The 144,179-nt window shown below is 39.7% G+C and overlaps 1 protein-coding gene across 1 annotated transcript; it reads left to right on the top strand.

The window, feature by feature from the left end:
- The first annotated feature begins 65,539 nt into the window (after positions 1–65,539).
- TMC1 (transmembrane channel like 1) lies at positions 65,540–136,502 on the top strand. Its single transcript, XM_031054363.1, has 20 exons — positions 65,540–65,579; positions 73,662–73,727; positions 73,858–74,221; positions 77,568–77,708; positions 88,660–88,750; positions 90,001–90,082; positions 99,609–99,715; positions 100,586–100,684; positions 104,321–104,463; positions 107,036–107,180; positions 109,031–109,225; positions 119,114–119,293; positions 119,525–119,677; positions 125,245–125,373; positions 128,411–128,478; positions 132,361–132,600; positions 133,800–133,925; positions 135,207–135,285; positions 135,382–135,511; positions 136,234–136,502. Exons 1-20 carry the CDS (start codon positions 65,540–65,542, stop codon positions 136,500–136,502), a joined length of 2,847 nt encoding a protein of 948 aa, XP_030910223.1.
- The last annotated feature ends 7,677 nt before the right edge of the window (positions 136,503–144,179 follow it).

Genomic DNA, 144,179 nt, shown 5'->3' with positions numbered 1-144,179 from the left:
CAGTGATATTAACAGATGCATCAAAGGATGCTTCTGATGTTTGGTTGTCTTACCAATCCCAAAACCCACGTAATAATGATCAGGAAACCAGCTCTGAGAAACATCATCACAGTGCGTGGTGGCAGGCTCAAGCTTAGTGGGCATCCCTGTGGAAGGAAATGTTGACCTGGGTGGTATGAGGTTCTTCTGCCTTTCCGCATCACATGAGGCTCAGGCTTTTATACTAACAAAAATGCACACTCATTCTGATTCAGGGGGCAGCCTATGTCAGGAGAAGCGGCCAGCAATATCTAGAAAGGTCTTCAAGGGTCGAGACTTTTCTGGGGAGTTCTAAAGCCAAACTTTCTGGGGAGCAACCAAAGCAAACAAATAGTATGTTTTCACCATGGGTCATTAGCTGTTGCCCCTGACACACTGCATCAGCTACTGGCTTAGTTTCTCTAATTGCTGCATTATTTTAAAATCAAAATTGATATGTAGAATATAATCCATAGTTTGACAACCTGTACTTTTGACTGGCAAACTGTATCAGACCATAAGGACTACAGATTTCTGCATAAAACTGTTTTCTGCAAGGAAAAAGCCCGGGTTTTTTTTGCATTCAAAGTACTGCAGTTAAGTTAGAATCATAGAATAAGGTTTGTAATGCAATATAAAGAAAATCATAGAATCATAGAATAGTTAGGGTTGGAAAGGACCTTAAGATCATCTAGTTACAACACCCCTGCCATGGACAGGGACACCTCACACTAAACCATATTACCCAAGGCTTCATCCAACCTGGTCTTGAACACTGCCAGGGATGGAGCATTCACAACCTCCGTGGGCAACCCATTCCAGTACCTCACCACCCTAACAGTAAAGAATTTCTTCCTTATATCCAATGTAAACCTCTGCTGTTTAAGTTTTAACCCATTACCCCTTGTCCTATCACTTTAATTCCTAATGAATAGTCCCTCAGCAGCATCCCTGTAGGTCCCCTTCAGATACTGGAAGGCTGCTATGAGGTCTCCATGCAGCCTTCTCTTCTCCAGGCTGAACAGCTCCAACTTTCTCAGCCTGTCTTCATATGGGAGGTGCTCCAATCCCCTAATTATCCTCATGGCCCTCTTCTGGACCTGTTCTAACAGTTCCATGTCCTTTTATGTTGAGGACACCAGAACTGCACACAATACTCCAAGTGAGGTCTCACGAGAGCAGAGTAGAGGAGCAGGATCACCTCCTTCGACCTGCTGGTCACGCTTCTTTTGAGGCAGCCCAGAAAACACACACTGAAGCTAGCTCATGTTCATTTTCTCATTGACTAACACCCCCAAGTCCTTCTCCACAGGAATACCATGAATTTCCTTTTTGCCCAACCTGTAGCTGTGCCTGGGATTGCTCCGACCCAGGTGTAGGACCTTAGATCATCTAAATCAGTGCTCTTCAAAGTGGCATGTGTAAGATGATCCACTGGGGAAGAAATATTCAGTAACGAATGTAATGCATAAGTATTCTGTTTGTCTGTGCTCAGAAGTGTTTTAGTAGTAGGGGGGCATAATCAAAAAGTTTGGAGACCAGAGTTCTGAATGTCGGTCAACCGCATCCACCAAACCTGGTTGCTGTAAGAAAAATATGTCACAGCATCCACAGAAATAACACTGTGTTGTATTCCAAGAAGCACCTTAGATCTCATATATATTAGTTATGTTTGAAAAAATATGTTAATTCTATCATACAGTAATTACTAAAGCTTTTTAACAGTAACTCAAATATATTGCAAACATTGATCATGTTGTATTAAGCATTGATTGTTCAGGTTTAAGCACGTCAAATTAGAGGCTTTTTTCTACCTCCTGATTCTTCTTCTGGAATCTTGGGTTTCCACTGAAGGTGGATGAGAGGTGTCCTGGATTCAGCTGTAACAGTTATTTTTCTCCTTCGTAGTAGGTAACACAATGCTGTGTTTTGGCTTTAGTCTGAGAACAATGCTAATAACACATGGAAGTTTTAGTTGTTGCTAAGTAGCGTTTACCCAGGTCAAGGACTTTTCACTCTCTCATGCTCTGCCACTGATGAGGCGAACAAGAACCCAGGAGGAAGCAGGAGGCACTGAAAGAGGAGTATACAGTATGAGTTGGGGATATGCTGTTTGTATCTCAGTCTGTCTAAAATCTGTTGTATAGGTTAAATTTTGCCTTTATGAACATACTTATGTTTTACATGTGTAAAGTATACAATTTGTACAATGTAGTATGAATAAAGGTAGATGAGCATTTTCATTAAAAATAGTATTTTCCAAATTATTCATCAGAAGCTATTGCCTGACAAAAAATAAGGTTCACATAATTATTATTATGTAATCAGCATAATCAGCCATGTGTCCTGAAATGGATATGTGTATTGTTCATTTACTGAAATCTTTGTTGGTGGTAAATGAGTTTTGTAGCATTTTTGATAATGGATATAAACAATAAATTTTAAGTCTTGTAAACAATTTTTTTTCATGATCTGTGAATTTTTTTCTACTGTGTAATGCCCTTGAGGTCTCTCTTTAGTTTTCCCTAGTTGCTTTGCATTTTGCATCATGTTCTTTCACATTCTGTGTTTCAGTCTTGGGTGCCTATACCTTAATACAGTTCATTTATCTGATATCAATCTACACTGATCCTTTTTGATCAATACTGGAACATATCTGGTGTGAAGGATAATTTGTTCAGGGCATAACAGTTACTCAGATTTCTATGTGACAAAAAGATGATGGTAATGATGGAAGGACTTTATTTGGAGCAGGTCACCTTTCTGTCTTTTCAGAGTGGGATTCTTTTGAGCTAATTTGGATATGTAGTTTATAATTTGCTTACCAAAGAGGTGTAAATATTTGGCAGGACACCCCTGGGTAGTGGTCTGTGAATGTTGTCATTCAGTTTGAGGAAGGAAAAAAAAGCAAAACCTGCAAACAACACTACTTTTAACTCTCTCCTCACAGGACTTTTCAGGACAATATTAGTTTTGCTTTCCCCGATGATGGGAAGAGCTCAGGCATAATTCATCAATTTGCTCAGAAAATATCTTCTAATCTCCATTCGCTATACCCCAACACCCTCATATGCTATTCTGTGGGAACCCCATGAGTACCATAGTATTGAGTCAAAACCAGCCTATAGCAGATTTCCTCAGAGAATGAAAATTGTGAATGTGAATTGGTGGAACCATGAAAGAAATTTACCCTTTTAATCTGCTTAGATCCTTCACACAAAAGAGCCCTAGGAATTCTAATGCCTTGGAGCTAAGACTGGATCAATGAAATAGAAAGAAAAATGCTTTGCATCTGCTGCAGTATGGAGACTCATGCAATACTAGCAAAGTTGTGATGAGCAGTTTTCCAGCATGTCGTGTGTATAGAAGCCAAATTTGTTTTATGGCTAATATGGAGCATTTAGAAGGCATAGTTGAAACTTGCATATCAGGATAAAAATGTTCCCCACTAACTGGAATGAGTTCTGCTAACTTCAGAAGACTATAGAATTATATGAAGCATTACTCAGTTACTGGTCTTTGGAAATTTTCTTCCTTCTTAAGTTTTCGACAGTGCTTAACTGAGGGATAGTGTTTATGCTGCCTTTGCACTGAGAGTGAAAGATAATCTTTTGTGGGATAAGATATTGATAGGCCCCAATTCTAAGAGTTACTTATATTCTCTTATTTTATAGCATTACTTACATTGTGTATTTTGTGTTATTTATAGTTTTATTTGGATCTTAGAGCTAGATATGGGTACATAACATTCCATGTAATTCATAGACCAAAGAAAATAATAATTGTTGTAAAAACTATTAAATACAATTTGACTTCACAGGAAAATAAATAGTTTAAAACTAATATTTGTGTGTTTTGAAATAAGGGCAATAAACATGAAAAATGTTCAGACACTTTAGATAGACATGGATTTACTTACAATACATCTTTTAAGAGTAGTAACAGGGTGGGGGCTGATACACCCTTTTTCCTGTTTCTCTGTTCTCTTACACTGAGGGGACACTACTTCAGTATTTGGAACTTAAAAGGAGTTTTAGCTTTGGTTCAGTTCTCAAGAGTCTGAAAATGATGTCCACAAATCTATACATGATTGCAAAACTGAGTGAAAAATGATCAGTACATGGGTAATTTCTCTGCAAATATAGATTTTTTTACTGGAGCAATAAAGACCAACTGAAATTTTGGTCTATTGTGTAAAGCATATCACCTTCAGAAAGCGCTGGTATAAAAGTTGCTAGGTGAAACTGAAAACACCTCTCTGAAATAAAATAATAACACTGTTCTGAGATCCTGCTCATTATTCTGAATTTATAAAATGTTCTGAGGCATGTGAAAGATGCAGTTACAGTACTTCGATATGCTGTGGTGTATGCATGTATATGAACATGGCACGGTAGCACCTTCTGCAGTTCTAAGGTGACTTAAATAGGCAGTTCTCTGTAACCACACAGTTACTTTTTAGTAGAGTTTCATTAGCTGGTAACACCAGATTTATAGGCAACGCTAGATTTGCAAGCACTGAGAAAACGAAAATGTCTCTATTGTATCCCTGATATTTATGCAGTCACACAGAGATTTTCTTCAAAGAAGCTAGCAGTCTGGTGCATACCCAGACTGAGATAGCCTTTAAAGATGATTTGGCAAAGTTCCTGTAATCCAAAACTTGAACATGAGCCTAATATGACCTTCAGGGCATCCAATGTATGACATCTAGAGATCCATCTAGCCAAAATTCCTAAAGCTTTTGACAATCTTAAGTGACTTTTAAGAGGTATATAGCAACTCAAGAAAGTCAAGATGTGGTTTAGTCTAATATCTGCAGCCTGGTTTCATGTAGTGGCCAGTTTGGGCTTCTGCAAATGAATTGTTTGTGTGCCAGTTGCTCCGGGTTCAGCAGTAGCAGTAATTTTTTCTCATTCTTAGTAGCTGGCGCAGTGCTGTGGTTTTCACTCTCAGCCTGAGAACAGCGCTGATAACACCAATGTTTTTTGTTGTTGCTCAGTAATGTTTACTCTGACCAAGGACTTTGTGAGTCTCATGCTCTGCCAGGGAGGAGGGGAAGCTGGAAGGAAGCAGAGACAAGACACCTGACCCGAAATAGCCAAAGAGGTATTCCATACCACAGCACATCATGCCCAATACATAAACTGAGGGCAGTTACCCGGAAAGGTTAGGTCACTGCTCGGGTTGGGCTGGGTATCGGTTGGCGGGTGGTGAGCAGTTGTATTCTCTTCCCTTGTTATTTTCCTTATTGTTATTATTATTGGTGGTAGCAGTAGTGATTTGTGTTATACCTTAGTTACTGGACTGTTCTTATCTCAACCTGTGTGAGTTACATTCTTCCGATTCTCTTTCCCATCCCTTCAGGAGTGGGGGGGGAGGAAAAGGAGAGGAGTGAGCAAGCGGCTTAAACCATGACACCAGTCCATTGTTCTTACTGTGGAGCCACAGAAGATGTTTACTTTAGTTGTGAATTTAGAAACATTCATGAAGATATTTCACCCACAAACCATTGTTTCAGACTCCTTTTGCAAGTGTGTGTCTGTTTTGGCAGGTCTTTACACTTTATGTAACTTAGTCTACTTAAAAAGCCTTGTAAGTGTAAACAAATGCAGATAATTTTCATTAAGATGTCAGTTTGTCATTCATGTTTCATTTCCAGGAGTAACATTCTTGGAAAAAAAGCATGCAACCACTGCTGAAAATACAGTTTGAAACATAATGAGTATACAAAGTTATAAAATCTGAGAAAGCATTTTCTTCATTGCACTCCAAAGGCACCACAAGCATAGAGGAAACTTAATGTTTCTACCTCTTCATTTCTCAGTGCTAGGAGGCTTCTTTGTCTGTGTGTGTTCCTGACCCATTCCATGTATCTGATGGCATCAGTTTCTAACTTCTCTTCCCTTTGGTAGAATTACTTGAAATAAAATAATAAAGAAAAATTGTTTATAAAGATAGGTGTTTACCTGGACTTGAATATAAGACAATGATGATACAGAAGGGAATGCAGATGTCAGCAAGAGAGTACTGTCTACCCAGGTTCACTTTCCAGACTGTCTTGCCATTTTTGGTAAGGCTGCATGCTCCCTTGCAATTTCATCTGAAATAATAATAATAAATAATAAATAATAATAATAATTATACCCAGTGTTCACAACATTGGTCTATAATATGGATACATAGAATGCATAGCCATTTTCCTGTTGATCATCTCATTGCACTTACTACTTCTTTTAGTAAACCCCAGCTGCTGGGGAGAAGATGCATTTCTCTCCTGGGCTGGAGAGGGCCTCCTGTACTAGGACAAAGTGGGACACTTCTAGAAAGCAGGTCAATGCCTAAATACGGATTTGTGTACCTAACTTTAGTCAAACATGTTGACCTAAGAGTCTGGGACAAAGACAGATGTGACAGACAGCAGGAGAAGCCAAGAACCAGGAACCTTGGTGCCCTGCCATTTGTTTAATCTCTATGAGACTGTTTGAGTACTTACTCCTCCTTTATCAAGATTAGCCCAGACCACCCATGCTAGTTCACACAAACTGAGTTAAATCTGTTTCTAAACATTATACAATCTGGAGAAGCAAATTTACAGGTATGAATTAGTTTATTCACAGCATTGGATCACTGTTGTAATTGTGTGGATTGGCAGAGACTGGACAGTTTAGTTACTCTGCCACTGAATAAATTTGATTGCTTGATAATCTGGATTTTGAAAACTGTAGAGGCTGGGAGAATCTCCTTCGAAAGCTGGAATTCAATCTCTAAGTAATGAGGTAGATTTCCAGGCCCATCCTGAGCAATGCCGCTGATACCTCCCCAGGCACTTTGTGTGTATTTACCATGGCCCATCAGTTGTCTTGCATACTCTGTCATCATTGGCCTGAAAATGCCAATTGACTTTTTCTAAAATAAGTATTTAAACAATTAATTAAAACAAGCAAACAAACAAACAAACAAAAAAAAAACCAAACCAAAACAAAAAAAAAAAAACACAACCAAACTATGCCATGAACATTTTTCTGTATGGGAAAATATATAATCTACCAGAACTTCAAAGAATTACTTCTTTGGATTATAATTGTCTTTTCTTCCTTCTTTTTGCAGTATATCTAAGTATCCTATTTATCTTTTCATCCTGTTAAGTTTTCAGTACCTGAGCTAATTTACTTTGTGTGCTTTTGAATTGTTAGCATTGTTCCTCCTGTTAGGCTTCCACTTTTGAGAACCTTCATATTATCCCCTGTTTTTAGCGGGACATTTTATTTTTGTAGGTCTCACACACAGTTTGTCAGATTTCACAAAAAATTTGTCAGATTGCACTGAACTCTTGGGGCTTTGGATTCATAGTCCTGTGGAAATTTAGATTCTTGAGTTCTGTGTGTACAAGGTCACAAGTAATGGCATTTCCAGAACATTCACAGTGCTTTTTCACAAGATCTTCTCTCTACCATCAGTTCTCATCAGAAAGAAGATGTGTAAGGTACTTTTGTACACACTGGAGAAAACCTTCTTTTCAGTGTGTTCCAACTAGGCACACATAAGAAAAAACTAGTTTTTCCTGGGAAGAGATCTTGTGGTCAGGTACCTTTCTCAAGTGGTGATTGAATGTCATAATTTTAGCCTTGTCTCTTCCTTTATCTCCTACTAGACATTTGTTGAAGGAGATGGGTTATCCTACTGACACTTCCACTTCACTTGATTCATCACTTCAACATTTGAAAAACACAGTAGAGCATAATTACACTCAAGAGTGTAATTTAATATTAAAAATATTTCTTTCCTTTACTTTGCTACAAAGGAACCAGCTTTCGCAAGACAGAGGCAATATACCCCTGAACACTGTTTTGAAGAAAATTATTACTGCAGCTCATAAAATATGAAACAAAGATGAATCCAGTGTGTGGAAGAACTCCATGAAGTCTGATGTCACTAGCGAAAAAAACCTTACATCTAAAGTATAGCTAATAATTTAAAATTGTATTTGTGCCCTCTTTCCTTTTTCAAACTCATAGCTTTCTACTTGGGAATTTTTTCCTCCAGTCCACAGAAAGTGATATAAACAGCTGGTGGATGTTTAAGTAGACAGCCTGTTGATAAGCCCTCCAAGTACAACTGCTAATGTTGAGATTATTTTTCAGATGCCTTTTAGCCAAATTGAGGATTAGATAGCTGCGGAGCAGGGTTATGCTGCAGGATTGTGCTGAAGGTATCTTGGTGATGTTATCTCGACTCTGTGCTACAGACTTCTGGTGCCAGCACTTTTTTAATGACAAAACTGTTTTCATCCGTGCGGCTTTTTTGATTTGTAAGAGGAGTTGGGAAGAGGTTTTAATATACTAGTACCACTGATACATTGCTGGAACAGGAATGATCTGTCAGTATAATATAGCAGACTTTGTTCAGAGGGAAACTTTTTCTGGCAAGGAACAGATGTCTTCATTGTAATATGTTCGCAGCCTTGACATTAACACTAGCATCTTGTAGTTTGATTGCCTTTGCCATCTTCTTCCCATATCCTTTGAAGATTAAGAAACCATTTGAGGTAAAAATTGCTTTCCTAATGTCAGTGGAAAAGCATAATATTTGATAAAAAAGACAGTTAAGATTGGAAGTGCTGCCATGCAGGATGGAGTCACCAGGGAGAAGGGAGATTGGATGGGGAACCTGGGCACCCCAGTGGGGTGTGTACATGCAGTATGATGTATACAGGCAGACTGGGAGTCCGCCAGCTAACGGGTCCTATCTGCTACTTTCTTTTCCTCCCCACGTACAAACTGGGGTGATAGTGAGATCCAGTTTGGGGGGCCCACTTCACTTGAGGCAAAAAGTGCATAACACAGTTAGCTGACCTGCAGACTCATCAGTATTAGAGACATAATGAGGAAGGTGGAATTGAAGCCAGGTATTGATAGAGCCTGGGGGGAAGGAAGGTGAGGGGGGCTTAGGAAATTGGCCGAGGCATTCAAAGAACCAAAAGAAACACAAATGTGATTGTCATTAGTCTCAAAATGATGATGCCAAAGTAGTTAAAATTATGTAACTGCGATTAAGAAATAATTATAAAAGACAAGTGCCAAAGGAGGAGTATAATTAGGGCTGGTGTATTATCACATATGTAACTTGTGTTCTTTTGTAATTGATGGTGAAACTCTCACTGACTGTAGTGGAGCAAAACATAAACAGTACTCAGTATTGCATGCTTGCAATTAGGACAACAGAAGAGAGACAGAGATATTAATGCAGCATCTGCTGAACCTAACCAGAACCCTGTGGAAATACCTGTGGGCAGAAGATACCAAATACCAGTTGTTCTCTTTCGGGGAGGCTGATATTATGGCTAACAGATAATGAAGATAAGTACTTCTTCTAAAGGAAGGTACCAAAGATGCAAAGAAGTCAAAACATATAAAATTATGGTAACAGTCTCAGGGCATCAGGGCATCCAAACCATGAAGATATTATAATCTTTGTTCCTGTGTGCTATACCCTGGGAAAAACTATACTATTTTTTTTTTTTTTTATTAAAGGAAACTGTGTTTAGCTTCTACATTTGAGGCTGTCTATCCCAGAACATTTTGAAGATTTGCACTCAATCAAAGTGCAGCAAACATGAAGGTCATTACTGGTAAGATTATAAAAGAATGTAAAGTAATGAAATATATTAATGAAAACATAAAATGTATAGAAATCCTACCTACAGATTTTCTTAGGGTAGCTTGTATTTTCAGTCTCTCAGAGCAATTCTCATGGGAAACAATGCTGACGTGAACTTTTTTGGTCATAATATCCCACCTTCTTCAAAAAGACACTTTAGTGTTTTAATGGCTGGGTATTGGGCATCAATCACTTCCTTTTGCACAGCAAAATTAACCCAAGTGCTCTGTGGAATTATGTTGGTTTCTTGTACTACAAATTCAGTTTCTGGGACTCTGAGAAAAGGCAGGAGAGGGCAGCCAGACCTTTCTTTGGGTGCAGGTAAGCACTGCTGCCAGCCAGGGCACAAACAGGGGATTGCCCATGACTGATGAGCTGTGAGTGAATAGGTTCAGGGCAGCCTTTGGTGATTGGTTGCTGGAGATCTGATTTATACTGCTGGCAAGATGGTATTATGGACCAGCAGAGAAGGTCCTGCCTTAGCAGCTCTTCCTCTGTGATTGCTCAATAACATGATGGGAAAATCCTCATGGTGTTTGCTTATCCATTGCCTAACCAGCTTAGCTGCCTTTATTTCAGTTTAGTCTCTAACAGTCTCTCAAAGGTGCTAACCTGTATTGACTGAGCTACGCTGAGTGGAAAATAAATCCTTTCTTGGTTTTCTAGCCTGGGCTTAGACTTGATGATTCTAGTACATGGGAAATGTACTAGATGGGGTAAGAAGGGAAAGGTTTCAAACACGCTACCAGTGATATTTCTGTGGACATGCTGAGAATGGCCCAAGTGACTCAGGGCCTCTCTATTTGGCGGTGTATTAGAAACTTCTAATTGATGCTGTATATGGAGATCTTCTAAGATGTGTCTCCAATAAACACCTACTGAAAGTAGTTTCATGGAAAGGCAGTGGCAAGATAGAGCATGGTTTTGTCATCTGCTTTCTTGTGTTGGCTGTGGCCTGCCAGTATTCCTGCTCCACTTGCATTTGGTGGCCAGAGCATTACTTCTTCATCTACTTCTCTTTTCATCTTCGTAAAGCGATGCTATCCTCCCTACTAGAGGGTCACGATGAATCTGTGTCCTCTCTTGTGATACAGAAATCACAACAGCCCTGCCATTTAACCTGCACATTCAATGCATTTGCATTCATTCATACTAGTATGAAGACAGCCCTGCAGACATTAGCAGAAATACTGAAAAGTTAAAATCCAGCCACACCAAATGAAAATGTCATAGCTTAAGACTTAGAATCTGAACTTGGCACATACACTGCTTAGTTGATTTATTTTATCTCTCTTTACAAAGAGAAAGCCTGTGTGATTGAAGCCCACCATCATTTTTAATTTTTATTCTGATGGCCTTTGTGCCACTATCAAATAGCCAGGAATTAGTGAGCACTTCTGGCCTGCCCCCTGGCTGAGCAGATGAATGTGAGCGTGCTGAGTCCCTTTCCAACTTGCAGCTGTTTTGTAGCAGGGCTGGTATGTGCTCTAGGAACAAAAGCAGACAAAGGATTGACTTGTCTGTACGCTGCTGCCTTTTCTCGTGTCCAGATTTGGGCAGGAGGGTGTTGGAAGGCTTTTCACAGTTCTGGCTCCCGTTTCCCCTTTGTGTGATGACTCTGCTCATTTCAGCTGTAAAATTAGTCATGCTTGTATGTGCTTGTGCCAAGCTAGCGGGTTCTTGTCTTCTGGGAGGTTACAGCCATGAACCATGGCTTTTGTTAGAGAAAATCAATGCTCTGTTGGCAGGTTACAGGATTGAAACTGCAGAGAAGAGGTACACAGAGGACAGTGGTCTGTGTTTGTTTTCCTTTGGGTGGCATTTTACTATTGCCAGTGCCTGGACATTCTGCTTTCTCCTAATCAAAATCTCAAATGAATTCTCACAGTGTAGGCAGTGGGGTTTGTATGGCATGTTTCTTGATTTCTCCTCCCTTTTACCTGCAGTTGTATTTTGGAGAGTAGATACATGTCCTGATTACTTTCACATCTGAAATGTCTTTTGGGAAGGTTTGTCATGCTCCCTTCTTTTCCTGCTTTTATCATTGGATATCATGCTTCATGCCCATGCTACTGTATTATACCTAAACATTACTTCTTTTAATTGTGTGTGTCCTGGGTTCAGCAGTAGCAGTCATTTTTTCTCCTTCTTGGTAGCTGGTGCAGTGCTGTGTTTTGACTTTTGGGCTGGGAACAGTGCTGATAGCACCTGTGTTTGTAGTTACTGCTCAAATGTTTACTCTGGCCAAGGACTTTCTGAGCCTCATGCTCTGCCAGGGAGGAGGGGAGGCCGGGAGGAAGGAGAGATGGGACACCTGACCCAGGCTAGCCAATGAGGTATTCCATACCACAGAATGTCATGCCCAGGATGTAACCAAGAGTTTGCTGAAAGGGCGAGGGCTCTGGGGGGTTGGAGAAGGTATCGGTCGGTGCTCAGTGGGGCAGGGTGGGGTGAGTTATGGGTCGGTGGCTGGTAAGGTGTTGTATTCTCTTCACTTGTTATTTTCTTTATTATTATTATTGGTAGTAGCAGCAGTGGTTTGTATTATACCTTAGTTATTAAACTGTTCTTATCTCAACCCATGGGAGCTACATTCTTTGGATTCTCTTCCCCAACTCTCCGGGAGTTGGGGGAACAAGGGGGAGAGTGAGTGAACGAGCTCTGTGGTTGGGTTTAAAACATGACAGTATGGTATAAAAGTGCATCTTTCTTTGCCTTCGTATGGTCAGAATAGTGTTAAATTACATTACACTAAGAGGGTATGAAGTGTGTAGGTGGAGCACAGGGGAAGCCAACCTATTGGAAGGTAGTACAAGGATAACAAAAGGGTTGTGTGGGGCCCTGGTCACACCCTGTCAATTCAGGGAATTATGTTTCAGCTCACAGGGGCTGGTGGCAGAAATAATTCTGTGGACCATCTTAATATCACAAAGCAAATAAAATGGCTGTGGTTGGAGGGGACCTCATTTGGTCCAGCTGCCCGTCCCAGAGAAGGCTGTCCATAAGTGTGTCTGGGCTGCTTTTTACTGTCTCCAATGCTGGAGACTCTGCAAACTCTCTTGGGCATCCTGCTTTAATGCTCAGCCACAGTGAAAGTAGTAGAGCCTGGCTCCATCTTCTTTACCCCTTCCCTTCAGATATTTATATACACCACTAAATTTCTCCCCTGAGCCTTCTCTAGGGTCAGTATTCCCAATTCTCACCAGCACTTCCTTATATGGGAGGTTCTCCATCCCCTTAATTAACTTTGTGTCCATTTGCTGAACTCTCCAGTACATCCCTATCTCTCTTGTACTGAAGAGCCCAGAGCAGGACACAGTGCTCCAAATGCAGCCTTGGCAGTGCTGAGCAGAGGGGAAGATCCCCCCTCTCTTGACCTGCTGGCAATGCTTTGTGTAATGCAGCCCAGGATACTGTTCACCTTCTCTGCAGCAAGCACACATTGCTGGCTCATGTTCAACTTGGTGTCTGCTAGGATCCCCAGGTCCTTTTTTGCCAAGCTGCTTTCCAGCTGTGTGACCTCAGCATGTATTGATGCATGGGATTGTTCCTTCCCTGGTGCAGGATTCTGTACTTTCTAAACTTCATGAGGTTCCTGTCAGCACATTTGTCCAGCCTGCATAGATGCATACATGAAAAATACTAATTCTCATTTCCTTAGATGCAGATAGCAAATGTTCGCTTTATTCTCATACTTAGAGGAAGCTATTGAACTAATGAAAGAGAACTGACATGCATTTATCCAACTGAAAAATAGAAAGAAAAATATAAACAGTAACATAAAACACACCAGAATATCTGCTGCTCACTTGGGAGTAGGAGCACAGTTGCCTCAAAGCTATTAAAATCTGAGTAATACAGAACATATACCGAAGTGCATACAGTTCATCAGAATACACCTATTTGTTTTTTAGATAACAAGCCCAACAGAGGAATCTGTGGCTTCACAAACTGATTTGTGATATTTACTAATGCATGAAGTGAACAAGTTTTCTGCTGCAGAAAGCCTCATTCAGAACCATATTATGACACCAAGACAGAGCTCTACTCTCCTCATTGGCAAGCCTCACAGGGGAGTTTCTTGAACATTTTGCAGTTACTACGCAAAACTCTCATAACACTGGTGTCAGCTCTCCTACAGTATTTTTTTTTTAATTTAGAGTTACAGAGTGAATATACCAAGATAAAGGGAGTAGGAGTACATGACATGGTTTGTTCTGCTGCTATCCACTAAAACACAGTTCAGGGGTTCATAACCTTTGAGACAAAATACAATGATCATTGGAGATTAGTTTACAAGTAAAGCTAGATTTCACTTCTGAAACAGTGATTTTCAAGTACAAACAAACAAAAAAATAATCAGTGGCTTGGCAAATTTGCCACATGTCTGTGCATGGTACCAGACTCCCCAGCTAATGTTTGTATTTCCAGGAAGGTACAAAGAAAGATCAATAGTGTAAAGCAGTAGCAAGGACATTCTCTGTATTGTAATTTGTGAGGCTATAAGTGAAGCAGCAACCGAAGAGCGTTGTTACACAATGACTCGTCATAGAAATGGAATTTGGATGTTATTTCAGTTTATAGGTAATTTTTGCTAACAAACATTACATACCACCGTGCACTTTTCTTGAAAGACAGCAAATGTTAGCTACCATCAAAGCAAGTTCTTATCTGCTTTTTGGAGGGTTATGACTATGTTTTGATGCTCTCTGATAATAAACAGTGTGTTCAATAACAACTTACTCCCAAGTTGTACTTCTGAATTGGTGCTGAGCTTCTCACTTTCTAGAAACCACAGTATTATTGAAATATGCATTTAACATGTCCCCAGAGGTTCAAAGGATAAAAATAAACCAGCTGCAAAGGTTTATATTCATATTGGATTGATATGCAGCCTATTTGCAGATAGTCTCTGTGTCTGTCTACATGTCTGTAATTACTGTGAGTCGCTGTATATCTGATATGCAATGCAAATTACTAGGCCAGATTAAGTTTTGGGCTGTCTAACCTTGCATATTTTAATGTGTTTGTTTTCACCTACATCTCTAGTGATGACTGTTTTGGGGGGTTTTTTTGCTTTGTTTTGTTTTTTGTTTTTTTTTTTTTTTAATTTGTGATTTTCAGTATATGCTTCTGCTTGTATTACTGAAATTAAAAACTTTGGTGAAGCCTTACAGCATATTCTAACTTTGGGGATCATGACATCATTAATCCACACATTGATGGATGTCTGATACGAGGTGAACTCTTGCTGGCTGGGGGAATGGGCAGAAGCTTTATGTTACTGTTTACCACCCACCGAAGAATCTCACCATCTGCTAGTAACAATATTGAGTTTTCTGAAACTTACCTGTGCACCATCTTCATCATTTTTTTTTTGGCTCAGGAGCTCCAGTGTTTCACTGAAGATTTTGTTTTCATCTGCTTTTTCAAAGGTTGCATGGATACTCCCTCATTCTCATGTGTTTTCAGTTCCCAGTGACCCTGACATGAATGTTTTCTAACTGGGAAACTTGGATTTGAGGTTATATTTTAAAGCAAAGTAGAAAAGTCTCGCAGTTAGGTTTTGAAATTTTGCTATCATTAAACCAACACAGAATTCAGTATTCTGGTTCCTAGAACTTTTGAGGAAATTAGAGAAGCTTGTGGTTTGATCTGACTGTTGAAAGTCTGCTTTTCTGTTTTATTTTAAGATACTTTATACTGTAAGTAGTCAAGCTCATGAGATTAAAAGGTTATCCTGAAAAAGTCACACTATGTGTCTGAAATCACCCAGCTGTTACAACAAGCCTTTCCAAAGCAGTGACAAATGACAAACACTGTAACAACACTCAGGCATGCTGACCTTGTCATCTTTGGTCTTGCACTTGTTTTAGAAGCTTCCAAAGTATTTCAGGATGACCTGTTTTTTTTTTAAGATCCGTTATTGGTGGCGATGTCCAGTTTGTGAGTCTTAATGACATCAGCCGGTTCTCTCTTTTCACTGAGTATCTTAGTGGGAAATAATATGCCTTTTTGTGTTAGTAGTATCTCTTCATGTTGAAGTTTCACCTACAACCAAGCTAGCAGATCCCACAGATGTAAACAAGGATTGTTAAGATAACTTCCTGAATTTGGGAGTAGTAGGAGCCAAACAGCTGGAGGTGTGTCTGTGAATCTGTGTTAGATACATGTCACAGAGAATCACTCATCTTTAGTTCAGTAGACTCCTTTTGCTGAACTCCTGAGCCTGATGCATACTCATGTCTACAGAAAGGACAGAAGGTGCTGGTACATTTGTGAGGAGCATTACTGGCTTCATTCATCAGCTCAGCAGAATTTAACTAAATTAGGTAAAAGCTTACAGGAGAAGTTCTGGTATTGGAAATGCTGTGGTTCCCAAGCATCAACAACCAGACTAGGTTTGCAGTGTAAGAACTGGGAGTTAAGACCAATGTTTTCTAGGAAGAAGGTTTTGTGGTTATTTTATGAATTCAAAAGCAAGTGCTAACCAGTGCCCCTTTTCATGATCACTGTAACTGTGGCATTTTGAAGTCCATACAGCCACAACCAAAGCTGACAGAAACCTCTAGTATTTAAAATTCAGGGTTGCTGAGGCAGTCTCATTTCAGGCCCTTTAAGGTTATGCATTATGCTACCAGCTTTAATTATGTTGTTGCATACTTTTTTTTCCACTCAGATTTTTTCTTACCATTATTCTAATGTTTATGAACCTTTCAATGTTTGAATTTGCATTGCTAACTTTTCTCTCACATCAGACTTTTCTTAGGGTGTGGAGTTAGCTGGAAATGTACGGATTTCCTGGGATTTTTAAAAAGGAAGTCACCCTTTAAGCTGAAGAAGTCACCTTCTTGAGCCCTCCTGACCACCTTTCATATGGATCCTTACCAGAGATAAGGAATCCTGCTGCTTTTCTCATATATTTGAACTAAAGGAATTACTAGCAGTGATAGAAACCCAAGAGGCTTAAATTTCCTAAAATGCTAAACAGCAAAGCCAGAGATGTGTAAGGCAGCCTCACCTACCAGCCTGTCTTCATGGATGACATAAAACACTCTCCTTTTTTCTTTCTTTTTCCAGTCTGGGAGGCTGAATATAAATGTGAAGATGCTCCAAGAAGAATCAAAGTCCCAGGCCCATAACACTGGAATAGTTTCAGTTCTTTCTGCCAGCAGATGCAGCCTTTGTTCTCATGGCAGCTATTCATCTACTTTTCAGTTGGACGGGAACTACATTCAGTCTTTCCCCAATTCCCTTGCAGTGCTCCCTGATGGATACTGTCTTGAGCCTTCTCTATGAGGAGCTAAGCACTCACACTTTTCAGGAGCTGCTGAACTCCTCTAAGGACCCAGACCATGTAGTAAATGCCAAGATATTCTTCTAATAAAAGAATATGTTGGAGAAGGAAGTAAATTAATATTTAAGCAAAGCTCTTGCAACAGCCTAGACACTGTTCTTAACGGGCATCAGGCATTTGAAAAGACACTGAGGAACAATAAGAACATACTTTTTAAATAAAAAACTTATGGAAAAAGATTGTTGGGGTTGAGAGGATGGAATACAGATTTCAGCTCTACCAGTTGTAATTAAAATCGTAAGCTTCTGTTAGGATCCTGTTAAAAAGAAATCCAAGAATCCTTATGGATATCATTATTAGACGAATTGATGCATCACTGAAAGGGAGAAGAAAGTTCCAGTGCCATAGGTTGTTCCATGTGGGCAAACTCCTTTACTCACCACGAGCTCCACTGATTTTACTAGTGATTAGGTTAATGTTTTGAAGGGAGGTAACTGGCAGCTTTGTGGAGCCTTAGTGCTTGGCTTGGTCCCTGCTTTATAGTTTTACCAATACAGACTTATGTTGGTCGGGGATGTTTTATGATGATGGTGACAGCACTAGAGTGGGTCTGGCAAACCAAGCAGATAGGCTGTGCTGTATCTCTAATTGGTGCCTGCTCTGTGCTGCTGTAGCACATGGGATTGATGCATGACTTCATATGCTGTGCAACAGGACTTGCATGTGCACAGAGGTGAGGAGTGCTGGCTTCACTCCCCAGACCTGCACTCCAGCAGGGCAGGGTCCTGCACCTGCATCAGGCCCTCCATAGTCCCAGCCGGGGGTGTACGCACCCATCCCACTGCAACAACTTGGAGCATGTAGACCTCATAGTGTGCAAGGAGACATGGTGTCAATGTGCAGCTGCCTGCAGAGATCCTCCAGCACTTACAAGCAGTTGCCTGCTTATAATTGATAAGGGTCATTCCAGCTCTTTGAATGTTGAAACTATATAGGTAAGAGATGTGCTATGAAAAGGGTGTCTTTGACCGTTGTAACTTTAATAATCTCTTCTTTATCCCTCTCTTTTTCTGAAAGTGGGTAGCCAACCGTTGTCTCAGGAAAAGAGAGAAACCAAGAGCAAAAGATGTCCAGTGAAAGGGGTTTTATTTTCTTCTCTTTCTTGCCATGAAAGAGTTCATTGTTCCACCTTCACAGTTTATTGCTGGCTGTGGAGAAAGGAACAAATTACTGAGTGCAGGCAGAGAAGAATGGTATTGAGCTAGGATGAACAGGGGTTTTCATCATGACAAGAACTGGCCAGATAAGAAATTAGTTGATTTCATGTCAAATGGCTGGTGTTATATTTTAATATTTCAGTAGTGACAGTGCTACCTCTGATGCCTTTTGGAACTGTTTGTACTTTCATTTAATCTGGAATTAGAGCTTTCAAACAGAATCAGTAAGCCCCTAGGGGGAACAGTTACTTGTCAGCTGTGATTACATTTAATTAGTGCAAATGGGAAATTTGCCATTTTCCCTCTTAATCACAGTTCACTGAGCTCTGCTGAGTCTTTTTGGGGGTCTGTATTGCCTTTTGATTCTCTGGGTGCTGAGTTACAGTAAACTACCATATTCGTAAGGTTTCATAGCAATTACTGTCTACACAGAAAAATATATCAGACAAGGTAGAAAATTCTCCCTTCTGCAGTACATAGAGAATGAATTTATTTTCCTTTTTCTATGTACAAAAATAGCAGTGAAGAAATGTGGCTGAACAAATTAAGGTGAATTGGTATTGTTTCTTCTAGTAATTTTGACAGCACTTTCTAGATGGGAGTTTTTACCAGTAGAGCTGTATTGATGTAATTATAGTGCTATAGTTATGCTGGAATAAATTCCTGTCTGAGCAGTCTTAGTCAGGAAGGAGAGTGTTCATGTAAGGATTTGTAGTGATATAGCTCTACTGAGGTAATAATACCAGCATTGTTTGACCTACAGATTTCTCCATGTAGATGAATACTTAGCAAAAATGCGTAGCTTGGAGGCTTGCACCCGGTATACAACAAAACTTGGAGTTATCTGCAGTGGGGTGCTGGAGATTGGCTCAACTACACACCCTTTTGTTCCACATATCTGTCAGTTCCTCTTCTGAGCATTAACCATTAAAGCTTTTCATCATCATCTGGAAAGGTTTTTTGTGAGTGAAACAATACAGATGTTTTATGATGTTATCCAATACACTGTATTTTTTCTTCACAATATATGGCATTCACTGAGCAAAACCAACTTGAGAGACATCTGTAGCTAATTTTACTCTGGATGAATGGAACTTTCAGGGTTTTCTTTAGGCCAGGGACATTAACAATGACATGGGCAATGTGTATTTGATGCATATTGGTTAAAAATCTGTAGGCGGTGCTGCTGTAGGCTGGATAGTTGCTATGACAGTATGTGTAAATAGTGTGATTTATGTGCAATATCATGATTAATTTAAAGTATGTTTGTAGGTCTACGTTTACATTTGACCTACTTTTCTACTTCAAAAAAAACTTTGTAATATAATTTGGTCTTCATTAACTCTTGATAAATACTTTCAATCGATTTCAGTGTTGCATAAGAAGGTTCTAGCAGCATGGACAGCACAGGAAAGAAAGATTATTTTTTTTGGGTCAATATTGATTGTACATAGGGACTTCTGTGCATGTTGAATTTACACAGTAGTAACTCAAGCTGCATTGATTTCAAAAAAATCTGCATATGGGCAGTATATTCCCCTAGTTTAACATAAGTGCCAGTTGCTATACTGGTGTTTTTTTTGTGTTTGGCTTTGCTGTCATAAAATCTGAATGATGAGCAGCAGAAAATTTACATTCAAAGTGTTTCAAAGGTTTCCTGGAACACTGCTGCTAAACACTGCACAACATCTGCAATCTGATGTTTGGTAGCCTACATTAGCATGACAGAATGAAGGAGAGAGGTTTGGGTTTGGAAGGCTTAGATACAGAGGAAAGTCAAAAAGGCAGCAGGATAAAAAGGCAAAAACAAAGAATTGCTATAATTAGGGAACTGGAAAGGCATCGCAGAAGCACATCTTATTGGATAAATGAACTAACGAAGCATGTTTTCTTGTTTGTCTTTAGTGTCTGACTGCCTTTACATTGACCTGAAATCCCACCAGAAGCAAACTCTGAAAACCCTGTGCGTGAGGAGCAGCTGCTCATAAGAATATGTGCCTCAGAAACTCCAATAATAGCTGGGAAAAAGAAGAGGCATTGTCAAGTAAAGCAACAGGTTTTTTTCATCTGTATTAATAATATATTACATGTGATAGCTTTAGGCAGCTGATACTGCTTGAGAGCATACAAGCTCAGTGGTAAGTGTATCAGATGTCCCGCTTAGATGCAGAGGCTACAAAGCATACAGTCTGGGTGTAAGGGGTGCCATTCTCAGCTGTGGACACTACACAGGAGGCAGTGTAATGGAGGTTATGTTTACTCTGCAGAACAAGTGTCCTCTGGGGTCTGTCTCTTAGGTCCTGATCCTGTGATCACCTCACTCAGTAGAGCTCTTGCATAGTGTGATTTCATTCTGGCCTCTGTGCTTGGGTTTCCCTTGTATGGAAAGCAGGATACAGGGGATGCTGTGGACTGTATTGCATCCTGATACAGCATTGCTGTGTGGCTGCATGTTTACCCAGGCTCCTGCAAAGGATCCAGGCCCCTAGAATCTCGTAATGGCACACACTAGCCCTGCTCCACACTGCCACATCTAGGCCTGGCTGATAGATTATAGACAAAGAGTATGAAGCAGTGAAGAAATAGCCAGTTGCTAAATATGAATTAGGTTTGCATTTGCGTTTGCTGTAATTAGACATATTTATCTTGTACATTGACATTGTTCCACTTAATAAACCTCCCTTTCTCTCACAAAAAGTGAGATAGCAGAGGCAATGAGAGCAGAGAAAACCAAAGTGAATCAGTGTTGTGAATCAGTGAACCAAAGTGAAGCTGTGAGGTGTACTGCTTCAAATGAAATATCAGATCAGATACACTTTTCATAGGCCTGGATGCTTCATAGACCCGGCAAGCTTAGGGGCTGGCAAGATATTTCCTGCTGCTCTGCAAAGGATCAGTCCAAAAGCTGGTGCTGCTGGTCAGGGAATTGGGTGAACATTTCCATTTGAACAGGCATGAATGACTTTGCTTCCTGCAAGGAATGTACCTTGAAGTGTCATAACCCTTCAGCTAGTGATTCCTACTGTAGTGAAAACAGTGGCCCATGGAAGTTGCTTTGATTCGTCTGGAAGCGAAGCTGATACTTCATGAATCTCTTCAGCTGCTGGGGTTCTCCAGGGGGATCCAGGAGGCAATGAGGAACCTCGAATCCAAAGATTAAAGTTTCCAGACGGAGACATCTCTGATCCTACAGTTCAAGCCCTCATTGTTTGCATAGCAGGTAAGCAGTTGCAGTTTACTAATGACAGAGATATTGTTTGTTCAGGTATGGTTTGATTTTCTCTTTTTGCCTATTAAACAAAATGCTCCTGGCCAGAGGGAGCTCTTTTTCCATTCTCTTAGGAAAATACCATTTTACAAAACACTGGAGGAGGTATTCCACAGAGACAACCATCATTTCTTTGTGCCAATAGGACAAAGTCCTTAAATAGATCATGTAGATCAATAGAGTAAAGGTTTTATCTTCTTATCAGTAAGTGGCTCTCATACTGCTGTACCCTCAGTACGGCACACTGCGGGTGCAGCAAAAGCCTGGGCCCAGGAAACCATGGGCCTTGGCTAGTGGTGTCACACCACGTGGGCTAGGACAAATGACCCAGTATGTTAGTCAAAAAGCCTCCTTGCCAAATAAATGTGTGAGCATCTACGTGAGACATCCCTGATACCGTATCCCTAGCAATTTTCCCATAGGCGGTGTGGCATCTCCTAGTTCACTCAGATTGCCTGGAAAATCAGTGTCTTTTCCTCTCTGCAATGTGTCCTATACAGCTCCAGAAAATATTGCAGCCAACACATCAGAACTGGGTTCTGAGGTTGATATTGCACACCAGGATCATTGTTATAAAAAGCATGCTCTGCAGTTACCTTGCAGCTGCTTTGGTGACTGCTAGACAGTTCCTGGTGTAAGCACATCTTCATCAGCTGTGCTATCTGGAAGAAAGCAGGAAGACTCAAGACAGGAAAACACACAGTAATGTCTGTACATCCAAACAGGTAGTAACAATCGAGGACTGCTCAGGGCAATACAGTGGCAATATCTGTACTTCAGGGGGTGTACCCACCTTCTTCACAACAGCTCTGCTTCTTGGGCTTTCAGCACTGTATTGGTTAGCACCTGCAGGCCACAGCAGAGCATCACCAACTTCAAGATGCCCTAGGTGCTTGCAGGAGGTCACCTGTGTGTATGTTACTTATGTGAAGTGCACAGATGTCTATCATCTGCAACCACAAGCTACTTTTTTTGCCTTAACTATTCCTGTTTTTTGCTTCTAGAATAACAGCATGCTAAATGAAGCTATTCTGTGGTGTTCTCACTGAAGCAGCTATGCAGGCTCCTTGACTTTCCTTAGCTTCATGCTTATTCTCTTTCCTAGGCAGCTGCAGATGAGACAGAGGAACCCATGATCATGGCCACTAAAGTTACTGTCACAGCTGTTGACTAGCACAGTACTTGGCTTGAGGCCAAGTGATCAGTGATCACGTGTCACATCAAATCAGTGTCATGTCAAATGTACACGTGCCATGTGTGTAGTGTGTCTGCCTGACTATCAGACTGAAGTGTGAGTCACCTTTATAATGGCTGTGGCTGTTCACTGACCGGCTGTTGTGAAGAGTCCAATGATGAGATAGTAGAACTTCCCAGGATTTTTCTTGTGTGATCATGAGGTGGGGTACTGCAGTTTATAGTTGCTTCATGGCTGACATCCAGTTGCTAGAAAAATGCTGCCTTGAATGGAGATCAGCACTGTTATAAGCAAGGGAAGCCATCAGAGGAAATCTTTATTTTGTGAAAGCATTAACTCGCTGTAAAATGAAAGCTGTTGGGTTGCTGCCTTTCTGTGCCTGCTCAGATGGTATGCTTAAAATGAAGTACATCACCTTGATGTAACCTGAAGAAAGAAGACAAGCTCTAAATCTTTTATCTGTATTGGGTTGGCTTGGGTCAATGTCACTGAAATAAATGGACTTGCACAAGTGAGCTGTATTTATTCATTCCAACTGCCCTAGACTGCTTTTTAGAGAGGTGTTGACTTGTTTGATGTGATCCCAAACCTAGATGCTGGCCACGACACTAGAATTTAGCTTCTTTTCAGCAAACAATATTCAACAATCCAGGAGTACTCCTACCTTTTTGTACCAAGGCCCCAGCTTTAAGCTGGTGATGAAGTCTAACAACAGTACTCTTGTTACCACAATATCTGGAAAAAAAACCCCTGAACCTAAAATTAGCTACCAATCCCAGATGAGTTATGCTAAATGGAGTTTTGCTGTCTTCCATTTTCTGTTCCAAGTTATGGCCTATCTACGGAATGGTAAGATTTGTATATTGCCATAAAATGCCTTAGACCAGAATTATGACTGGGTCAGAGAATAGAGGCTGAGCTGGGTCTGGCACCATCGCAGCGCTCAAGAGATGCTGCTGGGTGAGGAGACTTCAAATCCCTTAACACTAATTCAGAAAGCCTGCCAGCAGTTGGCTGGAAAGTGCAGGCCATTTATCTCACTCCTTCAATATTGCTACACAAATGCCACAAGTCTTTTTCCTTAGCAGCTCTGTGAGAAAAATGATGACTTGAGTGCAGGAAAATAAAACCAGGCTGCCACTCTGAGCACTGGTAGAGCCAATGCTGATATAAGAGTAAGAACTGGGAGCAAACTCCTATCTTCTGTTCACAATTTTCTTGTCTTCATTTCAGTGTCCAGCTTTCTTTGTAATGAAAACCAAAATTTAATAGAGAAGCTACATTTGCTGAGTTTGACTGTTGTGAGATAGAATTACTTTTTATAACTCAGCTGTTGCTTACTTATTTGCTATACATTATGTAAGGCCACAGTTTCAGTACTCTCCCAAACTGCATGAAAGAAGACATGTGTGTGCATGTGTGTGTTCAAGCTGTCTTTTCTCTGTGTGTGGTAAGCGCATACCACGAACATTGTCATCATTACCAAAATGCAAATGAATAAAAATAACACAATATGGAATAATCTATTTTACATGTGCATAGGGTGTGCATGCAGGTTGTATTGGTGCAGCTTAGCAGCCCAAGCTTTAAAGCCTTGTTCTACAATGTCTTTACACAAAGCTTTCTGTAAGCTGTGTTGTATGCTGATGTCTTATTATTTAATTTTGCAAAACATAAAGACACTGTGAATCTTCCCCATGTGTCTGTGTGGATGAAAGAGAGCATGTATAACAATTAGAATCTTGCAATCATGACTGGCTACGTTGGAGGAGGGAGAGAAATATAGTGATTAGAAACTTGCAGCATCTGGTTAGTATTCAACATTAGCGCTAATTCAAAAAATACTTGATCATTTATTTAAATCTGAACACATTTTCAAAGTTCAGGGCCCTTTAATGTCCTTTCTTGAACTGACAACATGAGGAATCAAAACTCTGGGCAAGTTTCCTTTAAGGCTACTGGGGCCTCCTTCTGTTCTCTCAGAACTGTGTGATTTGCTCTGATGTTTTAAAGAATAATATCGTAAGTATAAACAATTAAAGGTGGAGCCTAACCTACCACATCAGCACTGCTTGAGTCTCTACTGAAGCTGAACTCTTCTTATGACTGACATTGAAGTTCTTCTGTGAACCCTAGGAGTTGTCACAGTCCCTTGGGAAATTGTTATTAAAACCTAGGAGTTGCTTAATACTTGTAACTACAATAAGTCTCCATGGAATTATAAAATTACAGGGAGTTTTTTGCACAAATGTCTTTTAAATGACAGCAGAACATCCCTCTTTCCTCCATTCAGAATTGATTAGAAAATTCCATCCCACACTTTTCCCTGCTTTTAAACTGGAACACAATGTGTTGTTCCCTCTCAAAATTTATTTTAAGGAGTTATGTGTAACAGGTTTATGCATATAATGAATTGGAAAATATTTATACTTTTGTACATTGTTGTACTTTGGTATACAGGAAATTAACAAAATGGGAATGTTTTTAACATATCTGGACTTGCAAAACAAACATAAAATGTACAAGGTAAATTTCTGAGAAGCTTTCTGTTAGAAAATGCACAGTAGAAGTGTGTAAATATAAAAATTCTGGAGAAATTAGGCCTGTTCTGCTGCTAGATCTGCTCCCAAAAAAGTAAACAGGAAAATATTTGAACCATATGAAGATTTCCCAATCAATATTTAGGCTGCAAATCTACAGTGTTTAATAAATAACTTTTCATTTCACGTGTTAAGTATATGTACAGCATGCCTTACAATATATATGTAATGCAACATAGTGGTTGAAAAAAATGACATTAATAAAGGATAATTTTAAGATGTTCTGACTTTTCCAACACTTCCCTTTTCTCCCCAGGTCCTGAAATTTCCTCATGGAAGAAACTTGAAATTTTGGGTTGCTGGCTTTACAGAGGGATAACAAGTGAAAATCTTTCATAAAACTTAATTCCTGGCATGGCTTAGTACTAGTGATGACTGCAGTATTGACAGAGCTTTGATGGTCATATTAGATTGGATATATCACTTCAAAGTGGAAGAAACTGATTTGAGACAGCCACTATCTAGAAAATATGTTTTAGGGAACAAGCTAGCACAAGACCAGATGAACTAAAATGGTTTTCCTATCTTGTACTTTTCTGATTCTGTAAGCCTGTTTTGTGTTCTGTTAACCCATTAAAATAAGCTTTGCATGCTCACCATTGATTTCCAGCCTTGCAGTTAACAAAACGAGGTGTATTATTAATGCTCAAGCTGCTGCCTGACAGTAGTGGGTGTGCTGTGATCTGACACTGTCAGAACATTCTAAATCACCATTCTGAGCCTTTCTCCAAGGTCACCAAGTAATTTAGGAGATAATTAGCAGAGTAGTAAGATTTTCTCACCTTCTGGTATGCCAGCTAGGGCAACATTTTCCATAATCAAAGAGGATGGATGCAGCTGAAGATTTCTCTTAAATGCTGAAGCACCTGTGAATGATAACCCACACAGATACTAATTGCTATGGCATTGCCACCTTTGTAGTATTAGGAAAGGAGCTGCAGGTGGGAAGGTAGTGAATACAAGTATGCTCTCTAGACTCTGGTCTTTTAAACTGGGCTGCTGGCATACTTGAGCACCTAGCATGTTCTGAAGTGGGATATTTATTACGGAAACTGCAACCTCAGTCTGAAGGATAGAAGATACATTGTATAGAAAGGCTGCTTCAGGAAAGATACATTATATAGGAAGGCTGCTTCTAACTGGCACATACAATTACATATGAATAAGCACAGCATTGTAAGAATGCAGAAGAATTGCCCAGTTAGAGATGTCTTTCAGTTTCCATCACAGGAAGATCTAAACAGCAAGAGGAAACTTCATATTTTGATTTGCAGTATTTTCTTTGTAGACTCTAGTTTTGTAAACAGACTGTGTGAGATGTAGAAACGTACTGGAAAGCCTGTTCATCAGTAAATGTTCAGTCAAGCCTCTACTAGCTGGAGTCTCTTGCTGTACCTTTCTGTAATTCTGCTTTTTTTTAATAGCTGCTTACCATCCACACCAGCAGCAATGCTGTTCTTTGTAGAGCTGCTTTGAAAATTTGAGAATTTAGCTTGAGAAAGCTAAAAACTGTCACTGCTGTGAATCTGTTCTTTTGATGTGGCATCTGACAGGGGTGAAGTGGCAGAAGTGGAAACAAGAGGAAAGAAGCTTCAACATCTAGAGAAGTTGCCAAGGGCATGCAAGGGAGGTAATGCCATGAAATCAGGCAGAAGCTACATGTTAAGTTTTCTAATTTGGGATCCATTAGGCTTGTGCATTGCCAAAGAACTGATGGATGCAACTTTTATATATATATATATATATATATATATTCCTAAAACTGAAAGCAGTGCTGAATATTTGTCAGGGAATAAGACGGGCCTGGCAGTAGAAGGATAGAGAAGCTAATCTTTTCTATCCTTAATTCTCACAATGTGTATTCCACCAGCTAGCACATAGTAAAGGAGAGGAAGCTCAATGCCAGGCAGTATTACGGATGGAATTGTTTTCAGCAGTTAGTTTGTGTCTGCCAAGAACCACTTGCACGAAGTCCGTAACCCTTCAAACATGAAGACAGTTTGGCGTGCAGGACCTCACTGATACTAATGAACAAAACAATCCACCTTTTCAAGAACTTGACGTTCTCCTTGCTGAAGGGCATTATTCTACTTTGTAAGCAAAGCTGTTGTACCAGCCCTGTAGTGTTGGCTCCTTGCACTCAAAAATCACAGGACCTCTAAGCAGTTGCACAACTGTAACATACTTTGGCTTCTTTAATAGTCATCCCAGCTTTAAATGTTTATTGTTCACAGTATTACTGCTTTTTTTGCTCCTTCGGGAATAATAAAGGGTAAAATCTTAGAAATAGCAAAGATCCCCATAATGAATGCATACACTGGGAACTAAATTCTGTTGTATGTATGACATGATTCTGGGTGTACGATTCACATATCTGCATACACAAAAATTATACTTAGAGGCCAAAGGCCCCCCCAGTCTACTAGTGTAAACTTTTACGTTATTTGAAATGCAGAATAAGAGTTGTAGTTTTGTATATGGGCTGCTGGCAGCCAGTTCAGTCCTTGTAGTTTAACCTGTACTGATGGCAAGGAACAGCATTATTCTGGAACACCAAAGCCTTGTGGCACTGTGAGTCTGACCATAGCTCCTTGACAACCTGTTAGAAAGACCTTAGGGTCAGCTGGGGATGCGGTCCCTATGTGATAGGGACTGTGCAATATGACTTGGGTCATGTCTACCTGGGTGGCTAAATTCTGAGCCCAGTATCAATAGCTTGCTTCTCAGTCTATTAGCATGAGATGCTAGCCACAGAGGTAGTGTCACACCTTTTGAGACGAAAACATGAATAGACAAAAGTGCATTATAATAATTTGTTGTGTCCTGTGTGATGCCTCTCAGTCATACCCAGAAATTCTGGCCTGTTAATATGCAGGATATGTTCATGTTTGAGCAGTGTTTACTTTCTTGGCAGGTCCAAGGTTCCTCTATTGCAAAATAATCTTGTAATGACAGGGTATTTAAATGGATTAATGCAGCCAAAGAAGTAAGCAAAGCCATGTCTGTCACTAAGGTGGATGTGAATCCTGTTCTACTCTTCCATCAAGCTGCCACCTTTTCAAGTTTTGAAATAAATTTGTTTACTGACTCTTCTGTAAGCCCCAGTGTCCATGGATTATTTCTTCTGTTTGTCTTGGAAGCAGATAACGTGTGCCAAAATTTTCCAATTTCCTATGTATACTGCTTCCAGAGTGAACTGGTATGGATGTTAGGGGTACCTTCCAGTCATTTAAAGTTATAATCTTGTCATTAAATTCATCTGGAGGAAGGCAATAATAGGAAATAATCACATGGGGAAACTTTATGCACAGGGGACAAAACATCTCGTTAAATTACTAGCTAAGATCTGTGCTAACGTTACTTCCTTTTTGGCAGGGAAGTGGATTTTTTCATCCCTTTCTATCCTGTGGAAGGCTGTCCTTCTGCATGTTGCAATGCTGAATTATACTTATCCATAAGCAGAGTGGAAGGCTAAATCTTTAAACCTCACTCTCCTTGTGGAGCATAGAAGGCACATTGAGGCTGATTATTCACTAATAATTTATTTCTCCCTCAATAACTATTTTTAGCACAAGTTCTGCAAATGCTCAAGAATATAGATCAACCTAGAAAATAAGTTGTCCTATTGAAGCTGGTGGGATAACTTGCATGGATAAAGTAGTCTCATGATACTGTCTACAGACACTTCTCTGTGGTATTGGTTTTGCAGATGTGCAGTTTTAAGGCCTGCTCTGAAGTGGTTCTGGTCAGGAGGAAGTAAAAGCCAGTTTGATCCTGATAGAACTACAGCTGTATCCCTTCAAGATTTGAAAATAGGACAGAGGTTTGCTGGATATTTTTTTTTTAACTTACTTTTTTTCCTGACCTTTACTGGTCCCTCACACAACAGGGTGTGGGAAAGGAAAACATCAAGTCAACAACCATGTTTTGAAGCATTTTGCCTAAATTGAAAAGGGTTATAAAATATTTAAGAAAACTTCACTCAGCTCTTTAAACATGGAGCACTTCTTTTGGAATACATCCACAACAAAAGCTCTTAGGTTCTTGGAGTCATTTTCAAGTGTAAGTGGTCCTTAAGTTCTTAAATATTTTGGAAGACTGTTCAAATCCAAAGCTTTTATATTGAAAGTAAAAGCAAGGTTGTGCCCCTTTAAATCAACCTTACAAACCATCAGCAGAGCTCACTGCTTGGTGGAAACTGTTTCCCATCTTCAGCTAGACTAGCAGTTTTTCTATTTAAATAGAAGTAGTATAAGGGATGATCTAGACTGTAGGCTGGCCATGTGAGCAGGTGGTCCCAGGGCTAGGGACCTAAAGGCACTGGATAGCTGTTTCCTGGGATGCTGCTCTGGAGTCAGGGCACTTCAACTTCTTGCTGTGGCTTGCCTCACCCAAGTGCAAGGCATCAGCAGGAGGAAGGAAAATGCTTTTCCTGAAGCCTATTCTGGTGACTCTGAAGGCTTTGAAACTCTCTGTGGAAGAAGTGGAAGCCCTGGGAGTGGTGTCTTTGGCTGAGCCCTCAGACTCTTGGTTTGCGGGTAAAACTTGAGGCTCTCAAAACTTTTAGACTGTTAATTCACCCACGGCTACCAGTGTTTTTAAAAATACAGCTGTTTTTCACTCCTATAAAGCTGCCAGGAAGAAGACAGGCAGGAGCCTGTAGCACCCAGGGCTGTGAGGATCCTTAGGATTGTGGCCCCCTTGGGCAGAATCCCTCTCAACAAAATGTTCCAGATGTTTTGAAACTGTTACAGAAATGTGGCCATTTTCCCTGCTACAGGAAATACAAAAACATCCTACTAAGCTGCTGCTGTGGTTACTCACACTTGGTGGAAGTTGGATGGAATGCATCTTTGAAAGTTTAAGTGTAGTGGGCTTTATGCAGTCATAGCTCCTGTCTGATAGTGGTGCTAGGCAAGGAGTTAGGTCTGGCCCATCGGCAGGACTGGGGGGAACATGGTGGTGCTGCATGTGGGGCATAGGTTTAGCTTAGGAACTGCAGAAGAAGATGAACAGCTCCACAGAGAGAAAGGGTGAGTGCAGCCACAGATATCATTTGACCTTTGTGGAAAAGTACAAATGGAAGAGCTATTGTGGGCTCAGAGAGATCTCAAGGCCATTTATTCTGAGAGTTTTGCACAGAAAGTGGTGGGGAAGAGCTCAGGACCACTGCAATGTAATTATGGGCTAATACTAGCTATTAATTGTGAGCATGTTTTTCCAGCTCATGCCCTGGTCTCTTAAGATGATGAAGCTACTGTAACATGAGGGAACGGAAGATGATTAAAAACCGGAATTCGTTTACTGAGCTGTAACGTTTGAATCACCAGTGCCCTCTATGACAGTATTCTCTACTTAACTGACTAAATTGGTGCATATGCTTAACAACAAGTACTTTCAGACTGTCTGCAAGCAGAGGTGAGTAATTGATATTCCAGATATGACACATTCATAATACTATGTAAGAATAATATCTCTATCCAACGCGTGCACACACACACTATGTCATGTCAACCTAGTTAATAATTTGTCAAAACTTGTTTATGCCTTTTCATGTTCTTTCTGGAGCAGTCCATTGAATTAGACTGCATTATAGACATTGACCTGTTATTTCTCTAATACTCATATCGGCCCTTGAAATAACAATAACAAAGTTCCAGTCTTCTGATGAATGTTAATTTGCAATTGATATTGTTGAAGAACCATTTAACTGACCAAAACAGCTACATTGTTTTCAACACATAGTTGACTCTATTGCTTTGGCTGTACTGAAAGTCCTGCGAGTTGCTATTTAGATATACTCAAATGTGGTTTCATGGCAAAATAGTGGGTCAAACATAATAATGTAATCTTGTAATTTCTTCTAAAAAAATCAAGTGTTAATATTTTTATTTGGAGAAAATGACACTTTCATTTAATTTGTTTACTTAACCTGTGAGGTTTTCAGCAGGAAATTTGGGCCAGTTGTAAAAATCACGGAATTATTATTTTTCTCCTTCCCTTCCAGTAAGGAATGGGCATCAAAGACCATTTATTTCCTTCCAGTGATATACATAACCATGAAAAAACAGGAAAGAAGGCACCAGTGTAGTGATGGGAGTGTTTGTGTGAAAAGGTTGTTTTGCATTGACCTTGCTGTGCGCTGAACACTCTCACTTCAGCTGGCAATTAGGTACATCCTTCATCCTCTTCTTATTAAAATTTGGGTCATGATTTTGTCTGTATGAATAAACATTTCCACTCTAACAGTGAAGCAGTAATGTCTTGAGATGTACTGGTCTCAGGAACAAGAGATCTATCTCAGGTAACTGCAACCAAATTAATTCAGCTTTTAACTTGAGTTAGCTTCTGAGTTCAGCCGTGAAGTGGGCCAGACATCAGCTGACTGATTTTAGATGAGATATGCAGCAGCAGGAGCAGACCACAAGGTGGGCTTAGAGCATTACAGGAGTTTTAAGTGATTTGACAAGTTCATTATAGCTCACCTTTAACACTGGGATGTGAGAGGTTTATTAATACTGTGAAATAGTGTTCAGTTTGGGCCCACCTCTACCGTGTGGGCCACCTCCTTAATTTTCATAATGAAGACATTAAAAGAGAGATAATATCTGCAGAGGAATGAATCTCATTGACAAGATGTTTGACTGGCAAAAACCTTCTAAAAATAATTAGATCCTACTGTTTTAGAAACTGTTTAAAACATCAATCCTTACATTTATGCAGGACACTTTCACTGGGCACAGTACTAATTTTTCCACAGTTTTCGCCAAAATACCCATTTCTAGCAAGAAAGATATCAGTGACAAGGTGAAAGAGTGATATGGGCAGAGAAAGAAAACAAAGGAGGGAGGGGGAGGTGCTCAGAGACATAAGCACCCTTCCAATTCCCCTTGTTACTTTCCCCTTCAGTATCTGTGAATTTGCAGAAAATAAGTAAATAAGGAATCCCAAACCAGCCTGTCCCACCTTCCTTTCCTTGTCTTACTTCTGGGCTGTACGCAATTTCTGGTTCATAAATATGCACAATGCTGTTCTCCAGGACATTCCCATTTGCCACCTGTTTGTTTCCCAGGGTCTAAGGGGAAGGTCTCTGCTTGGCCTCCCTATGCCTGCCCCAGTTGGAAAGGTGATGTTGTTGGAAAGGAGCATGTTGTTGTTTTGTGGCGGTAACCAGGGAGTAACCTTCATTACTTGCATCTACCTCCGGCTCCTAAACATTTGACCAGTAGAAACTTGTTCAGGGTTCACAGGGTTTAAATAAACAAGTTTCAGCTCATGCACTAAACATTAGTCAGCTATCTTGAGGGAAGTTATTAGTTCTGTCTACCTCTTGGCCTCTCTAGCCTTCTGCTCCCTTTTCCCCAGTCTTGATTGATATCCAAGGTATGACTAATGCATTTTGATAAAATGTGTCTGGCTTCACACCTCAGTTCTTTTACTTTGATGATTTGTTTCATCATACTTCTGTTTACTAGTTTTTCAGGCAACAAGAGTTGTTTGCTTCCTGGGGGCAATGCAGGAGTAACAATGGCTTTTCTTAATTAAGTTCCAGCTACTACTTGATGGGAAAGATGAGAGATTTATTATTGTTAATGTAATCCTTCTCAGACATAAGATACTTTGGTGATTGCTATCAAGATAAGAACTCAGCTACATAAACAGTGAATAAGATTAAAGAATGGTGGTACTAAGGTTTAAAAGGAAAGACCATGCCTTCTGCCAATGAATGTAAATCAGTCACTAGAAGAGTCACAGACACTTTCTGTTGTTTCATTTAGACTTGTCCAGACCAGCATTTATCAAGAGATCTACCACTGTTACAACTTCATTACAGTGAGACTCAGGCCTTATAGTGCAGGAGAAATTATGTCATTTATTCAGGCCTAGACCTGGTTTAAATACCTGTCGTGATTTAAATCCAACCACAGAGCTCGTTCACTCACTCCCCCCCTTGCTCCCCCAACTCCCGGAGAGTTGGGTAGGAGAATCCAAAGAATATCACTCCCACGGGTTGTGATAAGAACAGTTTAATAACTAAGGCATAACACAAATCACTACTGCTACTACCAATAATAATAGTAACGATAAAGTGAAGGGAATACAACACCTCAACACCTGCCGACCGATAACTCACCCCACCCTGCCCGACCGAGCACTGACCGATACCTCCTCTAACCCCCCAGAGCCCTCCCCCTTCGTGGTAACTCTCAGTTACATCCTGGGCATGACGTGATGTGGTATGGAATACCTCTTTGACTAGCCTGGGTCAGGTGTCCTGTCTCTGCTTCTTCCCAGCCTCCCCTCCTCCCTGGCAGAGCATGAGACTCAGAAAGTCTTTGGACAAACCAAACATTTGAGCAGTAACTCAAAACATACTTGCTATCAGCACCGTTCCCAGCCCAAAAGTCAAAACACAGCACTGCACCAGCTACAAGAAGGAGAAAAAAAATGACTGCTACTGCTGAACCCAAGACAACACCATTGAAATCTGTCTGGTAAGATGGGCAGCAGGCAGTGCAGGAAAGCTACACAGAACTGGCACAGGAAGAGAAGCTGTAAGCACTGGAAAATGTTCAGCTGTGTGTCTCCTATTTGGTTCCAACATAAAGGAGTGGTTAGGATCTGGCAGAGTTAGTAGCTGGTAGGAAGCATCTGGGGAAGTGCAAAGGAGTCTCTGATCTACCTCTAATCCTCGGAGAGATCCTATGGATATGCTGTGGGGTGATGGGTATAATTACTGGTATGATCTAAGCTGACATTCAGAATCAGAGTTTGGAAAGGTCACTGGGACACTTCACATTCTTATTCCTCTAAACTTTTGTACTTGGCTGAAGGGAGATTATTTTCTCCATAAGGCATGTGCATGAATATCTATATTCTTTCTGTGCTTTGTTACCCCAAAAGACATTGAGACTTTTCTGAGTTGTTCACAGAGACACAATCATTAACATGATTTAACAGAGGTTGGCAATGTCTTGATTAAGATATTGTGCTGACAAGATGAAGAAACTAAAAACCTGTGGAAAAACTGATTTCAACCCAAATGGGTAATGTTGGAAGCCATTCTATCCAACTGAAAAAGCAGGTGGGCATAGTCTAATAACAGGACTTTTTTTTCTTGCTTCTCTTTAATCTCACAGTACAGAGAGAGATGCAATACTCCAGGGAGGATCTGATGAACATGTGAGAGAGGGCAGCTGTGTCTGGAACCTAAGCTGGGAGGAAAAGGTGCCATTTCCTGCAGGAGAAGATGGAGTAAGACTCTCACAGCCTCGTGCATGCAGGCTAATGATGACAGCATGGGTTGTTACCTAGGAATCATAGAATCATAGAATAGTTAGGATTGGAAAGGAACTCAAGACCATCTAGTTCCAACCTGCCTGCCATAGCCAGGGACAGCACACACTAAACCATGTCACCCAAGGCTATGTCCAACCTGGCCTTGAACACTGTCAGGGATGGAGCATTCACAATCTCCCTGGGCAACCCATTCCTGTGCCTCAACACCCTTACTGTAAATAACTTCTTCCTTATATCAAATCTAAAGTTCCTCTGTTTAAGTTTTAACCCATTACCCCTTGTCCTGTCACTACAGTCCCTAATGAATAGTCCCTCACCAGCAACCTTATAGGCCCCGTCAGATACTGGAAGGCTACTATGAGGTCTCCATGCAGCCTTCTCCAGGCTGAACAGCCCCAACTTTCTCAGCCTGTCTTCATATGGGAGGTGCTCCAGTCCCCTGATCATCCTCGTGGCCCTCCTCTGGACTTGTTCCAACAGCTCCATGTCCTTTTTATGTTGAGGGCACCAGAACTGCACACAATACTCCAAGTGAGGTCTTGCAAGAGCAGAGTAGAGGGGCAGGATCACCTCCTTCGACCTGCTGGTCACTCTCCTTTTGATGAAGATCCAAATACTTTGCTGGATTTTCAGATTCACAAATTGATTTTGTGCAAGAGGTGCTCTTGCACAGTTTTCTAGGTTCTAACCTGTTTTAAAAACTACAGTAATCCATGTAATTATCAAAAATCCCAGTTTTGCTCCTGATGTACAAAAAGGTCAGAAAAGAATTGCATCAAGTATGTTTACCATTCTACTTTGTTTATTGCAGATACTGTTATATCAGTTACCATTCCCAGATATGACCAGGTAAAATCCATCTGATTTTTACAATGCAATTGACAAGCCCTTATCAGCTAAACTTTCAGTTGTGGCTTCACACACATCATAGAGTTGATAAAGCAGAGAACAAGCAAGTGAAGCTTCAGCTACTTTCTCAAAAAAAAACGGATTGAAAGTTGAACAGTGTTCACAAAAAAGAAACGATAGTGAAGTCTTTGCCACATGTAACCTGGTTTGTCCCTCAGATAATGATAGCACTGTTACGTCACTGAAAAAAATAAAGAATTAACTAAATACTTTGCTTGATATTAATTAAGTGACCTTTTATATGTGAAAGCCAACCCCAGATGTTTTCAAGCCTGTCTACTTAACAGCAAAAGAAGTACATAATCTGCGTGTAATATGCTAAAGTCAAGCTATTACATGCTGCTGCTGAAGGCCTGTCTGGTACTCAAATAGAGAACAAATTGTTCAGGAAGCTTTTGCCTTTTCTATTTCCAAGCAACATTTATTTATTATTTTTTTAAAGAACAAAAGAACCCCAAAACCTTAATCAGTCACAGTGATATTTTAGGCTTGTGGCAAGGGTAAGATGTCACTGCACTGGATTCAATGTGCTAATCAGTTAGTGTCTGTATTCTTATCCAGCACATTCTTCCTCCAGTTAGCACATATTTACACACGGAAGGATGACATGTTCTTCCTGCAAATAGTTCCCAAATCCCATCAAATATGAATATGGACAAGTTACAGTCACCTGTGAGTAACCTTTTATTGAACTCCTGAGCGAATCTTCAGCCATATGTGTCTGAGGAGTGAGTGAAATCTTTGTTCTACAGTTGACTAGCATGGATGAAGGAGTATTTCTGAGATAAAATGTTTTGTGCAGCAGAAGGGGAAATAAGAGCTATCGTAGTTGTAATCTCTTTGTACAGGAGAGAAGATTGAGAACTGGGGCAAAAGCAAATTGGAAAGGGAAGAGTAGGTGAGGGCTGCAGGTACTTGAACATCACACAGAGAAGGTGGAAAGTTTCAAACAAATGTAATGCCAAGATAAAAGGCCAGGGAAACAATTTTGTAGTCATGAATGACGACCTAGACATAGGAGAGTCTTTATTATTCAGATGTGACGAGAATAAATTCAACAGTATAGTAGTCTGACTTCCTCCTGTAGCTTGAGACAATAGCTCAAGATGTAGAAAAGGGAGTCTGAGTAGGACTAACAGCCATGGTGGATCAGCAGAGAGATGAAAATCGTAACAGCTAGTGAGAGGCACTGACTGAAAAAGGAAACTGGAAACCCTTTGCTGCCTCCCTGAGAGAGGGAAAAGGAGGAGGACTTACTGAAGAATCATTACAATGACTTAATTGAATCTTTCCATGGTGGACCTAATTCCACTTATTTCAAAAGTACTGCAGGAAGGGATGCCTGGGTTAACAGATTGCATCTATGACTGCCTTGTGTTTTTTTTTCTGGTTGTTTTTTTTTTCCCCTTTTTTTTGTCATAGATTCTGCTAAAATATTAAGATATTCTTACAAATATCTGCTGAATTTAATGGTTCTTTGAAACAATGATGAAGTTGTTAGGGGAAGATGAGAGAGAATGAGGGGAGTAAAAAAATTAAGCGTAGTTCGAATTGAACTCTAGTAAGAATCTCACACTTACGTGAAGATATTTAGTATAGGTTTTGTGCATCCATTGTGTCACTAAGGTGTATATTCTAATGGTCAACTCTGTTGCTTCTGAACAAGAAATGATCACCAAATCAGCCATTTATTGACTGTGGTTAGTAGGATACACATATTTTGAGCTGTGTAAAGAGCAGCAGTGCATGACAATTGCTAATTAGAGAATAAATGAGTTTAGACTGCAGTCTCCTCAAGGCAGAGATTTTGTGGCTTATGCTGTGATTGCCTAAAAAAGGCTTTGTAGAGTAGCACGTTTATCTGTGGTGCTACTGAGATACTTAAAAATAATCATCTCTTTGTAGCTTAGTGAATCTTTTTTTTTTTTTTTTTCATCAGAGACTGGATATTAAAGGACAGAGGTACCTTATAAATATACTCTACTCTGGGGAGGACTTTTTCTTCTCTGTAGTGAATTCAGTTTCCAGGATTCACAACCTTGAAGACTCTATGTCCCACAGATTAGTGGATAATGAAAAATAATAACTGGGAAACTTACCTTCTTGTATTTTTACAGTGTTGTATTTTATGGTAGTACTCTGACCAGCTTTGACTCGACAGTGAGTGACTCTCTGGAGGTGCCTGCTGTGTAATGTCCCTTTGATTTCAAGATGCTTGTTCAAGGACTTGGATAATCTATAATGATCTGAAAGAAATAGCCTTATATTATCAGAGAGGATCTTTTTTTTTGTCAGTGCTTTCTCTTGACATTTGTGGTAGGTAGAGTACTTTGACTGTGATCTAGTGGGGTGATGGTCATTTAAGTGAGGACTGACTACTTTTGAATGTTTCTCTGCTAGATGAAGAGCTTATTGTTACCAGCTTTTTGCTACCATCTGCCAGGCAAAGGTTACCATCCAAAGGCCTGTTCCAGTGGAAGGGATCTAGTGAACTGTGAGTTATACACATCAGGAAAAGTCAGATAGGTCAACTAAAACCACCTGGCAGGATAAATCCAGCTGTTAAATGGACAAATACTCCTGGATTCCCTTTTGCAGCATTGGTTATGGTTGGCAGAGGATGGTAACAACCAGTCATCAACCAGAACACCCATTTGCCAGTTAAGCATTTGTCTAACTCCCATAATATTTAGTTTATTTGATTTTTTTCTTTCCCTGAGGGAGGAGAGGTGCCCTGCTTGACCTCGTGCTCACCAACAGGGAAGGACTCATTGGAAATGTGATGCTCCAGGGAAGTCTTGGATGCAGTGATCACGAGATGGTCGAATTCAAGGTCCTCAAGACAGTGAGAAGAGCGTGCAGTAAGCTCACTGCCCTGGACTTCAAGAGAGCAGACTTTGGCCACTTCAGGAACCTGCTTAGCAAGGTTCCATGGGATATAGCCCTAGAGGGTAAGGGGGCCCAAGACTCTTGGTTAATATTCAAGGATCACCTGCTACAAGCTCAGCAGTGTTGCATCCCAACTAGAAGAAAGTGCATCAGGAGGGACACGAGACCTCCTTGGATAGATAAGGAGCTGCTGAGAAAAATTCACAGGAAAAAAGAGGCTTATAAAAGGTGGAGCAAAGGACAGGTGGCCTGGGATGAGTTCAGGGATGTTGTCCGTGTAGTCAGGGACGAAGTTAGGAAAGCTAAGGCCCAATTGGAGCTAAACTTGGTGAGGGATGTTAAAGATAACAGGAAGGGATTTTATAGGTATGTAGCAGCTAAAAGCAGACTAAGGACAACGTAGACCCCCTCCGGAAGCTTTTGGGAGAACTGGCTACACAGGACTTGGAGAAGGCTGAGGTTCTGAATGGCTTCTTTGCCTCAGTCTTCACTGGCAAAGGCTCAGACCGCAGCACCCAAGTCTTAGTGGGCGGATGCAGGGACTGTGAAAACTTAGGGCCCACTGTAGGAGAGGATCTGGTTTGAGACCATCTTAAGAACCTGAATGTACACAAATCCATGGGACCTGATGAAATCCATCTGCGGGTCCTGAAGGAGCTGGCGAATGAAGTTGCAAAGCCACTGGCCATCATATTTGAAAAATCATGGCAGACAGGTGAAGTTCCTGACGACTGGAAAAAGGGAAATATAACCCCCATTTTCAAGAAGGTGAAAATGGATGACCCGGGGAATTACAGACCAGTCAGTCTCACTTCTGTGCCTGGTGAAATCTGGGAGCAGATTCTCCTGGAAGGCATGCTAGGGCACATGAAAACAACGGGATGCTTGGTGACAGCCAGCATGGCTTCACTAAGGGGGAATCCTGCCTGACCAATTTGGTGGCCTTCTCTGACGGGGCTACAAAAGTGATGGACGGTGTGGAGCAGTTGATGTCATCTATCTGGACTTGTGCAAAGCATTCGACACTGTCCCACATGACATCCTTGTCTCTAAATTGGAGTGTCATCAATTTGATAGGTGGACCACTCGATGGATAAAGAACTGGCTGAATAGTCACACTCAAAGAATTGTGGTCAACGGTTCAATGTTCAGCTGGAGATCAATAACGAGTGGTGTCCCTCAGGGATCGGTGTTGGGACCAGTCTTGTTTAATATCTTCGTCGCTGACATGGACAGTGTGATTGAGTGTGCCCTCAGCAAGTTTGCCAATGACACCAAGCTGTGTGGTTCTGTTGATACGCTAGAGGGAAGGAATACCATTCAGCAGGACCTTGACACACTTGTGAGGTGGGCTGATGCCAACCTCATGAATTTTAACCATGACAAGTGCAAGGTCCTACACCTGGGTGGGAGCAATCCTAGGCACAGCTACAGGTTGGGCAAAAAGGAAATTCATGGTAGTCCTGTGGAGAAGGACTTGGGGGTGTTAGTCAATGAGAAAATGAACATGAGCCAGCAGTGTGCACTCACAGCACAGAAAGCCAAACTGGGGTTTCTGGGCTGCATCAAAAGGAGCGTGACCAACAGGTCGAAGGAGGTGATCCTGCCCCTCCACTCTGCTCTCGTGAGACCTCACTTGGAGTACTGTGTGCAGTTCTGGTGTCCTCAACGTAAAAAGGACATGGAACCTTTGGAACAAGTCCCGAGGAGGGCCACGAGGATGATCAGGGGACTGGAGCACCTCCCATATGAAGACAGGCTGAGAAAGTTGGGGCTGTTCAGCCTGGAGAAGAGAAGGCTGCATGGAGACCTCATAGCAGCCTTCCAGTATCTGAAGGGGGCCTACAGGGATGCTGGTGAGGGACTATTCATTAGGGACTGTAGTGATAGGACAAGGAGTAATGGGTTAAAATTTAAACAGGGAGTTTTAGATTTGATATAAGGAAGAAATTCTTTACTGTTATGGTGGTGAGGCACTGGAATGGGTTGCCCTGGGAGGTTGTGAATGCTCCATCCCTGGTGGTGTTCAAGGCCAGGTTGGATGAAGCCTTGGGTGACATGGTTTAGTGTGAGGTGTCCCTGCCCATGGCAGGGGGGTTGGAACTGGGTGATCTTCAGGTCCTTTCCAACCCTAACTATTCTATGATTCTATGATTCTATAATCTGTGGGTCATCAATGCCAAACAAGTGACTTCTGTATGAAGCAGCCCCATATAATTTTTTTCTCTAGTCTTCAAGATAGGTCATTCATATTTAATTGCATTTGCCGTGTTTAGCCAAGCTGAGAATGAGCCATGAGACAAAATGCTCAAGTAGCTCATAATGGATTTTGTTTCTTGCACAATGCTTGCATAAACTAGGTCCAGGCTAATAATATGTGCTTTTGAAATCTTAGAATAATGATTGAATGAGTTATGTAAGAGCTGAAGCCTACATGAAGCCAATCTTATTTTTATCAAGCAGCCATTTACCAAAAGATAATCACACTCAAGGCTGGGTTTGCAGAGAGTCTGGGCAGAGCAGTGAATAGCCGAAGCAGTAGGTTCAGAATTCACCCAAACCAACAATTCTGAGTTTGACCTTAGGACCTTTTCTCTTACCACTGCTCTTTTTTGTCATTGTTAATAAAACAGATGCATTTCCCAATAGTTGTGGTAAGTAGGCTATCACCAGAAGGATCTGGTATTGAAAGTATGAGTAAAGACAAGGAAGATAAAGATGATTCATCTTGAACAGGCAAAGAATGTGGCTGGTGAATGTTATCAAAGTACTTCCACTATACAGCATATTGCCCTGGGCAAAGCATGGTCTTTTGTTAACAATATTAGCCTGTTTCATTCTGCGTAAGTCCATTTTTTTTTCTTTGCTGCACACTTCTCTGATGACTTTGAAATATTTCTTAAAACATTGGGGGAAAAAAGTCACATAATCACAAGTGTTGCTATCCAGCACTCCTCAAAGACGTTACTTCATGGAGGAGAAAGAAGGGATAGTCATTACAACTCTCTTTGTTTCTTGGTAACCTTCTTCAGAAGTTTTTGTCTCAGAAGTCAGTTGCCATAATGGAGGTTTCTTCTTTAAAAAGCTTCTTTATTTGATGGTATCTTGGGAAAAAATAGGTAAAAGGCACAAGGACATTCTTAACTGCTGTAGATGACTCCACTGTATGCCAGACAAACCAGCTTATGGACATTGTTACATTTTGTGGGTTATCAGTTGTAAGAAGAGTCTGTTTTGTCTCCAATATGACAGTAAGTTTAGTTTCTGAACAGCAGATACACAATAATTGAGGTCAAACCCTCAACTTGTAGTCACAGTTTATGTGTCTTTTTTCCTCCTCATTATGCTACCCTCTGCTTTATTGCTTTCCAACTGTGATCTTCACCTTTTTTCTTTAACAGTTCTCTTTCCTGCAGAGTAAATAAATAGCAGATCATCTAAAAAATGTTTTCCCTCCCTGTCCTATATGTAATATTTAGAAGAAGTTTAAATACCTTAATAACTTTACACTTTTTTTTCATATTAAAAGCAGTTTAGGTTTTCTGAGAGTCATATCCTTAAGATCCTTGAGGATATTCAGTTTTGCCACTTTGGAAAAGATGTAGACATTTTCAGAAGATATGCAGAATAATTTTCAGGTTTGATGGTTGAAACTGATTATAAGTGCAGTTGTTTCGTGATATGTAATCATATTACATTTCAAGTTTTTTACTGATACTTTATATCACATGTTACCCCAAGCAAACAATGAAAAAGAAAATAATGTAGTTGTCGTCGTTTAAACCCAGCCACACAGCTTGTTCACTCACTCCCCTCTTTCTCCCCTAACTCCCGGAGAGCTGGGGAAGAGAATCCAAAGAATGTCTCTCCCACGGGTTGAGATAAGAACAGTTTAATAACTAAGGTATAACACAAATCACTACTGCTACTACCAATAATAATAGTAACGATAAAGGAAATAACAAGTGAAGAGGATACGACACCTCGCCACTTGCTGACCGATAACTCACTCTACCCTGCCAGACCGAGCACCGACCGATACCTCTTCCAACCCCCAGAGCTCCAGCCCTTCTGGGTAACTCCCGGTCACATCCTGGGTATGACATGCTATGGTATGGAACACCTCTTTGGCTAATTTGGGTCAGGTGGCCTGTCTCAGCTTCCTCCCGGCCTCCCCTCCTCCCTGGCAGAGCATGAGACTCAGAAAGTCTTTGGACAAACCAAACATTTGAGCAGTAACTGAAAACATTGCTGTTATCAGTGCTGTTCCCAGGCCGAAAGTCAAAACACAGCACTGCACCAGCTACCAAGAAGGAGAAAAAATGACTGCTACTGCTGAACCCAGAACAGTAGTTCTTTAGCCAGTTGATCTTGACTACATTTATATAGCAAAAATTTTTCATAAATTGTCCTTGGAAATTAAAGAAAAAATATCATCTAATAGAAGGTAATATTCATAAATAATTCAAACTGTGACTTAATGAGCATTTCTTGTAGCAATTATGCTCTTGTTAAAGGCTCTGTCCCTTGCATTTATTCTTATCCTGGTGTACTTGTATAACTTATACTCTGCCCTTCATTGTCACTAGTGAAATGAGTATCTGACCCAAACTTGCCTTTATGAATGTGTTTAGTTCGATATATTTACAATGCACTCTCAATTGTAAAGATGCAGACTGTTTGCAAGGCCATACAGTGGACTGAATACCAGAGTTCATCAGGGATGAAAACTTGAGGAAAGACAGAAAAAAATATTTCACAGGCAAATGAACTCCATGAGCTGTAATTGCAGAACAGCTAAAGCAAGGATGCTTCAAAATAAATCATTTTTTGTTTTAAGGTCTTTCATCAGGTTAATTTCCCTGTAGCTTAAATTTGTCTGGATACTTTAGTTAGGGGATGTGAGTTGCCAAACCATTTCATGTCATTGGTGGGATAATATTTGCATCCCTGGTGGACTGTAGCAAGAGTATCCAATGGGTAGCAGATGCTGCCTGAAGGTTCAACATACTTCTGTTGAAATAGTAATTGGCAATGTTTTGGTATACATGGTCATGCAATTACTTTGCTGGCTTTTTGCGTGTCTGCCCGGTGAAGGCAGTAGAACTCACACACTTCACAAGATTTCATCAGACCATTCTGGTGTGAGCAGGAGCGAATGAGACCTTCTCCATGTTCCAGTGTGTCCCATTGCCTCCATGCTTTGGAAGGCAGCTGTCCTTCACAGGGTCTTGAATACTTCCATCTCCCTGAGAATAAGGCAGAGAGAATGCAGAGTCCTACCTCCACAAGAATCCCGTAGACACTTTCTCCTCTTTCAGGTTTCCTTGTGATTTGTATCTTCCTGAAGCTGATATAGACCAATAAAAATGCTGTTACTCCTTGATGCCACAAGCATAGGTAAATAGGGTGCCAGCCCAGTATGACAGAAACAAAGGATTTTATACTAATACATGGCAATTATTGTAATTATATATATCAATATACTAATTTTGTGAATGTGTTTTTGATCCTTGGATGGAAAAGAAATATGGATAAAATGTAGCCATGTTCAACCTATTAGTGAAGACCATTGATGCCAGATAAACCTTAACATTCCATAATGTGTTTGCATAATTTGCTTTTCCCTTTTCCAAGGATAAATAAAGCCTAAAAAAGTTGCACCCACTGTAATATATGCTCAGCAAGCTACAAAATAGGACCTGTTCTGACAGAAGTCCTGTAGCACATTCACTTTATCTCGACCACTGCCATTTCAGTCTGCCTTGTAACATAGTAAAAGAATGATTAAGACAGTTGAGTAGTTCTGTCTGTCTCTGACTTTTTTCCGCATTTCATGACTTAATGCCTCATTCTAATATAAATCTGAAGTAAGTCTGAAACCCTGCCAAGAATTCTTTTTATCCATGATTAATAAACCTATTTTGTCAGGCATATAAAGTCATGTAGCACTGTATTTAGTTTGGATTTATTCAGATTTGATTGTGATATCATTGCACATCACAGACACAGTGTAGCACTCCTTGAGAATTTTTTTTGCTCATTTTACTGCATGCTGAGTGAGACATATAAATCTTTTCTCTGTTTTCAACAACAGAGATTGCTAAGTGATTCCAACCATTATAACCAGAAATCATTCTGAGGTCCAGAGAAAGTTCTGAGAGGGCCTACCAAGAGAAGTCACCACAAACTACCATCTAAGAGTCATACCCCATTATCAGATGGTGAAGCCTCCAAACACAAAAGTAACTAAGGATTTGCTGAGTAAGATCTCCTAGATCCAAATGAAAAGCGTCTTGCTCTGCTTTGTGTCTCCCTGTTCTCTACCCACCATGACAACATGGCTTTGGATATCTGTTAGAATATCTGCAGCTGTTCAGCACTGGTTTTGAAGAATTAATGGAGTTCTTTATCTCATTAATTTTCATACTGACTACTGTACAGACGTTACAGGGAGGAGGATGCGTGCTTGAGGTGCTGAAGCAGTTTGTAGTTCCGCTTTGGCTTTAATTGGCATTAACAGGGTCCAGAAGATTGTGTTCCTGCAAGTGGACAGCAATATCTCCTTTCTGAGCAAGCACTTAAGTGAATGGTGCCTGTTTCTTCCCTCAGGTTCAAAATCAAGAATATGGAGTTTCTGTTAGCTGAAATGGAGTCACATGGTACATAACTACAACAGTATGCAAAATTAGCCAAGACATATTTCAGCCTGGATTGCAAAGGCTTTGTTCTGTCCCTGACTTAACTACTCTACATTTTGGTCAGGATCCATGAACTGTGGAAACTGCCCATACTAAGATCTCCAAAGTGATGGTCACGAGTGGGAAAGGAGGGGAGGGAACCGTGAATGGTTCTGGGGAGAGGATTTTGGTTTTTTGTTTGAAAGGTTTTGTTTGTTTTTTGGTAGCTGATATCCAGTCAATATTTGATATTCAGAAGTTGCAACTTTATCTTAGAATAGTTCACTTGCTCCTGTGGTTTTCTTTCTATGATCTGTTAAGACAGTATTCAGCAAATATTTCTACCTCAGTTTAATTTTACTTCACCTCTCATCAGACGTGTCTGTTTGATGAAAAGAAAGCCAACCAGAAATGTGAAGTCTGGTGTTTCCAAACATAAAACTGAGCGAACCTTTTGTAAGATTAAAGTTTGTAAGCATCCAGCAGTACATGGGGTACAAGTAGTCTGAATCACAGTCTGTCTCCTCCTTCTGTGTGAACTGTGAGCAGATTCTTAGCCTCACAACCATGCAGCAACTCTAAAGCCTGGGGAGTAGTTGAAAACTAGTGCAGAGACTGAGCTGATCTTGTTCTTTAAACAAAAAGTATTATTTCTGTAAGTCCACACTACTCAGCTGCTCTCAGCTGTGGTGGCACCAGTGCTCCCCTGGGATGTCCTGTGCTTGGGATCCCTGCAGTCCCTGGTCTGCTGCCACCATCCCCAGCTCTGCTGCAGAGCAGACCCACACCAGACCTGGTCACCTCAGACTTGGGATGAATACTTTCCTCAGAAGGCTGATGTGGGTGGGTGAAAGGAAAACAGAACCCGAACTCTCTTTACACATGGAAGATGTTTATTAATTTGAAGCTGCTGAGTAGTATAGCTTGATAATTTCTGTATTTCCTTGCTTTAGTCTAAAGGGAAGGAGGAGGACAGAGTGAGGTGAAAGTCTTAATATCCTTTCTTCCAGGCTCAGGAATGCTGGTCACTGTTCTCACTGTCAGCTGTTTCCACACAGCCGATGAGGGACAACTGGAAACTGTGCAAAGGACAAGGTGGACTCAATGCTACATCTGCATGTCTGCGCATGAGCACCGCATGCCATTGTGCTTTGCTTTTCAATTTATATCATATCCTGTCACAACAATACCTCAGAAATATGGTAAAAGTCTCAGCTTCCACCCCCCTTTATACCTTTAGTGTGTATCTAGGGTGTAGGTGAGGATTTTGGATAATGTAACAGCACAGTGTGAAACCCAAGCACTTTGTCTTCTGCCCAAGAATTAAGCGCTTTACCTCAGTGAAAGCAGAAAGTATTGTAAGAATGCTGTGAGAAGGCTTGCTTCAGGCAGAATTGCAACTGAACTTTTCTGTGCCCTAACGTTGGGTACATTACAAACTACTATCCCTCCTCTGATTTAGAAGAGGGGGTGTCTAAATCAGACAGCTGAAGATCTACTCAAGAAAACCAGAAGCATGTGACCTCTTCAGGCTTTTAAAAAATCTTGCATTAAATGACATCAGGCCTTAAAATCAAAATTGCTAGTCTGAAAAGGTCACATCAAAGAGGATATAGGAACCAAATGATGCATCTGGTGACCACAGATATATTAACCATGTTCATCACGAATACTTAAAAAAGAGGGAACTGAAAGCGAGCTTTTCTCAGTGTAGACTCTAAGTATTTGACATCTAGAGCTAGTGCCTGAGCCCTGGTTTTTTGTGGCGTCCTGTCCTGGCTTAGTGGAATGAGTGTCATAAAATTATATGCACAACATCTTCAGCTCTTTGCAAAAAAAATCAGCTCTTGATGTAGTTTTGCTGAATTCAGGTGGACTTGGTTTTCAGCTCATCTAAATGACCCAAGATTATTGACTTCAGCAGAACCATCTTCATGTCCCTATTCTATAGTGCAACATCTTAGCTTTTCCCCTTATGTCAGCTACTAATCAATGACGGTATTTTGGAAGGAGCTGTGTATTCATCCCTCAGCTTTCGTTCCTGCTCACACCCTGAAACAAAGTGGGGAGACCCAGCTGGTGTCTTTGCCTTACCCTGTCTGGCAGCACTGCCTCCTTTCAATGCCCCTGGAGTGCCTGCTGCCAGTGTGACATGCTGTAGAGGGGGAGGGAGGGATGACAGCAGGAACCATGCTTTTCCTCTGGTTAAAACAGAGCTCAGCTTTTGTAACTTGGAGCATGAGAAGATGTATTTTGCTGGCAAAGACTTAATAGATAACAAATGGCTGCAAATGGCTCCCATTTTTAATGTGCTGTTCTTCCAAATTACAGAGCTGGTTTTCTTGTAACGAAGAATTCTCACATTGCTTTGCTTGAAATCAGCATAACTACATGAATGTCAAGGAAAGAAGAATAAGGCCCACTCTTTAAAGAGGTATATAGCTGCCTTGGTGAGGAGCACTGGCACATTGCTTTTGCAGTCATTTGTAAATAGGAACTCTTTGGCTGTTAGGCAGTACATTTAAGTCAGAGTAGCAGATGGAAAGAACTGATCCTGAGTGCCCCTGCCATGTTTACTTACTATGCAGACTAATAGTAAGCATCTTTTGCTATCCGCTGTGGGGAAATATCTTTCCCTTGTTTGAAAGTAGGTCAGGAGGAAACCTGACATTTCCTTGACTACTTGATGGCTGTGTTTGACAGTCTAGGCAACCTTACTCAGAAGATCTTCTGCAAATGAGAAATCTAAAATGTGTCAAAGGGGCTGGGAGTTCTTACTCTGCTAAATTCATTTACCAGTTTCAGCTTTCTGCTCAATTTTTCCCCAAGAATGAATGACTCTCAGACTTTGCAGCCACAGTGTTGAAAGCGTCTGATTAATTTCTTGGGTAATCGAGAGCAGAGAGGGAAGCACTGGTCAGAGAGGACTGTTTCTTACTGGCTGGGGAGATACTGTAAGGTCTGTCTATGATGACAGCTTCAGGGTGACTCAGCAGGTGCTGCTGTTGTCACTGGGCTAAAAAAGTCATGCAAAAACAGCTGGTGCTTCTCTTTCTATTTTTGTTCACTTCACCCAACTACACTAGTGAAAAACACTGTGATAAAAATAGTGAGTAATTTCTTACATTGCTCAATATTTGTTTTGAAACTCTTGACACAGATCTGAGCACTGGGCTACTCCTTCCATGATGACTTAGCTTGAAAAACAAATGCAGAATTGTTGAACACTCTGTTTAAGGATTTAAAACATGCAAAAGCTCTGATCAAGCAGGAACACGCTTTGGTGTATTTGAGAGTAGGGATAGTCTCTGGGACAGTTGCTTAAGGATTTTTTGTGTGTGGTGCAGCATACACTGGGGTTATGCTCTAGCTGGAGTCTCAAAAATAAGAGTTTTGTGTCCTCCAGGCACATAGAGCTACAGCATCGATGCATGCAGATATGCAGGTAACTTGGTTTTGTACAGTGACACTGAGTTTCAGCCAGGGATACCTCCCAAGGTCCAGAGAGAGGGACAGGAGCTGCATGGGGAGGACATGTGTGGGACTGCAGACAGAGGCTCTGGTAGCAGGAGCTTTCCCAGTGTGCACACTCCATCTTGGGGTGTTAGGAGGGAGCTGTGAAAAATCACATTGCCAGCACACACGAATGTCACAGTGTGAAGCAGATTGCTTTAGTCATTTTTTTGGCATGTAAAAAGCCAAACTCCTCCTCACCCCTTGTAGAAGAAAAGAACGTTGTTCATTAGGCTCAGCAGATGCTGGATTTTTCTTATCTTTTTAGTAATCAGTGAAAGAAAAAAGGCAGCAAAAATGAATAAATAAACAACAAACCGAACAAGAGCCAGCCTCTTAATTCCCAGTGATAATGTGTGGCTTCTGTTCTGGGAATTGTGTTTGGCTCCCCACAGATAACTCAAGGGTCCAAATCAACCCTGCTCCAATTTTTAGTTGGCCAAATCATGGTGACTTATCCTAATGTGTCCCCACAGGATCTTGCCATTACTGCCTCAGGAAAAATTAGCAGTAGCTCCTTCCTCCTCATATCATGCCTCTGTGTCTGTGGTATAAGTCCCATCAAAGGTCTGGATTCAGAATATTTTTTTCTAGTGAAATGAAATAATTTTGTTGATTCACTGCCCGGCACATAAAATTAGCTTAAATTGAATCTTCCAAAAATAAAGTGCTTGAAATTCTTTCACATCTATGCTGATGTCTATTATATAGCTCTTCCAAGCTCCACATGCAAATTAAATAAGCCACTTGGAAAATAAAAGACTTTTGGAAAGCTAATGTTTGCAAAGAGGGCAGAAAACCACCCTGCCATCCTTTTGTTGCCACTGAGCTCCACAGCAGCTTGATGTCAAACCTTGCCAGTGTATGGCATGGAAAGTGGCAGGATTTGGCAGAAGCTGGCCCCGTCTGAGATAGTAGGCCAGTGTGGCTTGTCCTCAAGGATCTGCCAAATCATTAATGCAGTGCGTCAGGCAGGGTCATTCATTTGTGGTCTTTTCCAGTATGAATGCTGGGGGGAACCAAAGTGGGGCTGGATTTGGCAGGAGCAGAAGCTCTGTTTCATCAGGCTGATAGGGGTCAGGGTCTGGAAAAGCACCAAAATAATGCATGGGCTGAGGAACAAATTCATGGAAGAGAAGTCCCCTGAGGGCTCATTAATGCACAAGGAACACATTAAGCTCAGAAGGTCTGTGAATTCAGGAGGGTTAGAGGCTGTGAGGAGGGCACTAGAGTCAGAGATGCCCTTGTTGCTGTGCTTTCGTAGTTTGCTCTTATGGCCACTGTTACAGACAGGATGAACCTTTGGTCTGGTCCAGAAAAGCTATACATATATACGTGTGTGTGTGTGTGTGTGTTTGTGTGTGTGAAATTACACAACCTGTTCTGAAATAACAAGCCACTAAAAGAACGGAGTGTTTGAAAAATGTCCTGGGAATATTTCTGGAGATAACAAAAATGACAGGGGATCTTGTTTTTTGCTGACACCACCAATAATAATAGTAATGATAAGGGAAATAACAAGGGGAGAGAATATAAAACTAAAAGGGGAAAGGAAAACAAAAAAAAACCCAACAATAAACACAAGTGATGCACACTAAAGTTGCTCACCACTGGCTGACTGATACACGGTCTGACCTGAGCAGCAATCTGGCCTTCCAGGTAGCTCCCTCCAGTTTATATACTGGGTATGACATGCTATGGTATGGAACACTCCTTTGGATAGTTTGGGTCACATCTCCTGTCTCTGCTCCCTTCTGGCTTCTTGTGCCCCCCCTCACTGGCAGAGCATGGGAGACTGAAGAGTTCTTGATTAGGGTAAGCGCTACTGAGCAACAACTAAAACATCAGTGTGTTATCAGTGTTGTTCTCAGACTAAAGCAGAAAAGCAGCACTGCACCAGCTACTAGGGAGAAAAATAACTGTTACAGTTGAACCCAGTACATCTTGCTTACTCATCTGAAATGTTTCTAAAATAGTCATACCTAGATGAGGAATAATCACATTGCTGGAGGGGGTCTATCATGAATAGGGATTGACCTTTGCCCTGGGGAAACATTTTAACTCAGAATTTTTGTATAGGCTTTTAGCTAAGCCATAAGTGCATAGTCATACATTTTTTAGGAATTCCATGACTTAAGAAGGAAATTGCAATAAAAAATATAGGTGGAATAGTGTCCAGAGGAGGCTCTGCCTTTGCAACAAGTGTTTCCACATACATTTTAGTGCCTGTGACTCACCATGGAGGCTGATACCAATTGTTAGTGGCACTGATTTCATGAGAGCAAATGATTTAGTGTGACTCAGTGTTCAGGTGTTCAAGCAAAGGTGTCTTTAGGAACTGCTTCTTATTGACTAAGTCCCACGAACTTCAGTGGATATTAAGTGCCCAGCTACATAAATATGTTTTGCGAATCTCTCTGGCTGTTCATCTGCATTTTAGTGAATATTTTTCTTTATGCCCTATGCTCTATCCTAGGGATGAACAAAGGTGTGTAAAGAATTGTTTGCCCTCACACATGCCTCTGCTATGGAAACTGTCCTTAGAAGATCCCTTAAACCTTAATTCACCAAAAAGTTGGTTTAGCTGGAGTCTTTGCAAGGGCATTGATAGTCCAGCGCAATGTTTTCTTAGCTCATGAGGCAATGAGTAACCTAGTTAGACTTGGCATCGTCAGCAAGAATGGCACAACTCTCACATGACAGATCAGTGTGGTTAAAAACAGGAAGGATGACCTCCAATTTTAAATCATGGGGCACTGTATAAAAAGAAACATGTGATCTTTTCATGGCTAGCACTGATTGGTGTAACTGCCATAATATCAAAACCTGGTAATTAGCCTGAAACATGTTTTGCTATGGTTGTGCTCTTTACATTGACTTACAATAAATCAGCACAAATAATGAGACAGCTGTCACATAAAATTCATGTTTTTAGTTGCGGCAGAACAAAATTCATGTGCTAGATTGTTTGCTGACTAAATTGTACGTGACCAGAGACAGAGCACAAATGGTAACTCCCAATTACAGTTTTGCTCTGGCACTTTCTGTCAGTTAGGAAGACTGCTTTTGCTTGAGCATGCCTTCTATAAAAGCATCTGAGAGTTGGTATAGTGTATTCACTGGCAATATTACACCATCTATGCTCCTTGTACTGGTTTGATTGACATACTGACAGTAGTGATTTAATTACTCTGAGAGGCACAGAATCCAGGTGCATACCCTTGCAAATGGTGTGTGTGTATGAATAAGTTCTTTTTACATGGTTATTGTAAACCAAACTTATAGGAAAGCAATTACCAATGGTTACACTAAGTCTGACCAATTCAGAGCACACCCATTAGGTTTCTGGTTATGGAGGATCATATCTGTTCTGTTTCCTTCAGAAAGAATCTAGGAAGATAAACCACTCACATTAGTTCATGAATATAAATACTGAAATTTGGATGAACTATATATTCAGCATACAGTGTCATCACAAAAATGGGATTTTGTAGTTTTTTTTCTCTTCTGTATTATACAAATAGGTCAATGAAATTTTGACTTTAAAAATTAAATCAAATGAAAAAGAAGCATATTAGTACAAAAAGTAGGTTTTGTATTAGCCTGTGTCAGTTTAAAATTCTAGCTGTGAAAATCATCTGATATACTGATATTCTTTTTTGATCATTTGTTTGTCTATGTCATTGTCCTGACTGAGCAAATGCAGTAGGCTTTGTACATAAAGCCCAGGACTAAAAATTTACAAGATTTCCTTGGTGCATTTTATGATTGTACAGGTTCCACTGGCCATGTTCTTAAAATCTTTCAATAATTAAATCTATTCTTCTTTAATTTTGTGAAAAAACAGTCTTTTTGATTATAAATATATCATGTCTGTAGTATTTTTAGTAAATTATAAGGACAAAAAAAAAGGAATGAAAAGCATCAAAGGAGAGATCACTCAGAGTAATCTGGAAAGAAGGTAAAAGAGAAATGTATATTAAGTTCATCATTAATTGTAACTGAGTAAAATGTTAAGGAAAACGTAATTCACGCAAAATATTTGAGATTTTCTCACTGCTGAATTACACCACTTCTGTAGGTTCAAAACTGTTTTCATGTCCAAAACCAGAAGAATCAAATGATGAATTGCAGCAGTGCCCTGCCATCTGTGGGAATATTCCCACAAACATTCAGTCTGATTTAGGCATGGTTTGGAGAGTGTGGTTGGGCTGATCCCTAGTCACTGACCTTGACTGGTCTGTTCTTCATGAAGGGTTTGCCATTGCTTTTGCTGAGAATCAAGAACCTCATGCTTATATCATTTGGTAAGCAGGAACAAGATTAGTCACTTAGCTAATGGCTAATTGTCTTCCTGGATGAGACTTCTCATATGCTTTAGAATAACATGTGATTTAATTTTCACCTGAACCAGGGTCTCCACTAGTTGTCTGGGCAATTTGTATTGCAGTCTGTTGGCTCTGGTTGACAAATGTTTCCAGTGTAGCAGTGTGATTTTTTGCGACTAGTTAAAATATAGGGATGGAGGAAAGAAAATTGATAAAATGCAAAATAATTTATGCCTATGCCAAAATGGAATCAAACATAGATACGTTTTGAGTTCCAAAATATGTAACTGCTGTTTTGTTTTATTTGGATTCCTTGTTTTGCCTGATCAGGGCAAAGAAAAATAATATAGTGGTCAAACTTGGGAGTAGACGTGGATGTTTTAATTTAAAGCCAACACTCTGTGCATGCCAGCGACATGCCAGCCTCCGTCTGCTGGGAAGCAAACCCCTTCCAGGCGGGCATGTGAAAGAGGTCGCCTCTATGGCTTTAAGTCCAGGGAGGCAGTGCCTCTTGGTTGTCTTTCTTCAGCCTGCAGTTATCTTCTGCAGAAGAAGCAAGCAAAACCTGCATCTTTTTAAATTTTCAAAACAACTTTTAAAGGAATTGACCATTATCTGTTAGGAACAGAAAAGTGCTGAAATCACACAATGAACTGGTACTTTGTAATTTACAAGTATCCTCAAATAGTGATCACTGAGTTGGAAGTGACTACAGCTGACCAAGGCTGTTGCTAACATGGCTGTGTAAAAAGGTTTGTTTAGCAGATTGACTTGAATCAGCTGCATTTTGTGGTTACTGACTGGTGTTAGTGTCTATATTAAAGTATCTGTGAAAGTGGCATCTGGGTTAAATGCGCTATCATTTACAGTACTGAAATTGAATACTGCTTTGTATACAGGTGATATTGCAGAAAGCAGAACATGACCCATAAATATACATGCATATCTGTAAGGCAGACTGAAATAAAGCCCCTGAATTTGAACATCCTAATAATTTTAGTGAGGCTCCAATGAGGTTATTAACTTCATGTCCTTCCTTCTCATGACAAAGTCTCATCTCATTTGCACAGTTTATAACAGGATGTTCTTTATGATGCATAGGGATTACACTAGGAAAAATGAAGTTCTCTATATCCAATACCTTTAATCTCTGACAGATTTCAACTCTGTTTCAAACACAGACTCAATTAAATGACTTGTAAAAATCATAGAATGGTTCAGGTGGCAGGGGACCTTAAATTCTTTTAGCTCCAATACTCTGTACCACAGGCAGGGACACCTTCCATTAAACCAGATTGCTCAAAGCCCCATCCAGCCTGGCCTGGAACACTTTGAGGGACGGGGCAACCACATCTCTGGGCAACCTGTGCCAGTGTCTTAGCACATTGACAGTAAAAAATTTCTTCCCAACACCTACTCTAAATCTACCCTTTTGCAGTTTAAAGCCATTCCTCCTTGTCGTATCCATACATGATCTTGCAAAAAGTCCCCCTGAGCTTTCTTGTAGGCCCCTCTTAGGTACTGGAAACTGTTCTAAGGTTTTCCCTGAGACTCCTTCAGGCTGAAGAAGCCCAGCTCTCTCAGTCTGTCTTCATAGCAGAGGTGCTCCAGACCTCTGAGCATCTTCATGTCCTGGACTCGCTTGAGCAGGCCCATGCCCTTCTTATGTTGGGGTCCAGAGCTGGAAGCAGTACTCCAGGTGGGGTCTCATGAGAGCAGAGTAGAGGGGCTGAATCACCTTCCTTGGCCTGCTGGTCAGGCTTTGAATACAGCCCAGGATATGGTTGGTTTTCCTGGCTGCTGGATTGTGTTGGTCTTGTGAACAAACACCCCCAAGTCCTTATGCTCAGAACTGCTCTCCAATCTCTGCCCATCCTGTAGCTGTGCTTGTGATTGCTCTGACCCAGCTGCAGGATCCTGCACTTAGTCTTGTTGAGCTTCATGAGGTTTGCAGTGGCCCATTTCTCTGTCTAAGTCCCTATGGATGGCATCCCTTCCCTCCAGTGTGTCAACCAAACCACATAGCTTGGTGTCACTGGAAAACTTGCTGAGAGTGCACTCAATCCCACTGGCCATGTCACTGGCAAACATGTTGAACAGTGCTGAGAGCCCTGAGGAGCAGCAGTTGTTACTGATGTCCACTTTGATGTCAAGCTGTTTACCACAACTCTTTGAATGCAACTATCCAACCAATTCTTTATCCACTGAGTGGTCGATCCATCAGATCTGTGTTTCTTCAGTTTAGAGACAAGGATGTTGTGTGGGACAGTGGCAAATGCTTTGCATAAGTCCAGGTAGATGACCTCAGTTACTATTCCTTTATTCACCAATGCATTTGCCCATCATAGAAGGCCACCAAATTGGTCAGGCACAATTTGCCCTTAGTGAAGCTATGTTGGCTGTCACCAATCACCTCCTCATTTTAATATGTGCCTTAGCATAGTTTCCAGGGGGATCTGCTCCATTATCTTGCTGGACACTGAGGTGAGACTGACCTGTAGTTGCCTGGGTCTTCTTTTTCTTGTCTTCTTAAAATTGGGGTTTATGTTTCCTCTTTTCCAGTCAGTGGGAACTTCACTGGGCTGCCACAACTTCTTGAATGATTGATAATGCCTTAGCTACTTCATCTGCCAGTTCTGTCAGAATCTACAGATTCATCTTTTCAAGGCCCATGGACTTGTTCTTGGACCTGATCTTCTCATGCAGTGGGTGGTTCTTCATTCTTCTCATCACCTTCTATAACTAGGATGATGTGGCTGGAGTACTTGCTGGTGAAGACCAAGGCAAAGATGTCATTGAGAACCTCATCTTTCTCTATATTAAATGTAACCGTGTCTCCCATTTCCTTCCAGAGGGGGCCCACATTTTCCCTAATCTTCCTTTTATTGTTGATGTACCTATAAAAGCTTTTCTTGTTGCCCTTAACTTCACTGATCAGATTTAATTCTATCAGGGCTTTAGCTTTCCTAACCTGACCCCTGGCTGTTTGGAAAATTTCTGTGTATTTCTCCCAGGCCACCTGTCCTTGCTTCCACTCACTGTAGGGTTATTTTTGTGTCTGAGATTGTCCAGGAGCTCCTTGTCCATCTGCACAAGCTCCCTGGCATTTTTGCCTGACTTCCTCTTTGTTGGGATGCATTGCTCCTGAGCTTAGAGGAGGTGATCCTTGACTAGCAACCAGCTTTCTTGGACCCTTCTTCCTTCAGCGCTTTAACCCATGGCACCCTACCAAGCACATCCCTGAAGATGCCAAGGTCTTCTCTTGTGAAGTCCAGGTTAGTGGGCTTGCTGTGTACCTTCCTTGCTTCTCTAAGGATCTTGAACTCCCCCATTTCATGGTCACTGCAGCCAAAGCTGCCCTCCAGCTCAATTTTCCCCACCAGGCCCTCCCTGTTGGTAAGGACAAGGTCCATAATAGCCTTCTCCTTGTTGACTTCTCTATCAGTTAGTTCCTCTGGCTTATTCCTTATATATGTTTATATGCTTGGATAGAAATCTTCAAATGTATTGTTGAGGAAGGTAATAATCATAGGTTTGGAAAGATGATACAGGTAAATAAATTAATGTACTGATTATTAGAAGAAAACTGGACTTTGCTTAGGAAGAAGGTACAGATAAATAACAAGGTAAGTATTTTTGAAAATACCTATTTAAACCTGTCCACCTGGGTGTCTCTGTATTTATTTCTATCTTAAATCACATTGTTCATACTTACAGTTTCTGTAAGGATAGGTTCACAAAATTATTTGTAGATGTTTAAGTCTTACAGCCTTATTTAAGTTTTTGATTGATGTGCCTTCTGACTACATGAACATAGAATTATGTTTAGGACAATGGGTACTGGCTTTAAACCAAAAAGAGGGCAGATTTAGATTAGATGTGAGGAAGAAGTTCTTTACTGTGAGCATGGCAACGCACTGCACAGGTTGCCCCATTCACAGTTGTGAATGCCCCATCCCTGGCAGTGTTCAAGGCCAGGTTGGATGGGGCTTTGAGCAGCCTGGTCTAGTGGAAGGTGTCCCTGCCTATGGCAGGGGGGTTGGAACTAGATGAACTTTAAGGTCCCTTCTGATTCCTTACCATTCTTTGATTCTAAACCCACATTTCTCCTAAATGGAAGAATGAATGGTATAAAGCATACATGTCTTCCTGCTTTTCTTTCTATTTTGCTTTGTCAAGTGGTGCATTTTGTGCATGTCAGCTTCCATTTGCAGTTAGAAACAACAGGCAAAGAAATAAGGTGTGTGTGTCACACCAGAAGTGAAATGTCTTCAAAGCCTTTATCTCCTGTGGTTAGATGCAGTCCAGGTATCATTCTGAGGTTGTTCCACTTAAGCCATAAAAAGATACTAAAATAGAACAGAATATTGTTGATGCCTCTGGCAAATTAATGAAGAACAATATTTTATCTCTGCCATCCAAATGGTTGATCATTTCAAATCTAACATGTCATGGAAAGTAGCAACATAACTGACATGATACAAGATTAATGTGGTTTAATTTCGTACTCTTTCTTTTGTTGCTTCTAAGCAAAACCTCTGTTGGGTGGTCCGCTGCTTTCTTAAGTAACAATATCATGATTTTTCCTTGACTGAAAGGTTTATTGTAAATGGAGCTCTTGCATTAAGGTGCGACTGATTCACATGCATTGCCATCTGCTGTTAGCAGCTAAAAATGCAGCTTCGTGGGACACGTATTCATGGCCTGGAGTTTTCTCACAGCGAATTGTGATCCAGTAGTTTAACAATACCTCTATCTACTTATCCGTCTATCTACATCTATCTGTCTATAAGGTAGGGATATGATGTATTCATCAACATTGACTATATTTCTCACTTTGCACATTTTTACAAACTGAGTGATGTATTTTGTTTTAAGGCTCTTTCCTGACATTTTTCATTATTGTGGTAGTCAAAGAATGATGAAAATAATTAATGATCCCAGGATTATTAAAAATAATTAATAATCCTTTGTTCTGTCTGGACATATGCCTTCTGCTGCTGACAGTAACAGGATCTCCATTTGACAAAGATCATTACGTCATTATTGAAAGCTTGCAAAGATGAAGACAGCCACTTCTAAAGATACACTTCTGCAGAAATGAGAATTATCAATTAAGTTATTTCGTATAATTTTATGGATATGCATGTGTGCATGTGGAGAGCTGAAATTAATGTGTAAGTGTTGCATCACATAATAAAAACAGGTATATGCTAATAAAACTATCACATTCTTTCCCAGAATTTGGCCTGGTGTCACATGACATGTTAGGCACAGGAAATGGATACTGAAACCCCTAAGGCATAAGAAAAATTAGGAGGAAGAAAAACGAAACCTCATGCTCCGTGCCTTGCCTTGTCTTGGAAGGCTAACCCAGAGTTTTCAGTACCAGGAATGTCACTGATACTAAACCTTTGATTGTGGCATCTGATCATGAGATGGAGACATCTCTGTTCAGGAATATGAGGCTGTTTTTTTCCCAAGGATCTTCCTTCAGTAAATGATAACACAATTCTGCTGTGTTCAGGAAAAAGGACAAGGGTATTCTGAGAAAACTCTTTTAAAATTGCCTTTGTTTTTCAGTAGCTACGAAAGCTTATGCTAAAAAAACCTTGCTTGCAGGTCATAAGGGTGTAGTTTTCTGTATTTTTTTTTCAGTAGCTGACAATCTGTGGTTTTCCCAAATCTCAGTGATTTTAAGACAAGCTTTAGTCTCTGCAACATTTAGTGATATTTTTTTCAAAGGATTTTTTCAAATTATTTTTTTTCAAATAATTCTTTCAAGAGTGCTTAACTTTATAGCTTTGATTTTAATGAGAATGTGATTTTATGATTTCAAGCATACATTGGAAGCCCCAGCTGTCTGGGGTTGGAACATACTAGTATTTTTCCTGTCATTGTTGGCCTGTCCATGTGTGTGTATATTTTGCAGATATTCATATTTTGTTTTCAAAACATTTTATCTTATTTTGTCCTTGGTTTGCTTCTTTCCACTTGATACAACAATATTTGTTTCCCTCATCAGTCGAATTGCTGGATTTGTGTCTCGAGAGATCATTAATAGTGTAGGACAACCTTAGCTTGCAGTTAATTTGTTAAAACTTCAACCTATTGTATGAGTTTGCCCAGGGTTTCCAAATAGTAAAACTTATGTGTGTTCAGCAGTGGTTCAAAAGGTCAGTAGTAGAAAATGAATTAATAGTTTCACCATCTTTCCTAAAGAAGGGATGTTCTTATATCAAAGACTGATACTATCATTGACACTGATGGACATCCATTCTGGCACATCAGCTCACAAAACTAAGGTTGAATGTGTATGGAAGTTAAAAAATAACTTTTCACTCATATATTTTTATTTTTGTAACAACCCTGAGGGAAATGAGTTTTATGCAAAGTTTGCCATATGAACAGTTGAAAAGACTGTAAGTAATATGTTTTGGGTTGATTTTTCCACTTTCATGAAAACAGATTCATTCTGTTCTTCTAGAACTAGGCTTTTCCCACTATTACAATTAAGACTGCTGGTGTGCTTAGCTTGTTTGACCTTGTTCTCTCAGGGTACTTACTAGCTCCTAGAAAGAGGCACTGATTGAGTGCTCTGGAGGACTATGGTCAGTGTTATTAACATTTTTTTATTCAGGGGCTGAAAAGTCTGATACTGATTTGACTTCTTGTTGCTTTGTTCCTCCCTAGACTCCTGCCATTCATTGAATATAATACAGTACTCACTTGATTTTACAGGCAGTGTGAAACAGAGTTATGAATAGACTGGTTCATCTGATTAAAGACACCATGCCCTAGGTCATTCTGCAGAGTTTGCTTTTTTAGCTCAGGGTTTTGCTATTTTGCTGAAGCTTCATGTTCAAGATTTCAGTTTCTAACTGCTGACCATGGTGGAACGTGATTCTGTTGCTCTTTGCTCTGTGATTTCCCTGAAAAAAAAAAGGGGAGGAGAGGGGGTTGTTCATTGTTGGGTTTAATGCATTTGCACTTAACAGCAGAGGAACCAGAGTAGAGTACAGATGTTAGCTGGGTAATATGTGGAGCTCATTATGATCCTAGTGAATTCATGAGACACAGACAGGTCTGCTCCAAGAACATGCAGTGGTCAGGGTCCAAAGAGAAGAGACCCAGACAATGACTACAACATTGCCACTTCCTTTGGCATGTGCAGTAGTGAGGAGAGTTTGGAGCTGTGCCATCTGTGCCTGCTAAGTCCTTGCAAAAGGGCTACTTGAAAAATGCAGTGAAACCTTGGAGTGCAAAGTAGTCAGTGTTGTATGTTAGGTTCTCTGAGTGACAGTGGCTTGTGCAAGTGTTACCTGGTATAGTAGAGTACATCAAAGTGGGCATAGTATTTAGGGTACCTGATATGTGATTTACATGCAGTATGGGTGGCTGAGGACTCATAAAGTGTTTATGTTTAGTGTTTAGTGTTCCCTAATACATCCTGCCTCAGCAAGTCTGTGAAGGCTAAGTCTACTGTTCACTCCTTTATGGCTGTTCCAGCTGCAGTTACTATATAAATAAGTACTTCAAGACATGACACAATTTGTGTTTTTAAAAAATCTCATTTCAGAACAAATAACCAACGAAGGGTTCACTGAGAAGAAATCTGGAGTCCCTCCACTGAGTGTAGCCACAACTACAGCAAAAGCATATTGTCTGGGTAGTGTGCCCATGTGTCAGCATAGCAGCTGCTGCAAGCAGCCGCACATAGCTGGCAACATGTGATATCGGATGCTATTAAAGAAAGTGGTTGTATTAACGACAACTCAGCCATTCATTTTGGCTAGGGTAAAGACAAGAATACTACTCTAAATAAGATTACCTAATTCTAAACAGCATTATCATTACAGGAAACATATATGTACATATCTTCAGAAGAACTTCCCAGATCTTCCAGCTACAAATTTTCAGAAGTGGTCTAAAGAGCAGAGCATATAGAGGTAGAAACTATTTTATTTTCTAATAAAAAATAATATGGCAGAATTTTAACGAATGTCTAAGAATTTAAAGCTGGTTTTGAACATTTAAGAAAACATTCAGAGGGACAGTGACAGGCTGAGAGGTGGGTGAGTGTGAACCTCAAGATGTTCAACAAGGCCAAGTACAAGGTTCTGCACCTGGGTCCAGACAATCCCAGCTGACAGATGGGAGGTTTAGATTAGAAGTGAAGAAGTTCTTCACTGTGAGGGTAGTGAGGCACTGGCACAGGTTGCCCAAAGAAGCTGTGGCTGCCCCACCCCTGGAAGTGTTCAAGGCCAGGTTGATGGGGCTTTGTGTAGGCCTGTGGCAGGGGATGTGGGACCAGATGATCTTAAGGTCCCTTCCAAGCCAAACCGTTCTGTGATTCTATGTTTCTGATTGATGGAGCAGGATAGATTCAGTGATCAAGAGCAATTTGGATCAATTCCTCTTAATCATATGTATCACCCTGATTTCTTGTGATCCACATTAATAGACTAGAATTTTATTTTTTTTAATTACTTCTTCATGAGATATCTAATGTTTTTTCTTTGAACCTGGTAATCATGTCTACCAGGAGAGCATAAAACACATCCCACTGTATTTTTAACTTAACCTCCCATTTTTCAGAGAAAATTGAAATACCATTTTTCAGAAATGTCATAAAAATTACAAATGCCTTCACAAGCAATCATTGCAGAAGTATGTTGGAATTTTGTGTAGTTTTTTTGATTTAGTTGTTAGATTTCCTGTTCCAGAGATACCTAGAGACCTCTGCCCAAATAAGGTTTTGTGCAAATAGATTTAAACTGTAGCTGTTTTCTCTGTGAATACTAGTGTAGCATCAGAGCAGGGTTACTCGTATTTCCGTTACATGGCATTCCCTAACCATTGTTCAAGAGCTGAGCACTGATTAGGGAATATTTGGAAAGGATGCAAATCAGCTTTTAAAAGTTTCTTGTATTAAATTAATCAATCTGTCATCTGACTGTGCATTCCCACTCCTGCCCCCAAGTGCTACTGTCATCACCCAGCTCTGCTTGCACTGCTGCAGGATGGTGTTCCTCAGGGAGATTTTGACCCCTATCCACCCTTGACTCCTCTTGGTGCAGTCTCCTGCTGCTCCTGGACATGACTGGCTGTAGAAAGGTGTGGGATAAATGAGGGTGGTAGGCAGATTTACAAGTTGATGCTGCTCATCTGATCCATTTGAATGCAGAAGGTTAGGGAAAGATCCACCTAAGTATTACAATATATAGAAAAAGACATTCTCACTGGCACAGACACGTACATGGCTTTGACTTGTTTTTTGTATCTGCTTGCAGAAATACCTGATTTGATCATGTCCTTCAGTGGGGCAGAATATACATTTTGTGTGCTGCAAACCAAACTGGCATTTTAAAATCCCGTCTTGAAAAGAGTCACCTTTAGCAACAAAGTCTGGCAGAAAACCATTTATTGCCCTAAGTTTTGCAGTATCTTTAGAAACTGGAGGAAAACATTCAAACATGGAAAAATCAACATTCTGGGCATGTCATTGTGGTAGAGAGGGTTTACAGCTCATGTATAGAAGTGGCAGGAAAGAAATTATAGTGCTAGGTGCTTATTTCTCTGTGAATAGGTTGTGGCTCTGTAACTTAAATGCTGATTACAAGCAAAATTGGTGCTTGCAGATTTACTGAGGCACTAATGTTTGTGTCAAATGTAGTTACGTCATCATTCTTTGGTGTTATGTTCATTTCCCTTGGATGTATTTATCTGGTTGTCAGATAGCTATCAAATGGGTTATCAGTTTAGCAGTATAAGGAAGGGTATGCGGACCCATACTTTCATTTCTCCTTCATTACAGGCCTTCCTATGAGTTTCAGCTGTGGTAAAGGGATAATTGTGTATTTCTATCTTCATCTTTTGCGTACCATGCATGCTTCAGCAGTTTGAATATACAATAAGTGTATCTGACAAGGAGATATAGATATGAAAAAGAAACAAAAATGCAGCATGTTTGCTAACAACATAAATTTTTGCAATGTTCAGATCATTTAGGAAAGAATAGGCCCAGCTGTCTGCACTTGGGCCATTTCCATACTCTATTATATATTAAAACCACTCTGTGTCATTCTGATTTGATTGTTATTAAATAGAATGAAATTAAATGAAAGGCTTTTTTTTTTCTCCTTTTTTTTTTTTTTTGCAAGACTGGTGTGCTGAGAACCTTGTATAAATTAAAACTGTACATGTTCTCTATGCAGTCACTGTACATGTTCTCTATGCAGTCGTTTGTACTAGAGAGGCAGTAGGATGCTATGAAGTTAAATTGATACAGTTTGCCCTCAATCTCTGCGTAGTATTTGGTCTCAAAAGCTAAATAGAAATACAGGATGTAACTGTTTGCTGTGTTATGTCCAGTGGCAAGTCTGTCTTCAAAGATCTGCAGCCTCTTTCTGCCTCCTGACCCTGAATGCCCTTTGCCACATGTCACAATTTCACTCCCCCATCTGTACTAATGCAATTGTTTCTGGTACTGTGCTGTGGATGGGATCACTGCACTAAGCTGACTTAAGAAAATTATTATTTGCTTTGATTAGAGACCCAGTTTAGAGGACAGCCCCATGGGCAGTTTTAGTGGTACACCAACAAGGGCAGCAAGTGGTGGAACTCATGAATACAGTTAGCTCCTGCAGCCACAAAAGTAAACCACAAATCAAACTGAACCTGGCTTGTCTACTCTAAAAAGCGGCACTGGGGTAAAAGTATTTAACTGACTTTGATCACTGTCTGAGTCAGGGGATCGTGAGAAACGAATAAAAGGGAGTGTGCGCAATTCACCTGTATCATAGGAAATTCTCACCCAGAGACCACGTTCAGACTGGGTATATGACTTTACTTGTTTTATTTATCTATCTTTTTGAATACTGCCTTTGCATCTTTGATGTTCATCTAATGCGATTTTTTTTTTGTAAGATTAATAAATCAGTCCTCAGTGTATGTCCTCTTCCTTTTTGTACATACAGTCAATTTTTTTCCAATGTGGCTAATAAATAAAAGTGAGGTATTATTAACTGAAATTTCTGCTGCAAACTTACACAGGTCCATTAAGGCTATGGTCCTAATTTGACTTCAACTGCAAAACATCCTGTTACAATTCTTTCACTTCTTTTTTCAAATACTTAAAGAATCATTAACTGGAAGACCATGCTCATAATTCCTTCCAATATGTGCTTTCTGGTACTAAAGTAGTACAGAAGTCTGCCAACTTTTAGAACAATTATTCTTTTTCTGAGTTCTTAAAATCATGGCTTATTAGACGTGGCCTATCAATTTAAATGTTTGCTTGTATTTCTTTTTTGCATTAGAAGTTTTTTTCAAGGGTATATGAAAGCACAGGAGCTAGGATATAATGAGTAGCATGAAAATGTGATAAAGGAAATAATAATAGTTCAGAAAAAATATTTTATAGAAAAAGAAGTAAGGCCTCTTATAATTGTATATGTAGAATCAGTCTCTTTGGGAATATTTGAAACATAAGATGTTAGTGTTCTAGCAGAAACAGGATTGAATACCTGTATGGTTTTTGTCTGTAAGCTGAATTTTAAGCCAGTCCAAGCAACACCCACAAATATTTTCAGCATTTTAAAAAAATCCCCAATGCTAAAATTTAAAAGTGAAGCTAAGGTAGCTGGCATCACTGGATAAATTTCCAGATAAACTTCCTTCAGACATCTGAATGATAGCTATAGAGGAAATCAAATGGCTTTCATAGCCATGTGGGTGAGAGTATCTAGAAACCATTCAGGAGCACCTGAGAAAGTGGGGTACTCTGCAGATGCTTACCCCTTTTTCAGGCTGGATCATACTGAAAGAATTCTAGATGAGGAATGTTGTGGAAGCTATGAAAGAATTATCTATTTAAATACAGTTCAAAAATTGCATTTCATATTGTTTTATCTGCAATAAGTTGTTTCAAATCTTTTACTTCCAAGCCTGACCTGTCTTGCTAATCACATTTTTGCCTTGTTTCACGATCAAGCCTGTCTAGTGTTGTAGATGCAAGGTGAATCAAGGTAAACTCTTAAACTTAGGATGTAATATCTGCATAAAAGCAGAACTAATGAGGCTTAATGAAACTGCAAGAAGATGTAAATATAAACCAGCAGATCTATCAGCATCTGGCTGCTTTTGAGAAGATTTTTTTTAAATCTGTTGCAGGCTGTTAAAGCTATGCAATTTAAATATGTCTGAGGTAAAAACTGTCTTTTGTGAGAACAAAATTAATTTAATATCCTCCACATGCTGAAGTGTAGACCTGTACACAGCATCAGAGTGTGCCTGTGTGGACAATGTGGAGCATCCTTGCTCAGTCAGGCACTTAAGGCATTTAAACAGTGGTAGTCATAAGTAGGTACACTGCAGGAGAGTTTTTCTTTTTTTCAGTAATAATCATAAAGAAAGTGAACCACTTCTTCAATTCTTTTGACCCTAGCATGCTAACTCTACATAGTAAACTAAACATTCATGAAAGATTAATCACTTAGGAAATTAGTATCTTCTTATATTTCAGTCAGTGAAACTTCACCAGCGCCATCCGTTCAGTGACAGACAGGATGATGTTGATGTGGTACACTTTATCTTGATCCACTCACCCTTCAGTCGATCTCTTGTATAGGTGGCAGCTGGAGCAGCCCTGTGAAATAGTCACGATGCCTAAACATGAAAAGCCAAACGACACTGAAGAATATGGTAATTACAATTATAATTATGCATCTCAAGCACATATTTTCTGCATGTAGCTCAGCAGAGTGCAAGCTTTGTTTTTTTTCTTGTTCTTTCTAATACAAAATCTCCTTTGCCACAATTCATTATCTTTTTATTCATAAATGTCTTTTACTTGGCTTTTGAAAACAGCTTTGCTGTGTGAGTTGACTAGTTGTAGAATAGCAATGTGGCTTTCCACTAGTTAGGAAATGAAAAGAGTACAATGACAGCCCTGTTACCTGTCTTACATTTGTAAGTACTTTTTAGAGAAGATAAAGAATGCAAGGATTTTTCATGATTTCTGTAAGCTGTACAAAGGGAATGTTTCCTTATTGCTTTCAGTATTTGGTAGGAAATATCAAGCGTTCTTCATAGTAAGATTAACAATATTTCTATATTGATACTGCTCTGTACGTAAGAAATGTTTTGAAGGATGATCATGCCTAAATGGCTTATCCTGGCAAAGTGCAAGGCAGCTCTTTGATATGGTGAGTGCTTTCAGTTCTCGTGGGCAATACTACTCAAAATATGGAACTTGTTCATATGGAACAGGCATGATCTTTCTCATCTTCAGCATGGAAGGAAATTGCCAGGGGCCTTAGACTGGTTTCTGCATTAGTTTATTAGGTCTTGCTAAGAAACAGGGCTGGTAGAACTAAACATTGCTTTCTATATTTTTAATCCACTTTTGTAAGAGGCAATAGTAATAAAATGCTTTGACTTCCACAGAAAACATCAGAATGGACTGCTTAGCATTTCAGCAAAATGTCACTGAACATATAGCTCATTTCAAGAGTCCATCCTATTTTCTTCCTTTTGTTGTCTGAACACCATAATTGCTTTTCCTCCCCATGTTTTTCTACAAGTCCCTTTCCTGACCAATTAAACTTTCAAGCTGTGCATGCTGATGGAGCTCATTTTAACATGAGAGAAGCACAGAATTTAGTGTTGCACAGCCAAAATACCTCCCAGCTTCAGCAGAATTTTTATCTGAGTAAGAAACAAAACTAATATGACCACAGAATATATGTATTTTTTAATTTTCTAATGAATAAGTTCTTAAAATATCAAGGTTCTAAGCTTACCATAAATATCTGCCTTCTACTTGCAGGTATCTAACTGACTTGACTTACCTTCCATTCAGTAACTTTATCATTCATTTGAAGTACAGGTTAGCATTCCCACGGTGAAAAAAAACACATCTTTTAACTGGAGAAGGTTGGATCATGACCACTCTGCCACATTTTGATTGAAAATTTATCCTGTACATAATTTGTAATAAAATACAACTACGTTAATGACTGTTGTTTGGATATTTGGAGATGAGATCATATGAGCAAATTCAAGACTTGGTTTAAGAAGACTTAAAAACCAGGAACTCAATTGTAACTAACTATGAGACATTTTCAGAATGTGGCTCTCCATTCACTTTTGATTTAAAATGTTACAAGTGCTGGAGTTAGCACAGAATCAGGTACAAATCTGTTAACAATTTCTTTACAGGAGATTTTGCTTTGTCATTGTTGACAGAAGGTCCTAAGGAATATTCTTGCAAAGAATGGATGACAGTTGTAAAAATGCAGTTTGAGACTATACATTTTTGCTGTTTGATATCTGTAGCTCTAGAGATGCCAAAGCCCTCATTTGGACATTATTATTGTTGCGTAGCATGTCTTCTGAAAGTAGTAGGAGATGTATAGTTCATTACTCTAAATTCATGAGTATGAATTCATTGTTCTAAGCATCTCCTACAGGAAAAGAAGACAGGGCACAAATCTTCAGAGAGGATGTTTGAAAGAGGTCAGATGGAAAGTGCTATTTGTCCTCTAAAAATAACAAACAGAATATGTGGTGAGCTGGTCAACTGTAGGTATCAACCTTAAAAGAGCTGTCTTCTCATGAGGTAGTCAAAACTATTTACTTTGGATCCATCAAGAATGCCACATTTTTATCTTGAACATAACCTGTTTTCTCCATATTAACATGTTCTTCCTGTGTTAACAGTACTATGAATGAATGACAATAAGCTAAGTCATTTTTCAGAACATGAAAAGGTCAGATTGGTATGATTTACGGCATTTCCACACTCCTCAGAATGCACTGGACACTTAATATTCTGATCCTAATTCTTACAGTGAAGATTGCAATGAAAACAAAAAATTGCCCACCAGTAGTCCATCTATGCGATGAAGACACAATGCAAAAATGATTTCTCCTTGTTGTTTTATTATAGTAACCAATAGGTCCTGCAAACTTGTCAAATCTCTAGTCTTGGGTAGGACAAAGTACTGCATGGTTAGGTCTTTGTCTGGCACAGGTAGGGTCATGGAGCTGTATCCACAGAGGTGGGTTAAAACACAGTGTTCTGGGAACTTTTATGCATGCTTTCCTGAAGGGGGTGAAATAATGAGGGGATTCTCACTGAATTATCTTCCTCCTGTAATTTCTGTGGGTTTTATAAAAATAAAATCAGATTTGGCCTAAAATTTTTGGACTGAATTGTGCAATAAAATTATTCATCCCTGAAGGGGAATTTTGCTTAAGAGAAGTCCTGACCCACAGACAGAAGTAGCACTCAAACCTTATGGTGTGTAAATACAGTCCAGAAGTAAACTAAAGAGAGGAGGGTGTTATCGGATGATGTGCCCAATGCCAGCCACAGTGCCAACTTGATCTCTCTGTTGTTTTAATAGAACATTTGTAATTTTTCCTTACCAGTGGAAAACAGATGAGATATTTATGGATGTGAATTGAATGGATTCCATTTATTCCTTATTGTCCTCATGTTAATTTTCAAACGTTGACTGAGCTACAGTAAGTTGGGAAAATTGTCCTTACTGGCAATCTACAGAGAGGGAAAATTTATTGTCCCACAGTCAACTTCTGGAAAATCTTTGAGTGTAGAAGTCTGCAGGCCACAGCATGTACATTAATACTAATGAGTCTTCTTGACACTAGTTGCTTTGTGACATTGTAGTATAAATATTTTGCCTACATTAGTATTTAACCTTGCTAATTTAGGTGCAGAGAAGTAAGCACTATATTTGCTAGTGTAAGTATAACTGTATAGGAATTATTTTACTTCATGAATTCTTAGCTATTGCTGGACAGTATATTTTTTTTTTGAGCATGGTGATTTTCATTTTAGTCCATTGGGAGAAAAAAATTCAACATCAAATGGGAAAAAGATAGAAGAAAAAGCAAGCATGGTCTGAAATACTAAGCATTCTGGTTGTTCTGTAAATGTAATTTTTATTTGCAATTTCTGTGTGTCAAGTCCACTTCTCCTGTACCTAATGTGGGCCAAGTTATTTTTCCCAGTGTTTGGAAATACTCTAAGAATGGGATCTACATTGTTAAGGTCTTGAATCTTGGATCTTGAAGTCTGCACAAGTTCAGTCTTGCCATAGATGTTCTTCAAGATCTTGGCATATTATTTCTGTTGTGTTTCACAGCTGTTACTTCTAGTGGCATTTATCCTCACAGAAGTGTTGCAGGACACTCGCATGTTTACATGATCAGAAACAATAGTATGAAAATGTATGTAAATATCTAGACTTGAATATTACACAACTTTTCCTGTTCCTTTTCAGTAGTACTTCACATGCATTCGTTGTCTAATAACGTTTTATGTTACTGACATACCTACATGTTGGACAGCCAGTTTATTAGCAGTCTATGCTAATGCATTTCTGGCACTGAAAAAAGTCCAGCATGTTCTAGACCAAGGGAAGGCACAATAATTGCTTTCAAAGCTCTATCTGCATATGATTCAGTTCATTGGCTTGCAAATTAATTAATAAAATAGAAATTAATTTTATAACATATATAAGAAGTCTGAATGCATTTTTTGACTTTCAGATTACTTTGTGCATCACTGATTTGTTTGTTGTGTTTTTTAAGACACCAGCACACAGAATTGCTTCGCAGCTGTCAGTTTTATATAGTAGTAATGTGAGCAGTAGTACTAGAACAGTGGGACATATTTTACTGGGTAGTTACAAGAATCATTATTCCTCTCAGTGAAAAGTCAAGGAAACTATGTCAATGTAAAACAAGTTTAAAAAAAATCCAGAACATGAAATCTGAATAATACACTCTGATAAGTGGTGTACAAACAACCTGGGAAAACAGGTAAGGTTAAAACAGGACCCACAGTCTGCTGTATGGAGACCTCATGTAGCGAAAACACCTATGGTTTTGTACTTTTCTGGCCTTAATTTCCAGCCAATATTTCAACATTTTGATCTTTCTACTGAGATGTCTCATATAGTGTCTTCACTGCATTCTGTGACTTACAGGTTAGTCTGAGCTCATATTCAGGACACCCTCCTTTAGTCTTGTTGGCTCATTTGTGGCTATAGTCTAAAACATAAATAAGACTTCAGGTAAAACGATAGCTTACTCAGATTACACTTTCCTTGCCCGTAGTCTAGAAAGATGAGAAAGTTTCCCTTAAACTACTGTGGAAAAAAAAATCAGAAAATGATTGAGTTTCCTAGAGCATAAACAGTTATGGATTATAGCTCCAAATATGCTTAATGATATATGTGTCAGTAGGGCAGGATAATGTATCCCAGAATATGTAACTACTGAGCAATGGTTGCTCTGGGTCACATAAACTCAAGTTAGCTGACTCAAAGCCTAATCTGATACTAGCCCTATGAATATTGATACCATGAAGAAATGAGGTCCTATCAATGCTTTTCTGGAACAAGAAGTAGTTTTAGATGGTGCTTTAGTGAGGCTTAGTTGATTTTAGAAGAAGATTCACTGAATTTTTGATAACTGGGATCACATGAAGATCTGTTTAAAAAAATAGAAGACAAGTATGTCAGCCTAAAAGTATCTTATATATTGATTATCTTATTCCTGTAACAGAAACTGTACATTCTTATTTTGACAAACCAGAGCATGAAAAGTGATCATCAGTTTTCTTATAGCATGATAATACAGTGCCTGAGGAATGCACTTTGCACTTTATTGTTTCTCTGTGCTGTGGTTTATAGAAGATTTAAATTTAGTGCTAAACTGCATTTAGATTTAGTGACACCATGAATTGTAATTTGTGTATCACTGAAATGCTTCTTCAGTAATTCAGTAAGACAGGGTTTGCCACAAGTACCTAAAGTGCTGAGTTATGAGCTGCCTAGCCTCTTGCCTTCCTATGTAGCTCACATGAATGCATGCATATTAGCTATGCCGAATAGACCTTAGGGATGTTAAAACTCCTTCACCCCCCCTCATAAGTGATTTTGTTCCTCCTTGGTGTGATAGTGTCTGCTGCTATCACAAGGGAAAAACATTTTACCCTGAGCTTCAGCTTTTATCCTAGTGTCACAGCTCATGACACAGAGTATGAAAAAATTGGAAGAGCCCTCCTTGGCTTCCAGCTTCTTTTAAAAATAAATACTAGGACAATGCTTTCTGTGTCCTAGCTCAAGATTTGGGAGGGTTCTCTTCTTCTGTGGATACACCAGAATATGGACAGATGTCTAATATTCTTTATATCTACATGTTTCGTCTCCATGTGAGCATGAGTCTGTGGAGGCTGGAATGTTCTAAATCTCAGTTCGGAGTTATAATTTCAAATTTTTGCAGGAAGTTTTGAAGCTGCACTTGTGCTTGTTTAGTCTGCCTGTAGTACCCCCCCTCTTCTGGATGCCTGATTCCATGTAATCACTGGTCGTGTTTTCTGCTGGTCGTGGCCTGTTTTGTGGCAATATATACTTCCATTTGATTTTATGCTATTTCTTAATTTCTTCAAAAACTTCTTCAATATGTACCTCAGCATTTAAGTGAAAAAAAAGACACAAAAGTACGAAGTCTCTTTTCAGATGCACTCTGCTCTAGTATTGTTCCAGTATTTTCTTCAAGCAGCCTGAAATCTAATTATTTTACCTGAAATGTTGGATTCAGATATATTTCCCTTATGCTATTAGAATTAATTAAACCCCAACAGATACATTCTGTCCTGCTTAAGCAACTGTTGCATAGTCCGTTGTCACTTTCACTGTTATGTCAATAAGAGGCAGCTGAACTATGATAACACTTTTCACTGCTAATACGTGTTTCAGTACATATGATAAATCTGCAGCTGTTTGCTTATTATATGACCTCATCAGAATCTGCTGTAAGACCAATCTTTTACCACTGAAGTGCTTTCCCAGGAATTTCTATTTGGCCGGAGAAGATAAGGAACAGCATTAGTTGCAATAAAAGACCATGACCTATTGTTGCATGCAGAGTGTATCTTTAGAAGTGTCTGTCTTCATCTTTGCAAGCTTTCAATAGTGATGTAATGATCTTTGTCAAATGGAGATCCTGTTACTGTCAGCAGCAGAAGGCATATGTCCAGGCAGAACTAAGGAGGACTTATTTTCATATTCCACTGATAATATTGAAGGATAATATCTTTGCACAGTGTTAAAAAATTATTGTGCAGACACTGTAGAAATTGTGGAAAATGTAATTACAATGAAATGTTTTGTTCAGGGAATTTAGACTCCTGACATATATCCCAGTTTTAAAATGCACGCCAAATTCTGGATATTACACTTTGCCCATTATTGCACATAGTGAAATAAGACCCTAGATTTCTTCTTGTTTGCATCCTTACATATTGTTCTACTTTTTTTGATACTAGCTAAAGCTAAGAAGTTGTGCCTCAACATTTATCTAGCAATTTCTAGGTAAATCAATTTATGTACAAATTTTCGATGCATCATTAGGGCTAATAAAGTTTATAAAAGGAACTAGGAAGCTAGGGTGGAGAAGGAGAGAATATAAAGAAAAAATTAAAGTATTAGATGAGTGAAGATAACTGTAATTTCTTCTTGCCTGAAAAATCATAGAATCATAGAATAGTTAGGGTTGGAAAGGACCTTAAGATCATCTAGTTCCAAAAATGCAACTATAGAGACCATGACATGTCACCTGTCCCATCTTCCAGAGAGAAAATTAGACAACTTACATCTGGAACATACATGGTATATAAGAGTGGAATGACAGCTGCCTTTTTCTGTTCATGTTAATACTTATTAGTCTTCTCATTACTCTCCTACCATATATTTCTATGTAATCCACTGATACGTCTCAAGAGCTGTCACACATGTACAAGCTCAAAGACACATCAAGAGAGCCTATTAGCTGCTGGCTTCTTGGGTATTAGTTAGATTGCTTGTGAAGAAAAATTGCTGGTGAATACTAATAGCAGTTTCAGGAGTGATATGTTCAATATTTGCAGAATTAGCTAAATATTACGAGGGATTTAGTGTATATGAAAGAGTGGAGTACTTTCTGAATTGGATACCTTCCTGGTTTTTGATGGATGGCAGAGACAACATCTCTTACTGAACTCACTGAGACTGAAAAACTTCAGCAAGAGATCTACCAAATCAAAGATGTTTCTGAGCAGAAATACCACTTGCTTCTGCTAATAGGCTTTCTAGAGTCTCCAATGTTTTTATCATCCTCTTAGTGGTAGAATAGGATTGTGGTACAACATACAAGTGACCTGTGGTCAACTTTTGTCACTGTACTTTAGGGATTTGGTTGCTGGAACTGAGTATAAATATTCTTCTGGGACTGAACTCTTCAGCCATGCTGCCACTAGGAAGCTTCATGCTGTTCAGTCAGTCAAATCAGAAAATGATTCTTTTAATCTTCTTTAATATCAGGTAGTGCTTATCTTTCATATGCTCAAGAAAATCTCTGAGAATTTGCTGAAAAGCATTTTAATTTTCCTTGTTCTTTTACCCAAATTGTAGGATATTGTGCTTCTTTTTGAAGGTCTTCCTGCCCTGCATATTTCTTCCACAAAATGGTGATTGTCATGACATTACTTTGGATCTTACTTATTTGAGTGCTGAAGGAATGTGCAGCTGTTATTTCTGGCTTCCTCTTATTTTTTGAAAACTATGTTTTTGAAAACCATCTTCCAAAAAGCTGGGTTTGTTAAACGGTGTGAGTACAAATGTGGTAATTACCAAGAATGTCTTGAAAATCTTTCATTCCTAATGACTGATCCACACTTCACATGCACTGGCCTTTGTTTTCACTCCACAGTGGGCAGTGATGTTGACAATGAAGAAGGGAGTGCAGCTGAGAATGAAGAAAATGTCAAAGTAACAGGTCAGTAGTGTTAATTACTTTGTAAGGCCATACTCATATGTTTTGTGATTATGTGCAGGAATGAAGGAGGAGGAAAGGTCTTCTTCTAACATATTGCCTCTCTCATGTGCTTTTTTTCCCTCCATTGCAGATAAAGGAGGGAAGAGAGCAACACCGCGAACCAGAAGGGGGCACACTAGAGTGAGAGCCAGGTGCGGGGGTGAGGAGGAGGATGATGATGATGAAGATGGTACAAGGAGAGCTGGGCATCGCAGGCACAGAAACCGTAGAGGACGGGGACGAGCAGCTAGAAATGAGGGCAGTGACTCCGAAGGAGATCCTACCAGGAAGAACCAGGCAAATGAGAAAACCAAGGAAGATGGTGAAAAGGAAGATGAGAAAGGGGGTAAAAGTGGGAAAGGCAAAGAGAAGAAACAGGACAAAAAGTCTGACAAGAAAGGGAAAAAAGAGAAGGCCAACAAGAAAAAAAAAGACAAAAAGAAATCAGGATCTGGGTAATTCAATATTTATTTATTTTTTTTAAATATAAGACCATAGTTACCCTACACGAAACCTGCATTCATTTATAGCTGTGAAATACTTGTGGTCAGTATGATTCCCTTACTCATTATAGCCCAGTTAGAGCTGAACAGATACTTTTTTCTCTCTGCAGTGAAGAGATGCTGACTGAATGAAATGGAAAGTTCCCACTACAGTAGAATGAAGTCAGGGTCACAGGTCCAGGGTGGGAACTAAAGAAATGACCAGCCAGGCCCTTCTGTGACTTCTGATACCCTGAGGATTAGGTCAAATCTTGTCATGTAGAATGGGAACTCAAGCCAGGGTCACCCTTATTATAGTTAAATATCCTAAGTTTATGAGCAGTTCGCTGTAGAAGGTATGTAAAAATAACAGAGGAGAGAAGCAAATGACAGAAATATGTGACAACAGGTAAGACCCCTCCGGCTTTTTCCTTTCATCAAGACTAAAATTCCCCAACCCCCAAGATGATAAACCTGCAAACACCCAAGGTCTAGTTTTATTTCCAATGCAGAACTAAAATCTTAACACTTTTCACAACATGAAGTTCTTTTTCCGCATTCAGGTTTGAGTCAGCTTTATATAAAAAGATCACTAGAGTTGTGTATAATTAAGCAAATGCAGCTAGGCACACTTATCTCGGTGGAGACAGAGGGAGATTCCACTTCTCCGATTCAGCACTTGTTACAACTCTTTGTATTCCTAAAGGCATCACTACAGAGCTCAGCAGGAGTAAAAAGAAAGAAGGAAATACAGTGAAACATTCTGTTGCATTAATTTATCCATGATCCCATTTCAGTACACTTCTACTTCATTTCCCTTCCCTAGAAGAGTGCCTATAATATTGCTTTTTTATAAGCTGGCTCTTCATTGTGGTGCCACTCATAGCCCTCTGTGCAATTTCCTGTACTCATGCAGCAACAGTCCTAAATGTGTCAAACCATGTTCCTTTGCTCATTATTGTATTCCACTGTATGCATTTACTGAACATTAATTAAAAAAAAAAAACCACGAAAAATATTAAACTTAGTGAGGGTACAGTGTTTTTAATCCTCTTCCAACATTATTAATATTAAAATATGTTTCGGCTACATAGAAGTTGCTACCTAGATTGACTTTGTTCTTGGAGTAGTAAGCATATTGTTTAAGAAAAACATGGTGGATCTCTGGAATATACCTCAAAGACATTATATTTTTTTTTTTTACTTTTTAGGGGACCAGCTGACAAGAATGCAGAGAAATAAATATATTTTCAATGATTTTTAAAAGAAAACCAGAAAATGTAAGAAACAAAGGAAAATAGGCTGGTGGTCAGTTCAGCTGTGATTCAGACAAAGGATTTGTAAACCTTCAGTTCAGAAGAAAAGGTTGACAGCATAGAAATATAACCTCTCTAGCAAGTTCATGAGGACCTATCACAGCAAATGCTTCCTACTGTTTGAATATGAACCCTGCTGTTGTAGTTATTAAATAGCCAAGACATTTCAGCATGAGAAGCATGATGAAAGTAAAATAAGAAGCTGAGAAAGAAAAAAATAACCAAACAGGAAAAAAAAAAGATTAAAAAAAACCCAAAAGAAAAGTAAAACTAGATGTGATACTATTCCACACAGGGTGATAATATTGAATTTGCTACTTCATTGTGGCTTTTGCCACATCATCCCAAAAATATCTGTGATAAATTGCTCCTTATAGACTCACTGTGAAGGAGTATGATATTCCTAGGTTGAAAAGCTATATTCTTTATTGACAAATTGTGATTGATTGGTCTTAGGTGAAAACCATATGGAGTCACTTAAGCTAAAAATCCTCAGAAAAGGAAATTTATATTCTGCCTAGCCTGTGGAACTTCTGGTTATACTGTGTAGCTCTGTATGTAAGCAAATCAACTGTTTAGTAGGATTACTCCAGAGTATAAAGCTTATGCTTTTCCAGCTGTACGTGGAAGATTAAAGCAGTACAAGCACCACATCTTCTTGCTAGCAGGAGCATTGCTGAAGAGCACTAACTGCCAGGGGATATTATGAGGATTATCAAAAAACAATAGAATTTTCACACACACACACAAAAAGTGTAGTCATATTTATTCATTCATCACTCCAGCCTCCTAAAGTCCTACCAGTCATTTCCTTGAAAATCTCCAAGCTCCAAGAACAAAATTTTCACCTTATTTTTTACCTCTATAAAATGGCGTTTACAAAATATAATTTGTCAAGTAGATGTTTCCATAAAGAGGAGATGAAACAAGAACCAAAACACTCATTCATAATATGAGCATGAAACAAAACACAGATTGATGATATGAGCTATTTCATTATGTGTGTCGTTTAAGGATGCACCATTGATTTCAACAGCTCTACTGACTTAGAAAAAGATTGTATGCATTGAATCGGAGTCAAGGAAGATCAGGACTTGATGTGAAATTTTTTATTGATTTATGCTCTGTGATAGGCTGAAGGTCACAGTAAATCTTTCAGCCCTTCAAATGTACGAATCACAGCCTTTCATGAAAGGCCAAGACAGAATTCTGGTATCCTGGCATGAAACTCTGTGTTCAACCACTTGAGCTAAAGGCAAAATCTTCTGTAACCATATGAAATTTGACTCTGTAGTGTAAACACTCTTGAAAATACTGATTTTTTAAAAATGCTTAGAAATTTGGAATGTTATTATTTTCCTGCTTCCAAATGAAAGTGAAAAATGAAAGATGAGATATGTTTACAAAGACAAAACTGTAGCTGGCAATGGAAACAAGAGCCAATATTATTCCTATTTTACCTCTTGTGTTCTGCCCAGCTTCACAGCCTTGCTGCTATGTGGCTTTGAATCCTTCCCATCTCTGAAATTCTACTGCCTTGATCAGTGGATGGGCTTTTCATCAGGTGTTTAAATTTGGCTTTGCTGTGCCTGTGGCATATATTCTCTCCTGTGGCACACTGCAGTGGGGTAAACAAGTCCACTTTTATGGCCTCAGTCAAGTTTCCTCACTTGACTGAATTTAGGTTGAACTCTTAGGAGGCTGTTTAATCCTGAATGAACAATCGGTGGCTCTCAGACACTTTTGCAGAAGACCAGCCCACTCTCCATTGGATGCTCTGGGTGCAGTGCTGGTTCAGTGGTAGCTCTGCACTTTGTGTGTGGGCTTTGCCTTCCATACTGAAATTAACAGCAAGTTTAAGTGAACTGTGTCTTCCCCGCAGTGCAACAGTGAAGGCATTTGCCTAGGTCTTAAAGTTAACAAGAATTAACATCAAGCTTCAGTGAATATTTCTGTCCTTTCTGAGTTTTGGTGATGTTTTTTCTTCCTGCTTTTGTTTGAAGCTCTGATTCTGACTCTGAAGAGGAGCCAATTACAGAGGAGGAATTGGCCAAGTTAAAAGAAGAGGTAGAAGAAAAAAAGAAACTAATCGCCACACTACGAAACAAGCCATGGAAGATGAAAAAGAAGTTGTCTGTGCTGAAGTATGGTTTGATTACCATAATGAATATCTGCCATCCTGCTTTGCACTTTGCACTGTTTTTCTGAACTTTTAGGGTTTTTTAGACATACTGGTATAATTAACTTCAAACCATCTCTAATCTCTCTTTCCCATCATGTGCTTTCACAGAAAGTGGAAGTAAATGGCATTGCAGATCAGGTCTTTCTTGTCTCTGTAAACCTGAAATAAGATATGAAAAACGTAAATATTTTTCCTTTTTAAGTTTCCATTACACCACCCTGTAAAATCTTTAATTTTTCTTCAGTTAGGTGAAAATCAGTAAATTCTTCCATGAATAAATTTAATATCTTATTCAAGAAAAATGATGCTATTTCAGGAATACCTCAAGATTACTGGGGTAGGAAGAGAAGATTTATCATTCTTTTTTAACTTTTTGGAAAAAAAAACCCACAGATTTTTATTTTTTTTTTAACTTACAAAAAAACAAACTAATTGGAAAATGATCTCATGTATTTTAAGGTATACCACACATAAAACTGTATTTTGCCCTAGCAAACCTATCACTGTATTTTTTTTAAGGTTAAAAGTTAAGTTTTCATTTACATTTACATTTCCAGCAGATAGAGGTAACTGGGTAAACACAGACAACTGTTTTCTTTTGCCAAAACTGCCAAAATTCTTTTTTGCTCCTCTATATTGAATAACTCATTTGCTGCAATACATACTCCAAGTGCAATCAAAAGAGACTTCTGGGCCTTGGTTGGTAATGGAGGTTGGAGTGGAGACAATTTTTCCCTCTGGCCCTCCAGTTGTGGGTAGCTAATATTGGAAGAGCCATATGGATCCAGTCTATTAATACATGGCTCATGGCTGGTGTGCTATGATCTGCATGGCACCAGGACTGCTGGTGTTAAATGGGATTATTCTCTCTCAAAGAGGGAAGAAGGTCTTTGCTCATGAGCTAATACGGTTGATTGGCAGAGCTTTAAACTAGACTTGAAGGAGGAAGTGGGTAACATCAGGCTTGCCCATTACAAACCAGGGGACAATGCACGAAGGTTTGAGAGATGGGGTGCTGTGAGGGCCCTCAGCCTATTGCTCTGTGATATGCTGGGTGAACTGGAGCCCACTGGAAGTCCTACAGATAGGAGCTAGGTGTTTTTTGTTTTTTTTTTTTTTTTTTTTTAGATAATAAGAACCAACATGGAAGCACAAGGGAAATAATTCAAAGGATTTAAGTGTTCCTTATTATTTTCATAGTTATTTATTGTTATTTTTCTTGTTATTGTGTTCCTCTAAGATGACATGGCTGATAGGCCAGGTGAAGCGCCTCTTCACCAATGCACACAGCATGGGCTACAAACAGAAGGAATTGGAAGCCACTGTGCTGTTATGACTAGTTGCAATTACTAAAATTTGTTGGGATAAATCCCATGACTGTACAGCTGCTATCAAGGGCTACAAGCTGTTCAGAAGAGATAGGTGAGGAAGGAAGAATGGAGAAATTGCCCTCTGTGTCAAGCAATGGGTAGATTGTGAAGAACTGTCTCTGAAGAGTAGCCATAAACTGGTTGAAAGCTCATGGGAAAAAATTAGACACCAAGCCGACAAAGGGGACCTTGTAGTTGGCTCTTACTACAGGCTGCTGATCAAGGGGAGCCTATTGACAAAGCCTTCTTATTCCAGTTGCAGGAAGCGTCATGCTTGCAGGCTCTTATCCTGCTGAGGGACTTCACTAACACCCACTTCAATACAGGCTGGTGGATGGAGGGATTGAGAATAACCCTGTGGAGGAGGACCTGGGTGTACTTGTGGATGAAGAGCTAGGCATAAGCTGCCAGTGTGTGCTCACAGCTCAGAAAGCCAACCATGTCCTGGGCTGCATAGAAAGAGGCATGGCCAGCAGGTAGAGGTGATTCTCCCACTCTGCTCTGGTGAGACCCCAGTTCGAGTACTACGTCCAGCTCTGCAGCCCCCACATAAGAAGAGCATAGACCTGCTGGAGAGGGTTCAGAGGAGAAAACTTTTATGACTGTAGTTGCAGAAGTGCCTATATCAGCACTTTTCAGGATATCTGTGTATTTGTTTTGTATTTTAGCAAGATATGTAAGATTTATACCAGACTCATTAGTTGGATTGGCATTATTCTTGTACTTGTGGAAAATGAACAAACTTTGCCATAAAGTCCTTAAACTTGTAAATCAATAATATGACTTTTGAATGCTCTTATATGAGCATCTCTTCTTGTTGAAACTTTCAGTCAACATTTATTATTAGCAAATATTTCTTCGTCATCCACTTCTTCCTCAGTGCAGGATTTAGAGTATTATGGGATATAGGGGGAAAAAAAAAGAAGCCTATCTATATTCTTAGAGATAGAATAAGAAATCTCCCTATTTTTTTGTCTTCCAGTTTCCACAATAGAGACATATTTAATTGGAGTTTTCTTCTCAGCATTATAAGAAATGTTCTTTATTGTGCCAGAACCAACTATCATGTTTATTCTGTATTAGCACCTACTTTTTTCCAAGAATGAAAAAAACTATACTCCCAGGAATGCTCAAGGATCTGTTACATATTTGTGACAAAATAAGACAAATATATATATATATACTTTTTATATTATTTTGAAAAGTGAATATAAGGGTTGATTAGGACTTTTCATTCTCCATCCTTTTATGCTCCATCCCAGGCGGTGTTCAAGGCCAGGTTGGACAGAGCCTTGGGTAGCATGGTTTAGTGGGAGATGTCCCTGCCCATAAAAGGGAAGTTGGAACTAGATGATCTTAAGGTCCCTTCCAACCCTAACTATTCTGTGATTCTGAAATTTTATTTCTTTTTTTTTTTTTTTTAAGGAATTTAATTTGTCAGAGCCCTCCCCTATTTTGGGGTAAAGATTTAACTTCCACTTAATTTTGTGTTATAAGAAATTGATAAAGTATAGGGTAGGAAAGATTATTTGTATTCAGCTCTAGTGACCACTTGGTAAAATAGTTAAACTTTTCCTTCAATCTTTGTTCTTAAAATGCATGAATAAACAATAACTTTAGAACACAGATGTAGAACTATATGGTCTCTATAAAATGGCTTCTGTCAAGACCTATCTTAAATGGCATTCTTAATAGAGCTGCACTGGCAAATTAGATCAGCTCTAATTTCTAATTTACATCCCTGTGTTTTGAAAGATGCATTTCAAACAGCCCCTGATTATTCTCTGAAGAACCATAGCTGAAGACACTGCCCTGCTGCAGAGTGTTCCTCTGCAGTTTGAAGCTGAACTGTACTGGCACTGTCAGACTCTCACCTCACCTTGAGGTCAGATCTTTACAGGTCTGGAGATGTAAAAAAAAGTGAAGCACAAGCCCTGAAAAGGTGTTACACAGGAAACTTCATCACCATTCTCCCAATCCTGAGGAAACAGAGGTTAGGCTGTGGGATGGGGACATAGTGGTCTGTGCTGGTGAGAGCATACATGTACCTGGAGTCCAGACGTTTTCTCTTTTCTAAGACTAATATTCCTGTTCAGAAAGGTTTCTTTGTTCTCTTTGTTTTTCTCCTACTGGTTTAATGGTTTGTGAGTACTGCCGTTGTGCCTTTTCAATGGGAGGTGATAATTTCTCCTCTTCATGCTACCTAGTCAGGCGGCCTTTTGGCCAGGACAAAATAACCTGAAGAGCCGTTAGATGATAATGACTGACAACGTTGAGACTTAGAAAGGGGAGTAAATTTTTGAAAATATTTTTGAATTAGAAAAAGTCACAAAAAATAAAATTCATGGGCACCTCTTCAACTGTTAAAATTGGAAAACCTCCAGGGAAAGATATGAGGGTTTGATTTTTGGGGACCTCATCCCTGTCTGTTAATTCTCTTGGTTGGGTTTTGCACAGGTATGAGGGAAAGGAAAGGTTTAAAAGCTGTGCTACTGTGTTTGGCTCTGCTATACATATTTCACTCCCCTTGTTAGTGTGTGTAACTGTTTGGATAGCCAGAGTTTTGTGCTATAGAATAGCAAAGGCTATTAACAACTATGTAGTTTATATCTACCAGCAAAGCCTATTATGTCACCATATAATCAGAGACTTGAACACAAGAGTCCAGAAATGTACCAATAGTGGTATCACTTTAGAGCCAGTTAACAAACTATCACAACAAGTAAAATGACAATATAAAAATTAAAAAGGCAGTCAAATATCAAGCTTAGGCTTTTTAAGGGACTTCCGATTAAATACAGATTTAAAGAGAGCCATGACAACTTTTTGGCTTTTTCTAAGAAAAATAGTAAAGAGCAGAGCAGTCTCTGCTTCATCTGCCAGGGAGAGAATATAATGTGGCAATTTTCCAGTATCTTTTAGCATCATTTATTTTGTTACATGACTTAGATTACCCATCAAAACAGATGAATTGGAAATGAAATATTTTAAAGTGTATATACAAAACCCAAAGATACATAAAGTACCTGTATGGGATGGTGGAAATTTCTCATCTTTGGATGCCCTCTTTGTACTACAATGTATCAGTATTTTAACTCTCTTACTATGGACATACTGGATGTTCTGGAGGCCAGCTGGGTATTAAATAACACCATAATTTGCCCATTATTACCACTGAACTGCTTTTCAAGCAAGCTCTGCCTGACAACAGTTGTTCTGCAGTCAGTTTTTAGCCAATCTTTTTAAGAGTTGGAGATGTCCTGGGTAATCAATATTAATAAGACATTTCTTTTTAATGAGTTTTTGGATCTTGGAGACTGAAACCTTCCTGAACTGTTACTGAAAAATGTGAGCAATCCACTTGAATTCTATTCATTAGCAACAACCTTTGAGAGCTGTAATGCATCCTCTCTCTGCAACACTGAAGTGCCCATAGCACTGTACACCTAGCACTTTTGGAGCTGTAACTCCACACCTGGTATTAATAATTAACTCTGGCTTCTCTGGGACAATAATGCCCGACCCCATACAACATTTATTAGTTCCTTGTGTCTGTAATTCAATTAATAAGGTTTCTCAGAAGCTTCTTCAAATTCACGGTTAGCTAACGGGGCACACTTTGGCCTATCCTGTGATATAGATAATTTACCTATAACACATGATACTAGTGATTACAAAGCTCAGTTTTGTCGCTCTGTGTTGGTTTTGACACGTCCTCATGTTAGTGAAGTTTCATTACTTCCAAATAGGTATGCATAGACACGTATGCGGTTTTGGTTGTTGTGATTTCTAAAACAATTCTGTGGGTTCAGAACTACTTTTTATTGCTTGATCATTATTCTTGTCTTCACATTCAATTTTTAAATGGAGAAATGGAGGAAAGGATAAAGTGTGGCAAAAGTCTGCAGGCATATACAAGCAAGAGGTCTTTCAGAGAGATAGTTTAGAATTCAAGTTAGAAACCTGAATTAAGTAACATAAGTGACATTGAATTATATTTAACAAAAAAAATCCAAGTGTCAGACAAAGAAAGGACATTGCAAGCCTGTTCCCTGGCTGAATCTTGCCAAGTTATTCCTGAACTTTTAAATCCAGGAAGTTTAAGAAGTCAGGGAAAGGTCTCCTTACCCTACAAATCAGAGGTCAGAAGTAATGCAGTGGGGCTAACCTGCTGCAGAGCTGGTGAGGGAAGAAAAGCTGAGGGTGTGAGGAAAAACATATTCTGTTTGACGGCTCAGCATTACCTGGTAGTTAGAGTTTCTGTATTACTTCCTTGCACATAACTGCACACGTTTCTGCCTCATTACCCGTAGGCCCTTTTTCAAGCTTTGCTTCTGGACTGAATTTGCTTTTCAGGTATTTCATTAAAACTCTGGTGGGACTTTTTCATTTCAGGATCAAGTTGTTATTGAGATTTGCATTTAACTACCAATTAAGTAAGATTTTTAAGTCATGCAAATATTCATGAGTACAGCTAACAGGCTGCTGTGGAGCACTTAATAACTCCTCTGTACATTTGCACATGGTGGGTTTGCTTTGTAAGAGTTACTCTCTCTAAATGAAAGGTATGGAAATGCTATTTAGAATGTTAACTGGTAAAATCAACTGCACATCAAAGGAGAAGGTGCATGTAAAACATCAGATGTAACTTGGTGTCATTTATTCCAAGAGTGGAAGAAGGCGTACACTCTTTTCTTTCACAAAATGCTTTTTAAAAAATATTTTCTTTCAACTGCATAATAATCATAGAATCATAGAATCATTTAGGTTTGAAGGGATCCTTAAGATTATCTAGCTTAGCTCGTAACCTAACACTGCCAAGTCCACTACTAAGCTACATCCCTAACGACCACATCCACACATCTTTGAAGTTCCTTTAGGGATGGTCAGTCAGCCTCTTCTCTAGACAGCCTGTTCCAATGCTGGACAACCCTCCTGGTGAAGAAAGTTTTCCTAGTATTCAATAAAAATCTTCTGTTGCACAACTTGAGGCCATTTCCTCTTGTCCTATCACTTGTTACTTGGAAGAAGAGACCGACATTTGCATTGGTACAACCTGCTTTTATTAATTAATTAGGTAGTTGTAGAGAGCAGTGAGGTCCCCCCTGAGACTCCTCCAGACTAAACACCCCCAATTCCCTCAGCTGTTCTTCATCAGACTTCTGCTCCAGACCCTTCACCAGCTTTGTTGCCTTTCTCTGGACCCACTCCAGGACCTCAATGTCTCTATTCTAGTGAGGGGCCCAGAACTGAACACAGGATTCAAGGTGCAGCCTCACCAGTGCCTATTACAGGGGGATGATCACTGCCCTGGCCCTGCTGGCCACACTATTTCTGATAAAGCCCAGAATGCTGTTGGCCTTCTTGTCTGCCTGGGCACAAGCTGGATCATATTCAGCTCTATCAGTCAACACCCCCAGGTCCTTTTCCTTCAAGCAGCTTTCCAGCCTCTCTTCCCAAGCCTGTAGCTTTGAGTGGGGTTGTTGTGGCCCAAGTGCAGGACCTGGCACTTTGCTTTGTTGAACCTCATACCACTGGCCACAGCCCATTGATCCAGCCTCTGCAGATCCCTCTGCAAAGCTTCCTCTCCTCCAGCAGATCAACCTCCCACAGCCAGAACGCCCAGTATGTAAATTTACTGAGCATGTACTCAGTCCTCTTGTCCAGAGCATTGATAAAGATATTTTCAATAGAACTGGTCCTAGTACTGAGCCTTGGGGAACACCACCATCTGCTAACTGGATTTAATTCCATTCATCATCACCATTTGGGCCAAATAACATGTGCTACTTTTTATTAACTATGCACTGATTTTTGCATTATTGTGTGATGATTTTGGCTATTACTTCACAAAGAAGGGAAATATTAATAGGCAGTTTTTAATGCATTTTTGAAACCTAATGCGTGTTTGAAATATGCTTTTTTGTAAAAAGTGTGATTAGTTACAAACCCACAGTATATTGTAACTAGACTAAAACATAAATACAATATAAATATAAAACTAAATAATACTGGAAGTCCACCATTTGGGCTTAGTTGATTTTTTTCAAGATTTATAGAACAAATTTATAAGCACTGGAAAGCCATATATGAAAAAAATGAAAGGCATTGCTTCATACTTTTTTCATGAAACATTAAAGTAGCTTCACAAATATTGTGCATGCATGGATCCAACTGGTTTCATGCTCTCATCTTGCATGTGTAACTCAGTCGACTGGGTAGTATCAGTGATCTGGTTTCATATCATTGTCTGGTTTGTCTGTGCTGCAATGATGAACTCAGTCTAATGAAGGCCAATGAAGGAAAAATCTGAGAAAAACAGATTGCAAAGCAGTAACATTTAGGGGCAGTTTATAACTGTTCTGTACCCAGCACACACTGTAGCAGGCAGTGTTGGGAAAGAAGAGATTCGGGGAGAAAGGAAACCTTAGCCAATGGCAAAGTAAGACTCAGGGAAGCATTTGGGAGGGTTAGCAGCATTAAACCTGGAGATCCAGATCACCTTGTTCAAAAAAGAAATGTTTGGGTTTGTCCTTGAGAAAAATCTTAAATAGTGCTAAAAGTGGTGAAGTGGAAGGTTGCTTGACGGAGAGTCCAGGAGGTAGAGAGGAAGAAGAAAACTACTTTTTGCAAAAAACTTTGTAAAAAGACATTTCGAACAAATGAACAGAAGTCTTGGATTAAGAGTTAAAAATAAATCTTTTTATGTTTTCTAGTGTGGAAAGTTCCGTTTTGCTCTGTTTTGGCTTAATTTTACAGCAGAACATGTTTGTGGATAATTTCTGTGTTCAGCTATAGATGCAAAATATGTTCATATCTGCTACAGAGGATTTTTTATGTTAATGGTTGTTTTCATATTATCCCTTAGATTTCCAATTTACTTCTACTGTAAAAAAAAGAAATAAAACCAAAGCAACAACAAACAAAATGACAAAACAAACCCCCAAACCAACTGAACAAAAATCCCTATGATTTGAAATCCTTGTATTCTGCAGTATAACAACAAGTGATTAGTGACTAAAAGCAGAGGTTTTCTGCAGCTCTGGAGGCTTTGATTTCAGTAATTTTTCATAAACAAGCTCAAGTGCTTACAATTACCTAGTGATAGAATCGGTGGTGGGAGTTTTTCCTCTTAAGTCCAGAATATAATATGCCTGGGAGGCAGGTACATTTCCAGTTTATTGATTTTGGCTGCTTTTACGGTATTGCTCCAGCACTGACTGTGGAGTTTATGAGGAAGTTGCCATTTGCTGTTAGGACTGCCTTATATTTCTTGACAGTGCAACAAGATTTTAAATCCTGAGGACATGGATTTAAAGGTGACTCTTGGGCACTGGAAGAGCCTGTTTTCTCTGACTTATTTGAGGGGGCTGAAATTTAAAGTAGAATTTTTTTTTGAGAACCAGAATGAAAGAATGAGATGTGAGTGCTGAGCCAGAAAATCTTTGAAGGACTCAATTTATGGAAAATAAAGAAGGCTCAGTCAGTGACAAAGTTAGCTAAAGTACAGAAAGATCAGACTCCAAAATTCAGAACACAAATATGATCCAGAAAAGCAGGACTGAGAATCTAGAGGAACACTTTGAAGTGGTGAATAGGTGTAATGTGTGGCTGGGGTGGTGGCTGGGTCTGTTTTTTTTTTCTTTTTTTTAATCTGAATTTGCCTTATACCACAAGGGAAAAAAAAAGAGTGGTTGGATTGGGATACATTTCATTGTGTGTAGTTTTTGCTTCTGCCAACCTTTGTCTTTGAAGAAGGAAAGGGGATCTCAGGTGATGGGAAAATGCATGCTGAACTCCCGGGGAGGTCAGGTTAACTGGCATTGATCCTAACGCTTCACCATCTGGGTTTAGGTGTGAGCACTTGGAAGGTGAGAGTGCTCACAGGGCTATCAAGGGTGGAAAGCTCTCAAAGAGTGAAAGATAAATACAGTAGCTCAATTTTGCAGTCTTGGGAAGTGTAGAAACAAAAGGCCGTTTGGAGCCTTGTTACTGTGAGTGAAAGAGAGTGGTGCAGTGGGTGTCTAGTAGGGAAAGATTTCGGTAGGTCTTCAAATGATAGTATGAAGATCACCCCAATTATTTATAGTTACTAAAAATGCACAGTATTTTAAAAGATATTTTTAACCATCTTTAAAAAAAAATCATAGTTAAGATTTTTAACTATGAGTTAAGGGAAATTATGGCACAGGTAATATCCTTCTTCATACATAATTTTAATTCTCCTTTATCACAGCTACACTACTATTCTGACAATGCTATTGTCAGATTTTGCAGTTTAACAGAATATTTTTGCTTGCTTGCATGAACTACCCGAACAGAAGATACAAGCATGAGAATTTATTTTACTCAGAGAATTTATCTGTAGCGCTTCTGGAGAGTTGTGCATCACAACTAACATTTTCCCAATAGTCTGTCTTTTTTCAAGTGTTTATTGTTATACCTAATATAACATACAAAGCTTTGAAGCCATCTAGTGTGATGACAAAATAGTAATACACTTTTATGCATACACTGACAGCTAAGATTTCTTACCCTATTTTTGAGTGTTTTAGATCAGGATATTTAACCTTTAGGGCACATTTTCTCAACAGAGACACATTAGATATAAGGAAGAAATTCTTTACTGTGAGGATGGTGAGGCACTGGAATAGGTTGCCCAAAAAAGTGGTAGATGCTCATCCCTGGCAGTGTTCAAGACCAGGCTGGACAGAGCCTTGGGTGACATGGTTTAGTGTGTGGTGTCCCTGCCTATGGTGGGGGGTTTGGAACTAGATAATCTTAAGGTCCTTTCCAACCCTAAACATTCTATGACTCTATGATAGTCAGATTTACAGATAAAAATTAGGTGAAGTTGTTTTAGTCCACAGCCATTATGCCTTTTAAAACAATTTAAAAATCTTCATTTCATATTTGTAGCACCATGATATTATTTAACTTCCAAAGGCTTATAAACAAAATTTTAGTCTTTTGAGGACAACTTAATCTACACTTCTATAAAATTATTCTAAGAATGGTGCAATTAGAAATGATATACACTTAAATTCTGAAGAGTTGAATGAAGTCTAGCCTTGAGAAGGTGGAACACACAGGAACCAAGTTGTTAATGTATACATATTTCCAAAATAAAAAATGAACATAAATTTTGCTTAGTTAGCCCAACAACAATTTATAGTAGGTGGAACCAGGAGGAATAAGAGTTTGTGAGTGGCACATATGAGCAGCAGCTGAACGGCAAAGGAAAGTCACTATGGCTAAAAATATTTGAGGAGATTAACTGGATGCAGGCAATTCTCAGAGGTCCAAATGAATTTGCTTAAGAGCAGATTACTGAAGTTGCTTGTTCTGTTTGCACTACATATAATTATTCTTCTGTGAAATACAAAATCTCAGCCCTGTTCTTTGCAAACATTACTGAAGGAACAAGATTTTACAAAACTCTTTGAGGAGTCAGAACACATAAAAAATTACATTGATACATTAGAGACAATATGAAATTTACTGTAGCATCATCTGTATCTTCCTTTTGCCTTCATTTTCCAGGGAAGCCCAGCTTTTTGTTGAAAAGTTTGAAGGTGCTCTTGGAAAAGGAAAAGGAAAAAAATTCTACGCATACAAAGTGATGATGACCAAGGTAAATTTATTATTTCACTAACTGCATGTAATGCAAATGGGGAGCCTTTTGTCCATTATTGCCATATACACCCATCTACATAAAAAGAATTCCTTGTCTTTCTTTGCATTTAGACACTTCTATTTCCACTGCTTTTGCATGACAATATTTCTAATGGAAACTCACCATTTGATTGAGGCTTGATTTTACAAGTATTTGCAAGAGTTTAATATCTTGTGAAAGTTAATTTCTCTTGGTATATATTGGTTTTTGCATGCGTTGAATTCAAAGCTCAGCCTGTCCCTTGAGACAACCTTCTGTGAAGGATCAAAAAGTATCTTTTTGCCCTACAACAAAAGTGCTGTAGGCATCTCCACTGAGCTAAGGCTCCAGGGCTACGTATATTCTAGGAAGTAATACAGTTCTATAGGATTGTAACTGAAAGGCTGAACAGTGGTTGCTAGGGATCCAGTGTTTGCAGAATATGTATTCTGGCAGGTCTCTCTTACAGATAAGTCCTATGTGGTCTCAAAGAATAAATACTCACTAGCAGTGGATGTGGATTAAGACAGTCCTCAAGTATGTCTTTTGACTTAGTTTTATGCTCTAACGCTGCTTTACAGTGCAAATCTAAGTGTGGTAAATCAGGATGGTTTGGGAGATTCACTTCAAAAGCACACTCTTGCCCCAAAGTAAAATGCTTATGCAAAATGATGCTAAGAATATTTGGTAAGGTTACTTGCTACAGACAGGTTTACCCTTAGTTAGACTGGACTTTCTGCAAACATCACAGACTCAAGCATCTGCTGAGTCACAGCTCATAAGCATCAATATTCACAAAAAATAATGAGGCTTTCAAACTCAGCTGGGCACAGGAAGCTCTATTACAGAAGTTACACTTATCTAATAGATAAACTATTGTGTAGGATAATTGTAATTAAACAACACAGTTTGAGCTCCATATCTGAATTTTGAATAGCACAGGAAATAAATTGAATTTTCAGAAATAACTCTAAAAAAAAAAGAATGGAATGAAAAGTAAAGGTTGTTTAATCATTTTTCTTGTGGAAGAGATAGGCATTTCACACAAAGCCAGTAGGAGACATATTAAGAACAAATGAAAGAAGATGGCTCTTCATAAGCTAGCTCTTCTATTGCAGTGGGCTCTGCTAAGGGATACTGTGAATGATTAAGGGTTATGTTAGCTTAACGGGAAACAGCATCTGGGCACTGAGATAATGGTAGTCTTTTTTGTCTGTGACCCATTTCAGAAGTGGATGAAATTTCAGAGAGATTTTGAGAATTTTAAGACAGCCTGCATACCCTGGGAAATGAAAATTAAGGAGATTGAAAGTAAGTACTTAAGGAAGGTAATAAAGAATAGCATCTAGTATCATATTCCTGATGCATGTAAAAATGGTAAGTTACTTATCAATACTTTAGAAATGAAGGTCTGTATGCAATGTATAGTAAAACTCGATGAGTATTTATTTTTTCTTAATATTTATTGAGCTTGATATTATAGCTAGTTGAAAATTTCCATGAGAGAATGTTAATCAATTTTCAGATAAAAATCTTGAATACACAGTTTAGCAGCCAATGGTAAAGTTAATCCTTGAAAGTGGAATTAGTATTTAGATGTTGCCTACCTTCATTTTATTTTGTCTGTATTTATGCTATCATTATTTCTGTGATATTTTTTTCATCATCTTGAGACTTATGCAAGTGGTATTTTGGCATTATTGTTCTCATTTCAACCATATAATAAAATACAGAGGAAACAACAGCGGTCTTGGATGTCCCCATGTATTAGGCATAAATATAAAAACACCCAGGGTACTTAGTACTATGTTTATGTTTGAGAGTAGGTTTTTGGCATGTCAATTTTTTGTTTCAGTTCCAGTGATGCATTTAAAATTCAGACCTTTCTTTGAAGGAGATTTAGCTTAATTACACAGGTACCTGAGAGAAGCTTGCCACTGATGAAATGCAGAAGAAAGTGTGATGCAAATTGATTTTAGAGAAGATGCATTTGGAAGAAGTTGCGGTTTGCATCAAAAGTCAATAACCAGAGCAGCAAAATAACAGGAAAATGATAAACTGTGAATTTTCTGCTGTTTTGACTGCAAAATAGTCCTTGAGAAGAACTTACATAATTTCCTGAAACATATGGTCTATAGACTGCTGAACAAATTATCTACTCAGTTGAGGCGGAGTTTAGAAAGAAGCTGCTGTGTGCATGTAATTAAAATCAGTCTCAGCAGTTAGATATACATGGTCTCTTACTGGTCTGTACATATAATAGACATCTCAAGGATTTGTGAGAACAACATTTCTGCAAGTTTCTGCAAGGGAGTAGTCATAGCACAAGCTGTTCTGTTAGTAATAACTTCCAACAGGTACACATATTTCCCTGTAAAATCCGAATGCAAAAAAATAGAACAGGGTAATTTTTCCAGTCTTGTTTTTATACCTATTTAGATTTTAATGTAAAAGACTAACAGTTTACTGTTATCTGGAAGGTCCCCAAATGACAGTGGGATAGTAACTTTCAATAATCTCAACAGGTAAGATGGTTTATTCCTTTTCTACTTATTTTAATTTTTTGTACTCTGAATTTTGGTCGGAAAGTATAGTATAGAATAAGGCTTGATTTCAAGGGAGGAGCTTTGAAATATTGCTGAGGAAAAGAATTTTCAGTCACAATTTACTTGATTCTGATTAATCTAAGCAGTACCACTCAGGATGTATCTCATATTAATGCGTTTGTAGTACTAAGATCAAGGTCATCTCAACGATGATACTGATAAAGCTGCCAAGGAAAAAAAGGGGATTTAGGTATTAAAAAAGGAGGATTAGGGGAAAATTCATAGAATCATAGAATAGTTAGAATTGGAAAGGACCTCAAGATCACCTAGTTCCAATCCCCCTGCCATGGGCAGGGACACCTCACACTAAACCATATCACCCAAGGCTTCATCCAACCTGGTCTTGAACACTGCCAGGGATGGAGCATTCACAACCTCCGTGGGCAACCCATTCCAGTACCTCACCACCCTAACAGTAAAGTATTCTTCCTTATATCCAGTCTAAACCTCTGCTGTTTAAGTTTCAACCCGTTATCCCTTGTCCTATCACTACAGTCCCTAATGTATAGTCCCTCACCAGCATCCCTGTAGGCCCCCTTCAGATACTGGAAGGCTGATATGAGGTCTCCTCCATGCAGCCTTCTCTTCTCCAGGCTGAACAGCCCCAACTTTCTCAGCCTGTCTTCATATGGGAGGTGCTCCAGTCCCCTGATCATCCTCGTGGCCCTCCTCGGGACTTGTTCCAAAGGTTCCATGTCCTTTTTATGTTGAGGACACCAGAACTGCACACAATATTCCAAGTGTGGTCTCACGAGAGCAGAGTAGAGGGGCAGGATCACCTCCTTTGACCTGCTGGTCACGCTTCTTTTGATGCAGCCCAGAAAGCCCAGGTTGGCTTTCAGGGCTGTAAGTGCACACTGAAGCTGGCTCATGTTCATTTTCTCATTGACTAACAGCCCCAGGTCCTTCTCTGCAGGGCTGCTCTGAATTTCTGCTTTGCCCAACCTGTAGCTGTGCCTGGGATTGCTCCCACCCAGGTGTAGGACCATGCACTTGGCATGGTAAAAATTCATGAGATTGGCATCAGACGACCTCACAAATGTGTCAAGGTCCCTCTGGAAGGCATTCCTTCCCTCTAGTGTATCAACAAAACAACACAGCTTGGTGTCATCGGCAAACTTGCTGAGGGAACACTCAATTCCATTGTCCATGTCAGTGACAAAGATATTAAACAAGACTGGTCCCAACATCGATCCCTGAGGGACACCACTTGTTACTGATCTCCAGCTGAACATTGAACCATTGACCACAATTCTTTGAGTGTGACTATTCAGCCAGTTCTTTATCCACCGAGTGGTCCACCTATCAGTTTGATGTCTCTCCAATTTAGAGACAAGGATGTCATGTGGGACAGTGTCAAACGCTTTGCACAAGTCCAGGTAGATGATGTCAACTGCTCCACCCCTGTCCATCACTTCTGTAGCCCTGTCATAGAAGGCCACCAAATTGGTCAGGCAGGATTTCCCCTTAGTGAAGCCATGCTGGCTGTCACCAAGCACCTTGTTGTTTTTCATGTGCTCTAGCATGCCTTCCAAGAGAATCTGCTCCCAGATTTTTCCAGGCACAGAGGTGAGACTAACTGGTCTGTAATTCTCCGCGTCATCCATTTTCCCCTTCTTGAAAATGGGGGTTATATTTCCCTTTTTCCAGTCATCAGGAACTTCACCTGTCTGCCATGATTTTTCAAATATGATGGCCAGTGGCTTTGCAACTTCATTCGCCAGCTCCTTCAGGACCCACGGATGGATTTCATCAGGTCCCATGGACTTGTGTACATTCAGGTTCTTAAGATGGTCTCGAACCAGATCCTCTCCTACAGTGGGCCCAAGGTCTAGGTTTTCACAGTCCCTGCTTCTGCCTTTCAGGACTCGGGTGCTGCGGTCAGAGCCTTTGCCAGTGAAGACCGAGGCAAAGAAACCATTGAGAACCTCAGCCTTCTCCAAGTCCTGTGTAGCCAGTTCTCCCAAAAGCTTCCGGAGGGGGTCTACGTTGTCCTTAGTCTGTTTTTAGCTGCTACATACCTATAAAATCCCTTCCTGTTATCTTTAACATCCCTTGCCAAGTTTAGCTCCAATTGGGCTTTAGGTTACCTAACCTGGTCCTTAGCTTCCCGGACAACATCCCTGTATTCTTCCCAGGCCACCTGTCCTTGCTTCCACCTTTTATAAGCCTCTTTTTTCCTGTGAATTTTTCTCAGCAGCTCCTTATCCATCCAAGGAGGTCTCCTGGCCCTCCTGATGCACTTCCTTCTAGTCGGGATGCAACACTCCTGAGCTTGTAGCAGGTGATCCTTGAATATTAACCAAGAGTCTTGGGCCCCCTTGCCCTCTAGGGCTATATCCCATGGAACCTTGCTAAGCAGGTTCCTGAAGAGCCCAAAGTCTGCTCTCTTGAAGTCCAGGGCAGTGAGCTTACTGCACGCTCTTCTCACTGTCCTGAGGACCTCAAATTCGACCATCTCGTGATCACTGCATCCAAGACTTCCCTGGAGAGTCACATTTCCAACGAGCCCTTCCCTGTTGGTGAGCACGAGGTCAAGCAGGGCACCTCTCCTCATCAGCTCCTTTATTGCTTGCAGAAGGAAGTTGTCTTCCACACAATTGAGAAACCTCCCGGATTGCTTGTGCCAGGCTGTACCGTTGCCCCAACAGATGTCAGGGTGGTTGAAGTCCCCCATGAGAACAAGGGCCTGTGAGTGTGAGGCTTTTCTAAAAAGCCTATAACCCTCCATTCCAACACTCCAGTCAAAGGAGCCATCCCACCATGTTTCTGTGATGCCTATTACATCATAGCCCCATAGATGTGCCCACATCTCTAATTCCTCTTGTTTATTCCCCATGCTACGGGCATTTGTATAGAGGCATCTGATCCGAGCTCCAAATGAAGCCAGCTCAGTGGCTGGAGTGGCTAGAATATTAATACATTGCTCAGAGTATTCATTATAGGTGCTGGCAGCTGACTGGGGTTGTTGTTATGGAATGATGCTCCCCTCCCCCAACACAACTAGTTTAAAGCATCCTTGACAAGTCTGGCAAGCCTCCCAGCAAAGCCACTCTTCCCTTTCTTTATCAGAGCAGTTCCACCAGCCCCCAGTAGGCCTGGCCTACAAATGTGGGCCCATGTCCAAGACACCCAAACCCTTGACTATGACACCACCCTTCTAACCATTTATTAACCTGTCCAATCCTCCTTGCCTTTGGAAGGTCTTCCCTGTGTCTTGGAGAATTGTCAAAAAGACTATCTGAGCTCCAGAACCCCTGACCACCTCTCCCAGAGCTCTGTAGTCCTTCGTTATACTCCTCAGGCTACTACTATGTATATACCCCTAGCACCCACATGTATCACTAGAAGCGGGTAATAGTCCATGGGACTTACTAGAGCAGGCAGCCTCTCCACAACATCCCTGATCTGTGCCCCAGGTAGGCAACACACCTCCCTTGCGACCGGGTCAGGCTGACAGATGAGCGCTTCTGTCCCTTTCAAGGCAGAGTCCCCTACTACTACAACCGCCGCTTTTTCCTGGTGGCACCAGTAGAGATCTGTACCAGTGCACCAGCTGGCTCTTTCTGATGCAAGTGCATTTCCTCATCAGCCCCCTGCAGGACAGCAAAGCGGTTCTGGGTGGGTACAGCAGATTTAGGAGGAAGCCCCTTGCTTTTAATTGCTCTCTTCCTCCTTTGGTTGTTTTTTTTTTTTTGTTACTAACTCCCAGCTTCCCTGATCAACAGCCCCCTTTTTTCCTCCATGAGTTAGAGGGGAATCTTGAGGCCCCTGTGCTGTTTGGTCCTGGAGCAAGCACTCCTGCTTCCTCTCAGCTTCCCTGACATCTTACAGCTTACTGACAGCATCCCGTAGCTCAGCCACCTGCTGGAGGAGGACCTCCATCAGGGAGCAGCGAGCACAGCCCTGCCTGTTCTGCACCTTTCCTTCACAAGACCAGTGCAGGCACTCTCTACACTCCAAGCTCTGCACCGCAACCTCCCCACTTACCGGCTCTGTCTGGGTGCCTACGCTGGCCACCACCGGGGCGGCCAGGGCAGAGCTCCCAGACTGAACCCTGGTTGTACGGCAAGTGCTCACCATCCCGCTCGCCTGCCCGCGCGAACTGCCGTGCAAACTGCCTCAACCCGCTCTGTTTGCCCGCTCTGTTCGCCACACTCCTGGTCGCCGTGCTCCCTGGGTAGATTTTTAACCACTCACAGTTGGTGCCACTCCTCCTGTCTCCGCCTCCGGCGAGTCTTGGGCAAGTCCTGTCAAGGACTTAAGGCTCCCTCCTCAGTGGCTCTTGTCACTTTGTGGTGAGGCTTCTGGACACTGATCTCCCCTGGCTCCGCTCCGGTGTTACAGGTGTCCGTTCTCGAGCTACTCCCCTCAGCAAGTGACTAAGAATGGCTGCTGATGGCTGGTTTGAATCTTCCACGGAGCCTCCTGTCTCCACCCCCAGTGATTCACCTCCTCGTGGTAGCTGAGCTCTTTGGCAATTCCTGTCGAGGACTTGAGGCTGCCTCCTCATTGGCTCTTGTAGTTCTTGAACGGAAAATGTATAGCCTGTGTGTAAGGGAAAGTAAAGATTAAGACACATTGAATCACAGAGACCAAAAAACTACTGCTTCAACATTTTCTAGAAAATTGTCATCTGAATTTAATGTAGGTGGTGCATGTATTGCATGTTTATTAAAAGGGAAAGAGTAATCCTCTCTTTCTTGGCATCTAACAAGCTGTTGGTGCTGAGTCAAGGATTACTCTGCATTCCCAAAATTTCAGGTTGGCAGAGTCACTGTGTGATCATTTATAAAATCATTTTTATATCAGTCTCTGACCAAAATCTCCAGATTTGATCAGTGATGAAATACCTAACAGATAGGAGGAGCAGCCACCTTTTCCAATGTTCAGCTTCAAGCTTCTGTGTGTAAACTCCAGGGAATGAAATGTGTTTTATCAATTACTTTCTTCAGACATGCAGCTGTGTTAAAGAAGCAGTAGTACCTCTGCAAGGAGAGGCATATTGGAGCTTAGTTCAAACCCTCGTAAAATAACAATAACAGTACTAACTTAAACACATGACATCAGAAAGTGAACAGAATGTGCCTGATACTGCTTATAAGAAATTTGGCAGAAAAATATCTTTGGTTGCTTAAGACTTTTCATAAGACTTGCTAAATGCAGAACATTGAACACCTTAAAAGAATCTTGTTGGAACAGGTAAAACCTTGCATGTAACCACTGGATCCTTCGGTCTACCCAAAATACTGAGGAGTGATTGAAGAAAATGGTTCAACACTAAGCTTGGACACCAGGATCAATACTTTTATAGTTACTGTTGTTGGATAACATTGTTTGTGATGAGTCTGTAGCCATGTCAGTTCCCATGGACTGCAGTCTCATGTAGAAAAATGTGGCTGCATGAAAGAAATCTGAGGGAGTATTGTCTACATGATAGCTCAGTTTTAGAGGAGACAGTAGAGTGAAACAAGCAACAGATGACATCAGATTGTGACAGGTAAAGTAGGTTGTTTGGACCTTTCTTGGAAATCTGGTGATGCTAAATGTGCTGGCTCAGCTCACCACTACAGTGTTCGGCCTGCACAACTGTTTTCCGTCACTACACAGGTTAGCATTTTTAAACTAGTATTTCTTTTTTGATAATTTTCCCACCAGAACACATGCATACACACAGGTAGGTGTCTGATATATTTCATTCACCAGTTAAATATGTTTGAAAAAGAAATGTTCATAGGTAGCTCCTACTTATTCCAACAGCTGGGATTATAGTTCTATAAGCAGTCTCTTAACCCAAAGAAACTAGAAATAAAACTTATATAATACTTGTTGATCACTGCTAACACTATGCCATAAGTTATTTTCTTTCCAAAGGCAGGCACTATGCACAGAAATGTAGGTATGAGCAGGGTATAAGAAGAGGTAATGTCAACAGCACCTGAAAGAGATGTAGGAATTTATGAGAATTCTGTTTGAATCCGGTGTGATCCTAACTTAAAAAAAATGTAAGCAGCAACAGCATGAATAGAACAAGAACCTGACAGTTATGTGCAGACTATTCTGTATAGGAAACATTTTCATTTGGCTAAATACCTTTATGTGAGGGAATAATTTATGCTCAGCAAATCTTTAGAGCTGTTAGCTTCCAAGCAGTAAACTTTTCAGCATGAGTCATCTCTATGCTCTCACATGAAGACAAATTGTATTTTCTCATCTCAAAGGGAGCTCTTTATTAAGAAATCCCAAGCAAAAGGCAGTGCCTCTTTACAGCAGAAAACAGGTGAAGTAAATATCATTTTCTAACCACTGAGAAACACTAATATTTATCCTTCAGTCCTTCTAAACAACTGCATACGACCAACCAAGCATGACTGATACCTACTTTGAAATCTAGAGGATCAACAAAGTGAAGGAGATCAAGCCATATCTTAATAGTATGATCTGTCTTTTTGGTGCAGCTCAGGAGTCAGCATGTACTAGAGGCTTTGATTTTAAAAAACCTCTGATGCTTATACAGACGTAGTGTCCATGGGCATTGATCATTTTCAAAAGTAGCCAGGGTAGTAGACAGATTGCAAATGAAAAGTGAATTAAGGTCTTGGATAGTGGATCAGTTAGATAACTACTGTGTAAGGTTTCTTTGACTTTTAAAGAAATACTATACTAGCAAAACAATGTTAAATGACATAGAAAGTTTTCTCTCACACGGACTGAAGAGAATCACACATTTGGACTTTATATAAGGATTGTTTATGATGGGCCTCTGAACTGACAGCAGGGGATTGTGAGTGTTTAGATACTAAATTATTGAGTTTTTCTGTATGTGATAATTATAGTCAACAATTTCATGTAATTATAATAAATAAAAGAATAAATTAGTGGAATAATCAAAACAAGAAAAAAGGAAAGTGCTAGCTACATTTAAGCCCTAGCAAAAAAACTCATCTGTAACCTCTGCTTAGTTTCATAATGCTCTCCACTTTAACAAATATGGCCCTTCTTTTTACAACCCTCTTTGGTTTGGTCTGACTCTTCCAGGCCACCAGATATCTAGAAAGGCCAGGTATCAGCATGAAGTTCTACACTGTCTCAGGTAGGCTTCCTGCTTGAAAAGTAGGGTTCTTTCTAGGACAGCGAGCCCAGCTTCAGACAACAGGCAGCAATCCTTGTGTTGGCAACAGATAAATCTATTTTTGATGTTTAAGACAGATAGAAGTAGATAAGTAGATTAAGTATATTTAGGAAAGAGATGCTTATTTTTCTTATAGAATAGATATTCAGCAATATCTGCAACAGGACTTTATGGAAAACACACATTGCTGGGTTGGGACAGGGAGAATCTCTTCATTGTACTGCTGAAAATTATACTGTACATGACAATCTGCGTACCAATGCATAGTATGATGAAGCTCTCGATGCAGGAAAAGATGGCTAAAGACTACTTTAAAGTATTACTCTTTCATTCATAATTGCGATATATTGCACCACAGAGTGAACTCTAAACACTGGTGAAACTTGAACTGGTTTTCTTCACAGCTGGTGAAAGCTGATTTTTATCATGTTCCCTGTTGTCCCCATTTTGGACCTGCTCAGTCTGGAAATGTAGTTAAGGGCAACCACAGCTAAATTATCCTCATCCTCAGCTAACCTTTTCACTTGTCAGAGGTTGTTTTTCTTGCCTACTTGATGAAAAAGAGTAAAGTCCATGTGCAGACTGTGCATTGTGATTTACAGTTATAGAATCATAAAATGGTTTGGGTTAGCAGAGACCTTAAATACCATCTAGTTTCAACACCTTCTACTACAACAGGTTTCTCAAAGCCCTTCCAACCTGGCTTTGAACACTGCCAAGGATGGAGCAGCCACAGCTTCTCTTCCAGTGCCTCACCATCCTCACAGTAAAGAACTTCTTCCTACTGTCTAAAACTTCTTCCTACTGTCTAATCTAAATCTCCTCTATGTAATTTTAAAATGATTACCCCTTGTCCTATCACTACCTGCCTTGTAAAGAGTCCCTCTCCAGCTCTCTTGCAGGCCCACTTTATGTACTGAGAGGGCTGCTATTAGGTCTACCTTATAAAAAAATTATTAGAGTTATGGTAATAAAGAAAATTAAAATCCTCCCCTGATTTTATTTATTTTAAATGAACTCTTACTGTCTTCATCTTCAGGTAAAATAACCTAAAATGACTGATCTATCTGGCTTTTTTTTACTTCTTATATTTTCATAGGTCACTTTGGCTCATCAGTAGCATCTTATTTTATATTCTTGCGCTGGATGTATGGAATAAACATGATTCTCTTTGGATTGACCTTTGGACTTGTAATGATCCCTGAGGTGGTAATCTTTTAAATTATCATTGAGAATTGCTATGTGAATTTCTGTCTCTGCAGTGAGATTTCATAGGACTGGACCTTTAAATAAATATTACACCTCTATGCTCCATTTAAAAGTATTAATTTGTACTAAGGCTTTAAAGATGTAGTTTTTTTGGGGACAGTTTTCTTTAGAGAAATGTCTTGAAATATATGTGTTCTGAAAGTGTTTTTGCATAGTCTGGGATTGTGCTAAACTTTTTTTTCTATGGAAAAAAGAAGAGGAACTGAAACTAAGAGGCTGACAAGTAGAGTATCTTGACTAAAATGTGCATTTGAATAGAAAGATGCATTCCAGGCCTCTGAGGCACCATGGCTCCTTTTTAGCTGTCTTAACACTCACATGTTGATAAGGTCCAGCAGGCCTATAAAGTCATGAGAGACCCCTCATGTTTTGCATTGGGTGCAGCATCAGTTAATAGTGCTACTCAGGGCAGATGTAGTTCAGGCAGAAATCACTTCTGCAAAATGTAGTATTTTTCTAGTTCGTTTGAGATGTCATATTGTCTTCCTAAAAAGAGGGTTTATATGGAATTGAAAGTATTGTGCCATCTCTCTGATTTCAGTATTCCGCATCCTCTTGTCTTCTAGTAAGCAAATGGGAAAAGCTCAAGTAAGAATTTCCAAGAGCTTTCTAGTACAGCATTTCAATATCATGATCCATCTTCCACTGAAGCCAAAACAGAAAAAATCCTCAACAGTTTTCAGGGTAAAGCCTGGAAAGGACCCTGTGAGGACTTGTACTGTGGCTGAGCAGCAGTGGGATAACTGTCCCTTCTCTTTCTTGGTATTTTGCTTTAAAATGTAAATTGCTCTAATTTTTTGCTTCCAGGCTTTGATGGGGAAGCCATATGGCTCTTTACCTAGAAAAACTGTCCCAAGAGCTGAAGAAGCAAGTGCTATGAACTTTGCTACTCTCTGGGATTTTAGTGTAAGTATGGTTTGGGTTGGCAGAGACCAAGTGCTATGAACTTTGCTACTCTCTGGGATTTTAGGGTAAGTATGCATAAGCTTGCAGTACTGCATATTCACATGACTCTGATGATTCTCTTATTCACTTCAGTTTCTAATATTTAGAGATATCAAATATTTCAGAAGAAAATGACAATAGAAGTAACTTTTTTTTTTCCCCCTGTAAGTTCTGGGTATGTTTCCTTCAGAGTAAACATGTAATGAAGCTCAGTGTCCCCATGCGCATTTCAGTAAATGCAGCAATACAAACACACATGGGGAAAATCTCAAAGCTGGATTCACATCTCTGGATACTGACTTTCTGTTTCTTATAGGTGAATTTTATCCTCTGCTTTTATATGATTAAGGTTATGAATTTGAAGATGCAGTGTGAATCAGAAAAAAAAGAAAATCCATTACTGTGCTATGTAGACATCCTAAAACAAACAATGCTGTCTTTAGTTTTTCTCAGCCTTATAGAATCTGCAGATATTTTAGTGAATTGAGAAATGTGTCTTAATTCTTTACCTTTAATATGATGCTCAGTCTAGTCTATGGATCTATAACTCCTGAAGTGCCAAGCTAATGGTATGTCATTCTGTTTTTTCTTCCTGAAATTAACAGTTTTATCTAATTTTGCATATACCATGTCACTGTAGTTGGCCACTTTATATAAATTATATAACTTAGCATAAAGTCAGCTGACAATAAGCTTGGTAGTACAGCATGCTGCTTTGAAGGCTGGTAGGTTTCTCTCTGGTGTGCAGTCAATGTCATCAAAAGGTTCTCGTCAGCTGTGAAAGGGTGTGACCACCTAGTTAAGATTTTCCTTCAGATTAATAGAAGCAGCATCCACTGAACTGAGTGTGATTTCTCCCTTAATCTGGTGCTCCCTTCTGTAAGACATACCAATACTTCTAAAGAGTATACGCATATCTTTTAAGAGTAGTGTACTTTTAGCAAAACAAAGCATGAATATGATGGTTGACAGAGACCTATTTCTTGGAAAAATAAACTCAGGTACAGGTTCCTCCAGTTTACAGTACATCCTTTCCAGCTGTCTGCAGAATGATTTATCTAAAAGTGACCTTTCTGTCTACATTTAGTCCCTCATTTAAAAACTGCCACTCTGTGCAGACTTGGTGAATGGAGGGTCCCATTCCACCTCTGCCAATGGGGAGAAATGTGCAGGCTGTGGAGCTCTATGTAGGCAAACCCAGGAGGGGCAAAGGCAGATTTTCATACCTGTCCCCTTTCCAATAGGATGCCTTCATAAAAAGGGTACAGGGTACATGTCTATGCTTCTTACTAATATTGTAATTTTTAGTATGGTTAAGCTGTGGAGAGATCCCTAGTCTCTGGCATGCAAATCTCAAACAAGATCTCTTGGTCTGTGACTCAATACCTTTATGTGGGGACTCTAGTGATGCCAGATTTTTGTCCTTTATTTATCTTTCTTGGCTCTATTTTCAATCTGCAGCTATCAGTGGAGTTAAAATGAGGTTGTAAAATGACAGAACACTGGAAAAACTTGACAGGATGTACCCATTTTCTCATTTACAAGCAAATATTTTTGGTTTGTTAACTGTAGACAAATGAATTTAAAGGAAATCTTGTAATAATAGGTAAAAATTACAATATTTAAAGGCACAGAAAGTGAACAGATTATTTCTGCTTTGTTTTACCACATAAAGTGATGGAGCTTCCTTGGATGCAAAATAGAAAGATCTTTCTAAAAAGCCACATGTTACATTTTGTGATGACTGCTGGATAAAATGATATTGGGTGTAATTCATTAGGAGCTGTATATTTGAGTGACATGAAGAATACATCTAGACATGTATTAGTTAGTTAGATAAAAATGATGAAGTTAGCTGGGAAGTTAGATAAAAATGATGACAGTATAAAATGAGAAACATCAGGGCGATATTGGAGAAAAAGGAATCATAGTAAACCGGAGCTTTTGTAAAGAGAACTGAGATTAAAAGAGGTTTATACAGCAAATAGGAACAGTTTTAAAAAGAAACATATTTGAGAAAAAATGAATGAAGACAGATAGTGGAAAGAGAGAGGAAGATTATGATAGGCGTCAGAAACGGGATCTGACAGCTCCAAAGAAGAAATTATAGTAAATAACAGAGTAGCAGTTCACACAAGGAGCAAATGAAAAGCTAATAAACAGAATAAGGCAGCACAAGAGAAGGATAACCTGAAATATTGAGGGGAAAAAAGAATTTTCATGTCAGATTGACAAATACTCCCTGAAGACAATGACATTTTTAATTGAACATCACAGTAAACGGTATCTTTCATCTGTTAGCAATTCTTGTATGCTACCAAGTTACAAATAAATGAACCCAGATCAGCAAACATTATTTTTGTAATAATAATTACAAATAACCTAAAACAAGAAACTCAAGCTCCCACCAACTTTTAGGACAGTAAAGGAAAGATGAGCTCAACATATCTTTTGCTTTTGTGCACTTCATACCCTTGCAATTGCACTTTTGGTTTTTGTGCACTTGCACACTCTCTGACATGTCAGAGAGACACAATTTTGGATTTTGCTATATTTAAACATTTTACCAGTATTCTTATCTCAGCCTTCTTTTATGTTAGTCTTGGAAAGGAGTGAAAAAAATCTTCCATAAATACCTTTAAATAGCTAAAAAAAAAAAATTCAGGTCGCATGATGAAATGCAATAGGCAAAGTCCAGGAAACAGCATACAGAATGACACACAGTGGAGGAATTATCTCTTGACTTTTCAGAACACAGTGACTTACACAGTAACTTATAAAGTATTTTAATAATCTGAGGGACCCAGAAGTCTCTCCAAAGCTGTGTTAGGCTGTACTGAAACTTAGGCTCAGTTGGAATTATAGGATACTTTAATGAGCAGAAAGATGCAAAAGACATACCACAGAATTTTAATATGTCCTGACTATGTAGATGTTTTACTAGTAGTTAGCAACAAATGTGTTCTATAACAATAGTTCCTTCATCAGAGAAGAAGGCACATCTCTCAAAGCTATTCTGACATGAATTAAAATGAGATATGGTGATTATTAAATCAAGACATTTTTAATAATATCGTTAAAAACCCCTACATACTGGATAATCATCCATAACATGCAACTAACTGTTGGTTCATGTATGTTGAAGGATTTCACAATGAACAGCAGCCATCACTGATAGGCAAAGAAGGCATATGAGAATTTTGTATCAAATAGGCTATGAAAGTAAATTTTAGAAATGTGAAAATCCAGTTAAAAGTCTGGCATTTTATCTGCACATAATTTTTAAGACAAATTTTGTAAACTGAAATGGTTTTATCTTAACAACAAGAAGTATGTGGATAAAAACCTTTTTACTCATAAAATCGTGGAGTGCCCATGAAGAATTTTAAAGATAAAGATTTGAAAGTTGCCATGAAGTATTCTAGGTCTTTCTAGATGAAAGGAAATTTTTTTTTCATCCTGTGACATGTATTATAGTGATGCTTACATCTGTTAGAATGCATTGAAATTAATATTTCAGTACACTGCTATTGGTACAATTTCTGAGTACATGCATATTTAACAGACATGACATTCTATTTTTTTATGACTTTTCAGGGCTTTGCACAGTATTCTGTACTCTTTTATGGTTACTACAATAACCAGAGGACAATTGGATGGCTCAAGTTCAGGATGCCTCTTTCATATTTTCTTGTTGGTGTTGGGACTATTGGCTACAGCTTTATGATTGTCATTCGAACGTAAGTTCTCCTTGGATCTCAAATAAAGTAAATTCAAAAAGTCAGATAATTCCACTGTTGATCACTGAGACTACCTTATAAAAATATTATACTTTTAAGGGCAGGACAATGCAAAATCAAGTGCAAGCTCTAAGTCATGTAGGATTCCTTCACTCTGTGGTTATTTATCTACAAGCAACTGTGTCCCAATGTTGTGGAACTAGGAAAAATATTTGCTAAAATAAGTTAACACTTCCGTCCTGAATTTCAGCCCATCTTTTCAAAATACTCTGCATCTAGCAGAATGTCAGCTAACATCCAGGAAATTCAGTTGTTCTACCTTTAATGATACCTTATGTGAGTTAAATTCTTTTACGAAGGAAGAAGGGAGGAAACAAAGAAACATATGGCAAATAATACTGTGTGTAATTCACAGTCAGCAGTAAACGAGTATCAGCAAGACTGTAGCAGAGGGCTCACATTTGCATAGTATTGTAGAATTAATGCTACTGGCTATTCTAAAGATTTAATCATAGAGGTAAGTGAAACAGGGCCTGAGCAGTAAAACTGGTGATACATTAGTCTTTTAACTCTTAAATTCTGGATTTGAATATAGTCTTAAGATCAGAATTTAAATGAAATAAAATTATTATTTAATAGCTAAGTTTATTATTGGGGTAAACTTTGATAATTCTGACAGTTTCTAAGGAGATAAACTGCCAAGGAATATAACTTTTAATAATCTTGATTCAAGCACAGTGACCTACTAAAACCATACAGTCAGCTATAGTGGTGGCTTTAAAAGATGCCTACAGTGAGAAAAAAAAGAGCACTGGAAGTCAAGATTCAAGAACACTTGTCAATACAGAGAAAATTGCAGCTGATATTTCCACTGTGTTGTCCTGAAGTCAGTATTTTTTACTTGCATGAGCACTAGGTTAATTCATGTTCTCTTTTTCAAATATGATGTGGTTTCTGCATTGAGAAAGAAGCATTTCAGAAGAAGAAAATAGAGTCTGCATTTACATTTGCAGTATTTTGGAGGAGGAACAAAGTAGTATAATGAAAAAGTAATAGTTTTGACTCAAAGCTACTTTCTTTTTATTATATAAATATGAAAATTAGAAAATTCTTAGTCTCAGACAATTGTATTTCAGCAACTGCCACTCAGGAAAAAAAAATCCTCTAGAAGAAATTCCCTGTGGCCCAAATGAAGGAATATCCTTGAGGAAAAAAAATAAACTGTATGTGTTAACTTCCCATCTGGCCACGTGACGGAAACTAAAAGCAGTGTAACAGAAGGTGGTACCATATTTCTGCTGTTGACTAAGGTCTGGAAAAGGGAATATCTGTGTTAAAGAGGTAGAGAGGATACTAGGCATTATTATTCTAATTAGGGAAAATATTTACATTTAGGGCTCCTCTTTGCAGCTCTTTCAGTATGTAACATGAAAGAAAAATATTTCTGCTCTCAAAGAAATCATATCCCAACCACAAGACTCTTCACTATTTCATTAGTTGGATGAAGCCTTGGGTGATATGGTTTAGTGTGAGGTGTCCCTGCCCATGGCAGGGGAGTTGGAACTAGATGATCTTAAGGTCCTTTCCAACCCTAGCTATTCTATGATTCTATGATTGGGAACTCCTGAGAAGGAATTGTTTTAATCTAGAAACAAGCTGCAGGACAGACCCTAACAAGAACCTTTCATGACATCTGTCCCTTCTGTATATGAGCAGCAAAACAAAAACCACAACCCTGGTGCTGGTTTATGACATCTCAGAAAGATTTCAGGTGTTGTTTACTTATTATTGTCTTCTCAGATTTGACAGTATGTATTTTACTGAACTGTTAAAAATGAGGTATGTAGAATGTATTGATATTAATAACTATGCTGGATTAGTGAGCTTTTCCTGACCAAGAAATTGATACAATACTGAAGGCTAGATAATTTGTACCCTACCAATATACTCCACCCTTATGCTTAACTGTTTGAATTAAGTAATAAAGTACATAGAAGCAAGACCGCTATTATTACATGAATGACAATGCTTTGAAATAAAGAAGTTTCTATTTAAGATTAAGTCGAATCACTAAAGAAATAATTTGAAGCTTCTGGATACTGTTACCAATCTTGTTTATAAGTGCATAGGAGATGAAAAGGAAGCTGTACTGGTAGTACTGTTATATGGTAATAACCACTTTTTTTTTCTGGCTTGTTATTTTAATTTTTTTTCTTTGTGAAGTCTCTAATAAAATCTATGACAGTTCAGGATGTTTTGTATCTCTCCATTCCAGAGATTTTCTGGATATTCTTTTCCTATTGGGTTTCTCTCCAGCAGAGTTTCCTTGATGTGTGAATGAAATAAAGTAATTCTCTCTCATGAAAATGTGCTTATAAATTGTCTAAAAATGAAAATCTCTATCCTTCTCTCTTGTTTCAGACTAAATGTTCCAGGTTTAGTATAACATAACTATATGCAATAACTTTTTTTTTTCAGAACAATGTTAGAATTTAGGAACAATTTAAAAATCATGCTCAAGTATCAGAAATATTTCTAATGAGGACTACATCTGTCTTTCTGGCTTTTGTAGAATGGCAAGAAATGCAAATGATGATGGTGGTGGGGATGATACTAGTTTTAATTTCAGCTGGAAAATGTTTACAAGCTGGGACTACTTGATTGGAAATCCTGAGACAGCAGATAATAAGTTTGCCTCCATCACAACAAGCTTTAAGGTAAAATAGAGCTCACGAAGGAGAGGTAACCTGATTTGTCTGACACACTGGTGTTAATCAAATGGAACTAAGGTAAATTATTAATTGTGCTAGAGTCTTGAAAATTAAACAAGAATTATCAGCTTTATACTCTTCTGATTATGGGTCTTTGTGCCTTGCTGTCTTAATTTTTTCTTTTTTGATTGTGGAAGAAAAAAGCATTAACAACATTTTTTGTGTTCTCTGTGATTGCAATACTAGTTTTAGAAAAATTATTCTACTGTAAAATAATCTCCTCCTTTTCCTAATCTCTGATGTCTTCCATTTTCTATGGTGCTTGTCTGAATTTTTTTTTTTTTAATGCTGGTGACATTTTGCCAACCCCACATTATCATTTTCTCTTGCTACGTGGAAGATACCATAAGATAAAGCAATAGGATCATCTATAAAGGGCTATTCATTATATCAGAATTAGTCTCAGAATGTTGGTATATTTAATTTTGGTGCATTTCAGTAAGAAAAGGAAGTTATCTTCCTTACATAAAAAAAGTTTTTATTTTGAAATTGATTATCAAAAAAATTCCAGTTTGCAAGGCAATACAAGGTGTTTTCAGGCTTCTCCAATTTATAGGCTATGTTGACTTCAAGAGTCATTGTATGAGGAATCTGGGGCAGTATGTGAGATGCACCACTGTGAAAACAGTGAAGAGGATATATTTGATATGTTGAATGTTAAAGAATGTGTTCCTACATATTCTTCGGACACACCAATGCAGCATGTAAAGGAAAGTTTAATTTTAAATGTAATAATGTACAGGGTATACACTGGAAAGGAGTTGCCAGGTAATAATCAAAGTGCTAGACCTTCTGTCACACCGACAGCATAACAACATGGGAGGTGGAAGACTGAGCACTGGTTGCATTATCCAATCACACACAACATCCTTCCCACCCTTCCTTTCCCTACATGCCTACTGTGCTCTGTTGCTGAAAGCTATTTGGAGAGGAATACAAATCAGTAGAGACAGAGACAATTTTAAGAAATAAAGTCATGAAGCTTTACATCTATCTTTGCAAATGAGCAAAGAACCTCAGAAAGAAAGAGAAGTTTTGTCTTGGGTGAAATCATGGGAGTTCTGCTCAAGCCTTTCATTTATGCAACAAACAGAAGTTGTAAGAAAAAGAGAACCATGCAGAGTAATTATTGCAATGCAGGAATTCAGGTTCCCCTCTTGGGTTGATCTTATGCCAAAGTGAGAAGCTGTAACCAAACTCCCTTTCATGAGGACACTTCAGAGCAAAAGCCCTTTCTGCTGGTAAAAGTCAGAGCTGTAAATTATAGTTACACCTGAGTCTTAATATTTATCAGTACTGGCCAACAAACATTTGATTCTGCAAGTCTGAAGCTGTGCACTGTCTGCCTTTTTTTTGAGATTCCTACATCTAAACTGTCTGTTCATTCCTCCTGAATTAAACAGTTTTCTCATTCTCACAAATGCACATTTTAAAGATGTGTCAGTTCCTTTTCTGACAGCTATTCACACATCTATCCTGCTGGGTCACTCAGCCGCACAACACCCCACAAGCTCACAGAACACGCTGGTTTCTTTTTGGCACATGAGTATAGGTATAATGGGACTCAATGGGAACACACTCAACAGAAACAAAGTGAACTCTGGGAGACAAAACCCCAAGGTCCACCAGCATCTAAACCAGATTTTATGACACAATGTAAGTTCATGTCAAAACATGATATCCAGGTGTGCATGCACATCTTGGTAATTTATTTAACTGACTTCTAACAACTAGATAAACAATGTGGGGTCTTGACCATTAAAGTACTCATAATATTTTCTTTCTAACAAGTGCAGGAAGCTATTGTGGAGGAACAGGAGAGCCGAAAAGAGGAAAATATTCACTTGACTAGATTCCTGAGGGTTCTTGCTAACTTCTTAGCCCTATGCACACTTGCTGGGAGTGGCTACCTCATCTTTTTTGTCGTCAGAAGATCCCAGAAATTTGCCCTGGAAGGTCTGGAGAACTACGGGTGGTGGGAAAGAAATGAAGTTCGTGCTAGCACATTTCTAAAATAGATGTGGTTTGAAACTGTGCTCCTCTGCTCTGCATGTTGCCTGTTTTTTCCTGAGAATTTAAATACTCTGAGTGTGGGTGGTAAATTTCTAGCAAACGAATTGTCCTTGTCTCTCTGCTTCTGACTTCATTAAGATGATTATTCCTTGGTTCATTCTTTCAAATGTCCCTTTGTATTTAGTTTTCATATGAGGCCTTTACCTTTCCTCCCCTGTGCTCTTAAGATTGTTTTCCAGCCTCTGTATGGAGTCATAAGATGTTTGAAAAGAGCTCAGTCTGTTGTTGCTTTCCCCCTGAGAGTGGCCCAAGCACTGGTGTGTGGGCATTACCTATTGGGGCCTTGTGGATAGCACTAGGATAAAACTTGTGTGTTGCTCTTTCAGATGCCAAGTCCAAAAGACAATACCATTTTTTATGTTTAATCCTCTTCTAGAGCAGATCAAGCCTTGCCTGATAGAGGTGTATAGTGATAGTGATTCTGTTTGCTGTAACAGTGTGAAGTAAACACCCAAAGTCAGTGCTGCTATATGAAAACCTAGGCAGGTTTTACTTTCTTAGCAGACACTGCTCTGTACATTCTGAAACTAGCTGTTTGTTACTTCAAGCTCCTCCTCTGAGCTGAAGTGTAAAGCAGATGTCTGGTTTAAGGTAAGGCAAAAAGCTGCTAGCCTCAAAAAGCTGCTGGGATTGGTGACAATGGGATGAGGAAAGTCAATTCTGAATTTTCAACACCAAAACCTTACTAAGACAGTAACATAAAAACTCCAGAAATTCACCTCTGGAATCCAGAAAAAGGGGGCTGTTGAGATTGGTTTTTTTGATAAAAGTTGCTACATTTTGATCTGATGGAAAAGTTGTGTACAGAACTGCTTGAATTAAAGCCAATGAGCTCAAACTGTGATAACAGACTAGCAGATGGAGACAGTTCAGGTGGAATTCAGCTTTCTCTCAGTTGAAAGGTGTAGTAACAGATTTGTAGGAACAAGAACTGTCCTACTGAAAGCTATTATATTATGCTGCAATCTGGAAAGTAGTTAAGGTATGCATGTTTACATTCATTGTTTTACTTTGCTTTACAAAAAAGTACTGCTTAAGGAGACCCTGTATCACAAAACTTAAGATCTGGAGCAGGTGTGTCTCTAAAGGACAGTAGATACTGCAACACTGCCGTTATTTGGCTAAGGATTTTTCTTATTTGCAGAAAATGGATGTGTTTGTGAGGTATAAGATACTGCCCTTGCTTGGATATTAGTATTTAATTACGTAAATATATGGCTTATATGTAACAACCATTTAAAGAGTTTTCTAGATCAGGCTCTCTTGTGTTTGTATCGTTAACAAATGAATTGAGATTTTGATCAGAAAAATACCACATACTTAATATACTACTGCTTAGGACAAATAGAAGTGCAGCTCTTACACTTCAAGCAAGAGTATGTAAAAAGTAAGCATTCTTCATAGAATTAGCTCTTTTTTTGCAATAAATTTCTTTTCATCACACTAGATGTATTAAAGGACTAAAAAAATGTTTACACATAATTATGGTGTCAGGTAAATACAATTTTTATCATCTGTTCCTGAGATTCACAGCCTAATAAAATGCCACTGGTCACTTTGTGGATAATACCTTTTCCTCTCTGACTATCTTGTTACACGGTTGCAAATTTTTAAACTCCCTTTCCACATTTATGTGACCTAATTCTGTCAGATCATAGTTCAGATATAATTGTCTAATATGTCATGAAATGCAGAAAAATGAAGGAAACACACAGAATGGGATTGATAAGGGATTTCATCAGTCTTTGCATTGCTTCTCATGCATGGATTTGGCTTGGTGGTTAGTCATGGGTGAAAGATGATTCTGCATCATGTGACAATTTCCCCACAACTGTAAAATGGAGAATAATGCTGTGATTCCCTTGGTAAAGAGTTCTGAAATTGGATCAAAATGACTAAAAATAAATTTGACTTTTCTCATTTGATAGGAGACAGTTTGCAGAGGTAAAAGATAAAACAAGCATCTCTCTATTAATGAGGTACCCTGTTTTCTCAAATTTATTCCTGTACTGTTTAAAAACAAACCTACTCAAAACCAGAAAAAACTCATGAGGAGAAAGACTTTTATTTTTTTTCACAGTGTCAAGAAGGTATAGCTTTAATATTTCAGATCTTGCTAGCTGAAACAACCCCAGAGATCTTTTGCCAAAAAATATCCTGCTATTTACTTTAATGTTCCCACTTATCGATATGGAGTACATTTATATTGAAGTTACTAAACCATGTTGCTAATGCTCTGTTTAGTTCTAGAAATCATCAAGCAAATTCTATTATTATGAAATATAATTTCTAGTTTTAATTTCTTTTTTTTTAAATGAAACTGTTTACTAGAAAAGTAAGTCTTTATTAGTGCTATCTACAGCCAGTGCTAGACAAATCTATAACTACTGCAATTATTGTTAGCTTTAGATAGACTACTTACTCTTAATGAGCTTATCATTTAATCAACTAGCGGTCAATGTTCAATATTTTATGTTGTGTTGACACAATTTAATATGCCCGGGTGCTGATGTTTACATGTGATTGCAGTCACAGGATATCTTACTAGGTTCAAAGTAGCTGGAAAATCTGTAAGCAGTAATTTCCTACCTTTCAGAATGCAACACAGGGGCTTGGGTTTCTGAAGTATTTAATGTCACAGAGGGATAAAACCCTGTGTTTTGAACCAGAGTTTTAATAGTTAGTGAGTGCCTCTTGGTTGCTGTTCCTTTCTTACAGAAAATTCTCATATTAAGGCAGAGACAGCTTCTGAGATTCCCTCAGCTGACAGTGAATATAATACAACATTGGCTATCAACCATAATTCTAGCATGTTGGCATGCTGCCCCTAGTCACATATTTAAATTCCAATTCCACTTTTTTTGAAGTCACACAGAGCAGTGAAACTGTCACTGATAAAAACAGGGAAATAAAATCTGATCAGGAACCTGACCTTCGAGTGGACAAGAAGTCCAGAATTTAAATCAGCTCCTTTATGAAATCAAACTGGATTAAAGTGGCTAAAATAGAATTAATGACTCAGTGAATGATTTTTTTTTCAGCAAAATCCATCTCAGAAGCCAAAAAAAATATAGAAAATATATCTATGAAACTGTATGAGAAATGTTTAAGTTTTTGATATACAAAGACTGTCATAGTTTTTCGATTTTGACTTGATGTGCTACATGTCTAAGTAAAATTTTGCATTTTTGGTTGTAATAATTTCTCACTTTTCAGCTTTGCAAGTGTCTGTGGCTCATTTCACCTCTTATCTTAATGATGACTTTTCTCCAGAATTAGAAATGCTCTTGAGATATGTAACAGGAATAATCAAGGCATGGAAAAATGCAGATAGAAAGCAAATGAGAAAAAATACGCATGCTTCAGATAAGTAATAAAAAAGGCAAAACATAATAAAAATATAGAAAACATTGAATGTTTAAGAAAAAGAAAGGCAGTGATTTCTGTACTGCCTCTCCCACACAGCAATAAGGAAGCTTTCAATAATGTTAGCAGGTACTACATTTAAAAATGCCCAAAGAACATACATCTTCTTCCAAAATGCATATTTATTATGTCTTCTATATGATGAAAAAATATATCAAATATATCAAAAAATTATGAAAACTAAGGGACATCAAATGAATTCAGTAGAAGCCAGCTTCAGAAAAGGGCAAAGGGAAGGAATGGTAGATGGTGGGTGCCAGTGCTACAGATGCCAAAACTTACATTTATCTGAACTATTGCAACAGAAGAGTTTTTTTCTATTGAAAATAGGATGTGCAGCCTGTTACAATAATTTTAGGAACACACAATTAGTTGTGTTGGCTATAGCTGACTCCTGCAGCTTTGCCATTCTGGGCCATATATGATGTAAAGTTTTTGGTTTAATGGAGCTGGAGACAATATGTGCTTTAAACTATGCTAGATACTTTAAAGACTTCAAGAAAAAAAAAAGAGTTGATACAGGTCATAGTGTAGAAAAAAAAAACAAACTAATGTTTTGACCACCAAGATCTCATCACCTTCTAGAATTATCAAAAAATAGGATTATCCTCAATTCTTGTAAAGGAAAATTTATTCAAACCATTAATATATGAAACCCAGCACAGATCTTTATGTAATAAAGTAAAAGGTAGAAGGAGATCCAAATATAAATTCTGCCTTTTTCAGTTATAAATCCAAGTGCTTCAAGAGATGACAGCTACAAGTTTTTGGTCATTGTGTCTTTTCTGAGTGTTACGAGGTAAGAGTGACTCCTTGTTTTTTTGTCAAGGTAATCCCAGTTACAAATAATACTGTCTAAATACATAAGAAATATCAGTGAATTCCTGTAATCATTAAAAAGAAGTCGACATACTTCTCATAGGGTTCTACAAGATATGCACAGAATGAACCACTAATAATCTAAAACCACAAAAATCCAGTAATTAGATCTAGAACTCATTAAAACCAAGAATACAAACCATAAAAAGAGAGCCTTTTATGTTTTTGGTTTTTTTTTTCCATTAAGAACACTATTCTATGAATTAAGTATTTAGAGAGTGTGAATGCACATGGGATATACCCATAGAGGCCAGGGATGCCCAAGACTGTTGGTGGATATTCAAGGATCACTAACTACAAGCTCAGGAATGTTGTGTCCTGACTAGAAGAAAGTGCAGCAGGACGGCCAGGAGACCTCCTTGGATGGATAAGGAGCTGCTGAGAAAAATTCACAGGAAAAAAGAGGCTTATAAGAGGTGGAAGCAAGGTCAGGTGGCCTGGGAAGAATACAGGGATGTTGTCCGGGAAGCTAAGGACCAGGTTAGGTAACCTAAAGCCCAATTGGAGCTAAACTTGGCAAGGGATGTTAAAGATAACAGGAAGGGATTCTATAATTACACTGCAAATAAAAGACAGACTAGGGACAATGTGGGCCCCCTCCGGAAGCTATCAGGAGAACTGGCTACCCTGGATTTGGAGAAGGCTGAGGTTCTCAATGACTTCTTTGCCTCAGTCTTCACTGGCAAAGGCTCTGACGGCAGCACCCGAGTCCTGGAAGGTGGACGCAGGGACTGTGAAAACCTAGACCTTGGGCCCACTGTAGGAGAGGATCTGGTTCGAGACCATCTTAAGAACCTGAATGTACACAAGTCCATGGGACCTGATGAAATCCATCTGCGGGTCCTGAAGGAGCTGGCGAATGAAGTTGCAAAGCCACTGGCCATCATATTTGAAAAATCATGGCAGACAGGTGAAGTTCCTGATGACTGGAAAAAGGGAAATATAACCCCCATTTTCAAGAAGGAGAAAATGGATGACCCGGGGAATTACAGACCAGTCAGTCTCACCTCTGTGCCTGGTGAAATCTGGGAGCAGATTCTCCTGGAAAGCATGCTAAGGCACATGAAAAACAACAAGGTGCTGGGTGACAGCCAGCATGGCTTTACTAGGGGAAAATCCTGCCTGACCAATTTGGTGGCTTTCTATGATGGGGCTACGGAACTGATGGACAGGGGTGGAGCATTTGATGTCATCTACCTGGACTTGTGTAAAGAGTTCGACACTGTCCCACACAACATCGTTGTCTCTAAGTTGGAGAGACATCAATTTGATAGGTGGACCACTCAGCGGAAAAGAACTGGCTGGATGGCCACATGTAAAGAGTTGTGCTCAATGGCTCAATGTTCAGCTGGAGACCAGTAACGAGTGGTGTCCCTCAGGGATCGGTGTTGGGACCAGTCTTGTTCAACATCTTCGTTGGTGACATGGACAGTGGGATTGAATGTGCCCTCAGCAAGTTTGCCGATGACACCAAGCTGTGTTGTTCTGTTGATACACTAGAGGGAAGGAATGCCATCCAGAGGGACCTTGACACACTTGTGAGGTCGTCTGATGCCAACCTCATGAAGTTTAACCATGCCAAGTGCAAGGTCCTACACCTGGGTGGGAGCAATCCCAGGCACAGCTACAGGTTGGGCAGAGAAGAGATTCAGAGCAGCCCTGCAGAGGACTTGGGCGTGTTGGTCAGTGAGAAGCTGAACACGAGCTGGCTTCAGTGTGCACTCAGCCCAGAAAGCCAGTTGTATCCTGGCCTGCATCAAGAGGAGCGTGACCAGCAGGTCAAAGGAGGTGATCCTGCCCCACTACTCTTCTCTCATGAGACCTCTCTTGCAGTATTGTGTGCAGTTCTGGTGTCCTCAACATAAAAAGGACATGGTACTGTTAGAACAAGTCCAGAGGAGGGCCACGAGGATGATCAAGGGACTGGAGCACCTCTCATCTGAAGACAGGCTGAGAGAGTTTTGGCTGTTCATCCTGGAGAAGAGAAGGCTGCGTGGAGACCTCATAGCAGCCTTCCAGAATCTGAAGGGGGCCTATAAGGATGTTGGTGAGGGTCTCTTCATTAGAGACTGTAGTGATAGGACAAGGGGTAATGGGTTAAAACTTAAACAAGGGAGTTTAGCTTAGATATAAGGAAGAATTTCTCTACTGTGAGGGTGGTGAGGCACTGGAATGGGTTGTCCAAGGAAGCTGTGAATGCTCCATCCTTGCCAGTGTTCAAGGACAGGTTGGACAGAGCCTTGGGTGCCATGGTTTGTTGTGAGGTGTCCCTGCCCATGGTAGGGGGGTTGGAAGTAGATGATTTTAAGGTTCTTTTCCAACCTGAACTATTCTATGATTTTATGATAATTTGTGAGGGAATTTATTTGTTGGGATAGTGTCTTTCTGCTGCCATATTATCTCTGCGAAGCAATAGCAGTCCTAGCTCTCTGGATAGTAGGAAACATGTATAGTATGAGTTCTAGCAAAATGAATTCCAGCATTGCTGAGAAAAGCCCATTTCAGAGACAGACTTCTGTAAACAATTACTTTTTATTTTTCTGTGACTAAATAAATTATTTTTACTTACTGTTTTTAATATGATTCATCTCAAATAAGCATATTTGTGTTTTCCAGCCACCTTTGTGACTTAGACTGGGGCTTTGTTTTTCTTTCTTGTTTGTTGTTTATAGTCCCTCAAAGGCACACTTTTTGTAGTGCAGTTTTATTTCAAATTGAATTGAATAATTGCACTTTGAAACTTTTTTAGTTATTTTCATTTTTGGCTTACACAATGAATTAGATCCAAAATTTTCAAATAATTTCCAGCAATCACATAGGAATGTTACATTACTAGAGTGCCTCACTCATCTGTAGAATTTATAAGCTATGCTGTATTTCAAACTTTCTATAAAAGCTAGGTATCTGTTTTTCTCAGTTTGCCTTCAGTAAACTTATTCTATTTCCATATTGCTAAGAAGATGAGTTAATCATATTAGAGTTTTCTAAGAATATCAGGCAGGAAAAAGCAGTGTTGATTTGAATTTCCTTATGTAGTGAGGACATAAGGTCTGAGGTAGAGAGCTGGGCAATCACCAACTGTACAAAATTTAACAAAAGCAAGTACAGCACCTTTCAACTGGAGTGGGGTAATCCTGGTGATACATGCACACTGGGAAACAAGAGGATGGAGAGCAGCCTAATGGAAAGAGACCTGGTGGTTTCATGGCAAGTTGAATATGAGCCAGCAATGTGCCCTGGCAGCCAATAGGGCCAACCATGTCCTGGAGTGCATCCAGCCACAGCCAGCCTGTTGGGAGAGGTGATTGTCCCACTCTGCACTGCCCTGGTGCAGCCTCACCTTGAGCACTGTGTGATTTGAAGAAATCAGACTGCTAAAAGCATATTTAGAGGAGGGTGACCAAGATTGTGAAAGGTCCTGAGGGCCAGATTGATAAAGAATGGCTGAGGTCACTTGGCTTGTTTAGCTTGGAGAAGAGAAGGCTGAGGGTGATCTCATGGCAGTCTACAACTTCCTCAAGGAGTGCAGTGGAGGAATAGGTGCTGATCTCCTCTCTTTGGTGACCAGCAGCAGGACATGAGGAAATGGAATGATGCTGCACCAGAGGAAGTTCATATTGGTCATTAGGAAAAGGCTCTTCACCGAGAGGGTGTTTGGTCACTGGAAAAAGCTCCCAGGGAAGTGGTTGTGAAACCAAGCCTGTCAGAGTTCGAGGAGCCTCTGAATGATGATCTTAGTTGGATGGTTTAGTTTTAGGCAGTTCTGAGAGGAGCAGGGAGGTCGACTTGATGCTTATGATTCCCTTCGAACTTGAGATATTTTATGATTCCATGATTCATGACATCTACAATTAACTTTTGGTGAGATCTCAGATAAATACTATTTAGTGCAGTATTTCTGTAGGAATGCTTTTTATGGGATATATAAGTCTATTGGGAAGATGTGGTAGAGAGGCAGCATGAAACAGTACTGGAAGCAGATTTTGCTAAATTGTCTGATAGCAGAATTTTGTTTGAAATGTGCATTCTATGAGGAAGTGACTAGGTGGAGGGATGATGGTAGAGTGGTAGATGTGGTTTTCCTTGATTTCAGTAAGGCATTTGATACTGTCTCCCACAGCATTCTCATAGATAAGCTAAGGAAGTGTGGGCTTGACGATCAGGTAGTGAGGTGGATCAAGAACTGGTTGAAAGAAAGAAGGCAGAGAGTTGTGGTCAATGGCACAGAATCTAGCTGGAGGTCTGTGACTAGTGGAGTCCCTCAGGGGTCGGTGCTGGGACCAGTGCTGTTTAATATTTTCATCAATGACCTGGATAAGGGAACTGAATGTGCCCTCAGCAAGTTCGCTGATGACACTAAACTGGGAGGAGTGGCTGACACACCAGAAGGCTGTGTTGCCATTCAGCCAGACCTGGACAGGCTGAAGAGTTGGGCAGGGAGAAACTTGATGAAATTCAACAAGGGCAAGTGTAGAGTCTTGCATGTGGGGAAGAACAACCCCATGTACCAGTACAGGTTGGGGGTTGACCTGCTGGAAAGGAGTGAAGGGGAAAGTGACCTGGGGGTCCTGGTGGATAGGAGGATGACCATGAGCCAGCAATGTGCCCTTGTGGCCAAGAAGGCAAATGGCATCCTAGGGTGCATTAGAAAGGGTGTGGTTAGTAGGGCAAGAGAGGTTCTCCTCCCCATCTACTCTGCCTCGGTGAGGCCGCATCTGGAATATTGCATCCAGTTCTGGGCCCCTCAGTTCAAGAAGGACAGGGAATTGCTTGAAAGAGTCCAGTGCAGAGCCACAAAGATGATGAAGGGAGTGGAACACCTCCCTTATGAGGAGAGGCTGAGGGAGCTGGGTCTCTTTAGCTTGGAGAAGAGGAGACTTAGGGGTGAGCTCATCAGTGTTTACAAATATGTCAAGGGTGGGTGTCAGGATGATGGAGCTAGGCTTTTTTCAGTGATATCCAGTGATAGGACAAGGGGCAATGGGTGTAAACTGGAGCATAGGAGGTTCCACGTTAACATCAGGAAGAACTTCTTCACTGTAAGAGTGACAGAGCACTGGAACAGGTTGCCCAGGGAGGTTGTGGAGTCTCCTACATTGGAGATATTCAAGGCCCGCCTGGACAAGTTCCTGTGTGATGTACTCTAGGTTACCCTGCTCTTGCAGGGGGGTTGGACTAGATGATCTTCGGAGGTCCCTGCTAACCCTCGGGATTCTTTGATCCTGTGTGTGATTCTGTGATTCTAGTCAGAAAAACTAACATTTGATTATTTTTAAGTGAAATGGAAAATTAACTTATCCATCTGCAGAAGGTAACAACTAACTTTCCAGCTTTTTCTTCCTTTCTGAAAACATCTTGTGACTCCCAGAGTGGATTTTGTTTTTCATTAAGTAAAAGGTAGTAATAGAAATATGCAATACACACAAATCAATAATGACAAAAGAGTTTTCCTAACATTTCAGTATAAACCTTTTTTTTTCTTTTTCTTTTTTCCCCCTTAGGTGAACATGGTTATGTCACTTTTAGGAATGTTCTGTCCAACTTTATTTGATGTAATCAGTTCTCTGGAAAACTACCACCCTCGAATAGCTCTCAGATGGCAGCTGGGACGAATCTTTGCTCTTTTCCTTGGCAATCTCTACACTTTCATTATTGCCTTAATGGATGAAATCAATCTCAAGGCAAGCTATTTATTTCCCTTCACTGATTTTAATATGTACGTGGGCAAGGATGAGGATTTCCAGGCAGTCACAGACATACCAGGGAAAGATGTTCTTTTTTTTCTGTGCTGTAAATCATGTCCATGCCTCAGCTAGTAATGGGAGTTTTGGAGTATAAAAAGATGTGAGCTGGTAACAAGCTCATGCTGTATTTCCCCTCCCCCCCCAACCCCCCCTTCTTTCTTTACTTAGTTGGAAGAAGAAAAGATAGTCAAGTATAACATGACAATATGGGAAGCTAGTCTGTACAATGGTACTATTCCAGAAAATTCGACTGCTCCTCCAATACAGGTGGACCCTGCAGATGTCCCCAGAGGGCCATGCTGGGAAACAATGGTAGGACAGGTAATGTAACTGCTTTGAGCTCATATTTGAAAATAAGTCATTGTCTCTTACAAGGTATGATATATAAACCGTTTTTATTTCTGCTAGTAAGTGGTGTTAAGGTGGGAAAACTGTGAGAAAAAGCACAATGTGGGACTTTATCTTGAGCCAAAAAGTAAAGAAAAAAATATTTCGAGTTTCTTTAGATCCTGTCTAGTAGAAAATGAATTATCCTGGTAGTTAACAGTATTTAAAACATTTCCTCCCCCCTACCCCCTTAACTCTTCATTTAACTTCTTCCTTGTGCTGTATTTATCTTGCAAAATTTGATTTAGCAATTTTGAAAACCTGGATTTGTCACAACCCCTAATAAATGTGGTAATTCTTATTAGAAATCTGATAAGGCACTATCTGTTTATGACCGCTACACACCTATAAAAAATGTCTATAAAAAATTGGGTAGATCAGAAAGGAAATACATGTAAGACAGCTGTTACAGCAATGTACATTTAAGAAGGCATCTCTATCTATAGCCAAGTAACAAAATGCAGAAGAACTATAGTGATTGATTGTAAATCTGCTCAGTCGTTTTATTTGATTCAGTTGAACATATATTAGTATTGACTTATTAATGCCAAATGTAATTTCAAAAGAATTTTGTAACACCTCCCTTTCCTCTATTTATAGAATCATAGAATCATAGAATAGTTAGAATTAGAAAGGACCTCAAGATCACCTAGTTCCAATCCCCCTGCCATGGGCAGGGACACCTCACACTAAACCGTATCACCCAAGGCTTCATCCAACCTGACCTTGAAGACTGCCAGGGATGGAGCATTCACTACCTCCCTGGGCAACCCATTCCAGTACCTCACCACCCTAACAGTAAAGTATTTCTTCCTTATATCAAGTCTAAACCTCTGCTGTTTAAGTTTGAACCCGCTACCCCTTGTCCTATCAAACAGTCCCTAATGAATAGTCCCTCCCCAGCATCCCTGTAGGCCCCCTTCAGATACTGGAAGGCTGCTATGAGGTCTCCTCCATGCAGCCTTCTCTTCTCCAGGCTGAACAGCCAAAACTCTCTCAGCCTGTCTTCATATGGGAGGTGCTCCAGTCCCCTGATCATCCTCGTGGCCCTCCTCGGGACTTGTTCTAACAGTACCATGTCCTTTTTATGTTGAGGACACCAGAACTGCACACAGTACTCCAAGTGAGGTCTCACAAGAGTAGAGTAGTGGGGCAGGATCACCTCCTTTGACCTGCTGGTCACGCTTCTTTTGATGCAGCCCAGAAAGCCCAGGTTGGCTTTCTGGGCTGTAAGTGCACACTGAAGCCGGCTCATGTTCATTATTCTCATTGACTAACAGCCCCAGGTCCTTCTCTGCAGGGCTGCTCTGAATTTCTGCTTTGCCCAACCTGTAGCTGTGCCTGGGATTGCTCCCACCCAGGTGTAGGACCATGCACTTGGCATGGTAAAAATTCATGAGATTGGCATCAGGCGACCTCACAAATGTGTCAAGGTCCCTCTGGAAGGCATTCCTTCCCTCTAGTGTATCAACAAAACAACACAGCTTGGTGTCATCGGCAAACTTGCTGAGGGAACACTCAATTCCATTGTCCATGTCAGTGACAAAGATATTAAACAAGACTGGTCCCAACATCGATCCCTGAGGGACACCACTTGTTACTGATCTCCAGCTGAACATTGAACCATTGACCACAATTCTTTGAGTGTGACTATTCAGCCAGTTCTTTATCCACCGAGTGGTCCACCTATCAGTTTGATGTCTCTCCAATTTAGAGACAAGGATGTCATGTGGGACAGTGTCAAACGCTTTGCACAAGTCCAGGTAGATGATGTCAACTGCTCCACCCCTGTCCATCACTTCTGTAGCCCTGTCATAGAAGGCCACCAAATTGGTCAGGCAGGATTTCCCCTTAGTGAAGCCATGCTGGCTGTCACCAAGCACCTTGTTGTTTTTCATGTGCTCTAGCATGCCTTCCAAGAGAATCTGCTCCCAGATTTTTCCAGGCACAGAGGTGAGACTAACTGGTCTGTAATTCCCCGGGTCATCCATTTTCCCCTTCTTGAAAATGGGGGTTATATTTCCCTTTTTCCAGTCATCAGGAACTTCACCTGTCTGCCATGATTTTTCAAATATGATGGCCAGTGGCTTTGCAACTTCATTCGCCAGCTCCTTCAGGACCCGCAGATGGATTTCATCAGGTCCCATGGACTTGTGTACATTCAGGTTCTTAAGATGGTCTCGAACCAGATCCTCTCCTACAGTGGGCCCAAGGTCTAGGTTTTCACAGTCCCTGCTTCTGCCTTCCAGGACTCGGGTGCTGCGGTCAGAGCCTTTGCCAGTGAAGACCGAGGCAAAGAAACCATTGAGAACCTCAGCCTTCTCCAAGTCCTGTGTAGCCAGTTCTCCCAAAAGCTTCCGGAGGGGGTCTACGTTGTCCTTAGTCTGTTTTTAGCTGCTACATACCTATAAAATCCCTTCCTGTTATCTTTAACATCCCTTGCCAAGTTTAGCTCCAATTGGGCTTTAGGTTACCTAACCTGGTCCTTAGCTTCCCGGACAACATCCCTGTATTCATCCCAGGCCACCTGTCCTTGCTTCCACCTTTTATAAGCCTCTTTTTTCCTGTGAATTTTTCTCAGCAGCTCCTTATCCATCCAAGGAGGTCTCCTGGCCCTCCTGATGCACTTCCTTCTAGTCGGGATGCAACACTCCTGAGCTTGTAGCAGGTGATCCTTGAATATTAACCAAGAGTCTTGGGCCCCCTTGCCCTCTAGGGCTATATCCCATGGAACCTTGCTAAGCAGGTTCCTGAAGAGCCCAAAGTCTGCTCTCTTGAAGTCCAGGGCAGTGAGCTTACTGCACGCTCTTCTCACTGTCCTGAGGACCTCAAATTCGACCATCTTGTGATCACTGCATCCAAGACTTCCCTGGAGAGTCACATTTCCAACGAGCCCTTCCCTGTTGGTGAGCACGAGGTCAAGCAGGGCACCTCTCCTCATCAGCTCCTTTATTGCTTGCAGAAGGAAGTTGTCTTCCACACAATTGAGAAACCTCCCGGATTGCTTGTGCCAGGCTGTACCGTTGCCCCAACAGATGTCAGGGTGGTTGAAGTCCCCCATGAGAACAAGGGCCTGTGAGTGTGAGGCTTTTCTAAAAAGCCTATAACCCTCCATTCCAACACTCCAGTCAAAGGAGCCATCCCACCATGTTTCTGTGATGCCTATTACATCATAGCCCCATAGATGTGCCCACATCTCTAATTCCTCTTGTTTATTCCCCATGCTACGGGCATTTGTATAGAGGCATCTGATCCGAGCTCCAAATGAAGCCAGCTCAGTGGCTGGAGTGGCTAGAATATTAATACATTGCTCAGAGTATTCATTATAGGTGCTGGCAGCTGACTGGGGTTGTTGTTATGGAATGATGCTCCCCTCCCCCAACACAACTAGTTTAAAGCATCCTTGACAAGTCTGGCAAGCCTCCCAGCAAAGCCACTCTTCCCTTTCTTTATCAGAGCAGTTCCACCAGCCCCCAGTAGGCCTGGCCTACAAATGTGGGCCCATGTCCAAGACACCCAAACCCTTGACTATGACACCACCCTTCTAACCATTTATTAACCTGTCCAATCCTCCTTGCCTTTGGAAGGTCTTCCCTGTGTCTTGGAGAATTGTCAAAAAGACTATCTGAGCTCCAGAACCCCTGACCACCTCTCCCAGAGCTCTGTAGTCCTTCGTTATACTCCTCAGGCTACTACTATGTATATACCCCTAGCACCCACATGTATCACTAGAAGCGGGTAATAGTCCATGGGACTTACTAGAGCAGGCAGCCTCTCCACAACATCCCTGATCTGTGCCCCAGGTAGGCAACACACCTCCCTTGCGACCGGGTCAGGCTGACAGATGAGCGCTTCTGTCCCTTTCAAGGCAGAGTCCCCTACTACTACAACCTGCCACTTTTTCCTGGTGGCACCAGTAGAGATCTGTACCAGTGCACCAGCTGGCTCTTTCTGATGCAAGTGCATTTCCTCATCAGCCCCCTGCAGGACAGCAAAGCGGTTCTGGGTGGGTACAGCAGATTTAGGAGGAAGCCCCTTACTTTTAATTGCTCTCTTCCTCCTTTGGTTGTTTTTTTTTTTTGTTACTAATTCCCAGCTTCCCTGATCAACAGCTTCCTTCTCTCCTCAGTGAGTTAGAGGGGAATCTTGAGGCCCCTGTGCTGTTTGGTCCTGGAGCAAGCACTCCTGCTTCCTCTCAGCTTCCCTGACATCTTACAGCTTACTGACAGCATCCCGTAGCTCAGCCACCTGCTGGAGGAGGACCTCCATCAGGGAGCAGCGAGCACAGCCCTGCCTGTTCTGCACCTTTCCTTCACAAGACCAGTGCAGGCACTCTCTACACTCCAAGCTCTGCACCGCAACCTCCCCACTTACCGGCTCTGTCTGGGTGCCTACGCTGGCCACCACCGGGGCGGCCAGGGCAGAGCTCCCAGACTGAACCCTGGTTGTACGGCAAGTGCTCACCATCCCTCTCGCCTGCCCTCGCGAACTGCCGTGCAAACTGCCTCGACCCGCTCTGTTTGCCCGCTCTGCTTGCCCGCTCTGTTCGCCGTGCTCCCTGGGTAGGTTTTTAACCACTCACAGTTGGTGCCACTCCTCCTGTCTCCGCCCCCAGTGAGTCACCTCCTCGCGGTAGCTGAGCTCTTTGCAAGTCCTGTCAAGGACTTGAGGCTCCCTCCTCAGTGGCTCTTGTCGCTTTTTGGTGAGGTTTCTGGACGCTGATCTCCCCCTACTCTGCTCCGGTGCCACAGGCGTCCTTTCTCAAGCCACCCCCCTCAGCATTTGGTCATACCTTGTTGTTTTGTGCATGAGAATGAGTTCACAACTGAATCACAACATTTTCTGTTGCTCCATTACTTTCATCATCTCACTTCCTGACTGACTGTATCACTATCATGAAGCTGACAGGGAGGAAAAACAGCCCCTCTGTTCTTTTCAGTGATGCTGAGTAATAAACTAAGAACATGACGAGCTCATCACTGCACTAGTTTTCTACTTAATTTCATAACAGGGAGAGTAATAGCCTTTGGGCTATTGGGTAAGGTCTGTTGCAGTAGGGTTTAGTTTATTTACTAAAAGTAGACGAATGAAGACTTACATTAGGATTTTCTTCTTTCCTCTCCATGTGTACTGGGAGGTTTGTGTTCCTTGAGAAAGAAGCCACTCCTTTTTTATTAAATTTTCCCACAGTCAAAGAGATCAAAAGCAGTTTAACATATCAGCTCAGATTTCTGTTATAGCAGTGATCTTGGCTGGAATCCTTTCGCAGTCTAATCATGCACTGGAAGTCTCATCTGATAATATGAGCACAAATTAGAGCAAAGCATACCTCTAGCAAATGAGGGGCAATTTTCCTCCTGGCATTTCTCATAATTGGCTAATGTAGAGCAGAAGCAGTCTTTTCTGTGTTGAAGCAGGGTAAGCTCCATTACGGATGTAGTCCAGTATTTCATTATTATTGTAATTATTTAATTGCTTAAACCAAAATATTGCTCTAACAGGAATTTGTGCGGCTGACTGTCTCTGACACGATGACAACATACATCACGATTCTAATTGGCGATTTCTTGAGAGCTGTTTTCGTTAGGTTTTTCAATTACTGCTGGTGCTGGGACTTGGAGTATGGATTTGTAAGTATCTGATTTGATATATTAAATGCCTTTGTCAGATTATCACTTCAAGTTTTTATAGTAAATTACATTTTCCTTTCAACCTTACAGAATTAACAGCTGGCTACACACATCACCTTCAAAATACCTGAACAACATTGTGTTAGTTTTTCTGAGAATTTGCTTGTGCCTTAATATTTGTCTTATTAATATTTGTCTTATTCTTCAGCCTTAGGAAATGTTGGTTTTTTTTTTTTTTTATATTGGATCATGTAAGAACACTGGGTACACATTTTTCACACATTTCCCATTTTAAGACTTATTCCATGTTCCACAGAATACAATCTCATTGATTTCTACAGGATTTTGGATAGGGCCTTCTAGCACACAGCGTTTGTGGAGAAAACTATGAAAGAAATTGTTCTAGAAATCTTATATATATTTTTTTTGCTAGAATTAGTGTACCTGAAATAAAGGTAGTAAGTCCCTTGAGTGGGCGTAGAGCTCTTCACTTGGGAATGAGAATTCCACTCTTTTACAGAGAACTGAACTAGGTTAACATAGCCAGCTAACTCATCTGCACTGTAAAGTCTGATGTGGCTTTTTCACCTGTTAGCTGGTAGTACTTTCTGAGAGGTATGGGAGAGAGCTAGGTCATTTAAAGCCGTGTGAGTGAGTGGCCAAAGTAGCTGTTCTGCCATCTTCTAGTCTTTCTTTCCTCAAAATTTTTAATTCACATAGGTACAAATTTCTTTTTTTTCACTAAAAGTAGCCTCTCAGGAAATGACCATTTTGTGAAATGCCTGAATCTTCCAATGTTGAGAATCTCACAGTAAACTACAGGACATTTTTGCTTGAACTGGGAGTGCCGGTTGTCAGATGAAGATACATACGGTCATCCATTAACACTTCAGAATTAATTGTTTGCTCTGTTTTTTGTTATCATTAGGGATGTTAATAGAATATAATACAGTAATTCAATCAATAGAACAGAGCCTATAAAGGAAAGAGCTTTAATAAAGAGCCTGGAATGAAAAGCTGCACGGATACCATCCTTCTCATCATTCATCCATACACAAAGTAAAGAACAGGCACAGAGGTGATAAGCAGTGAGAGTGAAACTCACAGCCCACACACAAGGGCTTCAACACTCTTAAAGGAAGCTGTGGCATGTTTATCTAGCAACAAGAGGATACTTATTTACATGATACATTTTTGTTCTCAAAGTGTCAACAACACATCTGCTTATAAGGGATGCTGAAACAAATTTATTACTGAAATTTTCATTTGGTAGTTTACAAGAGTGGCTTCAATGATTTGGTCTGTTATGGTCCTCAGGTCCAGTAAGCTGCCTGAAACAACAGCCAGAAGTGAAAACAAAAACTGGAAATTGTTAAATTTCTGGAATTATCTAAGCTTAAAATCTTCCCTGGGAGTAGATCTACCTGTATCTCTGTGATTAGTGGCCATGATGCACTATTATCCATTAATTTTTAGACTAAGTATTTTGATAACCAAAATGTCCTTTGGCAATGAATTCTGGAAATTAACTTGCACATTGTGTGGAAAACCACTTCTTTTTATTTGTTTAAAAAGTAAATTTCAGATTATTTGTTAATGCTAGCCCCTATGTTATGAAGAACAGTCACACGTTATTTGATCATGTATGATCCTATTCATCTCTCCATGCCAGTTATTATATTCTTTACATACAGTTCTCCTTAGTCAACAGATTTCCAATTGAATACTAACAATCTATTTAATCTGCCCTCATATAGAAATAGATTCCTAAACAGATGTAACATAAACATAGCAGTTTGCTTAAACATATACATATATGTCTGTACATATACGCAAAAATACAGAGGAGTGTAGGGACACTCCAACAACATAACATAGTACAATTTAAAATTGTGACTTTAACTGGTGATTTTAATAGAAAATTTTGTCATGTTGTAGCTATAAGTTAATAGTTAGTTTTGTATGTCATCCACCTTTCTCTCTCTACCAGTCATTACCAGTGTAAGTAATACCTGGTAGATACACATTATTCATGATCTTTTTGTCCACCTACTGAGGTGATCATGCAAGTCACCAGCTATGGTGTAGCCCAACTTTCTGAGAAAGCTGATTAAATCAAGATTGTGGCAGTGCAAAGCCACATGGATAATATGCCTGAAGCAGGCATTTAGTTGGAAAGCAAAAGCTTACAGCTACAATTTCTTACCAGAAAGTTTTGTTCTGGTTCATGTGTGCACAAACTCATATGTGTGTGTATTTTAGTCATTGTTCAAATGCAGTGTATTCAGTGTTTGCACATGGAAGTGCTCATGAATTAGAGACTTATAAATAAGGTAAAAGAAGAGATGTAGAAATGATTACATGTTTGAAAAGCCAGAATGAAAGGGTCAGATGGATAGTTCAAAAATACAAGACTAAAGAATTATTTTTTGTGTCTATACTGGAAATAAAAATTCATGATACTGTGCTTTCTTCCATAAAGTGATAACAAGACTCAATATATGATTTGAGGTAAAAATTAGAATCAAACAAACACACTCAAGTAAGAAATAAGATATCAGTTTTAAGCAGGGAAGACAATGACTGGCAACATCAATCAATGTTTAACAAGAATTCTTCCACAGTGTAACATAAATATGAAAGATACTGTTATAGGTCAAATGAGAATTATATCTCAGCAGCCTCATGGTTGGTACCATGTCAGTGAGCACATAGACTGACCACCACTAACCACTCTAATGGCATATTTATGAACACTTGGTTTTGCAACTTACCTATTACTCAGAAATATTTTTCATTCTCCATTAGTTCTTTCTCCGAAGAAATCTCAAAAAGTTTTCCGGTAAAATACCACAAGCTGTGTTAAAATTTGCCTGCTGGTCTTGAGTAATATCAATTTGTTTTGTGATCCACTGGTAAGATGCAACAAGAGGCCTTATAACACAATGCCATTATGCTGAACAAGTTTAATCTACTGTAAGTCATCTTAAAAGTCTTAGATCAAGCCTAATGAAAGCATCTGTATTATATCTTTCAGCCATCGTATTCCGAGTTTGATATAAGTGGAAATGTGCTGGGACTGATCTTTAACCAAGGCATGATCTGGTAGGTGTGGCAAAGCATGCTGCATGGATAAGAAGCTGCTGAGAAAAATTCACAGGAAAAAAGAGGCTTATAAAAGGTGGAAGCAAGGACAGGTGGCCTGGGATGAATACAGGGATGTTGTCCGGGAAGCTAGGGACCAAGTTAGGAAAGCTAAGGCCCAATTGGAGCTAAACTTGGCGAGGGATGTTAAAGATAACAGGAAGGGATTTTATAGGTATGTAGCAGCTAAAAACAGACTAAGGACAACGTAGACCCCCTCCGGAAGCTTTTGGGAGAACTGGCTACACAGGACTTGGAGAAGGCTGAGGTTCTGAATGGCTTCTTTGCCTCAGTCTTCACTGGCAAAGGCTCTGACCGCAGCACCCAAGTCTTGGAAGGCAGACGCAGAGACTATGAAAACCTAGACCTTGGGCCCACTGTAGGAGAGGATCTGGTTCGAGACCATCTTAAGAACCTGAATGTACACAAGTCCATGGGACCTGATGAAATCCATCTGCGGGTCCTGAAGGAGCTGGCAAATGAAGTTGCAAAGCCACTGGCTCTCATATTTGAAAAATCATTTGTCGTGGTTTAAACCAAATCCGCACAGCTTGTGCACTCACTCCCCCCCTTGCTCCCCCAAGTCCCGGAGAGTTAGAAAGGAGAATCCAAAAAATGTAGCCCCCACGGATTGAGATAAGAACAGTTTAATTGCTAAGGCACAACACAAAACACTACTGCCATTACTACTACAAATAATGATAAAGCCAATAACAAGCGAAAAGAATACAACACCCCACCAGCCACCGACCCATAACTCACTCCACCCTGCCCAGCCAAGCACCGCATGCTCCCTCCTCCATTTTCCTTCAGAGCTCCCCCCCTTCAGATCTCTCCTCTAGTTGCATACTGGGCATCACGTGCTATGGTATGGAATACCTCATTGGCTAGCCTGGGTCAGGTGTCCTATCTCTCCTTCCTCCTGGCCTCCCCTCCTCCCCAGCAGACCATGTGCTCAGAAAAGGCCTTGAACAAAAACACCCTCAAAACATGCTCGCTATCAAGCAACTGTTCCCAACCCAGAAGTCAAAACACAGCACTGCACCAGCTACAAGAAGGAGAAAAATGACTGCTACGGCTAAACCCATGACATCATGGCAGACAGGTGAAGTTCCTGATGACTGGGAAAAAGGGAAATATAACCCCCATTTTCAAGAAGGGGAAAATGGATGACGCGGAGAATTACAGACCAGTTAGTCTCACCTCTGTGCCTGGAAAAATCTGGGAGCAGATTCTCTTGGAAGGCATGCTAGGGCACATGAAAAACAACAAGGTGCTGGGTGACAGCCAGCATGGCTTTACTAGGGGAAAATCCTGCCTGACCAATTTGGTGGCCTTCTATGACAGGGCTACAGAAGTGATGGACAGGGGTGGAGCAGTTGACGTCATCTACCTGGACTTGTGCAAAGCGTTTGACACTGTCCCACATGACATCCTTGTCTCTAAATTGGAGAGACATCAAACTGATAGGTGGACCACTCGGTGGATAAAGAACTGGCTGAATGGTCGCACTCAAAGAGTTGTGGTCAATGGTTCAATGTCTGGCTGGAGACCAGTAACAAGTGGTGTCCCTCAGGGATCGGTGTTGGGACCAGTCTTGTTTAACATCTTTGTCGCTGACATGGACAATGGAATTGAGTGTGCCCTCAGCAAGTTTGCCGATGACACCAAGCTGTGTTGTTTTGTTGATACACTAGAGGGAAGGAATGCCTTCCAGAGGGACCTTGACAGACTTGTGAGGTCGTCTGATGCCAACCTCATGAATTTTAACCATGCCAAGTGCAAGGACCTACACCTGGGTGGGAGCAATCCCAGGCACAGCTACAGGTTGGGCAAAAAGGAAATTCATGGTAGTCCTGTGGAGAAGGACTTGGGGGTGTTGGTCAATGAGAAAATGAACATGAGCCGGCTTCAGTGTGCACTTACAGCCCAGAAAGCCAACCTGGGCTTTCTGGGCTGCATCAAAAGAAGCGTGACCAGCAGGTCAAAGGAGGTGATCCTGCCCCACTACTCTACTCTTGTGAGACCTCACTTGGAGTATTCTGTGCAGTTCTGGTGCTCTCAACATAAAAAGGACGTGGTACTGTTAGAACAAGTCCCGAGGAGGGCCACGAGGATGATCAGGGGACTGGAGCACCTCCCATATGAAGACAGGCTGAGAGAGTTTTGGCTGTTCAGCCTGGAGAAGAGAAGGCTGCATGGAGGAGACCTCATAGCAGCCTTCCAGTATCTGAAGGGGGCCTACAGGGATGCTGGGGAGGGACTTTTCATTAGGGACTGTAGTGATAGGACAAGGGGTAGCGGGTTCAAACTTAAACAGCAGAGGTTTAGACTTGATATAAGGAAGAAATTCTTTACTGTTAGGGTGGTGAGGTACTGGAATGGGTTGCCCAGGGAGGTAGTGAATGCTCCATCCCTGGCGGTGTTCAAGGCCAGGTTGGGTGATATGGTTTAGTGTGAGGTGTCCCTGCCCATGGCAGGGGGGTTGGAACTAGATGATCTTGAGGTCCTTTCCAACCCGAACTATTCTATCATTCTATGATTCTATGATCTTCAGTACTGCTATATCTATGAAAGTTTCTTCTGAAGTGTTGATCCTGTCCCATGAGTTTACTTTGATGGAAGTGTAATGTAGTATATATCAAACTATGATATACTGCAGTCAGCAGTACCACTTCAAAACTTGTTCTGAGCTAAGACTGTTGGATCAGTTGCATCAGGATTTTGCAATGAGCTGGTAAAATCAAACACTAGAAAGCTGCAAAGATGAATCTTACTTTTGTACTTGCCGCTAGCTACAGCAAGCACCTAGCCAGTACTGTTTTGCTTTGAATTTCGGCCTTTCAAAATACCTTACCACTGTTTTCCCATGTGTCCTGTGAAAAAAAAAACCTTAAAACAAATGTATGTACTCTTATCTGCACAAGCATGCGAATGTGTATAATATACTGCTGCTGCAGTATTAGTCCTTAGCTCTAGGGGTAAGAGGTCTATGTTGCGTCCTGGCTTTGAACTTTACAGGAGTTGTAAAGCATACCAGCATGTATAGCTGTCATGCTAGATGATCAGTCTTCCTCAGGAATTATCTTCCTCAAGGACTGTTGGCTTCTCAAAGTTAATCCTTGCTACGGCTCAATATTTCCCCTTTAAAATGATTTTGATATCAGACTTTCTGCTTGGTCAAAGCTCTTCCATAAAGCCCAGCGTTTGTGTGTATGTCAAAGAAGTGCCATAGAAATGCGTCAAAGAAAGAGGCTGCAAATATGACAATGATTAAGGAAAAAGTAGATTCACAATCTTTTAAATTCCGTATCTTTTGGTCAGACAAATGAAAGTAATTGTCCTTCAGTCAGCATGGCACATGACACAAGGTGTGGTAAAATAAAATGGTTGTTACTGTTTCAGTGCCATAACATTGCAACCATACATACCAAGGAAAAAACAAGAAAAAACAAAATTGTTTTGGTAATACCTAGCTTTAAAGCTGTTAGGTTTTCTTTTACAACACAACTATGCTACTTGAATTAAAGGGGCAAAGCAGGAGTGCATAATATTTCATCAAGTGATCACTTAATTTGCAGAGAAAGAGGGCTTTACAACTTTGAAACAGAAAGTTCATATGGAGAATTAGCTCCATAAGCCTCCAGGTCTTCTTAAAGCAAGACTGAAGAGACAAGATCAGTAAAAAAACCCAACCAAAACAATGATGGTTTTATGAACTTGATTTCTGAGTGCATGGTGCATATGGCTGCAAAGCACATTGACATAGTGAATGGTTAGCATATCTAGGAAAACAGAGTCCAACAACAAAGCGGTTATTTTTTTCCTTGCTTTTTTTTCTAGGATGGGATCTTTTTATGCTCCATGTCTCCCAGCTATCAACGTGTTCCGCCTCCACACTTCGATGTACCTTCAGTGCTGGGCAGTGATGTGCTGCAACGTCCCCCAAGAAAGGGTCTTCAAGGCTTCCAGATCCAATAACTTCTATATGGCCATGCTGCTTTTCATCCTCTTTCTCTCCACATTGCCTGCTGTGTACACCATTGTCTCCATCCCACCATCTTTTGACTGTGGTCCTTTCAGGTTTTTTGTGTTTTACATCCATCTTTTGTTATTGTTGTAATGAACTGCCTTGTCACATCACAGTGAATGATGCAGCTTCTATAATAAGTGTTAGCACCTGACAGACTGCTTAATTTTGTCACATTTCTCATTGTGGACAATTCCTGAAGCTGGAATCCTAGAAAACTGTGTAATTCCCTAGAAAGTTTATTTGAAGTGTAGAATAGAAAATCTTTATTTTAGGTAGTTGTAATGTAAAAAAATGTAATTACACTTGTAATTATTCTTTAGGAGGAGAGCAGTAACTTATTATACACCTCTGGTCAGCTGGCTTGAAGCTGGTGGCTTTCAGGAAATGTCTGTATATGCATAGGAAGGGCATACCAGAATGTACAGTGGTGTCCTAAATGTATAGTGGTGCAGTCTTTGACTGCTATGACTCTCTCCAACTGACATAGTATTTAATGTATCTGTACTACCGTTGTGGAGCTGATTCTCGTTCTGAAGTCTTCAAGATCTTCATGTTCATTAGTCCCTTCTAAAAACTTAGTCCAGCCTTGCTGGTGCAAACGTGTGCCTTGCATTCAATCTAGATTAGATGTTGCCATATTTTCCCCTGTGCACACTACCCAGAAAGTCCAAGGCTGTTTTCATCACCTTTGCTTGTGAGGTAGTAAAACACACAACTATAATGAGTACACAACAGTCGATATATAAAATTAAAATTTTAAAAGACTTTAGTCTTTGGTTTGAACAAAGTATTATGAAAGCAAGGCAAGGAGAATAGAAAAAGAGACATCCTGATTCCAATGAAAACTTGGAATAATGTATTACTGTTGTGAATACAATGACAGATACACTATCCCCGGTGCACTTTCTAAAGGAACAGAAATGTTGTCACAGTAACTTTGGCCAATGCAAAATATCTGGGAGATTGTTTCTATCCACTTGCAGTAGTCACAGTCACCTAAGAAGAATTCCACAAAAACCCCAAAATTCTGATAAGACAGAAAATTGTTTGCATTTTCAGGGCAATGATACTATAATTGATACTACTTTAAGTAACATTCCTTTCAGAGTATTTTAGATAATGTTAACATTTAGCTTATTGCCCCTTTCCCAGGTTTGATGTGGTGTGATTTACTTATATATTCATACTACTTCACTGACTTTGCCATCATATTTATATGTGATATGTTCTTAAATTTTCAATTTAATAGTGGGAAGACTAGAATGTTTGAAGTCATATCAGAAACTTTGGAGCATGACTTCCCTTCCTGGTTTGGGAAGGTGTTTGGTTATGCCACTAACCCTGGACTCGTCCTGCCTTTTATATTGCTGATGGTGTAAGTATGGAATAGTAAGTCAAAGCTTGCTTTTTTTTCCACTCTGGATCTTCACTGCCTGAATATCTAATTAAATACAGTGCTGATTGCCCTGTGGTGAGGGACTTGAAAAATTCATGAGCCTTTTATTTGATCATAATTAACGTGCCTTTACACAAATGGTAATCTCTCTTTTGTGTTCAATGGCTTTCTATTGTTTTTATTATTGCTTTTCAAAAATGCTGTTGTTGCTACAATAATGGAAAAGATATTAAAATGCAAAAGCCCATAGGGGATCTGAAGTTCTGTGACTTTGATCAGCTTGTCCAGTAGGCAGAATAGCACATCTTAAACCCTTAACAAGTTTAATAGAAACATGAACATTCACCATGAAGCAGAGTTATTTCTCAGTAATGTTCAATGTGTCCGTTGTTCAGTGTCTTGGTCTCTCCTTGATAAACCATGTCCTCTATACTGTGGGGACAGGGGTATGAGACTGAGTGTTGGTGACTTAATGAAATAGGTTTAGGAGAGATTTTCTGTAAGTCAGTCAGTACCTAGCAAAGAATAATGACTTGAGGATAGTCTTTCTTAGAAACTGTAGTAAGTCCTGCTTTTAAAGTCATTTTAAAACTCTGTGTATGTATATAGGGTTATTTAGCATACTGCTGATCTAATAATTAATTCTATGTAGAGATGAGTTGGTATTTAAACCTTCATTGCAGAACTACCAATAAATATAGAGAAGATTACAGAATACAGTAGAAATTGCAGAAGGATTTTGCATAAGCAAAATGTAATTCTGAGATTAAATTTTGCCAATATTCAATTAACAACATATTTTACCATGACCATGGCTAGAAAAACAAAGAATCCAGACTGTCCTCTGAAACACATGGTCAATTCCAACTTTTTTTTTTTTTTTTTTTTGAGTACTATTCCTTTCCTGGAATGGTCACAGGCAAAGATACTAAAAATAAATATAGAAAACTTCAAAAAAGGAAGAAAAATACAAGACATAATCAGGCATAGTTTTATGAAGACCTTCCTTAGCTACTGTAAGATTGAATGTAGAGTGTTGGAAGATGGTAATTTATTTTTCAGTGCTTTTTTCCCCCTGTCTTCTTCATTCTGTGGGGAAACATATTGCTTATTGTCAAAATACTACTAATTAGGCATGATAAATGAGGAAAAGTTGTTGACTTAATATTAACACAACTGTAGTTGTTGCTATAGGAATGTTGTAAGAGTCTTTATATTTAAAACATTGCCTAAAAAGGAATTATTTTGTTTTAAATTTAGCCTGAGTATTTATTATCTCAACGCTACATCCAAATCCTACAAGGAAGCAAACTTGGAACTTAAAAAGAAGCTACAAAGTGTAAGGATTACAGAATTACTGATTTTTTGTTTTACTAAATATTAGAGAGGCTGTTCAGACCACTGAAAGATGCCCTTTCTTTCTCCCCATCATTAGCAAGCAGAAGAAAACAAAAGAAGAAATAAACAAAAGGCACAAAAATCAAATGAACAAGATGAAAATCCATTTGAAACAGAACCACCACAGCAAACAGGAGGCAAACATGATGAATCCACCTCAAAGCAAGGTAAGGACTGTTTTGAACTCCGCAGTATCAGGAATTCATGTATGCTAGGTCATATTCTTCCTCACTGCCATGACAGCTTCCTTTGCCATAATCTCCTGAAACATATTCATAATATTGAATCACAAGTATTAGCTCAAGATCCAGTCCATCTTGTTTTCTTTGGTTCTTTTAAGAAACACTGTAACATTATTCCACACAAGGCAATGCCTAAGAAAAAATCCTGTAGCAGAGCTATAATGAGTAACAAGATCACAGCCTGGCAAAAAAAAAACCAACAACCAACAGTGAAACCCTGGTCTGAATGTCAGTGATCCCTCTTACCCATCACAAATCAGTCAGGTCCAAGTCTTGCACCTTCCTCTTGTATTTCATTGATCCAGGGCTGCTCAGGATAGTGTTTATCCTCTGTGCCATATTCAGTGGGAGAAGGGGCAGTGAGAACAAAGTATGGTAGCAATTGTCATTAGAAAGCTTAGCATGGTCAGGCAGATTTCAGTCTGTCCTGAAGAATCTCACAGGATGTTTCTCTTTCGCCAGGGAAAAGGGACTGGAGGGAAAATAGGATGCAGAGATGGTGAAGGTGCATTACCCTGATTTTAGGCTGTTGTCAGGGGAGGCCCATGACTTTCTACAACACTCTGGGGTAAACTGCAGGATTTGCCTCTTCTGGAATTTCTGTTTTGCATGTTCATGTTTTAATTCTGTTCTCAAACACATTGCAGACAACAAAAAAGGACAGGGTGGCAATGAAGCAAAGAAGATGGGACAGCCACAAGAAGCCAGCTCCTCTCAGGCACCCCAGCATCCAGGCCCTGACCAGAATGGCCACTGTCTCCCACAGAGCAGAGGAGGAAACTTTCCGCCCCCCTCCCTAGCTGTCACGAGGCCACCAGCCCCCAGGGGATATGGAATGCCTGGCTACCCACCTGGAAGCTCACGTTTCCCAGGCATGCAGCCAGGAATGCCTAGGGGCCCTCCCAACTACAGATAAAGAGCCTGAAGAACATTGTGATATGACGATGGATGCTGAAGGATAGAACAGAAGTTCTAAATTCAAACACACTTGCAAGTGCAAAACCCTGCCTGTGTTTGTTGTAAATCCTCATGTGCATGCCCATGCTTCATAAGCTTCATTTTTTGCAGGATGGGATGCTTCAGAAGGAAACATTGCATATGTCTTCCTGCATTTGAAAGCATTGCAAAAATGTGTTGTCTGTGTCAATAGGTTACTAAACTTGAGGATATTTATTGGAAGATATTTATTAGAATAATGAATAACATTTTGTATTCAGTTAATTATTTTCTTAAAAGCCTGAAAGTGTGTCCTTAAGATCTTTTACTCGGAAACATAGCTCCATATAAAGTGTTTGAGAGTCAGTTATGCATAAACACTGCATATTTTTTGTCTTCTGCAGGTGAGATATGCTTACCCAAAGATTTCATATTGTACCTGAGAAAAGTAGGATCTTTTCAAAAGCTGAATGACTATGCCTGAAGTCTTTGGGAAAGTATTTTAAAGGTGAAAGAAAGGCAATTTTCTGCCTGTTGCTGTGAAAAAAAATTAACTCCTATCACAGGACAACTTTTATCTAGTAATAGTTTTAGTACATCCTGAGACTAAAATTAAGTCTGAAGGATCAAAGAGGTGAAAAACTTATCTCATGTGCAGAAAAACATATTTGAGGAATAGATACAAGACAGTTATGCAATAATTTCCCCCAAATGCTAACAGGATTGTGTTATGACACAGGGACACTTTGTATTGCATAAGAATACATGCTGTATAATCTGCTCTGTGGATTTATGATTGCATATTTGTATTGACCTCTATAGAGTCCAGGGTAGAACAGGTCCTCAGTCTGCTAGGTTTTGTGGATACTTTGTGTAGAGGTCCATTTTGTACAGTAGAAAAAATAATCATAGCTCAGTATGAAAGCCTGAGATGTCACAAAACAACCTCCATATAATTAAATTCTGGAACTTTGATTGCATAATTACACTGTGAAAAAGGCTTACAAAAGTCACCAGTATAGACCATGTGTCTCCGTAAAACACAGTGATCCAGACGTAATTTTCAGCTCAGGCAGACTTTGAATGAATTGCCAGAACCTAGGAGGATAAACCAAGGGAAAGTGCACTTTGCCTTGATTCCTGTACTGCTTCCATAAGCATCTGCTATCAGCTGGAGTTAAGATATTCGACCAATCAGACTTTTAGTGAGTACTATGGTAGCTGTTCTCCATGTGTGCTTAGCACTGATAATCAGATCAGGAGGTAAGTGGATTGCAGTAGCTACAAGGGAAGGGCTTTTCACATAGACTAGAAACGTTGTTACTAAGGAAGAGGACAAATATGTTCAAAGCAGATCCTGAGGCATGTCTGCATGTGGGGTGCAGAGAGTCTTGAGCTTAGAGATAAGTACAGTTAAGTTCACTGTAAATGGTTTTATCTTTCTCAGATAAGATTTCTAATCTATGGATTTCAGACACATGGGAAAAGTACAGTAATTCAAACTATTAATTTGAAATCTTCTAACATGATTAATTTTTAAACTGCATATGTTTTTATCTCAGAAATACTGTCAGTTAAGCATGGGCCCCATTTCTCTTGTGCTTCCATGTGTTTAAGATTATCTGCTCCTACAAGCTGTGATTGATCTATCATGGGACACTCATTTTCACAGAGGTTTTAGCTCAATGTTTAACATTTCGTAATATGAAAACAGTGGTTATTCCTTAGGAAAAAGAAGATTGTATACAGAATAAGCTAAGAAACAGTTTTTTAAAGATGCTTTATTGCTTCTTGATCTGTGTTTTTCAAGAGGTGTTATAATAAATTGGAATTGTAAACTGGTTTTCATGCAATCTGTTTTCCTGAAATGTAGCAGGAGGTATATGCTACATGCACAGAGGATTCCTTGTTCTGTTAGGACTAAAAATTTCCTGTGGGTATTAAAGACTTTATCATTATTAGTAGGCTTAGTATTTAATTTTGTGGGATTACTCTACATCATGAATGGGAGAGAGACACAGCAAGAAACCCACCAGATAAAATTATTCTGAGGCAATTTTTGTTAGATCTGTATGCTGCATTGATTTTCAACAATAAATGTGTTTTCAGGATGCATCTGTATATGCAACGATGAGCATGTAATAGCCAACATGAATAACAATAACAAGACAAGGTGTTCATACCCTGTGATCAGCATCAGACTGCTGTGACTGAAAGTGTGATATTTATTCTTTGCTACCTCTAAGTAAAGGTTTTTCATTACTGTGCTTCATGAAGCTGTGCTTTCAAAGCTTCATAGCTTAGTTCTGTTTAATTGCTTGACATGTTATTGATAACATAATACTGATTTAGCAGACAAGATATAATCTTGTACATTTTAATGTTCTATACTAGGTTCACCTTTAATAAAACATACTGTTTACTTAGTAAAAGTAATTTTGAAACTATTACAATAATTGTGTATTATCAAATTTCAAGTCAAATTCCTTTCTGTACAACCTTTATCACTCGTATACTGAGTCTTTCAGCTCAAATTTTTTGTCTCCACTTTTTTTAGAAAGCACCTCCTACAACCTTCAGCCACTTACCTACTCAGCTACTCTTCTGTCTGAGCCTTGTACTGTGTTGAGCAGGTAATGCTCTTGATAACAGGAATAAAACTTTCTGTGATGTCAAATCAAGGCAAATGATCTTGCTTATAGAAACAGCATGTATTTTGTATTCATTGGTGACACATACACTATTTTCTTTTTTCTATGTTGTCAGACCTGCAAATTGTGCTAAGGATACCTTAAAGCTCTATTATCCAATTACATTCAGCGAAATCAGGGCTCAGTGCATCTTAGCATGTCCCACATCTTTCTCTGCTCAATTTACATGCCATCTTCATAGCATTTGACTGAATATTTTATATAATTTTCTTAGAATTCTAAAATGGGTTGGTTTGGGTGGGACCTTAAAGATCACCTAATTCCAACTGTCCTGCCCTAGGCAGGGACACAGTTCACCAGATCAGGTAGCTCAAAGCTCCATCCAACGCAGCCTTGAAGGCTTCCAGGGATGGAGCATCCACAACTTCTCTGGACTACCTGTTCCAGTGCTTCACCACCCTCACAGTAAGAAACTTCTTCCTAATTAATATAAATCCACTCTCAGTTTTTCTGCATAATAAAAGTGTGCTTCCCTATATTAGTGTACTGGTACAGAGAGACTTTGAAAATATTTTGAAGTCCTTGTGAAGGATTAATTTTCTTATTGATCTGTGGAAATTACAGTTTCTGTAAAATAATGATTATAGAATGCATATTCCTTCTATTTGACTTATTTTTTTTCCTTTGGATAAATATTTTACTCACTGACAGAGTCCTACCACGGGACAGGAAAATATCTTGGAGGAGCAGGAAGCAAAAGGATGAAAATAAAGTCCAGACTTGACTGAATTCACAGCAAGTGTGAGACAGAACCTCTTGTAATGTATCCTTTTCAACACTAGATTAGTGGTACCCGAAAACATCAAGTATCATACACGCAGAAATAGCATCCATGGATACCTGCAGAAATTCAGAGCTGCTTTAAAGCTGATAGACATTTAAATCCAAGGATTCATTTTATTTCTCTACATTGTTTAAAAAACCTGAAAAATGCTCACTGGAAAGTAAGGCACAGTTTTTATCTGTGCTGAATCCTTTGCTGTGCTTTTTAGTTCTCCATGAGAAAATAGGCTATTTAACTCATTATGGCTAGAGATTGACTTCAGAAGCAGGTAACATCTGATTTGTTCATCCTTTGTTGAAAAATGAGGCTGTGTGAGTTCACGATCAGATTTATGCTATCCATGCCACATAACCAGTCTGCATTTATTTCTTGAAATCACTAAGTGGACCAAAAATACCCCAACAACAAAATATGCCAAAACCAATATGGTGACACAAACAATATTCTGCTACCTTCTGTAAAAAAGTCTTTGTAACCTAAGGACTCTCCATGCCCAGTGGTTTTAAAAAAATCTAGGAAAACCAGTATATCCCCAAATTAAAAAATGGCCTGGGAGTTGTGACTGAAGGCTCTGTATGGATGTGGCAAACTGCTTTACCTGATGTTTACAGTCTATAGACTGGACTATAAAGATGTCTGTGTGTGATAACTGATGTTACCTAGCAGATTATAGCCATACTCAGGGGTAGCTCTTCTTCAAGTTATTGAAGTCAGGTTACAGTGAATGTATGCTTTTTTATGAGTTCTTTGTTTTCTCCATCTGTTTCAGATCAGCTAGTGTCTTTAATGTGCTCTGAGCACAGGTATCAGCCACACTTGGTCCCAGGCAGCTGGTCTCCTTTGATCTCAGCAAAAGAAACAAGTCACAGCCTTGTCTTTCTCTTCCTGTTCCCTCTTGGTTTAGTTTCTTTTGCTTAGTACCACAAGCAAGAAGCTGTCTTTCCATGGCCATACTCCATCACATGCAGCCACAAGGTTCTGAATACAGCTCCTATGTATGTACTGTACATGACAGGTGACCATCTACCTAAATAGCAAATTTATCCAGGGAATTCACATGTGTCTGTGTTAACAAAAACCGTAGAACTAAGATTTTTATCAGAGTCTGTTTTTGTCTTCCTGCCTAAACACTGTGATGGGAGATTGTGTCATAAACTGCAGTTCCCATTGACAGCTTGCAATTAGAAATGTTGCTATGGCTAGGAACCAAATGTGCTACCACTATCATATTTGGATACAAGAATTCTCAGTGAGAGATTAATTTGTATTTACACTATCGGAAGATTTTACATTAGTGTAAAGAGCTGAAAGATGTTTGGCATTAATAGTAATTCAAAGTAGAAATGAGTATGAGCTTCCTGAAAGTCTGGGCAACACCTGAATATACTGACCTGCACTTCAGGTGTTTGACCCTTTTATCCTGTTTAGCATGAAGACCTAAATAAAAGAGCTTGTAAACCACAAGCATTTATTTTAAAAAATAACATAGTGCATAGATATAGAAAGCTGAACCACATCTGCTGAAGAGTTAGAAAAACTTTAATAATAATAAAAAAAAGTATTCCACAATTTGTCTGAGGCTTTATTTTTGTCCTTGACTTTTTGTTGGAAGATGTTTTGTGTATTTTCACATACTACTCTGTGCAGTTATTGTCACATTGTTGTGTGCATTTTGAAGAATATTGGTTATTTAATTTTGAAATTGCACAGCAAAGGGGAATTCCCAGTACTTATGGTTATGGTTGATTTTCTGCTTAAATCCATTCTGATCATGTGTGCATTGCTATCATACAATAACTAATGAGGTTTGCAATATGCTTATCACTTACCATTTGATTCTTTTGTCTGTGTCCCTGCCAGCTCTCCCTGGATAGGGGAAAGCTTCTAATATTTCAAACTTTTAATCCATTTTTTAGAACTTCCTACAAAAAAGAATCAGAATATCCTTGTCCTCTCTTTTTTGGGATTAGATCAGAAAATTCCTGTGTGTAATCTGTAGTCCATAACAGTTATAAGCCATTGTCTCAAAATACTGGAGTAGGAAAAAATTAAAGAATTAGAGAAGATATTTAAATTGCATAATTGTCAAAGCAAATAATATTCTACTTATGAAAGCCATAATGATTTTGAGCTTTCCGACTACAAAACTGTGCATGTGCTTATCCCAAGTGATTGACTCCACAAACCAAAAACTACTTCTATGCAATGAACTAACCAAAAGAGGATAAAGAATGTGTCTTGTTTTTTCCACTAGATAAACTCTTTTTTAAAAGTTGCAGAAATGAACAGAAGGAAGATATCAAGTGTTACTTAATAATTGTAGGAAAGAAAATATCCTAAAATACTTTCAGGTGTTCTCAAAATACAGAGACCAAATCTTCAGCAAAACACCAATTTCCAACAGTAAATGCTATCAGTCTAATACTTATATCTTATTTGATCATCATAGTGTGATTTGATCCTTATAGTATGAAGTAGAATTTTGTTGTAATCAACATGGGATTAATTTCTTGTTAAATGAAGGTAAATGTAATATTTTGAAATCTTTATTTTTATTTCTCTTTCTTTTTGCTAGAAGGATGAAGCAAATATATTCTCAGTGTCATTCATTTTTTAGATCACTCTATGACTTCCCTGCAGTGAGGGGGATACTCTGCATCAAGTATCTTTTTAGTATGTGAGTACTTTTTAGAAAGTCTGCAAGCTACAGCAATTTGTTTAAAGGAATCATATTTAAAACATTGAGGATGTTGAGGAGCTTGTTGGCCTTGTCATTACTTGCAAACAACAAAGGCTGAAAGCCTCCAAAATCTCTTATACCATTCTAAAGACCTATTCTTGTCAATAGTGTATAGCGCCAGTCTGACACCTTCAAGTATCTTTGATAACCACATATAACAATGGTGTTGGTAGACCATGAGTCAGATTATATTCCAACTGCAACTAGTTAAAAAGTACAAGTATATGTATTTTTTTATAAGATATATGTGAAATATGAGACTGCCAATCACCGTGTGTTAAGCTGTATATATTACACTAGCGGCACTGTGCTGGGATGGCTGTCTGCAGCTGAGGCAGGAGGGTGGATGAATTTATTACTGAATGCATAATAACAAATGGTTTTAAAGTGAAGAGTGAAGTGAAAAGTGAAATTTTGCTTTAAAGAAAATTCCATGTGCTTTGTTTTTCCAGCAGAGGTCACAATAACATAAGGTATTGCCACTCATCCATGTGAGCAGCTGCCTCAGGAAAGGCTAAGTCCTTCCTATCCTATCCTGTAAAAGTTGACAGAACTAAGGTTCCTAGTAGAGTTTCAGATAACTGGGAATTCATGGGAATGCCAAAAGTTCGCTGATACGATGTTTGGGCTAAGGCCAATAGTACAAACTATGCAGTGCTCTGGACATATAAGAGCAAAAAAATAATTTAATAAGCCATCTGAAATAGTGCATGGGAAAATTAAATGAAAAAAAACTTTCTGATGTTTCTCTGTTTTACAGATATAATAACTGGTAGAATAATGTTTTGGGAATAAGTCTGTTAGTTTCCCTTTTAAACACAATATTGCTGAATGATATAGTCTGACCCATAGGTATTTTTCAGGTCAAAATGGTCCATCTATTCTGTCATGTCAAACATGACAATATGTAATCTTGCTCAAAAAGCCAGCTTTAAACATTGTGTAAGAGTACATAGAAGAGGCAAACTACAAACTCATAAAAATGAGTTTTCATTTCAGACGCCTCTGGCTGGGAAGTTAAAATAATACCCTCAGACCTGTGTGTCCTGTCTAAAGTAAAATGGTTTTTTTTTGGGTTTTTTTTTCCTTTTTTGGATAAATGCATAGATATGTGGTAATATTCAGGTAGAAAAGCATTATCCAGAATAATTTGGGAAATGCTTTTGCGAAACAAAGATGTTCAGACAAATGGTAAATTATTATACCCTCAGTGATGATAAAAAAATACCTCTGCAAAAATCCAGCAGGACTCTATATTGTGGAGCATCTGTAATGGCCCAAACACAGTCATAAGAGATCACATGCAGAGATATAATTAAAGGAAAAGTGCCAGCTTCTGTAAGCTGTGACAGAATAGGGCAGAGGGACAACCTATATGGGAATGTCACAGCAAAAAACATGGACAGCTTACTCCAGGGAAGC

Source organism: Melopsittacus undulatus, chromosome Z (genome assembly GCF_012275295.1).
Source record: "Melopsittacus undulatus isolate bMelUnd1 chromosome Z, bMelUnd1.mat.Z, whole genome shotgun sequence".
Classification (NCBI taxonomy): Eukaryota; Metazoa; Chordata; class Aves; order Psittaciformes; family Psittaculidae; genus Melopsittacus; species Melopsittacus undulatus.
The sequence above is the reverse complement of the archived record's forward strand: the minus strand, read 5'-3'. Positions and strand labels throughout refer to the sequence as shown.

What these genes read in the sequence shown, in the direction of transcription:
- TMC1 (XM_031054363.1), top strand. Translation starts at nt 65,540, where the DNA reads ATGCCTAAACATGAAAAGCCAAACGACACTGAAGAATATG. An exon ending in TTTGACTGTGGTCCTTTCAG is followed by an intron (nt 132,601 to 133,799) that starts GTTTTTTGTGTT and finishes TCAATTTAATAG; the next exon opens with TGGGAAGACTAGAATGTTTG. An exon ending in CCTTTTATATTGCTGATGGT is followed by an intron (nt 133,926 to 135,206) that starts GTAAGTATGGAA and finishes TTTTAAATTTAG; the next exon opens with CCTGAGTATTTATTATCTCA.